General features: G+C 31.9%; 4 protein-coding genes across 8 annotated transcripts; 3 read left to right on the top strand and 1 right to left on the bottom strand.

Annotated features, from left to right (window-relative positions):
* The first annotated feature begins 12736 nt into the window (after positions 1–12736).
* Positions 12737–15211, top strand: LOC143070506 (T-cell leukemia homeobox protein 3-like). The gene is made up of 3 exons (XM_076244768.1): positions 12737–13278; positions 14196–14412; positions 14882–15211. Exons 1-3 carry the CDS (start codon positions 12858–12860, stop codon positions 15060–15062), a joined length of 819 nt encoding a protein of 272 aa, XP_076100883.1. The 5' UTR covers positions 12737–12857; the 3' UTR covers positions 15063–15211.
* Positions 15212–26469: 11258 nt separating this feature from the next.
* LOC143071500 (regulator of G-protein signaling 12-like) lies at positions 26470–86934 on the bottom strand. Of its 5 annotated transcripts, none has more exons than XM_076245838.1 (15): positions 86832–86934; positions 81763–81839; positions 66053–68400; positions 45183–45290; positions 36533–36547; positions 34403–34579; positions 33930–34016; positions 33242–33388; positions 32636–32840; positions 31898–32289; positions 31491–31688; positions 31117–31207; positions 29198–29409; positions 28289–28451; positions 26470–27696 (listed from the first exon to the last, which is right to left on the bottom strand). In XM_076245838.1, the coding sequence occupies exons 3-15, from the start codon at positions 68390–68392 to the stop codon at positions 26858–26860; spliced, it is 4974 nt and encodes a 1657-aa protein (XP_076101953.1). In that variant the 5' UTR covers positions 68393–68400; positions 81763–81839; positions 86832–86934; the 3' UTR covers positions 26470–26857. The 5 variants fall into 5 exon arrangements, with proteins under 5 accessions (XP_076101953.1, XP_076101956.1, XP_076101955.1 ...); XM_076245841.1 differs by having other exon boundaries at positions 29198–29217; XM_076245840.1 differs by lacking the exon at positions 36533–36547.
* Positions 86935–98651: 11717 nt separating this feature from the next.
* On the top strand, positions 98652–124107 carry LOC143071497 (uncharacterized). Its single transcript, XM_076245835.1, has 8 exons — positions 98652–98737; positions 104751–104803; positions 108888–108907; positions 112929–113832; positions 114301–115122; positions 116854–117497; positions 117695–117912; positions 121998–124107. The coding sequence occupies exons 2-8, from the start codon at positions 104752–104754 to the stop codon at positions 122074–122076; spliced, it is 2739 nt and encodes a 912-aa protein (XP_076101950.1). The 5' UTR covers positions 98652–98737; position 104751; the 3' UTR covers positions 122077–124107.
* A 7618-nt stretch (positions 124108–131725) lies between these two features.
* LOC143071496 (uncharacterized) lies at positions 131726–143586 on the top strand. The gene is made up of 9 exons (XM_076245834.1): positions 131726–131972; positions 133131–133394; positions 133991–134094; positions 135063–135159; positions 136322–136429; positions 136831–136971; positions 137890–138346; positions 140860–141501; positions 141852–143586. Exons 1-9 carry the CDS (start codon positions 131865–131867, stop codon positions 142028–142030), a joined length of 2100 nt encoding a protein of 699 aa, XP_076101949.1. The 5' UTR covers positions 131726–131864; the 3' UTR covers positions 142031–143586.
* The last annotated feature ends 593 nt before the right edge of the window (positions 143587–144179 follow it).

The raw sequence follows: 144179 nt of genomic DNA, 5'->3' as shown, positions 1-144179 counted from the left end.
GCTGCAAGCTGTAGGAATAACGCCTCTATGCTAATTATTTGTATATGATAACCATTGTTACCTAATGCTGTTACACTGACTGTTAAAATTGCAAGGAGGATATGTTTGAATGTTTTAGTCTATTGACATAATAGTTCAGCAGTATTCTAAACATCTTCTCAAACTACTTGTACGAATCGTCCAATTTATTTTGTCGATCTTTTAAGTAGAAATTGTCGAAATCACTATTCGTTTAACTTTGTGTAAGCTGAAATGTGTCAAATATTTTAGACCAGTAGTTGATGTTTTGTTTTGCAAAGAAAAGCATTGTTTCCTTCAATTTAAAGTTGAAAAATAAATGTTACCTTTGACTTTAAACACACTCAGTAATGTAATTAGTTCAAAAGTGTTTCAAGTCATGATTAACATTTATTTTTCAACTTTGAATTGAAGGGAACAATTCTGCACTTCTATATAAAAACCATCAACTACTGTTCTGAATTATATGACACTTTTTTCCATATAACAAATAGCCATTTCGTTCATTGCCACTTTAACGATTGGCAAAATTGGACGATTCGTAGTTTTACTTTAAGAAGATGTTTGGAATGCTGCTGAACTATTATGTCATTTTACAAAATTCTCTTATGTTAAAGTATTCATTACAAATCAATAAGTCCATTTACAATAGTCATTAAGCTTTATTAAAGCTTGTTGTTATATTAAGGAATAAGAAAGCAGGTGCTATCATGCAAGATAATTTACCATAAATGACAATAAAGCCGACCGATTATGTATTTGTTTTCTCCATCATTATTTGATAGTGCTTGGTTTTCCTATGGTAAATGGGAATGATACTAGTCGAATCCACCATGGGATTAAAGACAATTCATTTAAGTTAAAAGGTTTGTTCATTTTGTAGTCCCTAGGTGAGAAAGTTTTCAGTTTATTTGATTTAGAAGCCAGAGTTACAGTGATAGTTCTATAGAGATAAACCTCCTTCAATTAAACCCCATTTTCTCATACTACATGAATAGTCCTTAAACTTGATTAAATGATTCAACCCTCTTAATTCTATACAGCAAATTAAATAAGCATGGATTCAATGGCGAATTATCTAGGAATGTAATAAGGGTAATCAGTAGAAACGATCCCCGGGGACCAGTCCATCGTGTATCTATTGCAACTAATACTACTTAATTTCCAAGATAGTTCTTCAGATGGACAATTTTTTGCCACAAAGGCGCAATCCTGACAGTTCTTATAAATCAAATTCTACTCCCTCTAGCATATTAGTAAAGTAAAGCATTATCACTTCCCATCTTTTATTTGTAATTAAAAATTAAAACATTGAACATTATACAAATTATAAACGTTCAAGTACCAGGAGAGTACATATAACAAAAAGGAATTGTTTTGTAGGTTAACGGGTAACATATGAATTGTTGGTTTGCTACTTTCAACCAGTCGATCTAGCAGTTTTCTTAATTATTTGTTTAACATTCTTTTAACTGGAATTGCTTCTTATGTTGTTGTTTTTTTATGTAAATAATACAGTGTTTACATCATTTATAATAAAAAAAATTCTGTTGATAACGTGGAAGGAAGTCGGTACGTTAAAGCGTGTCATGCGTACTGGAATCGGTATTACACGTGAACATTGATGTCACATGGTTAGTATCGCTGCTGGAATGCTGTCATTCGGACTGCTGTTACTGTATACATCTCATTCGGTATCTAGTGAGTCAGTATCGGGTTGATGTAAATGATATATTTTGACGATATATTTTACTTTTAAATTATAATAATTTATTTACTAATGAAGGTAAATCCAGAAAAGCGTTTAGGACGTATGACATTTGTGAAGCTAGTGTTGTTTTCATTATTCAGTTTGTAAAAATTATATTTCTACGACTGTGTCAGACACAGTTATCCATATCAGTTTTTGGTTCTTCCGTTTTGTGTCTCTTTGCCTTGATGCTCCAATGTTTTTATTTGGCTTCCCAAACTGTATGTGTCAATATGTGTACCTCATAGTACTTTGATCACTTGGTAGTCAGATTATATAATTGATACCATGTCTGCTATTCAGTCCTCTCTTTATTATATAATCAAACAGTTGCCCGGATATATATTTTTTTAAATGTTCATGTAGATAGTAATCTGCAAATAAACTCATCACATATACCAGGAATGAAATTTTGTAAATGCGTCTCAGAGGACTTATCAGGGACGCTCGAATCAATAGAGTTAAGAGCATTGAGGACCAAAATTTTCTAAAAGTTGTGCGAGATACAGCTCAGGTAATCTATTTCTGAGATAGAAAAGCCTTAGTATATAAAAAATTCAATGTTTGGTAAACAGTTCATTTATAATTATGACCATAGAAATGACAATTCATGTTGACTACTTGTGATACCATCGGGGAATACAAACTAGCAGTTGCATTGACCCAGTGGTTATTAATAAACTCATCATAGATGCCAGTATTGGGGACCAAAAATTTCTAAAAGCTATTCCAAATACAGGTAAGGTAATCTATTCCTGAGATAGAAAAGCCTTTGTATTTCAAATATTCAAAGTTTTGTAAACAGTTAATTTATAATTGATTATAACAATTTAGCACATCAGGACATTATAATCTGCATTTCATATCGAGGTTTGGATTCTTTCTGATTGACCTATGTTTGGCGGAATTTCAGCCGTTGGATTAAGAAATTTCATTAAAACTGTACTTGTCTGGAATTTTTTAATAATACATGCAGACCTTGTGCTGCTTAATGGTGTATTAGAACATTATGATGACTTAACATATCGAGTTTGTGATTCGTTCATCTGATCGTCTGGTGGAATTACGACCCTTATACCTTGGAAAAGACCATGGACACTGTTGTATCCGTCTTGACTTCAATAGTGTATACTAGGTCAGCGAAAATGGACTTCATACTAAACAGTGTTCTTAGCGATCATCTGAAGTGAAAACAAGGATATAAATATATCTTTGAGGTTGCAATTATAGTATAAAGTAATTGCAGTCAGACAAAAATACACTTTACTATCGTATTCTGTTGATTTAATGTACAAAGTGTATAATACTTATATACCTCTAAAAACTGGAAAAGATTCCTAAGAACAGAAAATCTGAACTTCAATGTGAAACTTTGATTTTATTCTAATACCATTCTGTATTTTATTTATCTTAATATGTTTTTCTATATATATTAAAACTTTGGGTAATACATGTAATACATTTTTAAAATCAAATTATAAAATATGCTTGCTAAAATAGTGAAAAGCTGTAAAAAAAAATCAAAATCTTTTAGATTGTTGTAAATAACATTATTTCCTCATTTCAATATAATCAATTTAGTAGAATATTGTAAAATATTGATGTTTATACGGTACGCAATTTATTTCCTTGTAGAATGTGTCAATTATTTAAAGACGGTCTTAAAGTCAGTTCAATAGCAGTTTACATATTGTAGATGTTGTAAGTTGGTCTATTTTAAGCAGTCTCGAGGAAGCAGTACGATAGAAATGATATGATTTATATTGTGGGCGGAGCAAACAATGATATTGGTTCCTTATTGATATAGAAATTAACTAGTAGTATGACTGTCAAAGCATATGATCAATTACACTACAGTCCTCATCAGTGATACCGATACAATGACAAACACAATGAAAGCTATTTATATTGGAAAAATTGAAGAAATTATCAATATGCATTTAAGTTGATGAGATAATTTTTGAAAGTATAACAATATTTTTTGTGTAATTGATACTTGTGGTTGAACAAATGAAGTACATGCTCATACTATTTACAATGGAATCCGGAATACACTATAGATAAAAATCACCATTGCAATATAATTATTATCTGATCCCTTATGATTTATTTATCATTTATAAACTAAGCAGATAATCTGCAAAATGAATTTTACATTTAACTTTTAATACATTTACTTCAAAGTGACCATACAAGAAATTGACTCCAGTTACCAGGAACTTACGAGGACAATGATTAAATAATATCTTAATTAAAAATTCATTCTTTACAAAACTTTGAATTTTCTGATTACTAAGGATTTTCTATCCCAGGAGTAGATAAAATTACCGGTTACTGTATTTGACAAAATATTTCGGAAATTTTTGTTCGCAATGCTCTTCAACTTTATTTTGTCATTTTAACTTTTTTGATTCAATCGTCACTGATGAGTTTTATGTTTTTCGTATTTTTGCAATGGCATGGTCAATTTTTTTGTCATATGAGTTTAAATGTCCCTTTGGTATCTTTCGGCTTCCTTTGTCATCATACGTTGCTTGACTGATAAGATATGTTGGTGTCTAAAAGGCTAATCTTTGTACCGATTGTGACATTTTGATTGTGTGTGAATTTGCAAGCAGGGTGTTTAATGCAGAACAAGCAAAACTATCGACGCACTCGGGCCTGCTCCTTTTTGAGTTCATGCTATAACCTCAGTTTTCTTGTTAATATATGGTTTGGCACTTTCTAAGCGATTAAGGAGGTTCAAACATTTGTAAAATAATGTCACTTTAATTAATATATAAGTTGATTATTTGTTTGCAAATAACCCATCTTCCTCAATCCAATTGATGAAAGGTCAAATGAAACCATGCATAGAAGAAGAAGAAGAAGAAAAAATTAAAAATAAAAATAAACATGAATTATGTTTCAAAAATATAATAAAAGTATGAAAGGCAGTGCAAAGTAAAAAATCTACCATCATATAATGGTTGACTGTTTTCTGCTCTTTGCTCAGGTTGATGTCTCTTTGGCGCATTCTCCGTTTTGAACCATTCTCAAATAAATTGCCGTAAAAGAAAGCACGTCATTGTCTTTAACATTTTTTTTTAAATCGGCAATTGATCTTATAAACATAGTAACTAACTCCCAAAGCAATTTGAGAAAATACACTAGTAATGTAACTTTGATCTGAAATGGTCATTTTGATCTAAATAGCTCTAAAAAAGCCTAAACAATATTTTAAATTGTAAAGTATATTTTAGGCTTTCAATCAATTTCAGACTTAAACACAGCTGTAAATTCAGTACTGTTTAAACAGTTTGCTTGCAGTAAATTAAGATATGTTAAGTCTATATTCAGAATTATCAGTAGTAGTTTTTACTTGTACACATAAGAATTATACTGAATTGACTGCAAGCGTATAGTCTGAACAGTACTATTTTTTACTGCAGTAGATAAGTCTCAATATTGATTGAAAGACTGAACATGACTGACTAATTTATTGCAGACGCTATTCAGATAATGATAAGATGAAAATGACCGTTTAAGACTGAAAGTCAGTTACTATCCAAATATAGTTTACAAAATACGATATAACAATTATCCTTTTACTTTTTAAATAGAAAATTAGTATTTATCTTAAAATTACAGGATCTAGAAAAGAATACGAAAACTAAAGTGCATATAACATATGTTTGTCTTTGAATGTCATAATAATTGTCTAAAAAGACTGAGAGATATGTCTCTGGTAAAGATGATAAAGATTTTTGTAAATATTAAAAATCCATGGTGTTTTTGTATTGCTAATAATTGATATAAAAATGATTAATAAATGCTTCAAAACCACCTTGTTTAACCAATACAGTTGAGCAAATTGTTTTTTTTTTTTGTTTTACTAAGTTAATTTAAGTTAGAATTACATTCGTACTGTTATTAGATAGTTTCCACTTTATTACACTGACCATAAAATGTCCAGACGTGACCATTTGTTATAACTGACCTAATTGTGTCCGATGATATTTTACAATTCGCACATCTCGCTGTCAAACACCAGTTATTTCTGAACGCCTGTAACATTTGTTTTAATTTCCGTAAGTCTAATGTACCGTTCTATTTTCTATTATTTCAAGACATTATTTGTCAGGAACTTTCTTATTTTGCTTTGAATAGACAATTGTTTTAAAATTCCCAGAGGGACCTGTAAAACCCTTTTTGCGTGTAAATGAAATAAGTGTATAATAGATAGTCTGATAGTTGGGCCGTAGCCTGTGAACTAATTTAGCTTTTTATTGAATCTAGACTGCAACCTTTTGCCATCGAGAACAGAAGCAATTGTAAAAGGTGTAAAATGCTTTCTGATAGCGCTAATGAAACCTTCTAAAACGTGTTAACGTCCCTCGACAAGTTCACTGCAGTGAAGATTTCCATAATACAATGCGAGAATTTTTAAAAGAAACAACAAATTTGGTGATATCGATATACTTATGGATGACAGTATCTAGGGACAATCGTCAGAATTGTTTTCCGTGTGGAATTTGTCGGTTTTTCGTGACACTGGAATGGTTTAAATAATGAAATGAGGGATAAGAATTGACAGATACGCGGCTTTCAACGGCAAAAGATCATTTACGTGTTTATTGGCCATTTGTAAAATAAATGATTGTCTGAGATGAAGTCATTCTTAAAACTAATTAAGAATAACATCAAAACAATGGTTTATTGCGCAGGTAAAGGAGTTTTATTTAGCAAAAATAAGTTTTTGTTTTCAACACTTTAACATGAACTTAACTAAAACGAAACTCTTTTACGTTCGCTATGATTCAACATATTTATTTTGAATTGCTAATTATTTAAAGTTAAGTGGATTTTCCTATGTATGTGACTTCGAAAACGGTAATGTGGAGCTATATAATCAAACAGTACATAAAAAGTATTCACATTAATCTTAGGTCAAAGCTAAGGATAACTGTATGCTCTTCATCAATGAGCAAAACCGATAACGTAGTAAAGTTAGCGATTAAAGACCCAGACCATACAAATTGTGTTTACAGAAAACCAACATATGACATATCGATAAACGAACCAGAAATATGACAGACAAAATTCTAAACGGAAAGTTCCTTTTCTACCTCAGGAATAGATTACCTAAGCTGTATTTGGCAAAACTTTTAGGAATTTTTGGTCCCTAATGCTCTTCAAATTTGTACTCTATTTGGCCTTTTAAACATTTTATTATTTGAGCGTCACTGATGAGTCTTTTTTAGACGAAACGCGCGTCTGGCGTTAACATAACATTTTGATCCTGGCATCTATGATGTGTTTTATTTTCTTAGTAAATGTCAAAACCATAATCTCAAACTCAACAAACGAATGGATAACATCTTAATATCACAGCCTTGCTACAGGCAGTTCTTATGGAGAAAATGGTGGATTAAACCAGGTTTTATAGCTTACTAAACCTCTCACTAGTATGACAGTTGCATAATAGATCAAGCCGTAGCAATCGGTTTGGAATGGATCGACGGGACGGGATTAGAACAATTGGAACACATTCATTGTCATTTGTGAAATAGATATTCATAGCATTCCCTTTCAAGTGGTGGCGTCTCGATACTTTCGAAGAAATCACTTCTACTTGTCCATTTTGGAACCCTTCTTTTAATAGCTTACTTATTAACAGCAACACTCAAAATGTATTCATTGTTTTTATTGTTTATTTGTGTTTGTCTCTGTCCTGAATGTTCTTGCACTTTTGTACCGGATTCCTGTTGTGTGATGGTGTCATTTTAGTGTTATATTTAACATTGCCATGAAAGTGCGAGGTGTCAATTGGCTAGCCACAAAACCAGGTTTAACACCAAAACAATTCTTAAAATGTCCTGTACCAAGTCAGAAAAATGGCAGTTGTTATCTTATAGTTCGTGTCTGTGTGTGTTGCATTTTCGTTATTTTGTTCGCTTCAGTGCACGTGTTTCTGTTGTTTTGTTGTTTCCCTCTCATAGTTGATGTGTTTCCCTCGGTTTTAGTTTGTAACCCGTATTTGTTTTCTTTCAATTGATTTATTACTTTCAAACAGCAGTATAGTACTGTCGCCTTGATTTTACATTGTTTAAGGGAAGCAATGAAGTCATGTTAGAAAACGTTAGCTTGATAATATTGTTACAAAAAAAGCAAAATCACAAAAATATTCAAAAAGGAAAGTCCCTAATCAAATGGCAAAATCAAAAGCTGAAACACATCAAACGAATGAATAACAACTTTCATTATATCCCTGACTTGGTACAATTGGACGTGTAAACTCCATATGTTAAATACATTAAATGGAAAGTTCACAACTGGAAAGCTGGAAAACAAATTTCACAAATTTGATCAACAGAATTTACAAATAGTTTTAAAAAAACAGCTTGTGTTTATCTTTTAAAATAAAAAAGTTATGGGTTTCTGTTGAAAGGAAAAATACGTCCACAAATCCGAATTTTAAGCAAATATATAAAATTTCGATCTCATTTTACTTAAAAAGTTCCACGAGAAGGTATATTTTTTATTTCATATTTGATTTATTCAGGCAAAAAATATCCTATATGCAAATTGTCAGCAAAATTTCAATATGGGATCAATAAAATTGAGAATGGAAATGGGGAATGTGCCAAAGAGACAACAACCCGACCATAGAAAAAAACAACAGCAGAAGGTCACCAACAGGTCTTCAATGTAGCGAGAAATTCCCGCACCCGGAGGTGTCCTTCAACTGGCCCCTAAACAAATATATACTAGTTCAGTGATAATGAACGCCATACTAATTTCCAAATTGTACACAAGAAACTAAAATTAAAATAATACAAGACTAACAAAGGCCAGAGGCTCCTGACTTGGGACAGGCGCAAAAATGCGGCGGGGTTAAACATGTTTGTGAGATCTCAACCCTCCCCCTATACCTCTAGCCATTGTAGAAAAGTAAACGCATAACAATACGCACATTAAAATTCAGTTCAAGAGAAGTCCGAGTCTGATGTCAGAAGATGTAACCAAAGTAAATAAACAAAATGACAATAATACATAAATAACAACTGCAGACTACTAGCAGTTAACTGACATGCCAGCTCCAGACTTCAAGTATCGTATGGCGTTATAGGGAAACCATGTCATATATATAGAGTTATGTCCGTTCACAAATGGAAAAATTGCTGAATTTTTTGGTTCCGTTCTCTAACTTTAGTTTACCTCAACCAAATGCTGTAAAACTTATACAGAAATGCTTATTACCACAAAATACAGATAAAGTTTGAATTTGGGGGGGGGGGTCACTCTAATCATTCTAGAGTTATGCTCCTTCACAATTGGTATGAATTTTTCGTTTCCGTTCTCTAACTTTAATTTGCCTCGACGAAACGCTATGAATCTTGTACACAACGGTTTTCACCACAAAATCAGATCAAGTTCCAATTTTGGGGGCGTCACTAAATTTTGTGGATTAATGCCACTTTGCAAATAGAAAAACATGCTAACTTTTTCGTTTTCGTTCTTTAACTTAAGTTTGTATCAACCAAATTTTATGAAACTTATACACAATACAACAAAACTCAGATCAAGTACAAATTTGGGTAAGGTCACTTGTACTGTTCTTCAGATATTGCCCTTTATATAAAACTTTACATGATATATGCAAGCAGGGGCTTCATCTGTTTCCCATGGACACATTCCTCATTTATTTTAATGAACGTGGAGTTTGGTATATTTGTTGTAACCTGCCATTTTACCTAAATAGTATTTAATTTTCGTCTTAAATATATGTTCCATGTAATTGATAGAAGGAATGATTTATGTCTTGAATTTTATAGTTAGTTAGAAATCGAACTTTGATGAGTAAGAGAATGTCAGATGAGGGGTGAAATTGTCTTCAGGTTTTATTTTGGTCAAATTAAAGTATTTATATCTTAACTTATTGAAAAAAGATATACCGGTTCTATAATCGATCTCCAAGCGTTATGTCATAAATAATGATTAAACGCATTACTTATCAATTATTGCTTTTTTTTATGAATAATTCAACTTTCTTTGAAAAGACAATTTACAACTTTTTAAACTTAGAAGTAGAATCGATGAAGAACGGATTTTCGCCAGGCATGTTTGCTAATATTCGGTGGCCAGTAAATTGAAATTTAATAGACAAACACTTTTCTTATTGTAACAACAATATGGTTTGATCTGGTTTATGTTCAACATTAGTTCTCAACTTTCTATTATCATCATTTTAAGGGGTTCCCGTGATGACTGAAAGATTGCTCAAACCAGCCGAAACATTAAACAAGACTTAATTAAAATGAATGACCCAATTTCATTTTTACCACCTTTGCGTGTTTAGTAAACAGTTGTATGCCAAGTGTATGATTAACAATCAACAATTAGTTATTTGTCATTCTTGTCAAATTGTTAATGTTAAATTTTACACGTGTTTAGATATCCAAGATCATGTGACCTATCTTGACTTTAATGCTTGCAGCTAACCTTTTAACGCCTTAGTGATAGATAGAGTCAGATTCTCGCCTTCAAGCTCTCATTAGTATCAGTTTGACAAGAACCAATGCCATGTCATTGCTGAATTTCGACACGATGTGCTTTAAAATATTTAACGGGGTCTGTCATCGACATATCAACAACCTCACATCAAGAACATGACCCGTTTTACATAAAATACATTAGCTTATCAAACTCGTGTTTAGATAAATATTGTTTATATACAATTAAAACGTACAACTTAAAAACTAATTTGTCAAAAGGGTTGTTTTCCTTGTTAAAAAATAAAACCCATTCAATTTGTGAATATATCACGAATAGATAAAAAGAATAGATATCAGCAGGGATCTGTTTGGAAAAGTCCTTTCTACACAGATGTTGATATTATTCTAAAGAAATGTAAATAATTTTAACTGCCATTTCGCAAATACATAAAGTTTATAATAAAACAAAATAATCATGTGTGTATGTCATATTCTATACCATAGCTATCTATGGCTATACTTACAACTTTAGTACAAACACCGAAAGTTTTATGTTTATATGTTATTCTGGGACTTATAATCCGATACACGAATGATATATTTCGTTTTGTTTAAGTTTTTATTCATATGCATATTTAACAAACAAAACTCATCAAAGATACCAAGGCTTTAATTTTGTACGCCGACACCGGCGTGTTTAGTCTACAAAAGACTCATCAGTGAAGCTCGAATAAAAAAATTTTAAAGACCAAATAAAGTACGAAGTATGGGAGCATTTATAACCAAAAGTTCCAAAAGGTTTTTGCAAATTACAGCTAAGGTAATCATACTGGGGTAGAAAATCCTCAGAGAAAATCATTGGTATTTCGAATAACTAAAAAGTAGATACATGACAAGATGTTATTTTGAATTAAATGGGCTCACAAGGAGCATTGTACAATATATCTGTACAAATAATATAAATGACTTCAAAGAACCATAAATAAATATACGCTAGAAAAAGGATAATAAATTTCTCTACAATTACAATGATTTACACTCATACAAGTACATTAACAATAACCAAAAACGACTAATTTCAAACAAGAAAGTAAAATGACTATCGAAAATTCAAATAAGCAAGTAAATTATTAAGCAAAAAATTGAACAAGCAAGTGAAATGACAAGCGAAAAATTCAAAGAAGCCAGTAAAATGACAGGCGAAAAATTCAAACAAACAAGTAAAAGGAAAGTGTATGTTTAAGAATTAAAAGTTATTAAAAAAAAAATGGAAAGCGCCAGTGAGAATGATAAAGGAAACAGAACTATTTCATCCAAATGACTCTTCTCGGTTGAGAATGTAATTTTATAAGCTCTTTTCGTAACATGTTGTCAAACGTTTAATATTTTTATGTCCCACACAGTCATTTTGTTCGTTCCTGCAGAAGAGCACTCTTGTTGCTGTTTATATGTCCTCTTCAAAGGTATTTAGCGTTAAGTATAAGGATAAGACGTTGTGGTATGTTTGCCAATGTGACAATTTCAACCATTGACCAAATGACAAGGAATGTATCGTATGGCGTTTAACAATGAACAAACAAATATGCAACCAGTTTATTATATAGGAAAAGTTATCAATTTTATAAACATGTGTATGTCCGTTGCTGACTGTAGTTTAAGTTTTTCCTTAATTATTTAAGAAAAAATCGGTCAAATGGTTTTCTCGAATGATTTTTTTTCACAATTGGCACGACGGAATTTTTTAAATACATATTAGCTTAATACATATGATGGATGATTGTTTCACTTGCAATGATACAACATCTTTTCATGATTTTTATAGTAATTTCACTCTTTACAAAAGTAAATTTAACAACAAGATGATATTTAAAATCTGACGTCGATTTATAACTGTACTGAATGTACTATTTTAGCCACTTCGTAGAAGTTAATTCATCTACTTCGATCGTTGTGCAATACCATAGTATTGCAGCTATGATATATAGTGACCATACATAATTTAGAAACATAATGTTATAGTCAGTCATGAATGAATAAATGTAAAAATGGTTATTTAAGTTTGCTACTTTTTTCCCTATGTTTTTTGGTTTTTGAAACGAAATTTAAGCACAGTGAGTGTTATTAATTAAATTGTGTGGTTTTTTTTATAAATGTATGTACCCAGTGCCACTCAGCTGTTACAGTTTTAAATCTTCTAATTAACTTTAAACCTGTTTAAATGTAGACATTCATGCTTATTTCTAAAACATTTAAACATAACATAAAGTTTCATTAAGATAGTTCCCTGACAAATCCGTAATTACCCGTGTTGACAAGAAATTTATTTGAAATATCTCACCAAACGCAATATATCTATTAGCACGCCATTTCCCTTATGTCTTAATAGAAAATAGTTCTTTAACGACTGAAAGGCGTGGCTTAGCTGATAAAGATATCCAATATATTTTCTTAGAAGAGATGCCTGTTTCTTGTGTTGACCATTAAATTGGTGAATTTTTTTATTAATGAGGTTGTAATAGGATGTTATCTTATCTTAACATGAGTGTATGTTAACTTTAAAATAAACCAGAAAAAGTTTGGACAAAAATTAAAAACAGGTGTTAAAATAAAAGATGGAACCATTAAAATTAAATAAAGAAAGTGTTTCAAAACATTCTAAAGACATGGAAAGGTCAAATAAAGATGACAATCCCGAGGAAAACCGAACTAAAGCTAAACTTTCATTTGGAATGAGTAGAATTCTAGACAATAGTGAAAAATCTACAGAGGAACAAACTGTGCAAGAAATAAATTCGGACGATGAGGACGAATCTCGCCACGCAGACTCCCCAGAGTTTACAAAGAAACGAGTAAGTGAACTGAGTGGATATAACAGTTTTGCACATTGTTTACAACCAATGCCATATGTACCGTTCGGACTGTGTGGTATCCCGTCATTAACACTTCCCATTCCCAGACCTAATCCTGTTGTTCCTGTGTTATCGTCATACTCGTTCCCAGGATGGATGGATCTTAGGAGGGACAGATATAGCAGTAAGTACATAGTGGTCACAACTGCACCAGAATAAGGAAACTACGTTATATGACAAATCTTTAAAAAAAAATCATAAAAAACGAAACTTTCCACAAAGAAGGTACATCATATTGAAATTCATAATATTTGTATTTGTTCTAATATATATAGCATGTTTATATATTAAATAATTATTCTTAGAAACGAGAATATACCAAACTTAGCAATATATCATGTATTAAAAAATATCTATTTTAAGAAAACTGTTCTCCCTGGAAAAAGTAAAACATGCTACATAACATTTGATTTAATATTGAATAATTGAAATTAAAATAAATTGAATCATTTTACAAAAAAGACTAGAAATATATAATATTCATTTTGCGTATTCATTTGATTCTACTTATCTTGTAGTATGATCAAAGAATTCGATATGTTAAAGAAATTAAAATAGCATACATTATCATAAATATTTATGAATTCTTGTATTTACTGATTTCATCTGTATATGTGAAAACACTTCAAATAAACATGAAGGTGACTTATTCAGAAACAAATCTACAGAAAATCTAGTATTTAGGACAAACTATACTATCTCAATGTTAATAGTGTTGAAGAAAAAAATATGTCAGTACATGTGTACTTTTATTCATATTAAAGGGTGATTAAATATCTTGACAAAATATAATTTGTTAAAAAATAAATGAATGAATTTACGAAAACAAAATATTTAAAAACTAAAGTATATTTGCATATTTATACCGACAGCAAATATTCATGCAATGCAAATAAATTATTTATAATTTTCTACAATCTCTCTATTGATTTATAAAAAAAATCTTTAATTTTTATAGCTAAATTAATTTTTAATCTGTGAATACTCTAATAGCATGCATATTTTTTTTCGATTTTCTAAATTGTCCTGTTTTATTTTCAGTAACGAGAAGAATTGGTCATCCATACCAGAACAGAACCCCACCCAAAAGGAAGAAACCCCGAACATCATTCTCAAGGTTACAGATCATGGAACTAGAGAAACGGTTCCATCGGCAGAAATATCTGGCCTCAGCAGAAAGATCAGCACTTGCTAAAGGTTTAAAGATGACAGACGCTCAAGTTAAAACATGGTTTCAAAACAGACGGACGAAATGGAGGTAAATTTGTTTTCACTTTTATATTTCTGTTACAATCCCGATGGAGTATGGCAATTTGTTTTATTGTTCAAAATTACGACAATACTTGACATCCTTTTATGTATAACTATGTATTTGCGTTATTCAAATTGCACACAATTTGTTAAAATTAAAATTCCAAAAATAGTATGTCTAACCTTGATTTTAAAGGCTATTTTTGATAAATAAAAAAAAAGATTTCCTGGGTGCTGCTGTTATAAGATAAATGTATGTATATATATATAAAGAAACTTCATCTCTTGGAAAGGGTATTTTGCAAATTTGAAATTGAAGGGTGTTTCGGGGTTAAACCATGATGTCGCCAATTTACTTCTTATATTTACTGATGCCTTTTGAGTCCTTTAAGTAATTAAACTTGATACTTGAACTAACAAATTTAAATGAAATATATATATATATATGTGCATCAGGTTTATAAATTATTTTTCAGACGTCAAACGGCAGAAGAACGAGAAGCGGAGCGCCAAGCAGCAAATCGTCTGATGATGAGTCTGCAGTCCGAGGCTAACAAAACAGTTTACGATATCAGAGACCCTCTGTGTATGAGCAATTCTTCACTTCATGCTCTTCAGAATTTGCAACCTTGGGTGGATGAAAGTTCTATGAGTTAGCATAGGGTCAGCTATTGCTTTATTTGGTTATGGTCAGTGAGTTCAAGAAAGGTGTATTAAGTTGGAACTATTTGATTTTAAATCAAACTGGCTACTTTATTGTTATTTTATGTTCAACTAAATTTATTAAAATTTTATTATCTATTGAATCATTATCTTCAATATTTCTAGGAATAGGGATAGCACCAATATCGCAAAAAAATACCCAAAGCTAGAAAACAATAGATTACAACTGCTTAACATTATAAACGATTTGACTACTCTGTTATGAGGCTTTTCAGTGATTGATTGTCTTGTTGCTGTATACCGCATTGCTTTACGCAGCATAAGCGATAAAGGCAAAATCGCGACGATGATGTTTTTAAATGTTTATTCAAGATCATTCAAGTTTATTTAACTCTTGGTCACGAATGTAAAGAATGATTGTTACTCAGAAAAACGTGATGTGTACATTTGAAACTGGTACCACATGATTATGAGTTTATTGAGGTTTGATAATAATTTAACGTGATTTAATTTCATATCCTTTAAATCGTCGGAATTCTTACTGGATATAAGGTGCGCAGATTTTAAAAGACATTTTCTTTACTTTTACGAGTCTGGAAAAAAACTAAACTTTATCATAAATAAAAAGAGTTATGAAAAATAAATATAAAAAAACTTATAACACAAATAGGATATTTCTTTTTTTGCTATTGATTGTTCCAAGTTTATGTAACATGTTGAATTTATGCCGCATATCTTCTAGTTAATTCGTATTTGTCTTTATCGGCTCTTTTAATGACTTGTTTATTCTTTTATCATTTTTGTCTCTTGTGGAAAGTTGTCTCATTGGCAATTATACCTCATCTTCTTTTTTATTTTTTACTTTACAGTATGGCTAATTTGAAAGTACACCACATCCTTGTCATTTGGTCTAGGGTGAAAAGCGTCTCCTTGCATAGCTGTTAAGGTATCAAATGACAATATGGTGACTAAAATATATCACTTAAGAGACGATTCTACTTTTTAGATTGACATTTTCCTCTAGTTGCATCCTCCGGCATGTACATTTAACAAAGACGGTTTGCCAATATGTTCTAATGTGACAAACTTAAAACAGCCATGGTTTCGTTCCCTATCTTCTATTATTAGGCTATGAATAGAACATACACATTAAAAAAAGTATACTTAAACTCAGGAAAATTCTTATATCGTTCCACAGCAAAGGGCTACAAATGAGTATATTAACTATTATTCTTTCTTCCGATTGTCTGACCATTCCGAGTACCAACTTGTCTCTCACAAATAATTTCGAATATGTTTATAAAAGGTACGAGGCTTATACTTTTATACGCCAGACACGCGTTTTGTCTACATAAGACTCATCAGTGACGCAAAATAGTTAAAACGCAAAAGAAGTAGAAAGTTGAAGAGCATTAAGGACTCAAGACCCCAAAATGTTGTGTCAAATACGACTAAGGTAAACTATGTATGGGATAAGAAAATCCTTAGTATTTTGAATAATTCATACATTTGTGATTACCATATTATTGATATTCATATCAACACTGAATTGAATTTCCTTTTATATGAAGACTTTGTAAAACCATGTAGAAGGTTTCATTGTAACTGGGTATCCCCCTTGTCCCCTTTATTCCTCTGTGCCTTCTCAGGTTACCCTTGCCATGTGCGGTTTGTCCCCCTTGTCCCCTTTATTCCTCTGTGCCTTCCCGGGTTACCCTTGCCATGTGCGGTTTGTCCTCCTTGTCCCCTTTATTCCTCTGTGCCTTTTCAGGTTACCCTTGCCATGTGCGGTTTGTCCCCCTTGTCCCCTTTATTCCTCTGTGCATTCTCAGGTTACCCTTGCCATGTGCGGTTTGTCCCCCTTGTCCACTTTATTCCTCTGTGCCTTCTCAGGTTACCCTTGCCATGTGCGGTTTGTATTCTTCAAATGTGATGGTACGTATTCTTTCTCTGAAATGTTGGTTTTTGGTGCGATCTGTTGTATTGTCTAATGTTTCCTTCAGTAGATTTGTATTCCAATGGGAACGAAAAGTGCCCCTCTTATTGCAGATATGTTTCTGATTCGATGTCGAATAACAATACTTGGATAAACAGCATCAAGACTAAACGAAACATCCATCACTTGGTAACAATTTGCAGATATCAATAAACGATATATATGTGTTTTCTGCGAGCTATATTCAGTCTTAATGAACAAATTATCAACCTCAATCTACTATCATTATAACAATTAGTGACCGAAGTCTTTTCATTAGACCTAGATTTCAGAGTTACTTATGGTAATCTTTATTTCGAATAAAAAAAGGTTGACTTTTTTTTCGTTTACGGTGATGTTATTTCTATATACTCCCTCTTCTGAAGTTCACATTTTTCACATGGCTCGATATGCAAAACGTAATTTGCATGTGTCAGACCCAAGTCAAGAGTCTGAAATTGAGTGGTTGTCTTTTTTGTTTGTGTATTATTTTGCCGTTCTTGACAGTTGTTTTTCGTCTATTGATTTCCAGCTAGTTTAAAATTGAGAATGGGCATTGGGAATGTGTCAAAGAAACAACAACCCGACCAAAGAGCAAAAAAACACCCGAATGCTACCAATGGGTCTTAAAAAAAGCGAGAAAATCCCGCCCTAAAAGCCAGAGGCTCCTGACCTGGGACAGGCGCAAAAATGCGACGGGATTAAACATGTTTTATGAGATCTCAACCCTCGCCATAAACATCTAGCCAATGTAGATTAAACAAACACACAGCGATAGGCACAGTAAAACTCAGTTTAAAAGAAGTCCGAGTCCGATGTCAGAATAGGAAGCAATAGATAGCCAGGATCGTGTTATTCAGTGGTTATCTGTCATATATATCTCTTCTTCGTAAATTGTTTTGTTATAAATTAGGCCGTTAGTTTTTCTCAATTGAGGTGTTTCACATTTTGTTCATTTCTGGGCCTTTTATAGCGAACTATACGATACGGATAGTACTCATTGTTGAAGGCCGTAATGTTGCCTATAATTGCTCACATCCACTTAATTTTAAATTCGGTGGATATTTACCTCATTGGCAAGCATACCACAATTTATTTTGGCTAAATAGACGCCATATTGAAGTTATAAACTATACTATTGGTGTAAAATCATCAATTTTTGTTCTGTTTTTTTTTCTTTCTTCTTGTTATGAACATCGATTCGCTAATTTATTGTTTGAAACAGGGGTTTATTTTTATACGACCGCAAAAATTAAAATTTTTTTGGTCGTATATTGGTATGATGTTGGCGTCGTCGTCGTCTGAATACTTTTAGTTTTCGCACTCTAACTTTAGTAAAAGTGAATAGAAATCTATGAAATTTTAACACAAGGTTTATTACCACAAAAGGAAGGTTGGGATTGATTTTGGGAGTTTTGGTCCCAACATTTTAGGAATTAGGGGCCAAAATAAGCATGTTCTTGGTTTTCGCACTATAACTTTAGTTTAAGTAAATAAAATAAAAATCTATGAAATTTTGACACAAGGTATATGACCACAAAAGGAAGGTTGGGATTGATTTTGGGAGTTTTGGTTCCAACAGTTTAGGAATTAGGGGCCAAAAAAAGGGCCCAAATAAGCATTATTCTTGGTTTTCGCACAATAACTTTAGTATAAGTAAATAGAAATCAATGAAACTTAAACACAAGGTTTATGACCACAAAAGGAAGGTTGGGATTGATTTTGGGAGTTGAGGTCTGAACAGTTTAGGAATTAGGGGCCAAAAGGGGGCCCAAGTAAGCATTATTCTTGGTTTTCGCACCATTACTTTAGTATAAGTAAATAGAAATCTATGAAATTTAAACACAAGGTTTATGACCACTTAAGGAAGGTTGGGTTTGATTTTGGGAGTTTTTCTCCCAACAGTTTAGGAAAAAGGGGCCCAAAGGGTCCAAAATTGAACTTTGTTTGATTTCATCAAAAATTGAACAATTGGGGTTCTTTGATATGCCGAATCTAACTTCGAAGTAGATTCTTAATTTTTGGTCCCGTTTTCAAATTGGTCTACATTAAGGTCCAAAGGGTCCAAAATTAAACTTAGTTTGATTTTAACAAAAATTGAATCATTGGGGTTCTTTGATATCCTGAATCTAAAAATGTACTTAGATTTTTGATTATTGGCCCAGTTTTCAAGTTGGTCCAAATCGGGGTCCAAAATTAAACTTTGTTTGATTTCATCAAAAATTGAATAATTGGGGTTCTTTGATATGCCAAATCTAACTGTGTATGTACATTCTTAATGTTTAGTCCCGTTTTCAAATTGGTCTATATTAAAGTCCAAAGGTTCCAAAATTAAACTAAGTTTGATTTTAACAAAAATTGAATTCTTGGGCTTTTTTGATATGCTGAATCTAAACATGTACTTAGATTTTTGATTATGGGCCCAGTTTTCAAGTTGGTTCAAATCAGGATCCAAAATTATTACATTAACTATTGTGCAATAGCAAGAAATTTTCAATTGGACAGTATTCAGCAATAGCAAGAAATCTTTAATTGCACAGTATTGTGCAATAGCAAGAAATTTTCAATTGCACAGTATTGCGCAATAGCAAGAAATCTTCAATTGCACAGTATTGCGCAATAGCAAGAAATCTTCAATTGCACAGTATTGTGCAATAGCAAATATTTTCAATTGCACAGTATTGCGCAATAGCAAGAAATCTTCAATTGCACAGTATTGTGCAATAGCAAATATTTTCAATTGCACAGTATTGCGCAATAGCAAGAAATATAGAAATTTTCAATTGATTGGAGTTATCTTTCTTTGTCCAGAATAGTAGTTGAATCAACTTCTTAAATCATTGTTTTATACAATATACAATGTATATTCACTTTTACTACCAACTGTTAAATTAAAACAATCTTTACCATTCAGTGATAACAAGCACCTTTTGTTACATTTTAATATTTTATGATGTATTTAAATGAGTAGTTATTGTTGCAAACTCCATTAGAAATTTGAATTGAGATCAGTTTTGGAAAAAGGGAAAGGGGGATGTGGAAAAAAGGGGGGGGGTTAAATTTATCTCATTTCAGATTTCATAAATAAAAAGAAAATTTCTTCAAACATTTTTTTGAGAAGATTAATATTTAATAGCATAGTGAATTGCTCAAAGGCAAAACAAATATTTTAAGTTCATTAGACCACATTCATTCTGTGTCTGAAACCTATGCTGTGTCAACTATTTAATCACAATCCAAATTTAGAGCTGAATCCAGCTTGAATATTGTGTCCATACTTGCCCCAACCGTTCAGGGTTCAACCTCTGCGGTCGTATAAAGCTGCGCCCTGCGGAGCATCTGGTTCATGTATTGAAATAGTGTACGGCTTTTGTCGAGACATCTCACAAGATCATGTCTTTCCTGTATACTGATTGTGCATGTCGTTGTTGTATAACATTTACTCCGAAGTCCAGTCACTGATATTAGGGTGTATGGTGCTATCAAGTCCAGTCACCGATATTAGGGTGTATGGTGTTATCAGTAGTCTAATTACTTAAATCTCTCTCAGTAACTGTGAGCTTTATTCTACAGCTATATCTCATTCTGGTTTTCTTTGATTTTGTTTTTTCTGCTCAGCCGTTAAAGAATTTATAAGGGGTGGTCGGAATAAAGAAAGTATAGAAAAAGCTAGCTAGCCTCGCCTACATATTGCTTTGTCTCAAAGAACGTTGTTAGTAGTTGGCTTTTGTCATACATTTAGTTTTTAATTTGTATTATGACAATTTTATTCTCGACTTGATTGAATTTCTTTATCTAATTGTTTTGTGGTTACATGTTTGAGATGTTAAGTCTCGTTGACTTATTCCCCACGCTTCTTTTTTTTCTCATTAGTTTTCATACTAAGAAACATATTTTTCTATCAGCGCATGATCTATATTCTAAATTTTTCAAGGAATTGCAAATTTTGCACTTTATTTAAAATGCGAAAGAACAGGAATACCAACAGTAAATTATATATAATATCTCAATAGTTGCTGCGTATTTCATAATTATCCTTTATCAGGAATACTTGAATTGGCCAAAACTGACATTATATATAGCGGTTCTATTTTTATTTGTGGGATAACATTTCTTTTTCGTATGTTGAACTGTAGATAAAGTTCGTGCTAATAATATAATTATGCAATTAAATTGAATGCAATATTATCAATTGCGAATCTAGAGCTTCGACTGTCATTGAAGATAATGAAATGGTTATTTAACTCACTGGTTATACAGCTTTAATATTTAAAGAACTGCTGGGCCCGTATGCATAAAGCTACTTAAGTTAAGATTTTCCTTAATATTACTTACCTAAGGGAATTCTTAGTCCAATCTAAGTTTAAGGAACACTTAAGTTAAGATGTTTTATGCATACGGACCCTGTACTTTTTGTCGCAACAAAAGTTAAAATAACTAACAATGGATACGCGTTTAATCAGTATAAAAGATGCAATTCGCCCACGGGTTCGTGATATCTTTTTAACGAACCAACGTGTATCTATTGTATCTCCTTTATATAATTTGTCTTTAATTTGAATAAATGAGAAGCAAAACTTGTCTCTGACTGTCATGTGTCTTACCATTTAATTTTGTCATTTTATCCGGTAAACTTAAATTTACCATAAAGCGCGGAGGTTTGACTAGCCACAAACCCAGGTTCAACCCACCATTTGTTCTTAAAATGTCCTGTACAAAGTCAGGAATATGGCAGTTGTATAGTTCGATTCTATGTATGTTGCATTGTCGATTGTTTTATTGTTTTTGTTGCATTTCAGTCTTCTGCTGTCTTTTTCCCCTCTTATAGTTGAGGTGTTTCCCTCGGTTTTAGTTTGTAACCCGGATTTGTATTCTCTCAATCGATTTATGACTTTTGAACAGGTCAGCGATATACTACTGTGGGTTTATTTGACCGCAAGCTCGGACGCTGAAAGTAATATTGCAGCCATGTCTGGTTACAATTCGTCATGCAGTTTCGGAGGTGATCGAGAATAGGAACAAAAATATAAAGTAACGAGAAACTCGGAGACATACGACAGACGATAACAAAAAAGATAGCTCCCATGGTACAGCTTCGGTAAGATCAGACACAAGCACATGTGTACGACTTGACACTGTTTCAGAAATGTTTTGAAATTAAAAGACATAAATAACATTTTTTTAAAAAGTTAAAACACTTGAGGAAAACGATGTTATTATTTAATTTTTGTTCGTTAAATGACATCGTTGTCGTCATTACATTATTTAAAGATAAATATAATACAATGATGTAATTGCTATTGCTTCAGTTGGTCTCCTGTTTTCTGATTGAGATTAACTTTCTAAGAATATTTCATTGCCGTTAGATGCTGCTTTAATTTATTAACTTTGAATCCATTGTCTTTATTGAAAATGAAAAAATAGTACAAAAACAATATATCTTTAAAACTCACAATCCATCATATGAGATAATTGATTTTTCAAATATAGTATTGCCTAAGTACGTCATATTGTTTCAATATTGTAACGTTAATTTGACGTAGGATGAGGTACGAGTCGGGCCTCCCGCATCTCTAGCTAATATTTCAAAACCAACTTCATCTATTATTTAAACACTATTATCTTAATCGGAAGATCGTTGTCTAAATGGGCGCTCACAACAAATTAGTTTCTAATTACTTGTCAACCCTATTGGCCATTTAAAGTGACTTATTCACCAATCCATTCTCTTTATGGCCAAGTTAACAATAGCCTCATTATTTATCGCAGATGCTTTGAAGTCTAACCGAAGTCAGATGTACTAGCCTAAAACAAGCGACTTTTTTCAATTAAATTTCAAACAAGTAAAGATTGTTGCCATCAATTACATTGCAGATGTTCTGGCTGACGATAAGTAATTGTCTGAATGTTAAAATTTGTTACGTACGCTTATTAAATTTTAAACCAGACAATTTAAAATGGTTGTGTTTCGCCTTAAGTAGTATAAGTGTCTTGATTGCTGAGCTTGGTTGAAGTTCTAAAAATGCTTGTTACCGGCGTCAACGGCAAACGCTGACGCTTAACAGGCTTCTTGTTTTATGCTTGCTATGCTCTTTGAAACTGTTATCAGTTGATTATTAAAAGAAAGACTGCAATATTTTTTCTGTCTTTGAATAAATAACATTAAAAAATGCGATGCACACTAAAAAAAAACAGCGTCACATTTTTGAGGTTATATCGTATAGACAGAAACAATATTAGTCATTCCTTATAATTTCTGTCTACATTATATTTTTACGGATTTAAAATCATGAAAAAAACGTTGGTGATGTCACGCTCACAAAATAAAAGTTTGTCTATGAGCTGATAGACAATAGCAATTCAGCCAATCAGAAGACTTGTTACATTAAAAATTAAATTATCAGCTATCATACATAAAAATTATTATGATTAGTTGCAGGAAATATGTATTAAATAGTGTTGGGTTGTTTGTTTTATTATAAACAATACCTCTTTAGAGAAAACTCACGATAAAACAAAAGTGGACGTAAAACTGTAGTCTTTACAAACTACATGGAGGAAATGGTTTTGGGGTTTAATAATTTTGATCTCAGCAGATTTCTGTTTTGTGTTTGATCAGGTCATTGTATTCTTTAAATACATTTCAATGTGTATTGTTTTGTCTTATTTCTGTAAAACTACAACATTGCCCCCATATGATCTCATATCGGTTACCAAGTGGTTTAAGTAGTCCAAATATTGTACCTCTTGCCTGTCCACACGGTTCTATCCACACTAAGTTATGAGTTAGAATCCCATAACAGGTAGGTGTGCTCGACTCCTATCTGAATTGACCAGGATTGTCAGTTTTCATACTGAAGTTAAGTGGTTACAGGTTGGTAGAACTTTATTTGCCACAGCGGCTTAACCAGGGTTAGCTCGGTTGGTGCTTCAGGTATATGTGCAGTCGCTCCATTTGCTTTAAAATCAGCTACCGGCGCAAATAGGTAAACGACGCCCTCGCCGGTCTTTATACACCAGCTAGTCATCACGGCCGATCAAAAAAAGTATGGCGGAAAGCGCAATTTAAGATTGGAACATTTTTCAATCAGACTATATTATAATGTGATACTGCAATGGTCTACTATGAAGACAATAAATTGGTTCATTTCTTTCATATTACCAAGTTAAGAAAGCAAAACGATCTTGTTTCATGTATGGATATCTAATATCCTTGGATTTTTGTGTGTTTTGTTCTGATTTTGTGTCATGGATGGATACTCATATCCTTTGTCTATTGTGTGTATTGTTATGATTTTGTAACATGGGTGGAAACCTCATATCCTTTGCCTTTTGTGTGTATTGTTTCAGGTTTTTTGTCATGGATTAAATACCTCATATACTTTGCTTTTTTGTGTCAAGTTCTGATTATGAATCAAGGATGGATACCTCATATCCTATGCTTATTATGTGTATAGTTCTGATTTTATATCATGGGTGGATACCTCATGTCCTTTTCTCTTTTTTTTGTGTATTGTATTGTTTTTGTGTTTTGGATGAAAACCCCATATTCTTTGCTTATTGAATGTATAGTTATGATTTTGTATCAAGGGTCTCATATTCTTTGCTTTTTGTGCGATTTCATTGCCTTTGTGTCACTAATGGAAACCCCATATCCTTTGTTTATTGTGTTATGGTTTTGATTTTGAATCATGGGTGGATATTAAACTCATATCCTTTGCTCACTGTATGTATTGTATTGCTATTGTGTCATGCAGGGCCGTAACTAGCCTCTTTTAATAGTGAGGCAAAACATCACAAAAAAATTATGCAAATTTGGTCTACCTTTGTGAAACATTTTATAATTATAGTCGTTTTTGTGTTGACAGTTCTGATTTTGAAGCATGGATTGATACCTCATATCCTTTACTTTTTATGTGTGTTTTTCTGATTTTGAATCAAGGATGGATACCTTATATCCTTTGCTTATTGTGTGTATAGTTCTGATTTTAAATCAAGGGTGGATACCTTATATCCTTTTCTTTTTGTGTGGTTTGTATTGTTTTTGTGTCGTGGATAGAAATCTAATATCCTTTGCTTATTGTGTGTATTGTTCTTATTTTGAATGAAGGCTGGATATCCCATATTCTTTGCTTATTGTGTGTAGGATGGATACCTCATATCCTTTGCTTATTGTGTGTATAGTTCTGATTTTAAATCAAGGGTGGATACCTTATATCCTTTTCTTTTTGTGTGGTTTGTATTGTTTTTGTGTGGTGGATAGAAATCTAATATCCTTTGCTTATTGTGTGTATTGTTCTTATTTTGAATGAAGGCTGGATATCCCATATCCTTTGCTTATTGTGTGTATAGATCTGGTTTTGTATCATAGGTTTCATATGCTTTATTTTTTGTGTGATTGTATTGATTTTGTCTCACTGATGGAAATCCCATATCCTTTTCTTAATGTGTGTTTTGTTTTGATTTTGAATCATTGATGGATACCTCATATCATTTGTTTATTGTATGTATTGTTTTGCTATTGTGTTTCTGATTACGTGTAATGAATGGAAACCCCATATCCTTTGCTTTTTGTGTGTATAGTTCTAATTTTGAATCATACATGGAAACCTCAGATCCTTTGCTAATTGTGTGTATAGCTCTGATTATGTATCATGGATGGATACCTCATATCCTTTGCTTCTTGTGTGTATAGTTCTAATTTTGTATCATGAGTAGATACCTCATATTGTGTGTAATGTTCTGGTTTTGTTTCATAGATGGATACCCTATATCCTTTGTTTTTTTCTATTTTAGTATTAATGACATCTTGGTAGTTTTTATATCCTTTTTATATTCTTTTGTGGGTAGTTTGTGATTGTACTATGTAATGTATCCTTAGCGGAATTAAAAGTATTTGTGAAATTGTGAGTGATGACTTTTTAGACTTGAGGATAATAAACATGATCAAAGTAAGAAAGTGTGATACTTGATCATGGACATATAAACTGCCATACATATTTTTTCAGCATTTAATTGACATCAAGTACAATAATATCTCCTAAGAGGTTTAAAAACAAAGGACCTTGTTTTAAGCAAGAAGATCTGATGAGCTGAAGTTTTTGTGATTCTAACAAAAGAGGTCGATTCCAATGCATTTTTTTATGTAAGCCTTAGGTTGTATAAAAAAACCATTAACAGCTTACTAAAGGATATGGGTTTTACTCATTGTTAAAGGTTATATGGTAGGTCTGTGTCATTTGTTCTCTGATGGATAGTTATCTCTTTGGCAATCACACCAAATTTTCTTGTTTTTATAAAGTTTCATTTACATTTGGCTAAAGTGTTCTTGAAGACAATCTAAAATGAATAATGGCAGGATCAAATAGATGGTCAAGCTAATTGGTAGTCGGGTAGCAGGGCTAAATGAAATATACAGACAAAAAGTACTTTAGAGAGATATTTTAATTGACTTTGTATAAAATATAAAACATCTCAAATCTCTTCATTCATTAACAAATAAAATCTATACAAATATATGTATGTACAAAATCATATAGCACCATTGAAAATATTGCTGTACATGCAATAATCAACAAACAAAAACAAAATTAACGATTATGGCTCATTATTGCTGGCTTTCATCACTGGTGATCACATCTCTACTCTTTCAGTGGTTGTTTCTAGGTTTGAAATAAAGCACTTTTCTTAAAAGAACAGATTGCTTTTTTTGGTTTAAACTAATTAGTTTTTAAGAAAGAATAAACAAATATAATTCAGTAATATAAATAATACACTGTTGTTAATGGCAGTGAACAAAATGTCATTTTTTTTGCTATACAAAAGTAACATCTTCTTCTGTGTTTGCTAAATCTAAAATAACTGGTTTATTGTCAGGTTTAGGTGTTGATGTAAATGTTGAAAATGTTGATGGTTTCTGATTAGAAGTTCGGTGAAATGCTGAAGTATTAGTTGGGGTATTATTACTATATGGTAGGGGAGATAACTGCTTTAAAACCCCATTTCTATTAGATACCAGCACTGGAGGAACAGATTGCGGTCTCCAGCGTTGATCTGCTGGAGAACTTGTCAATGTATCATCAAAGTCATCATTTGTAGCAGTTCTGTCTAGCAGATCCGGGGATGCTAATGGAGCGGAATTTCTTTCTATTGATTGTCTATTTGGAGATAAAGGTCTGTACCGTGAGTATCCCCATGCTTTAGCTTGATACATATTGTAACTATAGTCAAAACCTAAATCACGTAAATTTTTCTCAGCTAAGCATGGATCATCAAAGTCTGCATTGATAGAATCAGATGACTGAAAGTATTCCTGAGCCTCAGATGTTGATGGAATTATGCCATCTTGACTAAAACTTTGGTCTGTTGACATTAAATAATCATTATCATCGGCAGAAATATCCACAACCTCAACGGACATTGAAGAGATGCGCCCGGATGAACTGACACGATTATGGGATGAATATTTGTCATTGTTTTGTACATATTCAGTACGATCACGAGACAAAATTGGAGGAGCACTCTCTCGTCCAGACAAATGATGACTTTTATTGCGTAGGAATTCTGGAATTTCTGAATTATTCATATCTAATCCTCTTTGGTCGTCCAGCCTTTGTCTTTGAGCTTTTGATAAAAGTTCCAAAAACTTGTCATCTAAATAAAAGAAGAAAAAAAGAATTTTAATTCTGGTAACTTCATGAAAATAAGATAACCGACATATATAAGTAATCATTTTATCTCCTACTAATTGAGCTAAAATTCCCCTGGAGAATCTAATTATAAACATCACAGCATTGTAATAGTTGTCAAATGATTCGTATAGCAATATACATTATCTAATCAAGAAACAATTTAATATGATTTAATGTAATATTTCAATCTTATGCAATCATATTCTAACAACTAAGTTATATTTAGCACCTTTAACAAGACATGCATCTTCATTACTTCTAAATATACTAATTATGAAGCTAAAAGTGTGTTATGATGACAAATGTGTGGTAAATAGAATGCATATCAATTGCATTTGCTGTTGTTTTATTTGATTAGCCTCATTCTGATCAACTCATTTCCCATCCTACTCTTTTTTCCAATAAAAATTCTACATTATTGAAAATTAATACAATTAAATTTCCAAAACTATAGGCAACATGAAAAGCTTTTTAGTTTGCTACATTAAAACATTCAAAGATGACTTTAAGACTAAAATATATTAATTTGAATATCTATAAATAAAAAAGCTTACCGTCACCCTGTGAAGTACGAGTCTGATTTTTCTGAAGATTAAACGTCACTTTGTGTTTTGACTTCATCTTGCTGGGAGGTGGATCCTTTACGGATGCTGACTCTTTTCTCCGTAGGCCGAATAAACCCAAAGAGGGACGATCTTCGTTGCTTTTCAGCAGACCCTAAAAGACAAAATTAAAATATTAAGTAATGCAAAGAACTTTTAATATTTCATTCTAATTGTAGGTTGTCTTTCAAATTTGAGTTATATTCCAATATATATTTTCATTGTTTTTTAATAAGTGTTCAGACTACCTGCACACAACACATCAGAAATCAATGTTCCCATCTGTCAATATTGTAAAACTATAAACTATCATCTGTCCAAGTGTCTTTTATGATATCTTATTAATCAAATTTACATAGCTATATATCAGCTGTAATATTTTTCCCCAAACTTGATTATGTTGAGGCATCATGCTATACTGCACAATTTTTTTTTTTTTTTTCATTTTCATTCTCTTTCTCTATTTGTTTTGTACCTTTTTAAACATGTGCAAACTATTCTACAAGGTTTTTTTTTGTGAGCTAGAAGCAAGCTTTTGAAACTATCTTTTAATATAAGCTACCAACAATGCTGCATTTTTTGTCCATGTTATTTTAATTGTAATTTTGTGAGTGTTATTTATTTTCATCTTTTTTAATGTGTCTAAATTATTTTCAAATGTGTTTTTTTCTTTTTTTAAAAAATATCTTTAAAAAGCAAAAGAAAGCTAGGAAAGAAAGAAAGAGTTGTGGGGATGGAAGAGATTAATCTATAAACCACTCTGTAAAATTAGTTTCCAACTACAATAAGAAAGATGCACACTACAAACAAGCAAGAGGTCAAAGTTCACCACAATCTACCATAGCTACTGCATTCTCTTACCTTGACCTTGCTATCAGGATCTAAAATTCCAAGTTCATCAAAATTATGAGCCAACTGATGAGATTTTCCCTTCATGAGATCATCAAAGATACTATTTGTGATTAAGTTTAAGGAAACATATTCCTTCTGACTGTTATGGTAATCTGGGGGATATTTTAACGCCATAGTTGGAGACCAGGATGTCGAGCGTATACTTCCTGTTTTACCCGAAACTGTTAAATATATCATGCAAGTAAATACATTGTTAGATAAACTAGGGATTGTCAGTGAATATTCATAAACCTTTTTCAGAGCCCTCCCTTGGTCAGGTAATAGTTTAAATAGAGCAGATCTAAACAAAACTTTAGAATACATTCAAAATAAACTTTTTTTTAAAATTATGACTATTCACTGATTACAACTGATTCTGATTAATAACCAAGGGTAAATGTTAACTAGCATATAACTGATTAAATATTTAAAACACCATTCTGAGTAAATAAATCTAATTGTTCTGCTTATACAATTAAATGTTATGAATTCTATATAAATCATGAAAGGTATATTAACTTTCCAAGGTATCAAATATATTTTTTATTGGATTTTATTCTCTAATTATATAATGACTTTTCCAGATAAAGAGACAGTGTGAAAATTTTATTATAAATGATATCTTAAATCTTATTTTCTGTCAGGAACATAGCCTGATAATTTTAACTGTAAAAGTCATTACCGGTAACTAGCAACTAATTCTGAACTGTTGATTTTGGTTATTCATTTATTATTCATTCACCATAAGTGTTGGTTCATTATTTTTTAACAAATTTTTATTTAATTTGAATCAATAAACAAAATCAATAGTTCAGAATATATTATTATGTAACAAAACCAACACCATTAGTGCATTAACAAACAAATACTGTAAATTCAGAAATAATTGCAAAAAATGAGACAGGACAATTAGATTTTTTTTATATGAATCAAACAGGATTTTTCTCAATATCGCAAAATTCAAAATCACATTTTAGTCCAAAATCGCAATAATTTCTGAATTTACAATATGACAAATCAGGTTGTATTTTCAAACATATTTTTTTCAAAATGCTGCACGTGCATTTTCAAGCAAATTTCCATCTTGACTCTTTATCAAAATAATATTTTTTATACAACCTAATTTGTTTGATATTATTACAAATACTCTCGACATCATCAGGTCATTTTCTGGCACAAAAATTCAAATCTGATGATAAGTAGCTTTTCATTCACAAGTAAACAACACACCCATAATGCAAGGGAATACAAGGATTACTTCCCTTTACTACACACACAATATGGCAATGAAGACATGAAGAGATAATGAGAGAAGAGAAGAATGAATAAAAGTTGGTGTACGATTGTAAAGATGATATGGTGGTTATAAATGAATGTATGGATATTTTATGAATGTTTTATTGTTTTATGATCACAATAAAACATATCAAACAATGATTTTTTTTGTTTGTAAGATTGATGATAATGACTTATCTGAATGAATGAATATATATGAATGTTTCATTGTTTTATGATTAACAAAAAAACAAAATATGCTATTACTAAGTACAATAACACTTATGTTGAATAAGAAATCAAAAGTACTGATACTTGAAGATTAAAATAGACCAACTAGCTCATCAGTACTGTGTGAACTTTGGCTTATAATTATGTTAAGTACAAATGAACTTCAAAACAATCAATGCTTAAAAATTTCCTGATATTGAATTATTAAGGAAGTAATTCGATCTAAATATAATTATATGGAACCAACTTTTACCAAAAGTGTTAATAAAACAGTATTTGGAAAGCAAAATACCAACACAAATATACATATATATGCATTTCACCAAAGTCTACAAGATACCAAACAACAAAAGCTTAACATGGAATGTTTGTGGATGACTTACCAACTATATCATCTTGTTGTAAAATCACAACTCTTTGATTGTCTATTGTAGATACTTGTTCATCAATATCCAATACTTCTGGTTTCCCTGACTGAAAAAATAAATTAACAAATAAATTAATTTGATGATCTCTGATTAATAAGAGTTGTCTCCCCTCATACAATTCTGACATTTTTTCCCTTACAATTCGATTTGAACGCAAAGATATATTCAAAACTTAAGAGTGTATAGAATGTTAACAAAGAGATGAAATAAGATAGCTTTTATTATTTTCTTAAAAAAAAGTTTGAATGACATTTCTAAAAAAATTAAAAAGTATTTATTTTTTATTCAAACAACACACTCTTTCTAGAATGATAAAAGTTATAACATACCAATTGTACAAAAATATTATCCAACTTAAATCCATATTTATTAAGAATAGGTTTGAACACATCACGAATTGTTCGGTTTGGTTTAGCTTTGACACCAATAGATTTACGATTAGGTAAGTCCATTCTAAATAACACCCGTCTTTCTATCATCACTTCTTTAGATCCTAACGTTGATATATCCTCTGACAGGTCTAATGGCTGAAAATAAAATTACAAATCATTTGAATATTCTGGTATATTTGAATTTGAAGTTTGGTCTGAAAATACAAATTACAGAGCTAACAAAAATATCCTCTTTTCAAACAACTATTTCATTGACTTTTTTCAAGAGCACAAGAAAGTTCTATAAATTTTTATATTTATTCTTTTAAAAATAAGGCAACTTTTGACAAATGCAAGATATTTACCTTATCAGATCCCAGTAAGAAGACATCAACACCAGCAATAGATAGACTTCTCTTATCACACAACTTTCCTAACACAGTTCTGATTGTCTGACCCGGTCTAGCACACACGACTGTTGTTGAACCATCAGGCATGATAACACGACAGAATTTAAAGTTTTGTTCATCATTTTCATTGGTAACTTTTGTTGCCTCCTTTCTCATTGTACTGAGATCAATACCAGGACCAGCTGGTATGGAAGGTTTACGTTGTTGTGTATTGTTATTTACTTCCTTATCTTTAGTTATCTTTTCTTTCTCCTTTTCTTTCTCTTTTTCCTTTTCTTTTTCTTTTTTCTCGTTCATTTTTTTCAAGTCTGAATCTGAAGCTGCTTTAATACTTTGTTTGCTGCTCCCTAAAAAAATAAAATAAAATTACATATTCATTACTTATATATTTACAATTTTAGTTAGAAATTTCCATAGATATTAAAAGATGTGGTATGAATGAGACAACTCTCCATCCAAGTCATCAAGACTAATTAAACTTAAAGTGTCTATTCTCATGATGACCCGAAGTGTTGATCCAACAGACCCAATGGCACTGAAAATAACATTAACAGAAAAATTTGATTCCAAATTTTATAAATGTGTGCCAGTTTATCCCTTTGAACTTGTTTATATTGTATAACCATGGATATATATCTTATCAACTATTATATTTATTTTCAAAGAAATGTACACATTTTTCTCTCAACTTACTTCCTCTCCATGGCAACAAAGATCTCCTTCGTTTTTCTTTACTTTCAATTTTAGACTTATTTTTCTCATCCTTTTTATCTTTCTGTGTAAATTCGTCTGCTGGTAGATTCAGTGGTTTTCCCTCCATTTCTCTCATCAGATATGTTTTGTATAGTTCTGATTTGATAAATCTAGGATAGCTGTCCTGTTTCATAAGCTTGAAAATCTAGAAAGAACAAACAAATTCCATTACATTTACACTATATTTGAATATAAACAGTGGTTTTTTTCAAATGTTTTCTTGAATTAAGCAGATAAATCTAGGTTGAATTTGTTAAATGAAGATATATACCTTTGGACATTTATCAACCATCTATTCTTTAATGTAGTTATCACATCTCCTTACTTTCAATTCATTTTTTAAGTGTAATTATGGTAAACACTGGAATTTTTGTGTATGATGAACAGTTCTTGTTTATTTTGTGTATACTTTATCTGTATTTGATGTATTTTAACATTTTGTATATCTGTTTTTTTTAAACTATCAAGCAGTTCATGTAGGACGTAACAGTTTAAAATTAATACTATTTATATCAATATATTTGTATAACTTTCTTAATATTTTACCTCCTGCTGTGACTTCTCAAACGTATTAGTTCCTGGATTGTCTATCTGTTTCTCAACTTGTTTGACCGTCACATGTTCTACATTAACAGGATCGGTGGCTTTCTGAGACATATACTTCATAAAGATCTCTTTAGCCTCACCCTTTCTCTAAAAATGTAAAAAAGTTATATTGTAAATATATTTTTTAATATCTATTTTTAAGCATATTATTAACAAATCATTAAATGATTGTTATAAAATCGAAACCAAACTCTGCTTTAAATGTTTATTTTTCTATTGAATAAAGGGGAATAACTGGAATTTGTTTTATTGTCAGAATAAATAGTGACAGTTATGTGAAAGTAATTTTTTGCCAAACTTTCATCATATGTTTTGTCATTTAAGTTGAAATTGTACTATGTAAGATAACTTGAAAATGTCTAACACTTGACTGATTTGTTTTTGATTTGGCATTTGTAAAACCACTGATATATTTATGTATATACAAACTTATCAACAGAATTGGCAAAATCCATAATTCAAAAATTTAGCACTTGGAACACGAGATATTTTATTTATTAAACAAAACTGAATATTTATTTAAAGATTAACTTTCTTATCTGATTGATTTTTACATATAAAATTTCATGTCAAAATAAAATATCTGGGTAATGAAATGCTGAAACGTATTATAAAACATTTAAAGTACCTTATCAGAGTCTTCAATATGTTTAAATTGTTCACATGTTCTCCAGAATAAAATATTTTCTTGACTGAATTCCTTCTTCAAAAATTCCTGAAATGATAAATAAAAATATATAGAACATCAAGTTAGGAATGACTTTTACCAAACATTATATAAAACATCAAGTTAGGAATGACCTTTACCAAACATTATATAAAACATTAAGCTACAATTGACCTTTATAAAAAAAAATTTTAGTTTGATTCTGTGGGATGACATTTTAAATTTTTAAATTGCTTTGTATATGTATACTAATGTTCAAACATAGCTATATATATATGTGTTTATTTTGACTATGATATCAATATCGGTGAATGTCACAAAACTCTTTGCTGTAACTGTTTGGTTTTTTTACTACATTTTTCTCACTATATAATGAACTACAATGTGAAATCTTCATTCAAATCCAAAATTTCATTCTGAATGACAAAACTTACGGTAAAGACAGCAAGTCCTCCATGATCATTGAGGAGCTTATTAAAGTTGACGGCCCAACCTGCAATTCTGCCAATATCATCTTCTTGTTCATCATCATCGCCATTGTTGGTGATATTGTTTACACTGTTAGCGGTAGACAGTCGGTGATTGGTTTCTGTATCTAAGGCAACCAAACTCTGCAAATATAAAAATAATTGTCATTTATAACAGGAAAGATGGATCTGTAATACCATATTAATTATTTCTGTAAAAAAAAAGAATCTGAATACCATTGTTATCAGTGCAAGGATACTAGTCATTATAAGTGTTTGTGAAGACAACAAGGACATGCATACGTCAACATAACATATTTGAGAGAAAGATTTTGTAACTAAGTTTAAAAAGTTTATAAATATGCCAGTGTCAATACCAATACTTATTTTCTTTTCTTTATTCTGTGCATATGAAATCTTCAAACCAATTTATCATATCAAGCCTACATTTGACCTTAATAACCCCATTAAGTTTTAGTATTACACATACATCATACTTCTGTACCTCTTTCTATCACTTATAAAGTACATTTTATAAGACGTTAAAATTGATCTATAGGAAATTAAAGAATTTAAATGTATTTTGATCAACAATTTTACTCTTACAAATCTATCTTAAAATCAGAAGGTGTAAAACTAGTTATAACGTCATTAAATTAAATCACAAGGCTTAGAAAAATTTAAAAGTCAATTTCATAACAGATTCTTTGAAACTGTAGAAGAAAAATGGGATTTCTTTGGAAATTCAGAAGTGCTTCTCAAATTACTCAATTGCACTCTTTTATCATTCTGACAATTGACCTACCATAAGATCTATAACTTTTAAAAGCAGTTAATTTTCCTGACGTATAATTATAGTGAATACTATTACTAAAAGATTGGATTAGTTTCCAACATTAAATTTTTGATCAAATAGAAATAATCTCCAACATTAAATCAATTACATGGAAAGATTTCTGGTAAATTTTACAAGCCTTTTTTTTTTTTATCAAAGACTTCTTAATTTTTTTTATTGAAACATTCAGATGTAGCCTAGATGCAAGTTTTTCACATAACTTTTTCATTACTTAGGTACTTACTAAAGTTGATAAGCTTAACATCCACTTTAATTTGGACAACACCAAATTGTCAAAGTTATCATAAAAACTGTGAATCCTAGCTCTACCCCTCATCATAAATTATGTGTTTCTTTCCCAAGTTCCAATAAAGATATGTAACAAGTTTTACAAGTTTTAGAATTATATCTAGATGATAGTTTAATTTGTTTATTCTTCAATTTCCTCTGGTATCTCAGATTGATCAATAGATAACTCATAACAAAGTGATCAAAGATATTAAAAAATATATCAAAATACATGTTCACACCTCCAACACTGGAATTGAACAAATGAGAATTTATGGAACAAAGGAAAGGAAATCAAATGAATACACTTTAACCCTGGGATATACAAGTACTGAATACATATATATTTACATATCTGATTTTTATCCTGAATACCTGGAGGGTAAATATAGTACATGTTCCCACAAAACTCGATAAACTTGCTTTAAAAAAAAAACTAGAAAATTTGCATTTAAAAACTTAATTAATTTAAAAAGGTTATGCATATCTGTTACATGTCATAGATTAAACATAATAAATAACATTTATAATTATACTGTAATTTTCATTCCAATATTTACATACCCAAACACTACTAAAAGCATCCTTCAGTTTAGGATACATTGCCACAAATATTATTTTAAAAACATTTATTAAAATTACAATTTCATATTTCCTTCCTTCAAAGCAATTCTTCTCGTTTCCTAAATAGGTACTTTATAAAATATAACTTTAAATGGTTTGATATTGTATCATCCAATCAGAAGAATTTAAACGAATACGTTTTATGTGAATTTATTATCATGATTATTCCACAAGACTTTTCATCCAGTCTATATTAAGTTCCTAAGTTCCAATTCCCAAGTAATATTTTTAACTAACTAAATATCTTATTAAACATTTAATAAGCTACTACTGACTACAGTTTCCACCTATACCCCTGCAATACATTACACCTCTACAAAACTATAGCAGATTTATAAATGAACTCTTACCAATCGACTACGTGGCTGAAAAATATTAATAAATTTCACCAATTCCTTATCATCAGAAAGTGAATGTCTATGATCAATCACACTATACGATCGCTGATACATTTCTCCATTTTTATCGGCAACAATATAGTAAAACATTTTCCATGTCAGTACGGAGGAAAGTCAATCTTGAAGGATAATCCCTCTTATATTCATATGATAAGTGATTCATGATTTTCCATTTTATATCATTATCAAATAAATGTTTTTAATAAGTCCAATTAAAATGTTTATCCTGTTAGAATCGTGTGAGCGTGACTGAGTAACTATACTGATGTTCACGTTACAAGTATTACAGTAAAGATATTCCTCAATGACGGATTACACGACAGATCCGTTCAACCTTAAATTCATAAATGTTATGCCATTCAAACATTTTCCTGTAACGGATGTACATAATTGTACTGCAGTTACTTCTCAAATTACGTCCTCTTTTTAAAAATCATTGTATGACCTAGACTTAATGATTCTTATATAGTATGTATCTATATAAGTTCAAATTTGGTCATCGGTCTAAATCAATCATTTGATATATTTAGCCTTTAGTCACAAATATTCTGTGTCAAACTTGTCCTAAAGTTATCCAAGGTTTACATTTGATCAAATGACACTCTATTTAATAAGCTAAATAATTAATTCATAACCTTAGCAAATTCCTATGCACTAATACATGATCGAAGTCCATACTTTTCAAGGTTTAAGACTAATTGAATCCTTTTTCTTTTACAATGCTTTACATTATATCTATATATTACCAATGACATTCATATTTCTTAAATATTTATCTATGAGATTCATTGTATATAAGTTTGATTTGGCAAAAAGTGATCGATTAAGAGTTTTATTCTATTTAGTTTTAACTATTTAAGTACTTATTATAAGGACCTGAAGTAGATTTGACCTCATTATTTCCAAGTGCATATGAGACTCAAATTGCATCGTTTTTTCACATACTATTGAAGATCAAAAGAACTTTAACATGTTGAGTTGTATGATGTACAAACATTGACTAAGGTTTAGAGGAGAGACATTGAAATATCTTCCTCTGTAGTTAAGATTAAATATTTTATAAGGAAATTTTAGAAAATTAATTTTTATCGATAGCAGTTAAAGAAATAAACTTCTCATTTATGAATTTCAAAATAAAAAGTACCCCAAAAATTTTATAATTAGATAAAAAAAAAAAACTTACATAATTCAGCAATGACATATTAACTTGCATGCTCCTTTTCATCTTTTTAATTGGAACATGATCAGTACTTTTTCTTCGCTGACGACTTTTTTTATAATATAATCTTTCAAACTGTTCTTGTCTTTCAAAAGAAGCTCCATTTAATGTTATATCCAAATACATTTTGGAAGTTCCTCCTATTTTGTCAATTATCATTGTAGAATGTTTGCAAGGACTCACAATAAGACAATTTCTGTATGGGCTAACAGGTAATCTTAATTTGTGACCAAGTTTGTTATGGTCAAAATTAAGATGTGATTTCTGAGATGTGAATTCTATCAAGTCAGGGTGTGTAATGACACTTTGAGAGTTTGACAGAACATTTTTATTCCAACCATAAGGGGAGGAAGCTGTCATTTTAATTAATTCTGAGATTAATTCATCTGATAACTTTGTTTTCCATGTGTCCAGACATACCTGGAAAACTTATTTTGAAACTAACCAATCAGAGCATACTTTTACCTGTAATTAACCAATCAGATTGAAGAATTACACTAAAGGTAAGTGTCAGCTTGAATAGTTAATCCAATTAAGAAATGTTCAAATCTGTCTAACAGTTTTCCTGAACTCTGACCCAAAGGGCAAAATTGACACTTTTACATGTAAAACATGTAAATAATTATGAAAATAACAGTAAACAAATTAAATAATCCCCCTTAATCCTAAAAGACAACTCTTCTTTACAAATCTGACACCCAGAAGTGAAATTAATTGATTTTTAATCATTCTGTACAAATCTCTGATTTTAAGGATTGTTATCAGATAAGTTTTTACATGTTTCCAACAAAGGTGAAAAAAGGAATAAAATTATTTTTTATAAAGATTATTATTATGTAATTTCTATTCATTCTGGGATAATTCATATAACCAAAGAAAAATAAACAAAGTTAATCTCTACAAAGATCAATGTGTAGATAAAATTACATCAACCCTGTAAAACAGATTAAACCTCCAAAAAGTTTGTCTTGACAAAACAAATAATTTAACTTAACTCTTAAATATATTTTCAAATTTTAAATAACTTCCCATCATGGAGTTCTTATATAAATTTTCTGCTAACTTACAACATCACAATTGAGGTTATAAATAAGAATGCAAATTATAAAATTTTACAATTCATTTCCTATCCATTTTAACATGCGCTGCACCCAGGGAAGATACTTTTAACATCTTATCTGTAAGTACATAAGGTTGTTTTCCAGAACAAAAATACATCTAGAATGTAAAACCTACTTCAAAAAGTGCACACATGTATCAGGGCCTAGTGCTGACATGCTCACCAAGAGAGCGGGAGGTTGTAGGTTCAAACCTAGCTGGGTCAAACCAAACATTTGTTGCTATCTGCTAAGCATGCAACATTTAAAAGTATAAGAGGAAAGACCAGTCTGTAGTCAGAATAATGTGTCCAGGTAGGGTTGCATGTCTACCTGTGGGATGTTTGTTACCTTGTAAACTAGAATACATATTCAAAATAAACCTTGAGTATGTCAAAGCAGGGTATTCAACATCTCTATATTGCATGAACACGTTTTTTGGGTCTTAAAAACAATTATTTTATATTTCTGAAATATATTTTCGGTACGAGTCCAAGTAGTCCACCTTAAATTCTCATTGAAAACATATATTTTTTTTTAATTTTAGAAATATAGCCAAATTTGGTTTAAGGACTGACTGTATAAAAACATTGTCGCTTCATACATAGCCATACCACAAAGTCTATAGTCCTTATTTTTGTACTAGGATATCTAACTTGACCTATAAGATTTTTTCACAATTTTTCAGCATGAAAGCTTTGTTCGTCAGAGAAGTATAGGGTTTGTACTTGACTTTTCTTATTTTTGCACTTAAATTCACAACTTGAACTCTGATAAGAAACTTCTCAAAGTACTTAAGGTTTTAGTTTTTTGACATATAGCTAAACATATGAAAAGTAAGACCCCAGTCAATCACTGGTGCCAATTTTAATGATTCAAGTCTCATTCTCAAGATATTCAAATGATAAAATTTTATACAGGTTTTTTTATTGTTTAATCTAAATTAATAAAACCAGGTACTGAAATAATGATTTCATGTCAGATAATCCTTTTTGTTGTCATTTTCTTTAAATTAAGTTTCTAAAAGCTACAAAATATACTACTTTTACTATGAACATTAGGCCATTTAGCCCAACTATAATTGTCAATGAGTTGCCTGACTATTTATTTTGTAACCTGGGCTCCTTTTAACAGGAAGTCAAGAATTTCTTATTAAATACTTCAAACTAATATTGACAGAGAGATAAAACTGTTATAATCTAAAGCCTATCATTTCACAAAAACATTCCATGTCAGATTATAACAGTGCTTCCGTTTCAATCTTTTTTTATCAATACTTTCAAATTTGAAATCCCTTTTCCTACCATTTTACACAATTTTGCAAGAAACTTTAAAATTTCTACATTAAATTACAGTTACCAAACAGATTTACTAAGACACAAACAACTTGTAATAATTGTGAACTATGAAAGTGGACCTAAGCATGACACTTCTTAAGATTTTGAACTTATATGTAAATAAATGCTCTTAAGTAGTCAAATACTCTGTATAATTTAATCACATGCATAGTATCATGAAGTCAGAAATTTGCAACATATTTCTAATATCAGTTTACATGGATTATTTTTCCTGTGTAGATATATGGCCTTGTGATAATTTCATTCTATTTAAAAAAGAAATTTTGTTACCCAATTCAAAAGGGTTTTACCATTAGAATGAAATAAGATAGTGTCCAGCAGAGACCATATATGGTTCACCTAGGGATTATAATCAAAGGGTTAAAGTAGATTTACTAACCACTTGTAGACTAAGAATCCCTCTTTTTGGCAGGTTATATTTGAAAAATGATTTGACATAAATGAAAATACTTATAATCATATTTAATATTGTCTGAAGTTAAATTGTGAAGGATTATGAAACTTGATGTAATGTCAAACAACTTTGGAATTATTATATTTATAATGATCATATTCTGTTTTAGTTAAAAGACACTACTACAAAACAATACTTGAAGTTTATAATTGACATACATGTATTTTAGTCCAAATTTTCAAAATATATATAAGACACAGTCACAAATTTCTATCATGTAAAACTTAGAATACAACTTATAAAATAGCAATGCAATTGTCATAATACGAACATGTAAGCAATCAAACTTATTCATCATTTTCGGGCAACACTTTATCTTTAATATAAATTTTGACAAATTACAATTTCTTTAACTGATAGCAGATAATGATTGAAATGCATGGAACAACCCCTGCGAGATGAAATTCATGAACTGATGAACCACCATGAACTGTTCATGAATGTTCATGAACAATGCATGACTGTTCATAATGAGTTCATTAAGTTTCGTTCATGAATTTAGTTCATGAATAGTTCATAAAATGCAGTTCATGAATATTTTCTGAACTTTAATGAACTGTAAGTCAGTTCATAATGTTCATAAATTGTTCATAACACATGTTCATGAACATTTTATGAACTTTAATGAATAAATGAATACATAAAGTTTATAAAAAAATTCATAAATTTGACTGTCATACAAGTTCTCATAAAATTTGACATCCATTACATTGTATCATGACATCACAATTAAAGTGCTTTTAGCATGACCTCTAGTTTATTCATTTACAGATCTTGAGATCATTTTGAGACAAAATTCAGTTGAATAGCAAAAGTGTAAATACATGTATGAGGGGGAGGACAGGGGTAAGGGAGACAGGGAGGAAGGGTGTAGGAGAAAGGAGAAAGGGTGTAGGAGAAAGGAGAAAGGGGGTAGGAGAAAGGAGAGGAAGGCTGGGAGAAAGAGAAAAAGTTGGAGAAAAAAAATAAAATATGAAAAAATAAAATATCTCTCTTTTTTGTGGTAAATTAAAGAAAATAAAATAATCATTAAAAAAAAATCATTTAACAACAGATATTAGCTCAGCACCTTTTTCTTTTTTTCATACTATGCCAGAAGAGTGTTACATTTTTAGAGTCATACAAAATTTGGGACTCACTTTGAAGTTTTGTAACTTACTTTGAGCTGGAGAGGGATGTTTCTCATGTTTCGTTTTTACAATCATGACAAATTTGGTAAACTTAATTTCTTTCTTCTAAAGATGTAATTTCTGATTGTCTCTCAAAGTTCAAACATGTGCCTTTCTTAACCATCATACGGCACATAGAGGAACTTGGAAAATAAGGACAGATTAATGACAATTCATTCTTTCCCAAACATTGCAGACTGGTGTCAATAATTATCATTATTAATGAATTACGTTTACCTATTGTAAAACGCTTCAATGACTTTGACAAAAGATTACAATGTAGACAAATGATTACAAGTGACTGGGAATAGAAAAACGTCATAATGACGTCAGCAAAATGATGTTTTTGACGCTTACAATACAAATGAAGATGTTTGATGAGGAGTGAAGTAATATAGCTGTCAAAACAAAGCAGATTTGTTATCAGATAAGTAAATTATATATATTTTGATTATATTTTTTTGCTGAATAACTATTTGTTGAAGCATTTTATAATAATTATTGATTAATTAAAATAAATATAAAACACCAGAAAGTAGCCTTTACATTTTACAGTGTTAGTTTAATGATTTCCATTCAGGAATAACTGATAGATTTGTACAATATATTGTATTTCAAGGTAAAAATAATTCATGCTTCAGCCACTCTTATGATTGTGTGTGGGTAAATTAAAAGGGGAAAAAGGGGGGTAGGTACATTATTTGAAATGTCATGAAAAGGCTGAAGTGATATTCATGTTATTAATCTTACTCTATTGATATTTTAATAAAAACAACATTTATTAAATTAAATTATTACATTGTATTATACCTGTTAGAAACTGTTTAATCTTGAGTGCTTATTTATAAAAACAAATATCAAGGACTTTTGATTCTTTGTGGAGTGATTTTTGATTTTGCAGGGGGAAACTCAGATGCATTTATTGATTAAAAGATCTGTTCAACTGTGAAGAATTTCAAGCAGAACAACTGCACCAAGATGTTATTTAGTATTTCTAGTTGGAAGTCCTGATACAGCAATTTTAATTACAGACAGGAAGAGAAGTTTACTTATGATAATAACACAAAAAATGAAAATTCAAAAAAATCCTTTTAAATTATTTCATGAACTTTAGATGAACAGTTCATGAACTACAAGTGGACAGACAATGTTCATGAATTAAATTACTAATGAACAGTTCATAAACACAGTAGTTCATGTGTTCATGAATGATTCATGGACTGGTATGGTTCATGAACAAATTCATGAACAAATTCATGAATCATTCATAAAAAAATTCATGAACTATACATGAACAGGACATGAACTACAAATGGACAAGCGTGTTCATGAACTATAAAATCATGAACAATTCATGAATAATAAAAGTTCAAGAACTATTTTTGTTCATGAACTTTAATGAACCAAAGAGTTCATGAACACTTTCTGTTCATGAATAGTTCATTATTCACTGGTTCATGAACGTGCTTGTCCATTTGTAGTTCATGTCTAGTTCATTAACTGTTCATGAATCTTTTATGAACAATTCATGAATTATGTTCATGAATCATTCATGAATCATCCATGAACATTCATGAACTATTCATAATCATTTCGCATAAAATGTTTTAAACCATTGGAACATTTGATCTATAACCCTTCATTTGTAACCATAAATTTCTTTTGTAACATCTTAAAATGTATCAGTTATCATGTAAAGAAACATCAGTCTGTTACATTAAATATGTTCAAAGAAAATTGATAAAGTCATTCATGTACATTTCACAGATAATTGTGTATATTAGAGAATAAATAATATATAAATCTTTAATAATATGTAATACATGTAATTTAGACTTTTGAAACTGATTTTTTTTACCATTTAAGTTATGAATATTTGCTGTAGTGTCAAAGATAAAATGTTGTGTGCATTAGAAGAGCTAATGCATTCAAGTTAATAGCCATCAAAGCAAATATTATCAAATACGACAGTACCCCCTATTATGCCTCAATATATCTGTATATCAAATTTTGACTTCATTATTATTCTTTACAGACAAATTTGATAATGTAGCTTTATGAAGCATTTTATTTAAAAGCAAGGACAAAAGTTTTTAATATTTTCTTTTATAAAGGTTTGTTAAAATATTTTATTGGGCACATCATATTCTGTTATATAAAACATCTTCTGAAGAGAAAATTCATAAATAGAGAAATATGATTTTCATGTAGGAAAAATTTCACATGCAATAACAATATACTAGGTATCAGGACTATACAACTTGAACTTGTCCTGGCTTTAGGAAGCACATAAAATAGCCTACATGTTTTAAATATAGAAAGAATATAAGTGTTAGAAAGTAGGTAGATATCCGTTTTTTCCCTATGAAGCCTTTCTTTTTCCCTCTTCACTAAACATTTTTTTAAGTATGGGAACCAAGCCCACTTAAAGATCAATACTGCATTTAGTTTAATAAAAAAAAAACCTTATTAAAACAATCAAATTTGGCTACACATGTAAAACCCGTTTTTGTCTACTTGATTTCATTCTGATTTCAATCCTCTGCAATGAATTTCTTGTAAAGCTAAAATTGAATAAGGAAAAATAAAAAAAAGTTTCACAAACATATAAAAAGAGTAAACACTTCACTAGCATTCATTGAATAATCACAAAAAAATAACATTATTCAATGAATCCTTAAAGTCAACCTCCTTTCTTCATCAGGCAAATAATTAAAATCAATTAGTATCATGCAAACCAAGTTGTGGAAATTCTGCAGAAGTGCCTTTTTTCAATAAAAAAGGGTCTGCCTATTTTACTTACAAAACAATACTGATAGTCAAATAAAATATATATGAGATTGGATGACATGATGAAGTTCTGTCTGTGCTAGAAGTCCAATGATAATAATTTAATGAATAGTAGGTTCTTAGAAACTATAGGTATAACAAAATGCAAACTGTTGGATTATGCTCATGCCACAGAGAAAGAGAAGCTGGATAAAACAAAATTTGTTTGCAGTTGTAACCTTTTATTTTTCAAGCTTACACCCACTATTTATAGATTATTGTTGGTCATCTCAACAAGATTGATTTTCTCGCTTGAGCCAGGTACAGGATGACCAATGATAAATTGTTTATCGCTATTTTGCTATGACTAGGTTGTTTTTTTACATTGACAACGGCACAAGCGTCCTTAGTTTCTAGTTATAATTTCTCATCTCTCTCTACCTTGCTGAAAAGGAAATTATCAGGCAGTAAGATCAAAGGAAAATTTCGTAAAATAGCAATAAGCTTTGTTATTTATGTTTTTTCCCATGAATTACCTCATGTGAGTGACTAAAGGGATGCTGTAGACGGGATAACTTTCTGGTTCGGGTCTGTGGCTTGGCCCAATTCTCTTGTAAATCATCTGACGTTCGATTCTTTTCCCTCTGAAAAAAATATAGATTTTCCACTTTATTTCTAAATAATCATAAGTTGTAAAGAAATGATGAGATGATCCATTTTGGGAAAAGGTTCCCACACTTAAGTTTATATTCTTAGTAATGTACTACAACCATCCACATATTTCTGAAGGTATCTATTACCACATAAATTGTAAAGATTAAACAGGAAACAAATATAAAGTAGGTAATATTAGGAAATCCTTCAATTTGCAAGTCAAAACACAAAAAAAAAATATCAATAGACATTTTTAGCTTAAATTGCACCAAATAAATATGAGAATGACATAGATATCCCATTTCTTTACTTTTTATACAGCTGTGTCAATTTCAATACATTAGGTTTTATATCTTTAATTTAAATTTTCCGACAACCTTTCATTTAACTTTAAACCTGTTTTTGCTTGTTAAATCTTTTGAGTTACTTTTCGTCAAATTAAAAAAATTGATGTCAAGTTGTAGTGGATGAACAAATCAGTTACACTGCACATACTTATTCTTCACTCACAAGTTAGTAATGCTTAGTCACAGTATTTCTGACACATGAATTGACAAAAATATTATTTGCCTCTTCTAAAAATGTGCCAATCTTGTCCTGTAAGGCCTGTTGTCAATAACAAAGTTTTTGGTGGATTTATTTGTATAGTGAGAAGCTTCACAGAAAACTTCCATCATGATACTATTTTACTTGAAACTTGGATGGATTTAGAACTGGAATTATTCAATCACAGTGCTTCTTAATTGATAATGTTTTCAATGAAAAACTTTGACAGTGACAACAGATGATTAACTGGACCAAATTTACCTTGTCAAAGATTTCTTTAACCAAGTTAACTTTGATAGTTACAAGGCTTTAGCAATTGAGGAGACTCTGAACAATGAGTATTTCATCAAAACCAAAAGTTTAAAACCTCAACAGTTTGTGGTCATGATATGTTGTTCATGGTTTCAAAACACTCATTGGAAGACCAATTTGCCAATGAATTCTCATATTTGACAGCTACATTAGATACATGTATGCTATATTTTACCTTCCTATAAAAGTTTCTAAACTGAATTATGTCAAGTTGTAATTTAGTACATGTATTAATTCATTACCATCTGGTGCGCATTTACTGATTTTTTTTCCGAAATTGTCTGAGCGTAAATTTCATTATCCAGGAGTTGTAAAACTTAAGTTTTCAACTGGAAAATAACACTGTTTGTGAAAATATACCTTTGAGAATATCTGATACTTTAAAAACAAGAATGTGTACATAGAACACGGATGCCCCATCTGCACTATCACTTCCTATGTTCAGTGGACTGTGAAAATGGGGTAAAATCTCTAATTTGGCATTAAAATAAGAAAGATCATATCATAGGGAACATGTGTACTAAGTTTCAAGTTGAACAGACTTCAACTTCAACAAAAACTACCTTGACCAAAAACTTTAACCTGGAGCGGGACTGACAGACGGACGAATAGACGCACAGACCAGAAAACATAATGCCCATAATTGGGGCATTAAAACAAATGACCATAATATATTTGATTTCAGAAAAAATGATTAAACCATAAAAATATTATATCCAGCATCTTTTTAAAACAATACCTTCCAAAATTAAGATATCACTATAAATTCTTTGAAAATTCAAGTTATAAATCTGCAACTCCCCACTACAAAATGCTACACATATAAAATTAGGTTTATGCAATTATACCCACTTAAAATGCTGAAAATTAGTATTAAGTTTGTTTATACCCCAATCCTATGGTAGCAACACTCAAGTAGCACTTACAGTGGAGTTTATATCTGCCAGTAAATACAATATTCCAATGTTATGTAATTTTGTATTCAAATATGATGTATGTTGCTATTTACAAATTTACAGAAGCTATAAACAAAGGCTATGAATAGTTATGTTAAAGTCATGTCATTGACGCTATCATGATATTGCTAATAGATAAGGATTTCACAGAAATTCACAAATATGTCCTACTTGTACTTTAAACCACCATACCATCCTTTTTTCATTGATTATGACATCACCTAACTGGACTTGCCAGAAGATTTCTAGTTGTAATGAATAACAAGCAGGTACCATTATTTGAGCAGGAACTGCTTACCTTTCAGCAGGAACTGCTTACCTTTCAGGAGCACATGATTTCAACTTAAACACAAGTTATTGTCTGGAAACTACACATATATGGGCTCCTAATTCTTAATTTATTGGGACCATAACCCCCAAAATCAATCCCAACCTTCTTTTTGTGATTATAAACCTTGTGTATAAATATCATGGATTTCTATTAACCTATACTTATTGTCAGGAAACCAACTGTTTTTGGACGACAACAATGTGATACCAATATACGAACTTGACAACAATCCTCTGTTAGATTCTACTTGGTATGTTCTCACATAAAACCAACACTAACCTTTTTTTGCTTACACAGAAAGGGTGATAGCCATTTGTGTAACTCAAAAGACGTTTTGTAAACAAAAAGTGGGATAACAAATAAAGAAACCCTTAACCTAATCTTACCTTCATATACTCATTAAAATCTTTGTAAGAGAATGTCAAGGTCAGTTTTCTCGAGTCTTGTTTCTTCCTCGGCCTCCAACTAGAGGCACCACTAACGTCAGGGGTTAAAGGACGAAAATATAAATTTTTCAAACTAAAACTCATAGGATTGGATTTTTTCCTGTCTTTCAATGAGAAATTCATACTTTCTTTATATGAGATCTATTCCACTAGCACTATAATAATTCCATCATAAAAACAATGACGTCACGAAAAAATATAACTAATGTACAAGAGTTTCTCAATCAGTATACACAATAGTTGCATGCAATTCTTTCTCAGTTAGCTGTCCATTATAAATGTTTACAACTACAAAATACTTCCCTAGAAGAATATGTAGTGAATAATATGTCAATGTCTAATGAGATGTTTATGTTTACAATATTTTCTTCATTAATTACATTAGTCCCACACATTGTACACTGGACATTTTTGTGTGTAGTTCAATACTTCCCATTTGTAACTGTATAATAAAACTAAATGTTAGCTCCAAGCAAAATATTAACATGTCCAGCGACACCGCCAATATCCTTATGGACATTAAAAAGTGACAACTTTTTATACTATAACTGTTTCACATCAATGAAAAATGTATCAGTTGTACAACCACAGATAACACCAACTCAATGTATTGTCCCAAGTCATAGATACAGCATATTATTCCAAAACATAGTCACACATACTCAACAATGTTCAAATGATATTCCTTAAATAAACATTAGGCCCATCATATCTCACAAAATTAGCCTGTCAAATGTGTGACTGTATTTAAAGTTATATCTCTGAAAGGTGTAACTCAAATAAGAGACAGTATACAGGTATTTAAAAGTTGGCTTTTAACGATTTTGGAGATATAATTCTGTGTCCAAATTATTCTAAGGATCCATAGTCAGACATTACACCATTTGTCATATAACGATTATGGCAAAAACCTGTCCCAAGGCTAGGGAACAATATACTAGATCAATTACTATAAAACACCATAGTTCTTAATATCTAAGAGAGAATTTAAATGTTTTAGTAAATGCTTTCCAAACAGGTATTTTTAAATAAATGTTTTTAAGTATTTAAAGTTTTGAATATAAAGACCACATGTGATAGATTTGGCGATTTATTCTTGTGTATAATTATGTTGGTTTATGAAATGTAAAACATCCTAACGACTAAGTAGATGTTATGACATTGCAGATTTATGTGATCTTGAAACAATTGTACAGGTTCTAAAAATAACTCAACATACATTTTTTTTAGAATAAGTTAATTAATCATTTAAAAGTTAGATGGCTTTTGCTATCTAAAATAAAATAAGTCCCAGACCATTGAAAACAACTGCAACTCAATCCTGAACCAGATGCTCCGCAAGGCGCAGCTTTATACGACCACAGAGGTCAAACCCTGAACAGTTGGGGTAAATATGGACACAACATTTAAGCTTGATACAGCTCTTGAATTTGGATTGTGATTAAATAGTTGACACAACATAGGTTTCTGACACAGAATGAATGTGGTCTAAGAACTAAAACTTTAAAACTTTAAAATTTTTAATTGGACATTTACCTATTATAGTCCAATATCCATAATCTAAATACATGGTTTAAGATTCAGCATATCATAGAACCCCAAGAATTCAATTTTTGATGAAATCAAATAATGTTCAATTTTAGACCCCTTAGACCTCATTGTGGACCAATTTGATAACCAGGCCCAAATATTAAAAATTTAAATACATGGTTAGATTCAGCATATTGAAAAACCCCATATATTCAATTTTTGTTGAAATCAAACAAAGTTTAATTTTGGACACTGATTTAGATCAACTTGAAAACTGGGCCCATAATAAAAAAAATCTAAGTACATGTTTAGATTCAGCAATCAAAGAACCCACAGAATTCAATTTTTGTTAAAATCAAACTAAGTTTAATTTTGGACCCTTTCCACCTTAATATGTAGACCAATTTGAAAACAGGACCAAAAATTAAGAATCTAAATACACGGTTAGATTTGGCATATCAAAGAAACCCAATAATTCATTTTTTTCCCCCTAAACTGTTGGGACCAAAACTCCCCAAATCAATCCCAACCTTCCTTTTGTGGTCATAAACCTTATGTTTAAATTTCATAAATTTTTGATTACTTATACTTAAGTTATTGTGCGAAAACCAAGAAAAATGCTTATTTGGGCCCTTTTTGGCCCCTAATTCCTTAACTGTTGTTACCAAAACTCCCAAAATCAATCCCAACCTTCCTTTTATGGTCATAAACCGTATGTTTAAATTTCATAGATTTCTATTTACTTATACTAAAGTTGTAGTGTGAAAAACAAATGTCTTTGGACGAGGACGACGATGACGCCAATGTCATACCAATATAAACCAAAAACTTTTCAATTTTTGCGGGGTGAAAAAAACTAAGAATGAAGCAAGATCCAAAGCCAACTTATACTTCTTAGCCTGAAGGTTAATTGATTGATTGATTGGTGTCAAACTCCACATTCAGTACTCAGCACACAAATGAAACTCGCAGGATTCAAAGTCAACCTCAGTGTTGGCACACTAGTGTTGCAGTAGTTGAACTACTTAAACATATTACCACCGAGAAATGTTATCATAATTAATTCTGTGAATTTAACCTCATTTATTCTAGGAAACTTTTTTTTTAATAAATATGTAAAAATAAAGGTGAATGTGTCCAAGGGAGACAGTCTTAATTAGGCCCCCTCTTGCATATACATTATAAAGGGATATAACTGAAGAATGGTCAAAAGAGACACTACCCAAATCTGTACTTGATCTGAGCTTTGTGGTAATAAGCATTGCATTAGTTTCAAAATGTTTGTTTGAAGTAAAACTAAGTTAGAGAAAGGGAATAAAAAATTTATTAATAGTTCCATTTGCAAGGGGGCTAAGTCACTGTAGAACGGCAAATTAGACTTCACCATTATTCCAACTTGATCTGTGTTTTGTGGTAAAGCATTGTGTATGAGTTTCAAAATACTTGGTTGAGACAAACTTAAGTTAGAGAACGGAAACAAATTTTGGGACAGAAGTGTTTACAGACAAGGGTAAAACTTTATGCCTCTACCCTACGACTTGGGCATAAATATCTAACAAATACAAAATCAACAAGCTTTGACGAATCTGAACATTAATGATGTTGTTCTGATGTCATAATTGTGAACATTTAGGAAGTAAAACCTTATTAGAGCAACCTAAAATTTGGCTAAAATGATTTTGTTAGGATGTGTATCTGATCCATATTAATCTTTCTATGTAAAATGAATTGAGTCAAAGATTATAGACAATGTCTTATAGAAGGAAATAGATTTCACAAATGCAAATTGAAAACAAGTGAAACTGCCAGCTACTGCTCACTGATGATACCCCCGCCGCAAGTGGATAATATTAATAGTGTAAAAATATGCAAGTGTTCGGTAAACAGGAAGTTGTCGAGTGATGAATCTGAAAACGCATCACACGGTATAGCTGACTTATAAAAATCCTGAAACCAAATTTCAGAAATCCTTGTATTGTAGTTCCTGAGAAAAATGTGACGAAAATTTTCAACTTGGCTATCATGTGTAAAATCATACAAGTGTTTGGTAAACAGGAATTTGTCGAGTGATGAATCTGAAAACGCATCACACGGTATAGCTGACTTATATAAATCCTGAAACCAAATTTCAGAAATCCTTGTATTGTAGTTCCTGAGAAAAATGTGACGAAAATTTTCAACTTGGCTATCATGTGTAAAATCATACAAGTGTTTGGTAAACAGGAATTTGTCGAGTGATGAATCTGAAAACGCATCACACGGTATAGCTGACTTATATAAATCCTGAAACCAAATTTCAGAAATCCTTGTATTGTAGTTCCTGAGAAAAATGTGACGAAAATTTTCAACTTGGCTATCATGTGTAAAATCAGACAAGTGTTCGGTAAACAGGAAGTTGTCAAGTGATGAATCTTAAAACGCATCACACGGTACCAAATTACAGAAAGGATGGATGTGTAGTTCCTGAGAAAAATGTGACGAAAGTTTCATGGGACGGACTGACTGACGGATTGATGGACGGACAGACAGAGGTAAAACAGTATACCCCCCCTTTTTTAAAGCGGGGGTATAATAAAAATAGGCAACCTGGCTAAAAACCTGTAAAATTTTATATATTTGAAGCTGTCAAAATGATTAAAATTAACAACAGACAGAAAATTGGTTTTGTTAATCTAAATTTGTATATTTGAAAATCCTACATATAGGTTTTTACATACCAAATACAAATCATCCATTTTGAGACCAAATTAAGGCCTTCGTGGGTTTATCCCTTTGTCAAATGCACCTCCATTTTAAACATAACAATGATTGTAATCGTAAACTGACAAAATTTCTTGAACAGAAATAACTATTTTGAGTCTATAACTAAGATCTTTATCATGAATTCCATACAAAACACAGGAAAATCTCTTATGACAAACAATATTCATGATATATATCTTAGTCAAAAGCTTCCTTCTACAAAAAATGTATTAATCATCCAAAACAGGAAAGTAAATAAAGTGTAGAGGTATAATACTTCTGTTAAAACCTCTGTTGTAAAGACTTTTTACAGGTATTGATAAAACTTAAATTTTATTTAGTTTTAATATAATAACTAGTATTTTTCTACAAGAATGCCATCTAGTAGCCAACATCCCAAGCTATATACTGGAGAAATGTGTGATGTAATTTGTTATTTCTTTAAATTTAAGAAACATTTAAAGGATGGGCAAACAGATGCAGGAAGTATGAGCCTGACTTTATAAACTCCATTTAGGACCTAGTATAGCAAAAGGTGCAAATATGGTTGAAACTTGATTTTCTAGACAGTTAAGCAGAAGAGATGTCTCTTTAAACCCAAACAACACTATAAGCATACAGAAAACTGTTGTATAACAAATACCAAATATCAGTCTAAAATTGATTGCATCATTTACATTTGCAAAGACAAATGTACATCTTATATTTATAAACTAGACCAATTGTTTACCATTATGTAATATATGTTATACTGTATATGTTTTTTTTTTGCAATAGCTTGTACATATGCCTTTTTACAAATAAACTCATTCTTTAATTCATCTCCCTTAGACAAAGCACTGGTTGATAGAAGTAAGAAATCAAGGTTGACAAACAGTGTTAAACTTTTGTATCCCAGCTACCCTACATATATGTAGATGTCTAAAATGATGTATATGATTCCACAAATGACCGTTAAGAATGAAATTTAGAAACATTCAACTTTCCCTAACAATCAAAGAGGGATAACCCTTCCTTATTTTCCTGACATGCCTACCTACACAAATACTGTCAATTACTTATTCAATAGAAATTAAATAATACTATGAAAAATGAATTACAGATTAGTTAAAGGAGATGAAGGTTTAAGTAAACGAGACAGCAACCCAGTAGATTAAATAACAAGAAGACTTCATACTTACCATTATGCTAACTAATTCAAAACTTTTCAAATTCAAGAAGAACTATCACAATGTATCAGTTAAGCATCAAAAAGGTAATTCAAGGTTTATACATGTTTATTCTAAAACACCATGTTTCTGTTTGTAAAAGCTAATTTAAAACCAACTTTACTGATAATGCAATAACAATGGTGACTTTTAAGTATTGTAGTAACAATTTTGTACTTGAATCAGTGATTAACATTGCAGGGTGAAAAAGTTATCAAAGATATATAATTTATCATTGCACAGACAAGTCAAGCTTACCAAGCATTTATGGAATTAAACAGAAAACAAATGACATGAAGATATACCAAGCTGTTAAAAAGTGAAGATAAAACTTATAGACATCATTAAATCAATATATTCAATACACAGATCATGATAAATGGTAAATACAATAGGTTGTATCCCAAATATCAGATCAGTTTTCTATAGCTTATTTTGAAGTGTGACTTTTAAAGGTTTTAATTTATATTATGTGTATACATGCTGTGTATGGGCCTGTCCTAAGTCAAGAACAGCGTCTAGTTGTCTTTAGTTGTATCTGATTTTTTGCTGTCATGTAGGGACTTGGTATAATACATGGAGGATCCACGATGGTCATTATTATTTTTTCAATTTTTGGGGAGTATAGAAAATTTTGAGCCTTATCTATTAAAAGTTGCATGTGGTTGAAGTCACCAAACATTAGTTGACTTTTTGATTATTTTTTTTTTTAGAGCTCTCAAATTTTTTTTTAAGTCTGGTGAAAAATTAGACCACAAAAAACATAAATCTGGGGGTCCTAGTACAATTTAGGCTATCAATTATTACTATGAGGGTTCCGTAAGTGGCCTGTTGGATTAATTTCTGTCCCTATGCAACAACCCCAAATTTTCAAGAGGCATTCAAATTTTCAGCCATGCAGCAAACAATTTACACTCTTACTTCAAGTATTTATGTGCAAAGTTAATATCTTTTATGCTGAAGGTAACCAAAATTTTGGACAAATATAAACAAACATGACACAAGATGTGGTATTGAAGGACAAAGTACGATAAGGCCAATTTTTAACCCCCCTATTTTTACATTTTCTAAATTTTGCTTTGGAAAGCTACTTATCACGTTAAAATATTCCCTTAGGTTTGAAGTTTGTTTGGATGAAATTCAAAACCATTAATTTCAGAAAATGGGTGAGGTTAGGGGGTAAAAGGGCATCACAAATGCAAAAAGAAGGAAAAATAGCGATTTTTTAACAGTTGTTTCTTAAAATGTAATAGTGTGCACCTACATGACCCAGAAAAAATTATGGCAATTTAGACAGCAAAAACAGTTCTCATGACATTGGAATAAAAAAATTCCTGGATCATGTTGGCGCAAGCACTAAAAAAACAACAATTTGTTTAAAAAAATCACCTGCAAAATCAATAATAATTACAATTTTTGAATAATAACAGAAAGTTACTCTCCTCACCTCACCCAGGTGCAAAAAATAGTGGTTTTGAAGTTATCATAACATACTTCAAACATCAGGGAATGTTTTAACATAATAAGTAGCTTTCCAAAACAGAATTTGGAAAATTAGAAAATAGGGGGCCAAAAACCTTATCGTACCTTGTCCTTTTCCAATGAGACAACACTCTACATCTACTAACACCAAAGAACATTAGATGTTAACACATACAGGTCATTGTATGGTTATACATTTTTACCTTTTAAACTCTTATCTGGTCAATAAATTAGGGTTCATTGCTGTTTATTTTTCTATAGTTTATTATAGGATTAACCTAATCTGACTAACATCTAAAACAGAAGATATTTTCAAATAAAGATTGAAGGACAAAATTCAAACCATCTCAATCACCCAATTCAGTCAAATTATCTTCAGTTTTCACACATCTCTTGAAAAGGTATTTTTCCAGATTAATCTAAATTAAATATAGCCAAAATGCCATTAAAAAATATGTTCATTACATTCCATTTGTTTGAAAGAACTATATATATACCTTCAAAAGAGATATGTATTGTTTTTTACCCCCACCCCACCACCAAGAGGAAAAGAAGCAAAAACCTCTACTTGAGTATTTTCATCCAACTATTATGTCTGATCCATTGACATCTTTAACCTGACTGTGGATACAATATTTAAAACATATACTTACTCAAACACTTTCTAAATTTTGTTTTTAAAATTTAAAATTTTTGTACAATATTTAAAACATATACTTACTCAAACACTTTCTAAATTTTGTTTTTAAAATTTAAAATTTTTGTCTTAGTGTTGATCAGGGTTGTTAGTGATTTTAAAGTATTTTTGTCCCTCATTTGAGACGTACATTTACACCATTGAAAAATATACTTCTTTGAAAGATCCAATTCTTATCATGTCAATATTTTTTATTTCCTTGTATCTTTACTTTTATGAATCGTTCTCCAGTCAACTACTTGAACTAACCAAATATAAGCTTTTCACAAAACATATTATTAAAATAAATCTAATAACCAACTCAAATGATGCATCTTCTCTTTCAAAAACAAAATGTTTACCTGTTTACGGAATCTGGCAATAAAAGCCTTTGTAACAGTTTCCACTGGCCCTGGTGTACTTGGCCGAAATATAGAATCCATGGGTACCCTAGCACGTCTACCCGTACCTATTGTATGGTAGGGTCTTAAAGTTGACTTCCAGCTCAACAAATCAGCCATTTCTAATCCCTGCGATCACATTATTTTATAAACAGCTTATCCTTGTGAGAGGTTTTCATTAGATTGATTAGTAAGGTACTAAGCAGTAACAACTTTAACACCATCATTTTCTGTCACAGAATTCATGCAGTAAACATTAAAATGTTGTCCACTATTTAAAAGTTCAATGAAGTTATACAGCATATGACACTATCAATGTCACTATAAATCAACACATTCAATAGATGCTGACTCCACCTTTCTGCATAGACCACAAAACAAAAGTTACTGATCAACGATAACCTCCAAAATACGCCACCTAAGACTTCTTTCCAAAGTCAGAACCCTTATTACATTACTGATGCCTATCAAAGATACCCATGTTTACAAATCCAATATTGATTAAAATCATAAGAGATTATACAATTATAAAGTTTTTAAACTATTATAGATTGCTTGGTTATTTGCCAACACTGTACAGAACTGTAGTTGTAGTACTACTGAATGTATATATACTAACATAGAACGGATTATTAATGTTTACTGTACCAACAAAACTTACCAATATTTAATTGAATTTGTTCAAACAACAAATTGACACAAGACTTAACACTTTCGTTGATAAACAGTGCAATGAATACAAGATTGGGCAATAATTTAAACATTCACAGGGGAGCGCAGACGTGTTATAAAAACTTCAATGAAATGCTAGGTACTTGATACCCATATCTATACATAACATGTACATAAAGTAGTTAGAGATAGAACAAATACCTTTGTAAGATTTGAGTAGGGGGAATTCTGTCAGACAATATTTTGATTAAAGACTTGGAATCATCCTTCTTTATGTCATAAATCATATGTCAGGTATATTTAGACATGTCTTGGCACCAGTTTTATAATAATTGGCTAATGTTATTGCAAGGCATATCTCTTGTTATTATATTTACACAAACGTAATTCAAAAGTTTATTGCAGAAAGTCAACAGATTTCAGAATATTATTATAAAAGTTCCTTTTTAAAATAAAAATTAGATTATACTTTTTCTATTTTCTCATTATAAATCTTGGTAGTTTTAATTTGATTCTTACATGGTGATACATTTATAATATTCTGAAGTACCAATATCATATTATTCAAATACCAAATATCTATTTAACAAACGTGTAGGGATAATTTACAGATTGTGGTTTTTAACTTAATATCCAATAGTCCCAAGTACTTGCTACTTTCTTTAATGTTATATCACACAGATTGGTGGTAGTTTCTTATCATAAGTAAATTTTCATTCAACAAATCACAACCCTCAGAATAATCAAGGTTATATATATCTATTGTCATCTGAATGAGGATGTCAGAATTATTTTTGGATCTATTCATTGACTTTTTATTTCATTGGCCCTTAAAAGTCAGAAAACAGAAACTTCATGTATGTATTGTACGAAAATTGTCAACTTTTAAAACTAGAGGCTCTCAAGAGCCTGTATCGCTCACCTGATTCTACTTGGGTTTTTGAAATCATATAAAAAAATATAAAATTTGGCTAAAAGTGACAACACAACCTCATTTATAAGGAAAGGAACATGTTTAATTTCATTCAAAAGTCCCCCACTGGCGGCCATCTTGGATGACAGATCGGCTACAAAGTAACAACACTTGGTCAGCACCTCATAAGGAACATTCATGCCATGTTTGGTTTTATTCCATTCAGTGGTTCTCTAAAAGAAGTCATTTGTATGCATTTCCCATAGGGTCCTATGTTAAACTAAGTCCCCTGCTGGCGGCCATCTTGGATGATGGATCGGCTACAAAGTAACAACACTTGGTCAGCACCTCATAAGGAACATTCATGCAATGTTTGGTTTTATTCCATTCAGTGGTTCTCTAAAAGAAGTCATTTGTATGCATTTCCCATAGCGTCCTATGTTAAACTAAGTCCCCCGCTGGCGGCAATCTTGGATAATGGATCGGCTACAAAGTAACAACACTTGGTCAGCACCACATTAGGAACATTCATGCCATGTTTGATTTCATTCAATTCAGTGGTTCTCTAAAAGAAGTCATTTGTATGCATTTCCCATAGGGTCCTATGTTCAACTAAGTCCCACGCTGGCGGCCATCTTGGATGATGGATCGGCTACAAAGTAACAACACTTGGTCAGCACTACATAAGGAACATTCATGCCATGTTTGGTTTCATTCCATTCAGTGGTTCACTAGAAGAAGTGATTTGTATGCATTTCCAATAGGGTCCTATGTTAAACTAAGTCCCCCGCTGGCAGCCATCTTGGATAATGGATCAGCTACAAAGTAACAACACTTGGTCAGCACTCCATAAGGAACATTCATGCTATGTTTGGTTTAATTCCATTTAGTGGTTCTCTAGAAGAAGTCATTTGTATGCATTTCCCATAGGGTCCTATGTTAAACTAAGTCCCCCGCTGGCGGCCATCTTGGATGATGGATCGGCTACAAAGTAACAACACTTGGTCAGCACCCCATAAGGAACATTCATGCTATGTTTGGTTTTATTCCATTCAGTGGTTCTATTAAAGAAGTCATTTGTATGCATTTCCCATAGCGTCCTATGTTAAACTAAGTCCCCAGCTGGTGGCCATCTTGGATGATGGATCAGCAACAAAGTAACAACACTTGGTCAGCACCTCATAAAGAACATTCATGCCATGTTTGGTTTCATTCCATTCAGTGGTTCTCTTAAAGAAGTCATTTGTATGCATTTCCCATAGGGTCCTATGTTAAACTAAGTCCCCCGCTGACGGCCATCTTGGATGATGGATCGGCTACAAAGTAACAACACTTGGTCAGCACCCCATAAGGAACATTCATGCTATGTTTGGTTTTATTCCATTCAGTGGTTCTCTAAAAGAAGTCATTTGTATGCATTTCCCATAGGGTCCTATGTTAAACTAAGTCCCCTGCTGGGGGCCATCTTTGATGATGGATCGGCTACAAAGTAACAACACTTGGTAAGCACCACATAAGGAACATTTATGCCATGTTTGGTTTCATTCCATTCAGTGGTTCACTAGAAGAAGTCATTTGTATGCATTTCCAATAGGGTCCTATGTTAAACTAAGTCCCCGCTGGCGGCCATCTTGGATAATGGATCGGCTACAAAGTAACAACAATTGGTCAGCACTCCATAAGGAACATTCATGCAATGTTTGGTTTCATTCCATTTAGTGGTTCTCTAGAAGAAGTCATTTGTATGCATTTCCCATAGGGTCCTATGTTAAACTAAGTCCCCCGCTGGCGGCCATCTTGGATGATGGATCGGCTACAAAGTAACAACACTTGGTCAGCACCCCATAAGGATAATTCATGCTATGTTTGGTTTTATTCCATTCAGTGGTTCTCTAAAAGAAGTCATTTGTATGCATTTCCCATAGGGTCCTATGTTAAACTAAGTCCCCTGCTGGCGGCCATCTTGGATGATGGATCGGCAACAAAGTAACAACACTTGGTCAGCACCTCATAAGGAACATTCATGCCATGTTTGGTTTCATTCCATTTAGTGGTTCTCTAAAAGAAGTCATTTGTATGCATTTCCCATAGCGTCCTATGTTAAACTAAGTCCCCCGCTGGCGGCCATCTTGGATGATGGATCGGCTACAAAGTAACAACACTTGGTCAGCACCTCATAAGGAACATTCATGCCATGTTTGGTTTCATTCCATTCAGTGGTTCTCTAAAAGAAGTCATTTGTATGCATTTCCCATAGGGTCCTATGTTAAACTAAGTCCCCCGCTGGCGGCCATCTTGGATGATGGATCGGCTACAAAGTAACAACACTTGGTCAGCACCTCATAAGGAACATTCATGCCATGTTTGGTTCCATTCCATTCAGTGGTTCTCTAGAAGAAGTTCAAAATGTAAATTGTTAACGACGACGACGACGGACGACGACGACGGACGACGACGACGACGACGGACGACGGACGCCAAGTGGTGAGAAAAGCTCACTTGGCCCTTCGGGCCAGGTGAGCTAAAAATAACTTTTTAAACAAATACAATTGTTTGAAGAGAAAATCTTATGCAAATTAATTACGGTACACATATATGCATGTACAATGTATCATGAGGATGGTTTTTTTTATATGTTACGAAGCTAAACCATTGTTGAAGACTGTAAGGTCACATGATATCTCACAAAACTTATTCATTGTTAACAACTGTGATGTGATCACATTTAGATGTTTATTTTTCTGTTGGTTGCAGTATCATTGATAAATATATTATATCAATTATATACCAGTACATGATTTATAAATACATGTATAAAATGTAAATCAAAGCACCAAAGGCGCTGTAGGCAGTTAAATAAAAATGGCAGAGGCAAACTTGGCAGAAGTTAAGACGAATATTGTTGAAAAATTGGTGAAAATATTATCTCGGCTATTTCTCAAGTATTGAATAATGTTTGTACCCTAAAATTTTCACTATCCAATCCCGCCACTTTCAAAAGTTATGTCCAATTATTTATTTTAACATTTTTATTAGTTTTTATTGTTTTACATTTGTAATTCCTGGTCTTTTAAAGCTTACTATGCAGTATACATGTAGGTTTTGCTTATAGTTACAAGCTGCATGGAGGAATATACAACTGCTTACCAAATACCATTGACTTTTCATAAGTTGTCCTTTTTGAACAAACCTTTCGTTTTCTAGTTTGAATGGTTTTACACTAGTAATTTCTGGGCCCTTTATAGCTTGTTGTTCGGTGTGAGCCAAGAAATTAAAAGTGACAAAGTTTATCCAACTGCACACCAAATTAACATAAATAACTGACCTAATCAAAAACTAATACATATTAGTCAATAGACCATGACAAAGGGGTGGGCTAAATATTCTGGTAATGAGATATACCTACATAATTTTTGTATGTTCCTGTCCCAAGTCAGGAGCCTGTAATTCAGTAGCTGTCGTTTGTTTATGTGTTACATACCGTAGAAAGGGGTGTATAGTCCGCGGTTTTTTACCCTGGAAATGAAATTGATGGATGGGGTGCGGACTATGCAGTACTATAGGATTTCATGACATTTTTTTTCTGAGGTTAAGTAAACAGAAACATCATGTGTTGTCAATGTTATAATGTATTCTTGACAACTCTTTGTATTTTTTAGAAATAAAAGTATTCTTGACTACTCTTTGTTATTATTTTTAAATAAAATAAACAATCTAACAGTGTTGACTTAGTAATTTGCATAAAAATCAGCCTTTGATCGAATGTCCGCTTCGTTTCGGATTTTGTAAAATTGGTGTCATTGCATTTTAACACTTGTACCTGAATCCTGAATATCAATAAAAGATGAACCCTTCAATGGTGAAACCATTATAGTCAAGATAAAACCTACTGAAATCTTCCAAAGATCGATTTCGTTTAATGTTATTCACGTGTGTACAAGAAAACCACGATGCGCCATTTTGAATATTTGTGATTAAATTATCAAAAATTTTCGTATCCGACTTTTTGTGTTTATCTCTTAACTTGTCGACTTAAATAAATCAAGACCTAACATTTTTAAATTTTAAATTGTAACCATTAATACTGAAAGTGTAAACCTGAAAGAAGTGGAATTTTGTATACGAAACTATATTTCCAGGTGAAAGGTCACATTGTAAAGGTGTATCGTCTTACATGAATGAGTTTACAGGTTTGTGTGTAAAGCAATTAATTAACCATGTCAACTTTAGATTTTCCTCTAAGTTCAGTATTTTTGCGATTTTACTTTAAACTAAAACACGATGAAGGAAACCATCTTGAAATGACCTTAATTGACATCGACAAAATCTATAAATACGTATTCAAATGAGGTCCCGATTGAAATTCCAACGGCCCTGATCGAGTATAATGTTTGGGGGTTTACACGATACATAGCAAGTACGGAGAGACACGATGACAAATAATAACATCAGCTTGCATTAAATAATTAAATAAAATACATATAGAAATAAAATAATCAAGTATTCTTACAAATCCAAGACTTATACAGAGAGGAAGTTAGACAATGCTTTTAAATATTTACCTTTAGTAGGATGGAATCCACCAAATTCAACGGCGTAATAGCCGCAAAATAATATCCATGCGCCATTCATGCCATTTAGCAAATTTTAATGCCTTCATTACAAACATTTTCGGCGATGGAATTATTCTTACAATAGTTCACTTACATCTTCCTCAAAAGCACAGACGATTAAAAGCTATGCTTAACTTTTTAATTAGCACTTTTTTCAAATGGGGAACATCAATTGTTTTGGGAAAATCGACGATCATTTAAGGTAATCTTACTTATATTTATTGTTTTTTATAACAAAAAGTGTGAAAAAAATGTCTGATTAGTTATAAAGAAACTACCAGACCTGCCAGATCAGAGCACTGGCACTTTTTCAAAAAATCCCAGGGGGAAACCCAAACCCAGGGTGCTCGCATAAGGCAGCTTAACTGCCTAAAAACAAAAAAACAAACCTTTTTGTATCTTGCCATTAGTAATTCTATGATAAACTAAATGCATATCCCTTTTTCCAACATAAATTTTCTAGATCAAATAAGAACCACTTGATCAATATGCAATGTAAAAATGGTGACAAAAGGATAAGGTTTGATCAATTCCTTATTAAAATATCTTAATTGAGCAGAGATTATGGAAATTTCTATTTACATGTTAATTCTATTATAAAGAGCTAATTTGAGAATCACCAATCTACAATAATCCCTTTATCAGGTACTATAAAATGAAGATAATTAATGATAATATCCAACCATTTTAAACTTCATTGTAAACCCACTGAAAATAAATTAAAAAGATTACTATATATTGTATATATTGTGACACTAATTTTCATTATTTTTTTAAGGTGAATTTGGAGATTAATCATTTGAACCAAGAAAGATGTCTGGGTATAATAGTTTTTACAATTCTATTCATAGATTGAAATATGTAATAAATTTCCTGACAAAACTAAACCTTGTGTTAAAAACTTTCATATTATCAGACAGAAAGTAAGAAAGCCTTAAGCTTGCAACAAACTATAAGCAAATAAACAAATATGCCTATAATTCTGATTATATTGACACCAAATTATTAAATCCAAATAGAAATGACACAATCATTTTTTGAAGGAAAACACTAATATTAAAGCAAAAAAATGTGAGTGATGATCAATACTTGTACATCACATATATCAATTTCAGTGTTTGAAAATGTTAACACAGTCTACAAAACAATGTTTTATAATCAGAATACCATGATTTTATGATCTTACAAAGAAAGATAACTCTATTCAATATTCATGTCTCTGGAAAGAATATGTATTTACTTCCCCTAGATTAAAAAATTCTAACTCAAGTTCATGGAACCAAATGTAACTTACAAATTTCCTTTCTTAAATATGCTTTAAAAATTAAATAGAATGAAGTATTTTCAATAACCTATCAAACCCCAACAAGGGAAACCAATGCATGTTAACAATGATAATAAGAATGCATGCATGTCCAAAACTAAGTGGAAAACATATAAATTCTTGATGCACAATATGTGTATAAACTTAACATATTTTTGTAGCCCAGCTGTCCTGTCTGGTATACTGTATAATAGTGACTACAAAGCCTCAGTAATTGGCTAACGTGCATGTTTTTGAAAACCTACCTTAAAAGACTGAATCAATTTGGTTGTACGTCTCTGACTATAGAACCTACGTAACTGAGCAGGAGATATTTGTCTTTTACGTGGTATAGGAGTAACAAGGTTCATAGCCTCAAATAATGCTGTGCGTAACTCCACAGGCCTTTCTTCAAGCTTATCTTCTGGTTCATCAAGACTCGCCTTTCTCCTTAATACAACTTTATCATTTGACCCTGACCCCCCATTTTCCTCATCATCACTGTCCACATAAAACATTTTAAAAATTTACACTCATAAGTAGTTTGAATTAAAATATTCCTTCACAATGAAAACAATGAAACCGTTGTGAACATGTAAAATAAACAGTCTTAACAGTTTTTATCCATGTATGGTATTTTAGAGTACAGTTATATCCTGTATTGTTCAGGAAATCGTCGTTGTAAGAAAAAGGAAATTTGTAAATTAATAAGTAGCTACTACTTATAAACACCAACTCTTTACTAGAAAATCAAAACAAACGATTTATTTATATATCAAACTTGTACAGAAGACTGTACTTACATCAACAAGTACGTGGGAATTTTTTTTTTCTTGCTTGAAATTATTTATGGATTTTCTCACAAAAAAACCTCAATATAAGTTTAAGACGTAAGATATAAATTTCTGAGCACTTGTTGGTTGATTATATATACATTGTACTTGGTCATTTGTACTTATCATTGTACTTGGTCATCTGTACTTATCATTGTACTTGGTCATTTGTACTTATCATCATACTTGGTCATTTGTACTTATCATTGTACTTGGTCATTTGTACTTATCATTGTACTTGGTCATTTGTACTTGGTCATTTGTACTTATCATTGTACTTGGTCATTTAAACTTGGTCATTGTACTTGGTCATTTGTACATATCATTGTACTTGGTCATTTGTACTGATCCTCGTACTTGGTCATTTGTACTTATCATTGTACTTATCATTGTACATGGTCATTTGTACTTGGTCATTTGTACTTGGTCATTTGTACTTGGTCATTGTACTTGGTCATTTGTACTTATCATTGTACTTGGTCATTTGTACTGATCATCGTACTTGGTCATTTGTACTGATCATCGTACTTGGTCATTTGTACTTATAATTGTACTTGGTCATTTGTACTTATCATTGTACTTGGTCATTTGTACTGATCCTCGTACTTGGTCATTTGTACTTGGTCATTTGTACTGATCCTCGTACTTGGTCATTTGTACTTGGTCATTGTACTTGGTCATTTGTACTTATCATCATACTTGGTCATTTGTACTTATCATTGTACTTGGTCATTTGTACTTATCATTGTACTTGGTCATTTGTACTTATCATTGTACTTGGTCATTTGTACTTGGTCATTTGTACTTATCATTGTACTTGGTCATTCTTGGTCATTTGTACTTATCATTGTACTTGGTCATTTGTACTTATCCAATTACTACAATTGTAGTTCTCATATAGAAATTTTATACTAAATTATGGAGTAAATAGTCAATATTCCATGAAAGAGTATTCAATATGTCCAAACTTTTTGAAATTATTTAGAGATTTGACTGACATACACCATAATCATAAATAGACATGTATGGCTGTTATACATGTAACAAAGTGGATTTGATAGAAATTAATGCATCATAATAGCCTGAATCACTCTCTTGTATAAAAATAGAAATACATCATTGTACATATAAAAAGCAAAAAATATAAATTTAGTCAAATTTAATCATGCAATTATTATACATGAACATAATGTCATGGTAAACTACATGTAGTTTCTAACGTCTACGTCATTTAATCTATGGTTAAAAATTGTCTACTTGTAACTTAATTGATCATATGTGCCTAATATTGCCAGCCTAAGTCAAAGAATAAATAAGTAATCAATCAATATTGTAAGTTCTCCCTTTAATATTAAAAAAAAGAAAGAAAGTAACTCTTTATAAATTTACCTTCATCAGGAACACACAAACCAAAACATTTGTAAGCTAAGGATGTGTAACTTCTTGAATAGAGATACTGTACAATGTACATGATCGAGTCTCTAAATAAATAAAATAGCCAAATCCAAGTCAATTTTGCCTGATGGGATTTGAAACCTTGATATAAAATTTTATCAACAGAGTATTAAGAAAGCGATGCTAATAATCATGTTAGTTTATGGAAGCACTGACTACTGAAGGTGAGACATAACAAGTTGCACATGTTCTTAAGATGTATACCTCTACATGCTTTTGCTGTTTTGGTGCTACTTGAGCCTACTTCAGAGTATCTACGTGACACATCTACATACCTGCTTTTGTTGTTCCTTCGGAGTATCTACATGATACATCTACATTTTTTGTACATACCTGCTTTTGCTGTTTAGGTGTTCCTTCTGAGTATCTCCGTGACACATCTACAGGTGATGATATTCTAAAGGCCTGGTCCTGTTCAAATCTCTCTATCAGACTACACATCCCACTTGTCTCTGCTGCAGGAATATCATCAAAACTATCATCACGATGAAAGGTTGGAGGAGCTGAAGGAGATCGTAACTGTGAAAATGGCGGGGGTAAGAAAGCTCTTGGACTTAATCTGTCATCATCAACATCTCCATTGTCAATTTTGCTGTTGTTTGGACAGGAGCCATAACTCTGGTCAGGCAGGTGTTTACTGAACGCAGAGGTTGATGATTTTTGAAGATCAGGTTGTGAAAACGACCTTTGAAAGTCACTAACATTTGAACTGTTTGACTCCTGATCACTGCTGATGGTTGAACCACTTCGTTGTCTTTGTTGTATCAGTCTTCTCATACTAGCTCTCAGATTTTCTGCACTATTTTGTCTTTCTAATCCATCAGTAGAATTATACTTTGGTCCATGATCAGGCAATGCTCTGGGATTTATTTTTCGCTTGTTCCTACCCCAGTCTTCACTTAGAGTTGACTGGTTCAATCTATTGCTTGCTTCCCCATGCATAGAGACAGATTTCTGAACGTTACGACAGGGAGTTGGTATAGTATGATTATCAGGTGAACAATGGTGAACAGAATTGTTAATTGTAGCGTGCCATCCATTCTGACTCGGTGGGTCAGGTGGTGGTGGCATATTCACAACCAATACACGTTCAGAACCAGGTTCTTCCTTACCAAAACCTAGTCCACTATCACTATTGCTGCTATTACTAGCGGTACGCTGTGGGGCTCTTGAAGGGTCAGTAAAAGCCTGAGACAGAGCTAATTCATTGTCATTAGACACTCCTGGTCTATCTTTATACAAATTACTGATGCATAGAATAACAGGCGTAGCAGATTTAGGAAATTCTGCACAATGATGTCTATCTGGTGTGGGTGTACATGTTATACCAAACGACTTTGCTTTTTGTGCATGAATGTTATGTGATTTGATTTCAGGATCAACCATGAATACATGACAGGATCCACTAGAAACAGATTCATCCTGACTTCCAGCTTCACTTCCAGTTTCGTCACTGTTAGAACAATGTAATGTGACAATCCCAAAGAATCGTTTGTCATCAGGAGTAACACCACTGAATGCTATCCTATCAACTGGATAATGGGCTACAGTTGTTCCCATACAGTTTGTTAACTTGACACCATCTGCTGAAACTTCCATTAATACTAAAGTATGAATCTTTTGTTCAACTCTCAATCTACGTACTGCATTTCGTATTGACTGAATGCGAATATGTGGCTTGTCAGCATCACTTGGCATTTCTAATGACCCAATGTAACCAACTACAACCCGTGTTTCATGAAAACTCTGATTCAATAAACTCTCTTCATCATCACCGTCATCATCGTCCATAACAATGAAGGCATTATTAGCTGAAGTATTTGCAACTGATGTTTTTAATAAAGACGATATACTGTTATTTGCATATGATTTTTTGGCATTTGCCATACCATTCAAATTTTGATCAACACTACCATAATGGTTTTTAGATCCCATGAAAGCCATTTGTCTTGATGAGTGAGCACTCTGGGTTGTACTCTTCACGATAGCTTGTTTAGCCTGAGGTCTCTGCATGACTGGAGTGACATGTAATGATCGAGACTGAGATGCTGAACGTCTCTCTACAGGCAAAGGGCCTGCAAACTGATGAAGATCTTTGGAAGAATGAGTCACAGTATTTTCAGCACCTACAGGCGTATGAAGACGTGCTCTTGACCTAGATATGGCACCTTTGGTATCAGCTGGTTTGGCAAAGTGTGTTTCTTTGTGTCTATGTTCCTGAGAATTATGTTTCTCTCTTTGGTTGCATTCCCCTAAAACTCTTTCACCATGTTTTGATCCATGTCTTTGACGGATTCTGTTTGGATATCTAGCTTTTGTCCTATGATGATATTCTTCATCAGATGAATCTGAACTATTGTAACTTTCAGCCACCTGTAAGAGCAGAGTACCTGTACTGGTTCCTACCATGCGTACAACATCATCATGGGGAGCTTTGGCTATGTTTAAATTATTAACAGCTACCAGATAATTGCCAGCTTTTAACCCAGCGTATTCAGCAGGACTGTCTTTAACAATGTTGCTTAAAACACACGGATGCTGACCAGAAATTGTAAATCCGTATCCACTTTTACTCCTTGTAACTTCTACTACTCTAAGGCCATGTATTGGTCGTTTTTTACGACGTTTAGGATGTCCTCCACTTGACCCTTGCTGACTTTGTTGAGGATACATAATGATCTCTAAAAAGATAAAAGTAATGAGTAAGATCTTGTAAACATGTACATTGATGTTAATATTAATCTTTACTTTAACGCTTGTAAACTTTTTCTCTTCATTCAAAAAATAATTATGTGTCAATGATCAAATAGTTACCTCCAACATTTGACAGCATAGATGAAGGTACCCTGACAAGAGAGGTATCTCCGACTTTTATGGATTTTCTTTATTAAAGTCACACAAATATGCCTTCTAAAATCCTAGAAACCACAAAGTTATAAATTATATCTAGTTGTAGAAACCATTAATATAATGTATAAATCCATGATGGCTTGAGATATATAGCATTACCAGCATGAACAGCCCAACATCCCTGTATATTGGTATGAAAGTTACATGACTGTATGGTATATATGTATACTGATTTTAACAAATAGATTTGCTATAGCTAGTATTCATGAAAAATTTCAGAAGGGATCATTATATTATGATTACAAGAATTAGTTTATTGCATGAAAAACAAGAGTGCACACGCTGAAATGTCTCGCCTTCTATACTAATCATTGATATTATGTTGATAGTCCTAAGTATAAAGCTAAGCTTTAATACAACTGTCACATAAACTTAACATTAACCAAGATAACTAAACAAAGACCAATGATCCTTGAAAATGAAGTCAAGGTCAGATGAACCATGCCAGGCAGACATGTACAGCTAACAATGCTTCTATACAACATATATAGTTGACCTATTACTTATAGTTTAAGAAAAATAGACCAAAACACAGAAACTTAACACTGTGCAATGAACCGTGAAAATGAGGTCACAGTCAAATAAAACCTGCGCGACTGACATAAAGATCATAAAATATTTCCATACACCAAATATAGATGACCTATGGCATATAGTATTAGATAAAAAGACCAAAACTCAAAAACTTAACTTTGACCACTGAACCATGAAAATGAGGTCAAGGTCACATGACATCTGCCCGCTAGATAGGTACACCTTACAATCATTCCATACAACAAATATAGTAGACCTATTGCATATAGTATGAGAAAAACAGACCAAAACACAAAAATTTAACTATAACCACTGAACCATGAAAATGAGGTCAAGGTCAGATGACACCTGCCAGTTGGACATGTACACCTTACAGTCCTTCCATACACCGAATATACTAGCCCTATTGTTTGTAGTATCTGAGATATGGACTTGACCACCAAAACTTAACCTTGTTCACTGATCCATGAAATGAGGTCGAGGTCAAGTGAAAACTGTCTGACAGACATGAGGACCTTTCAAGGTACGCACATATCAAATATAGTTATCCTATTACTTATAATAAGAGAGAATTCAACATTACAAAAAATCTGAACTTTTTTTTCAAGTGGTCACTGAACCATGAAAATGAGGTCAAGGACATTGGACATGTGACTGACGGAAACTTTGTAACATGAGGTATCTATATACAAAGTATGAAGCATCCAGGTCTTCCACCTTCTAAAATATAAAGCTTTTAAGAAGTTAGCTAACACCGCCGCCGTAGCCGCCGCCGGATCACTATCCCTATGTCGAGCTTTCTGCAACAAAAGTTGCAGGCTCGACAAAAAATCAAGGTTGCAAGCTTTGGTATAAATTAGTTGACTGATAGAACTTCTTCCAATCTCCATTAGTTTCTTTTAAAATACAGACTGAGCAGGTATTTTAAAATAATAATTGTATTTTTATCATACTAATATAAGGGAGATAACCATAACAAACCACTTAAGAGATTTGACAAATATCATTGTCAACTGACATATTTTTTACACTAACTACAAATCATGTACAAAAATCATGTACAAAATAAATGTACATATACATGTAAATGTATGTATAAATAATATATATGATGTGTAATGCAATACAAATAATTACTTATAATGTATATTTATATCACACTAGTCTATAATTCTTTTGAGTACAAGCAATTATGTTCTCAGATAAAATTGACAATTTGACACAAAAGTGCTTTTCAAATAAATTCCCCAATAATGCACTCTACATGTAACAACATAATGAATGGATACATGTACAAATATATCATCTTATTTATAGTGTCTATCACAGGTATTTATACATCACAAAGAAACATGTTCATGTTCAAAGCTGGTTTAATAAAAAAAAAACTGTTACATTATACATGTACATTGATTACATGCATCCCCATTTGTTTTTATCTTATTAAAATATTACTATTGTCGCTATCTACAGATCTTTAATCAAAAGGCACACTGGAGTGGGCAAATTCATATATTTGGGTTATGGAAACCTGTGAGCATGATGAGGTAAAGGAAGAAAGTTTGAATGCCCCTTGTTGCCCATACTTTTATCTGTCAGTAGGCATATTTTTTATAAATACATGTATCTTGGCCCGACTATGTGGTATGGGCTTTGCTCATCGTTGAAGGCCATATAGTTGTTAATTTTTGTGTCATTTGGTGTCTTGTGAAGATTTGTCTCACTGGTAATCACACCACATCTTCTTTTCTTTTTCAAGTGACTTGTAGATTTTGTTTTTAAAAAGTACACTTAGTGTGAGCATTGAAGTATTTCATAACATTAGCATAACAAAATGTTTCTTCAAGAAGAGTAATACATGTACATGTATGTCTGCATCGTATATATTACAACAAACTTTAAGTTCCTTGATAACAATTAATATGCAATCAGTAACATGCATCTTTGAATTTTAGATTTATATTTGGTTGATTTGCACATGATGTAGCTGCATGTCTTGCACCTTAATTATTGAAGTAAAATGTCAGTTTAATATATACTTTCATGATAATACCAACTTTCACATAAATTATTGATATAACTATACCTTGGCAATAAAAACATATGTATCCTTACTAGAAAACTAGTCATACATGTAAGCATCGGGTAAATTGTACCTAGATATATACTGGAATTCTAATCAACATTATTAACATTACCATAAACAAATTTCTCTTACAAATTTATTCAAAAATAAACCCTTCTTTCAATTTGTCTACATACATGTACCTGGACTGAATATTGACTTCCATGGATCGAGAAATATTCATATTGATTGATTATAATGACCAGCTTTGTATACAAAATCAGAGACCCACTATTCCTTTACTTAGATTCAATACATGTATTCAACATTTTTCTACACTTCCTTTTAAAGATGCCCTTATATAATACAAACTGAACATTTAAACTTGGCCCAAGCAAATATAATTGTACAAGCTACCATCATGACCATGAACTCAAATTTATCATCATTAGACATAATAACTGCACATTCAATTTAACATGCAAAAGTACAAAGGAACATTTTTAACTTACATGTACATGAATCCCTTTAACCGTTTCCTGTCCAGTTAAACTTTTGTTTTTATAGATTTCAATGAAATGCATGTACATGTACTTAACACTTACATTTTGAGCTTATTCAAATCAATTAGTACAACATATGTTTAATATTAAATTCTTCAAAATTATTTTTTTATTATTTGATAAAACGTAAACAACAAACCTGCCAAAATTTAAATCAGACAGAATGAGGGAGCGCTACCTACACTGACCTAACAGTAGATTCAAAGTAATCCCTATTACTCAATACTTAAATCTAAAATATGAAATTCAATACAAAATTTATTACATCATAGATAATCAATGGCATGTTAACAATCTTGAATTGAACAACTATTTCACAAGATATATATTCTCTGTAAAAAAGAACCCTTACCTGACTTCCAGATCCTGAATCATGTTTATTCCTTGATACCAATGTACTCAAGATGGAATATCACAAACAGTCTTTAAGATGCAAGGTTGAAACAAGGTGTCAATTAAATCTTTTGTTTGTATAAATCTTGAATACTACTTGTTATATTGATAGTATATATCAACTGTTTATATGAGAGTCCCCAGTATTTTTCAAATGTAAACAAACAAACAAATAAGGTATACTATTGTCTCCTGTCTTCAGCAATAAACCATCTATACAAACAAATAAATAAGTACATGTACTAATGTCCCAAGGTTTTATGATCCAACACTAAACATCCTCACCAGGGGGAGAAAAACAAGATCAATGACAAAGAGAACTGACCATTCATAAAATATGTCCACTCATGCGTGTAATAACAATGCATAGACATCTGATTAAATATTGATATGTTTGTTAATTTGATATGTAATGTGACATTTAATCTCAGGTACTTTCCTTTAAAAACTCATGATAAAATCTTTTCTGTTTTTATTTTGTTACTTTTTAAAATCCATTGATTAAACATCACAAATTTTATTTTTCTTCATTATTACATGGAAATATCATTGTAATAATATACCTATGAAATTATCATATATATATATATAAACTAGTCTAAATTGAAAACTACATTCAAACCTATGATTGAGTTGGATAAAAACAGCAATTTTTATATGTGTGCATGTAAAACAAATTTCTTCGTTGTAGAAGGGTCTAAATACAGCACAAACAACATTTTCCAAAAGACCAAAAAAATGAAAAAGCATATTTAAACAAAACGCATTTGACTAACAGGTCGAACAACTGATGTTCTTTAACCCTGCTGACTGCCATTGGCGATTGCCAAATAAAATTGATCACAAAATGTAACAAAATGGATCTTAATACAAATTTAAAACTAAACAGAAAACAATAAACTTGTGGCCAAGATGTTATGCCACAAACATAAGGTGTCAATATTTTTTTTGTGTACACCAGATCCGGATTTCGACAATAAATGTCTCTTAGTGATGTTAGGGATCGAACAGTATTTGGAAGGCAATATAATTTACCCTCAATTTAAGAAAGACTCTTGAATTTTAAGAGTCAATATAGGATGAACGGATCATATAAACCGGAGGGAAAATATGATACAAGCCCAAACGAAAATATAAACTAGTCTAAATTGAAAACTACGTTCAAACCTATGATTGCATTGGATAAAAACCGCAATTTTTATACGTGTGCATGTAAAACAAATTTCATTGTAGAATGGTCTAAATACAGCACAAACAACATTTTCCAAAAGACCAAAAAAGTGAAAAAGCATATTTAAACAAAACGCATTTGACTAACAGGTCAAACAACTGATGTTCTTTAACCCTGCTGACTGCCATTGGCCATTGCCAAATAAAATTGATCACAAGATGTAACAAAATGGATCTTAATACAAATTTAATACTAAACAGAAAACAATAAACTTGTGGCCAAGATGTTATGCCCCAAACATAAGCTGTCAATATTTTTTTTGTGTACACCAGATCCGGATTTCGACAATAAATGTCTCTTCAGTGATGTTAGGGATCGAAACGGTATATATATATATATGTGCCAGACACAATAATTGGATAATAAATGGATTGTCAACCAGTTCCATATATTTAATAACACCATTTAAACCTTATAAAGTCTAAAAGGACTCACCAAAACTTAATTCACAAAAGGAAATCTTTGTTTTTATGTAAGGGTGGAATGGGTGTTACCTTTATAATTACTTTACATTTGTTTGAAAAATTTATACTATATTAATTCATTTGTATATGGCTCTGTACCATTGTACTTTGGTTTACGAGAATAAATATATATATATATATCTTTGTTCTATGTATCAACTGCTTAATGATTGGTTGTTAAGATGTAACAATGCAATGTAAATGAGATATACAATTTTAATTCTGAAAATTATTTTTAAAATCCAAGAATTTAATTTTTAAGGGGACGTTTGAACTGTCAGAAGTCATATGCATTCCCTGATATTAATAAAAATAGATCAGGAATCAGTGATTCCATGGGACACAGATGATTCCCCTGCTTGCATCTCGTACAAAGTCATAAAGGAACATAACTCAAGAACCGGAAAGTGTCACTACCATTTTAGTCATGTTGGCTTATTTGTAGATCTTACTTTGCTGAACATTATTGCTCTTTACAGTTTATCTCTTTCTATAATAATATTCAAGATAATATCCAAAAACGGCAAAATTTCCTTAAAATTACCAATTCAGGGGCAGCAACCTAACAACAGGTTGTCAGATTCATCTAAAAATTTCAGGACAGATAGATCTTGACCAGATCAACAATTTTACTCTGTCAGATTTGCTCTAAATGCTTTGGTTTCAGAGATATAAGCCAAAATCTACATTTTACCCCTATGTTCTATTTTTAGCCATGGTGGCCATCTTGGTTGGATGGCCGGGTCACTGGACACATTTTTTAAACTAGATACCTTAATGATTGTGGCCATGTTTGGTTAAATTTGGCCTAGTAGTTTCAGAGAGGAAAATTTTTGTAAAAGTTAACTACGAAGGACGCAAAGTGATGAGAAAAGCCCTTTGGGCCAGGTGAGCTAAAAAGTGTTTCGAAAGAAGCGAGTTAATCTTATAAAAATTTCATAAGGGTTCCGCGGAACTCAGTGTCCCGCCTTCTTTTGCTGTTAATCGCAGGCTCAACAAAAATGAGGAAAAAAATAATAAAATATTCCTCTCTATTTTATCTTTTGATTGTAAGAAACTTCTGTCCAAGTTTGGTAAAAATCCAGGATGGTTTATGAATACAAATGTTTTAAAAACTTAAACTGCAAACTGTATGTAATATTAACATTAACTGGAAAAAAACTAAGTCCATTTATTAGTAAAATACGGATAAACAGGTACAAAATTTTAACAAAATTTCCTTCTAGATACTAGCTTTAGATCATAAACAAGCTTCAGTCCTAGTTTGGTACAAATCCAGGATAGTATAAAAAAGTTATTAAAAATTCTAACAAGAGTGCACACGCTGAAATGTCTCGCCTTCTTTACTAATCATTGATATTATGTTGATAGCCCTAAGTACATGAAGTATAAAGCTTTATTACAACTGTCTCATAAACTTAACATTAACCAAGATAACTAAACAAAGACCAATGAACCATGAAAATGAGGTCAAGGTCAGATGAACCATGCCAGGCAGACATGTACAGCTAACAATGCTTCTATACAATATATATAGTTGACCTATTACTTATAGTTTAAGAAAAATAGACCAAAACACAAAAAATTAACACTGTGCAATGAACCGTGAAAATGACGTCATGGTCAAAAGAAACCTGCGCTACTGACATAAAGATCATAAAATATTTCCATACACCAAATATAGTTGACCTATGGCATATAGTATTAGATAAATAGACCAAAACTCAAAAACTTAACTTTGACCACTGAACCATGAAAATGAGGTCAAGGTCACATGACATCTGCCCGCTAGACATGTACACCTTACAATCATTCCATACAACAAATATAGTAGACCTATTGCATATAGTATGAAAAAAACAGACCAAAACACAAAAATTTAACTATAACCACTGAACCATGAAAATGAGGTCAAGGTCACACGACATCTGCCCGCTAGACATGTACACCTTACAATCATTCCATACAACAAATACAGTAGACCTATTGCATATAGTATGAAAAAAACAGACCAAAACACAAAAATTTAACTATAACCACTGAACCATGAAAATGAGGTCAAGGTCAGATGACACCTGCCAGTTGGACATGTACACCTTACCGTCCTTCCATACACCGAATATACAAGCCCTATTGCTTATAGTATCTGCGAAACGGACTTGACCACCAAAACTTAACCTTGTTCACTGATCCATGAAATGAGGTCGAGGTCAAGTGAAAACTGTCTGACAGACATGAGGACCTTGCAAGGTACGCACATATCAAATATAGTTATCCTATTACTTATAATAAGAGAGAATTCAACATTACAAACAATCTGAACTTTTTTTTCAAGTGGTCACTGAACCATGAAAATGAGGTCAAGGACATTGGACATGTGACTGACGGAAACTTCGTAACATGAGGCATCTATATACAAAGTATGAAGCATCCAGGTCTTCCACCTTCTAAAATATAAAGCTTTTAAGAAGTTAGCTAACACCGCCGCCGCCGCCGGATCACTATCCCTACATGTATGTCGAGCTTTCTGCAACAAAAGTTGCAGGTTCGACAAAAACTTTAACCACACAGTGAATGACTAACTGTACGTATGTGCACCACTTATTGCGGACCTGTTTTTGTATTGCTATGAGTTACAATTTATGACAAAAATCAGCAAAGACCAATCGAAACAACATCTAATAGACAAATTTAATAATACTTTTAGATATTCGGATGATATTTTTGCTCTCAATAATGACGACTTCAGTATGTATACTAAAGAAATTTATCCTGTTGAACTTACTTCAAATAAAGCTAATACTAACAATGACCACTGCCCTTTCCTTGATCTTGATATCTATATCATTAACGGAAAGCTTAATACTAAAATTTATGATAAAAGAGATGATTTTTCATTTCCTATCGTTAATTATCCATTCTTAGATGGTGACGTTCCCTTGCCACCTTTTTACGGTGTTTATATATCTCAACTTGTACAATTCGCTCGTGTATGTGACAATGTTTTAGATTTTAACAAGAGAAATTTATGTATTACTGAAAAATTATTACACCAGGGTTTTCGATATCACAAACTAGTCAAAACATTTACTAAATTTTATCATCGGTTTAAGACCATCATTCGTAAATATAGCTCAACATGCAGACTTCTTATACGTTCAGGTATTTTTTATGGAAATATTCTTTATAAAGCACAAAAATGTCAGTATTCACCTCAGAAGCTAACAAAATCTTTAAATAGACTTATTAAGAAGGGATATAGTTACGATACTGTTGTCCGGTCATTAAAGATTGCATATTTTGGCGTTAATATTGATTCACTTATAGGGTCTTTGAATCGGAACTAAACACATTCATTTAACCAGATGCTCCACAGGGAGCAGCTTTATACGACCGCAGAGGTTGAACCCTGAACGGTTGGGGCAAGTATGGACACAACATTCAAGCTGGATTCAGCTCTAAATTTGGATTGTGATTAAGGCCTAAAAAAAAAAGATATGTGTTTCCGGTAACATCATTTTGAAAAATAGGGTCGGTGGGTCGGAATTCTTTTTTTTTTTTTTTTTTTTTTTTTTTTGACATTGTAAATGAAATCCGGAAAATTATCATGGTTTTTCCAAGTCTGGATCCGTAATTAGTCAAAAACCGGAAGTGTGCCACCTGCTGTGCAAATTTCTTGGATTTTAACCTATTTGGAATACCTTTTGACATTAATAAAATGTTTTACTGGCTTTCTATGCAAGTAAAAGCAAGAGAGAAAAAATATTATGTCATCTATCAGAAGCCTGTGTCAAAAACGGGGTCGGTTGATACAATTTTTTTATTTTTTTTTTGAAGATCCAATAAAAAAGTTAGGGTCGGGGCTAAAAAACAGGGTCGGTTGGGTTACCGGAAACATCGATCTTTTTTTTCTCGGCCTAAGGGAGCTACCATTTGATTTTTATGGGGGGACTTGGATGAAATTTGAAAAAAAAAGGCAGGACAGGATTTTGAGTTAAAAAAAAAGGCAGGATGAGTAACTTGGCAAAAAAAGTAGGCAGGATGACAATTGTTGTAAAAAAGTCAGGATAAGCTAAGAAAAAAAAGGCAGGACCGAATAGCCTGAAAAATAAAAAAGCAGGACAGAGATTACAACTATGAGAACATCATTACAAGAGAAAACATCAATAGCATAATAAAAAAAACCCACAACATATCAATTACAAACAAATCGCGCGCCGTGACAAACTTTACTGAGAATTGTCGAAAATTACGCGCTTACCACAGCGCTATCCAAAAATCCTGGGGAGAACACTGTCTAAAAAAAAAGGCAGGACACAATTTTTCAGCCTAGCCCCCCCATAAAAATCAAATGGTAGCTCCCTAAATAGTTGACACAGCATAGGTTTCTGACACAGAATGAATATATACATTGTATATTGTATAAAACAATGATTTAAGTTGATTCAACTACTATTCTGGACAAAGAAAGATAACTCCAATTTTCAAAGAATATTTCATAAAAACTGTAATTGAAAATTTCTTGCTATTGCGCAATATTGTGCAATTAGATATTTCTTGCTATTGCGCAATACTGTACAATTGAAAATTTCTTGCTATTGCACAATACTGTGCAATTGAAGATTTCTTGCTATTGCGCAATACTGTGCAATTGAAGATTTCTTGCTATTGCTGAATACTGTGCAATTGAAAATTTCTTGCTATTGCACAATACTTAATATAATAATTTTGGACCCTGATTTGGACCAACTTGAAAACTGGGCGGGCCCATAATAAACCAGATGCTCCGCAGGGTGTAGCTTTATACGACCGCAGAGGTTGAACCCTGAACGGTTGGGGCAAGTATGGACACAACATTCAAGCTGGATTCAGCTCTAAATTTGGATTGTGATTAAATAGTTGACACAGCTTAGGTTTCTGACACAGAATGAATGTGTTCTAATGAACTTAAAATTTTTGTTTTCTCTTAGAGCAATTCACTATGCTGTTGATTATTAATCCTCTCAAAAAAATGTTTGAAGAAATTTTCTTTTTTATTGATGAAATTTCAAATGAGAAAAATTGAACCCAATTTTTTTAATCACATCCCCCTTTCCCTTATTCCAAAACTAATCTCAATTAAAATTTCTAATGGAGTTTGCAACAATAACTACTCATTTAAATACATCATAAAATATTAAGATGTAAAAAAACTGCTTGTTATCACTGAATGGTAAAGATTATTTTAATTTATCAGTTGGTAGTAAAAAGTGAATATACATTGTATATTGTATATAACAAAGATTTAAGTTGATTCTGGACAAAGAAAGATAACTCCAATTAAAAAAAAATCTTGCTATTGCACAATATTGTGCAATTAGATATTTCTTGCTTACTATTCTGGACAAAGAAAGATAACTCTAATTATAAAAAATTTGCTATTTCACAATATTGTGCAATTAGATATTTCTTGCCATTGCGCAATACTGTGCAATTGAAAAGACTTGCTATTGCACAATACTTAATATAATAATTTTAGATCCTGATTTGGATCAACTTGAAAACTGGGCCCATAATAAAAAATCTAAGTACATTTTTGGATTCAGCATATCAAAGAACCCAAAGATTTCAATTTTTGTTAAAATCAGACTAAGTTTAATTTTGGACCCTTTGGACTTTAGTGTAGACCAATTTGAAAACAGGACCAAAAATGAAGAATCTACATACACAGTTATATTTGGTATATCAAAGAACCCCATTTATTCAATTTTTGATGAAATCAAACAAAGTTTAATTTTGGACCCCGATTTGGACCAACTTGAAAACTGGGCCAATAATCAAGAATCTAAGTACATTTTTAGATTCAGCATATCAAAGAACCTAACTGATTCATTTTTTGTCAAAATCAAACTAAGTTTAATTTTGGACCCTTTGGACCTTAATGTAGACCAATTTGAAAACGGGACCAAAAGTTAAGAATCTACATACACAGTCATGACAGTTAGATTCGGCATATCAAAGAACCCCAATTATTCAATTTTGATGAAATCAAACAAAGTTTAATTTTGGACCCTTTGGGCCCTTTATTCTGTTGGGACCAAAACTCCCAAAATCAATACCAACCTTCCTTTTATGGTCATAAACCTTGTGTTTAAATTTCATAGATTTCTATTTACTTATACTAACGTTATGGTGTGAAAACCAAGAAAAATGCTTATTTGGGTCCCTTTTTGGCCCCTAATTCCTAAACTGTTGGGACCTAAACTCCCAAAATCAATACCAACCTTCCTTTTGTAGTCATTAACATTGTGTTTAAATTTCATTGATTTCTATTTACCTAAACTAAAGTTATTGTGCAAAAACCAAGAATAATGCTTATTTGGGCCCTTTTTTGGCCCCTAATTCCTAACCTGTTGGGACCAAAACTCCCAAAATCAATCCCAACCTTTTTATGGTCATAAACCTTGTGTTTAACTTTCATAGATTTCTATTTACTTAAACTAAAGTTATAGTGCGAAAACCAAGAAAATGCTTATTTGGGCCCTTTTTGGCCCCTAATTCCTTAACTGTTGGGACCAAAACTCCCAAAATCAATCACAACCTTCCTTTTGTGGTCATAAACATTGTGTTTAAATTTCATAGATTTCTAATCACTAATACTAAAATTATAGTGCGAAAACCAAATGTCTTCGGACGACGACGACGCCAATATGATACCAATATACGACCAAAATATTTTCAATTTTTGCAGTCGTATAAAAACCAGTTGTTGGCATGACACGGGTTATGTTCTTCTCATATATGTTATGATGGTATGATACTAAACCCTAACGGGAAGGATTGTACCTGATATTCATATGATGAAGACATAATCTTTCAATCAGTTTAATTGAAGTCTGGAGCTGGCATGTCAGTTAACTGCTAGTAGTCTGTTGTTATTTATGTATTATTGTCATTTTGTTTATTTTCTTTGGTTACACCTTCTGACATCAGACTCGGACTTCTCTTGAACTGAATTTTAATGTGCGTATTGTTATGCGTTTACTTTTCTACATTGGCTAGAGGTATAGGGGGAGGGTTGAGATCTCACAAACCCCGCCACATTTTTGCTCCTGTTCCAAGTCAGGAGCCTCTGGCTTTTATTAGTCTTGTATTATTTTAATTTTAGTTTCTTGTGTTCAATTTGGAAATTAGTATGGCGTTCATTATCACTGAACTAGTTTATATTTGTTTAGGGGCCAGTTGAAGGACGCCTCCGGGTGCGGGAATTTCTCGCTACATTGAAGACCTGTTGGTGACCTTCTGCTGTTGTTTTTTTCTATGGTCGGGTTGTTGTCTCTTTGGCACATTCCCCATTTCCATTCTCAATTTTACATATAAATGTTTTGTGATACACTATATAGAGTTTACAGTATGAAATGTTATAAAAACATCCTAATGTTTTCTGAAACCCTTGGATATAGCCAGAATTAACTGTAACTTTTTCTATAATCCCTTTCAGACCTGAAAAAGGACTATTGTTCATATCATTTGTTATTAGGATTAGCATTTTGATACATACGTACACTTTTTAATGATTTTGGTGATTAGGTGTATGTTGGTTTTATAATAAAAAATGTCCACAAAATAAGAGTCTCATTTTTTTAAGCCACAGGTGTAACCAAAAGGCAAATTGGTTGAGTAAGAGTAATCTTTCTCAAGATTTCAGCATTTACAATAGTTTCTCCCCTAGCCATGTTTTGCAAAGGAAAACAATCTGTGTTGAAAATTAGGGAAAAAATCTTTAGAGTAGGTAAAAGCTATATATATATCATAAATGAAAATAGTATGTGTCAATGGTGTAACGGTATACGTATACATGTATATAATTAATTAATACTGAATAATTTTTATAAATTACTTACAAGTTAAATAACACAATTTTAATTAATCCAGAATAAATCTCTTCTGTACCATCTTTTGACCTCTACTCAGCTAAAACCTGAAATTTTATTATTATAAACGTTTCACTAATAATCATTGTATAATCAGTGAGTCAAAATAAATTCCAAAGGATCATGTAAATCAAGATTGCGTCCATACATTATGTACATTGTTATGTGACCCACTATGGAAGGCAGAGCAAAATAGAGAAGCAACATATACATACATGTATATATATATATTGTTCCATAAAATACAAAACTGAAATAACATTGTTGGAAAATAAAATAGATATTTTTGATAAATAAAATTGAGAATGGAAATGGGGAATGTGTCAAAGAGACAACAACCCGCCCAAATAAAAAACAACAGCAGAGGGTCACCAACAGGTCTTCAATGTAGCGAGAAATTCCCGCACCCGGAGGCGTCCTTCAGCTGGTCCCTAAACAAATATATACTAGTCCAGTGATAATGAACGCCATACTAATTTCCAAATTGTACACAAGAAACTAAAATTAAAATAATACAAGACTAACAAAGGCCAGAGGCTCCTGACTTGGGACAGGCGCAAAAATGCGGCGGGGTTAAACATGTTTGTGAGATCTCAACCCTCCCCCTATACCTCTAACCAATGTAGTAAAGTAAACGCATAACAATACGCACATTAAAATTCAGTTCAAGAGAAATCTGAGTCTGATGTCAGAAGATGTAACCAAAGAAAATAAACAAAATGACTGACATGCCAGCTCCAGACTTCAACTAAACTGACTGAAAGATTATGATTTCATCATATGAACATCAGGCACAATCCTTCCCGTTAGGGGTTTAGTATCATACCATCATAACATATATGAGAAGAACATAACCCGTGTCATGCCAACAACTGTTTTTAGAATAAATGTGTTTAGTTCCAATGCAAAGACTTTATCAGTGACCCAATATTAACGCCAAAATATGCAATCTTTAATGACTTGACAACAGTATCGTAATTATATCCCTTCTTAATAAGTCTATTCAAAGGTTTTGAAAGTTTCTGAGGTGAATACTGACACCTTTGTGCTTTCTAAAGAATATTACCATAAAAAATTGGATGTGAAATACCTGAACGTATTAAAAGTCTGCATGTTGAGCTATATTTACGAATAATGTCTTTATACCGATGATAAAATTTAGTAAATGTCAGGGCTCACACTACTTCAGAATTATAGGGAGAAGTGACTTCTCTTTTTGAAACTGATAGGGAGAAGTGGTGAGATTTGAAAGAGAAGTGCTCATTCGTGCGGTGCGCTACAATGATTGGATTTTACTATAGTATAAAGGGTCATATGTAAATAATGTTCTTTTTATATTGTTCAATTCATATCTGAGTATACAATTAAAGTAACATTTCAAATTAAAAGTTGTTTAAGTTTTACTAAGGTTCTTGTGAGAAACTACCAACTAAATATTTAATATCTAGCACTAAAAAGAAAAACAAAATATTTTAAAGAATTAAAGAAATTATAATATATCAATTACAATTTAATTCGAAACTATCTTGTGTATGAAATTCAGTGTTTCTCATCAAAAAATATAAAAGTTATTAAGCTGGGCCATAATATATTGATATTAGTATAATAGTCTCAGAGTTAAGCAACTTTAATCAATAGTTTGAAACAATCCATAAAAAATATAGGGAATTATATACACCAATCAATTAGATGTAACCAAAAGTCTCTTAATGGGTGTGGAATACGTAATTTTTCCCTTCGGTTCAATATTCCTCTGTCAGCTGTTCAATCTGTGCGTCCGTAGTAATTATTGTAAAAGTACGGATTTCGGTCATAGCTGGTCCGGTTCAGATCCGTAGTTTAGAAATCGGTCAATGGCGGACGAATGCAAGAAAATTTACAAAAATAAACGATGTTTGACAAGTTATTTGGAAAGGAAAATGACGTTTTTAATGCAATAAATGGATTAAAAATTTACTGGAGGAAACTTTTATCAGGTTTTAATGAAGTAACAAACTTATTTTGCCACCGAAATTTAGGTTGATGTACGTTTTCGAGTAACAACCACCGGAACTTCTGGAAAATGCACGAAGTGATAAAAAGTTGTATTTTTATCAAATAACCTGCTACACACTGCAAAGACAATGCTTCAACCTCTTTTCTTAAGATAATGAATCGTTTGTGTCTAAATTTGTTTAATTATCAATAAAAAATTGATGTTTCATCAACTTGATAAAAATTGAAAATGTCCGATGACGGATTCGGGAAGCGACTGAAAGCGAGTATCGTCAAGAACAGGGCGACTTGTTTTCGCTTTTGGGGGTCGGGGAAAGCGAAGTGACGGTCGGGAAAGCGACTTCTTCGCCCAAGTCGCCTGGTAGCGTGAGCCCTGAATGTTTTGACTAGTTTGTGATATCGAAAACCCTGGTGTAATAATTTTTCAGTAATACATAAATTTCTCTCGTTAAAATCTAAAACATTGTTACATACACGAGCGAATCGTACAAGTTGAGATATATAAACACCGTAAGATGGTGACAAGGGAACGTCACCATCTAAAAACGGATAATTAAAGATAGGAAATGAAAAATCATCCCTTTTATCATAAATTTTAGTATTCAGCTTTCCATTAGTGATATAGATATCAAGATCGAGAAAAGGGCAGTGGTCATTGTTAGTATTAGCTTTATTTAAAGTAAGTTCAACAGGATAAATTTCATTAATATACATACCCTGCTTTCATGATATTCATGTATTCATGAATAAAGTAGAATATTCATGAATATTCATGAATATTCCACTTCCATTCATGGTTACTATTCCAGTGTCAAAATTATTCATGAATATGAAACATGAATTAAGTGGAATATACATGAATTCTTAATAACTGTTTGGAGACAACAAATAAATGTTCTTAAAATGCTAGTCACTTACTATATCATAGTATAATCAAGTTTCCTTCATTCAAAATTGTTTTTTTGTGGTAATAAAACCCTTTTTGTCAATATGAATAAACATGAATAAGAATGAATGTTTGGACTTAGAATTTTTTTGCATACATTTCATGAATAAGAATGAATAATGAGGAATAAATTTTGGACTTAGAATATTTTTTCCATTGTGTGACAAACATGAATAAGCATGAATAAAGCTGCATGATAATGACTCAGAACTATTTGTGGTAAACGGCATAAAAATTGATAATGAAATTTGTTCTAGGACTTTTGTATACGTATATTTTTACTTGATTGTTGATGCGGAATAACATACATGTACATGTATGTATTCCACAGTTAAATGAAAAAAATATATGATAATTTTAATAGATAGCTCATGTAGGTGATATTCATAACATCTTCATACAAAACACTGAGATGTCAAGAAAATAATAAGCAACAAAAGTGACTTTCAGTCATGTGTCATAGATGTTTTCCTGTTCATTTTTGGAGAAAACTAGCGGGTTGGGTAAAGTTAATGAAAGGAAGAAAAGCCAATGCAAAGGACGACGTCAAGCCAGCATTAGATAGGCCTACATAAGAATTATTGACAATAACAATTTTTGAACAATTCCCAGATAAATGAGAAAAAATATCATTGCATAATTACAAAATGTTCAAAAAGCTATCCGACTAAACAGGTTTGGATTAAATTCTAGATTAAATAGTGGACAATTTTGCTAGCTTTTAATGAAAGTGATTGTAAAATTCATATTTCACAGCTATCATGATTAAAAAATATTTTAAACTTAAATGTCTGTATTTGCTTTTGGTTTTCAAAAAACCTCTCAAGGACACTTATTTCAATATTCATGGTTAATCTAGAATATTCAACCATTCAATATTCATAGTTATTCTAGAATATTCAACCTTTCAATATTCATGGTTATTCTAGAATATTCAACCTTTCAATATTCATTAAATATTCAAGGTTATTCTAGAGTATGTATTTAGCATTCAAAATTGGGATAGATATATATTTTTCATTCATGGTGATTCTAATCATGCATTATTCATAGACATCCTATTTCATGTTCATGAATATTCTACAGATAATTATTCATGTTTAATCGTGGTTATTCAGTTCATACAATATTCATGTATATTCAAGCTTATTCAGCTCATACAATATTCATGTATATTCAAGCTTATTCAGTTCAAACAATATTCATGTATATTCAAGGTGCCATTTAACATTCATGAATATTCATGAATATTCATGAACTGTTACCTTGAATATTCATGAATATTCATGAATATTATTCATGAATATTCATGAATTGTTCATGAATATTCATGAATAATTCAAGGTCAGGAAAGCAGGGTACTGAAGTCGTCATTATTGAGAGCCAAAATATCATCCAAATATCTAAAAGTATTATTAAATTTGTTTATCAGATGTTGTTTCGATGGGTCTTTGCTTATTTTTGTCATAAATTGTAACTCATAACAATACAAAACAGGTCCGCAATAAGTGGTGCACAGTTAGTCCCCATTGGAATTCCGATAATCTGACGATATACGGAATCCCCAAAGCGAACAAAAATGTTATCTAGTAAAAATTCAAGGGCATATATAGTATCAAAGCATGTCCAATTAACATAGTTTTTTTGTTTATTGCTACTGGGTATCGTTTCTTTTTGTGGCTAGGATATATGTTACAGATAGTTGTCTCATTGCTATTGGCAATCATACCACCTCTCCTAATTCTTGTACTTTTTTTGCAAATTTAACCGTTTGATAATTTGTACAAGTCTGTGCGACACGACTCACTTTTCGGGACGAAACAACCCGTCACAATAAACAGCAACTTGATAGTTTGTCGATGAACAAAATTTTATAATATTATTTTTTGCAACTGTGTAGGCCTATACGAAATTAGAAGAAAATAACTGGATATGGAAAAAAGTTCAATAAAATTTGGCCAATGCTGGCAAATAATTTATAGCCCATGCCAATCATTGGCAATTCGGGCACCTGCTAGGTACTATTTTCACATTACTAGCTATGTATGGTTTTCATACTACAACAAAATGAAGAGAAAATAAACGTTGCAACTGATACCTTCTTCAATTAAACCATTTCGTTATCATGTTCATATAATGACAACTTTTCATTATTCAACCGATGTTTGTTGTTGTTCTTCCAAAATGGTTGACATACCGTCACATGAACTGTAGATGCAATCCCATTGGTTGATTTTTAAATACCGCAAATATTTAAATTTTCAAATTATCTGACATTTTTTTTAACTGCCTGGTTACACACAGATGATCACAGATAAACTAAAACAGTAACATGAAGCAACAAGCTATTTTAGTTTTACGTGTCCCGTTAAGCAGGAAAACGATTAAACTTCTGATTAAAAAGTTAGGCCTAATCAGAGACATATATAAATTGTATTATGTCTCTGGCCTAATCTGAGACTACTATAAGTTAACACTGTGTTATAGTAGTCTCAGGCCTAATGTACTATTGTAACGGTTTATTTCTTCCTCCGTGATATTTTATCCTGAGGATAATCTGTCCCGGTAATGTTTTTCCAAGGATTTCCAGGCATGGCATTTCACAGGTTGATTTTTTCCAGAGGAGTGAAAATCTATCTGTGTTATGCGGATAGTATGTACCGGTATATATTTGCCGAACTATATTTCACAGAACCGTGTGAAATGGGGTTCCATTAACTTCTATGTGAGTTACTCACAATCAATATATGCCTATAATCATAAAATGTTTCACAAAGGTAGACCAAATTTGCATAATTTATCAAAGGGAGGTAATTATGAGCAATATTTTAAAGATATTAATATAATATATTTCTGAATCGATTTTATAGTGAAATTTTTCCTTGAATCTCATTTTTTATATATTCATTTATATAAAAAGATGACTTACAACTTGATTTAATAAGACAGATAACATTTCACAGGTAAAAACTATCCAGCTGTTAAACATGGTTTTGTTCCAATATATTGTTATGCTATGATTTATCTGATTTCAATATAATCAACAGCTACATCTCTGTCCCCAGACAAAACTATTTATATAGTTAAAAATATCATCATAATCAAATTCTTCTATTACTGTTAACAGTAGTAATGCATAAAATTGAGAAAGGAAATGGTGAATATGTCAAAGCGACAACCACCCGACCATAGAGCAAACAACAGCCGAAGGCAACCAATGGGTCTTCAATGTAGCGAGAATTCCCGCACCCGTAGGTGTCCTTCAGCTGGCCCCTAAAATATGCATAATAGTACAGTGATAATGGACGTCATACTAAACTCCGAATTATACACAAGAAACTAAAATTTAAAATCATACAAGACTAACAAAGGCCAGAGGCTCCTGACTTGGGACAGGCGCAAAATTGCGGCGGGGTTAAACATGTTTATGAGATCTCAACCCTCCCCCTATACCTCTAGCCAATGTAGAAAAGTAAAAGAATAACAATACGCACATTAAAATTCAGTTCAAGAGAAGTCCGAGTCTGATGTCAAAAGATGTAACAAAAGAAAATAAATAAAATGACAATAATACATAAATAACAACAGACTACTAGCAGTTAACTGGACATGCCAGCTCCAGACCTCAATTAAACTGATTGAAAGATTATGTCTTCATCATATGAATATCAGGTACAATCCCTCCCGTTAGGGGTTTAGTATCATACTATCATAAAATATATGAGAAGAACATAACCCGTGTCATGCCAACAACTGTTTTTTTAGAAATAAATGTGTTTAGTTCCGATGCAAAGACCCTATCAGTGAATCAATGTTAAAGCCAAAATATGCAATCTTTAATGACCTGACAACAGTATCGTAACTATATCCCCTTTTAATAAGTCTATTTAAAGGTTTTGTTAGTTTCTGAGGAGAATACTGACATTTTTGTGCTTTATAAAGAATATTTCCATAAAATTTTGGATGTGAAATACCTGAACGTATAAGATGTCTGCATGTTGAGTTATATTTACGAATTATTTCCTTATACCGGTGATAAAATTTAGTAAATGTTTTGACCAGTTTGTGATATCGAAAACCCTGGTGTAATAATTTTTCAGTAATACATAAATTTCTCTCGCTAAAATCTAATACATTGTTACATACACGAGCGAATCGTACAAGTTGAGATATATAAACACCATAAGATGGTGACAAGGGAACGTCACCATCTAAAAATGGATAATTAACAATAGGAAATGAAAAATCATCTCTTTTATCATAAATTTTTGTATTAAGCTTCCCGTTTAGGATATAGATATCAAGATCGAGGAAAGGGCAGTGGTCATTGTTATCATTAGCTTTATTTAAAGTAAGTTCTACAGGATAAATTTCTTTAGTATACATACTGAAGTCATCATTATTTAGAGCCAATATATCATCCAAATATCTAAAAGTATTGTTAAATTTTTGTATCAAATGTTGTTTTGATGGGTCTTTGCTAATTTTAGTCATAAATTGTAACTCATAACAATACAAAAACAGGTCCGCAATAAGTGGTGCACAGTTAGTCCCCATTGGAATTCCAATAACTTGACGATATACGGAATCTCCAAAGCAAACAAAAATGTTATCAAGTAAAAATTCAAGTGCATAAATAGTATCAAAGCATGTCCAATTGACATAGTTCTTTTGTTTATTGCTACTAAAAAATGATCTAAAAGAGTTTGAACATATGTACTCGCATTCCGACTTTTTAAATGCCCAGTTAATTAGGGATGTGAATTTTTTCTTAATAAGAATATGAGGCAAAGTGGTATATAGGGTAGAAAAATCAAAACTTTGAACAGATTCAAAATCACCAATATATGCATGCAATTTATCAAGTACTTCCAACGAGTTTTTGACACTCCAAAAGTAATTAATTCCACTATTTTCAAAGGCCTTATTTGAACAATTTATTATCAGGTTTTTTATTGTACCAAGTGTACTAGTAAGTAAAACAGACAATTAAGTAGTTGAACAATGGCTGGAAGATGAAATAAATCTATATTTGTAAGGTTTTTTGTGCAGCTTCGGAAGCCAGTACATAGTTGGGACTTTCATTGTGTTTGGTTCTGCTTGTAAAGAAGTAGCTAAAAGTTTATGTTTGTTACAGATGTCGTTTTCTGAAAATGAAGTCAGTTGGAATGTTGGTGAATTCGTGATTTCCTTTTGCAGAACCTCTATATAAAATTTACGTCAAGCAATAATGATATTATTCGCAGCTTTATCAGCCGGGACAAAAACAAATTCCTTGGCTAGTTCTGTTAGTTTATTTTTGATACGCGAAATAGGGTTTTTATAGTTTTTGTTGATGGTAAAATGTACTTTAAAATGTTGTATTCGAATATCAACTATCTTCATTACTGAATTAAAAAAAGAGTCCAAAGATTTTTTGTCAGCTTTTTCCCGTTTTACCCATTTCAAACAGTAGGCGCGGAGTGAGTCGTTAATGATATTACGACACTCATTCCAGTTAATAGTTGACGGGGGACGATATTTAGGTCCTTTACTGAGGAATGATTTTAACTCTCGGTCGCGAACGATGTTAAGGTCTCCTGTTAACAATGGGAAATTGGTCCATAGGTGTATTCTGAATTACTGCAATTACACGACATAGGTGTATTTTCAGTGATATTTACATCTTTACACAATTGGCTATAATTAAACACATATTTTCGGGTAGATTTCTTGTAAATATAACAAATGAGAGGGAGTTCAGTATTATCAAAATATCCAGGAATTTGGTCTTTAACAGAATGGTCGTTAAAAATACCGGCAATATTTACAAAATCAAAACCTTTATTGACATACTTTATTTTAATAAAATGTTTTATATGATCTTCAGGGCGATCAATTTTTGGAAACAGTTTAGAATAACAATATGCCATTATAATTTGGACAATTTCATTCTTAGGACTGTAATATGAAATTGTGTTGCAATCCTCTAAAATTTTATTTAATTTATTTATAGGTAAAGAACAAAGCTTGGTTAACAGATAATGTCTGCCGTTGTTTTTTGAAATGGAAATTAGGTCCGAAATATTTGTATGGTTGGTCCTAATGCGACTATATTTCTACCTTACTTTTAAATTCATATGTGTACTGAGATCAGACTAGCATAGATGTAATCATCATGGACATGGGTATTATATATCTATGGTACTAACTAATTACTGAGTAATTTATGGATTGGAGTGGAGTGTTCGAGTGCAACAAATGGAAGTTTTTAACGACCTTGACTGGCTATACAGCCCTTGCACGGTCGGTCCTGGCTTGTGCCGCTTTTTGGGCATGTAATAATGAATTTTTAGCGTTAGATTTTGTAGTGAAATTCGAGCATGTGGCGACTTGGTAGAACCCCTATTAAGATTGGCGTTTTGAAAAATATGCTGAGGGCATATCCGCATGCAGGTGTAGCAAAAGAATTATATGAAGGATTTTTATGTGGTTCAAGTTTCGTTTGAAATATTCAGCGGGTCCGAGAATTTCTTTTATTTCCAAAAATTTACAGTCGGCAAATTGTCATAAAGTTGAAACATTCAGTGGGGTAGCTAGGTCATTTGTACGTGTACGCCCGAACCTTGGCGAAGGGTCTGAGGACCCAAACTGATCCATGTCAAACAATTTCTGGTAATGGATAAGATCTAGGGAGCGAGGACCCCGGAAGCTAATGAGTTATCGAGAATGAATACCATTCCTGTCATTAAAAACTCATCAGTAGCAACATACTTTACAATCTAAATGCTTTATTTGTTATGTTAAATTATTCATTTTGTTAATTTGAAATATAATAGTCATAGGATTCAGAGATAATGTCAAAACCAGTAGCTTTTAAATATGTTTTTAAAAGAGCTGTGAGGGTAAAGCAATTAACCAACAAAATCAACTTTCTATTTCTAAATTTCGTAAATGAACATTAATCTTCTGAGATGTTCAGGTGCAATATTAGATATCGTAAAGGGTTCTGTGGAACGCTGTTTTTTTTTTTGTCAAGGATTCCCCTGCAAAAAGTGAATCCATTTATCAGTTCATTGCAGGATTTTAAAAAAATCCAACATTTTCTTTAGATATTTTTTCTTGATCTGTACTACTAGTTTTGGCCCAAGTTTCATGACAATTTATGAAGATTGATGCATTGATAATTTATAAAAAGCTATATAATAGGATCGCTATAACGTTGTGCACGATGTTCCTAGTTACACGGCGTTACACTAAAAATGCGGCGTCAAAGAGGGTTTTTGACTTAGATTACTTTTTGCAAGTTTCATTCGTTTTTTTTTATATGTTGTTGGTTGATTCTGGTTCTGTTCTTTTTGTGATGTCATTTTATCATAAATTACCTCAAGTTGTGAAAATCGATTTAATAATGTTTACCCTTTAATTTATTTCACCTAAATATGCAGTACTGTCGCAGGTAATGTAGGAAGGAAAAATGGGACAGAAGTACATGTATTGAGTTTTCCATAAATAATTATTTTTTTAGATGCACAAAACTTTTATCATAGAATGTTTAACTTTCATGGTGCATATCATCTGTCATTGTAAAATTTCTACATCTTATAATTCAACCTCAATACAAATATATCCGACACTCTGCAAGTAAATCGAAACATTTTTACCCTTGGTTAATTTGAATAGAATTGTATTTTCCCTGGCACATAATTTGTCGAAATACATCCCTTCTATTACTGGAACCTTGGCTTGAGAATTATTTCCCAAGTCATCCGCTAAAGTTGCTTGCTTAAATTGTTTAACTTCTGATATGCATTTTTTTAAATATAGTAATCTACTCATGGATCGTCATGGGATTAGTCTCGGGATTAGTCTTTCAATTACCTCCATGGATGCCATGCACAAGTTTATATCGACGAAAAGTTCCTGAAGTGACGACTTTTAATGATCTATTTCGGAGTACTAAGTCTTCCGCAACATAAATTAAAATTCGCATTTTATATTTAGAGGATTGTCTTGGTGTCTCTAATTTTCTTTCAAAAGTTGATCGAAGTTCATGTAATGAGATTTCACCATTGTTTTAAATAAATTGTTAAAAGCTATAAACGATTAATACAAATTGCAAAATTTAACCTGTGTCGAATCTATGTCCCAGGCCGGAGTCTATAGCAACATGCACTATTCTTTTTGTTTTCGACAGCCATCAACATCTTTTTCCAAATTTCACCTCACGAAATGTCTTAATTGTCAAGAACATTGTAAAATTAAACTTTAGCACATGAAACGTTGGAAATTAGCGTTTTTTGTATTTTCGACGTTTTCAGACGTTTGGACAAATTGGCTACCGTTTTGTAATGTTTGGACGTATTTTATTCCTTTAAGACCCAAATATGTAGTTAATAAGAAAAGAATTTTGGCATTTTGTACTCTTCATGTATCTAAATTTTGTTTTGGTCAATTATAAATAACTAATTGAAATATCAGTTAAACAATACGCGTTAACTGCTTTGAAAATGAAATATCAACTTGGACTAAATGGCTACCGCTTGAAAAACGACTGTGTAGAGAAGACTTTATAAAATCTGCACTATTTGAACTCACGAATAATGAGGCAAATATTTGTACTTTTGGAAGATGTTATTATTGTCTTACTCTTTTTATTCATTTTCTGCTATATATACTTATAAAATTCACATTAAGTCGTTGAGTTAACGAAAAACGTTGTTGGACATTTTTCTTATTCCAGCTTTTATATGCAGCCACCGTCCGAGTCAAATGAAATTTGGAAAAATAACGGCTTTAACGTAACAAAGAACCGACACATGTCGTTGTTCCTGCCAAGTTTCAGGAAGATCAGAGAATAAGAAATAGGAAGACTATACATAAGAGTTAAAATAGTTGTTCATAAATGTAACGTTGGGCATCCGTTTTTTTCACATAGCTTTGTTATTTTACTCCTCAAATATATACTAGATATTACTAGGTATATGATCAAGAGCTATAAAAGCATAATTAAAAACATATGTTATATTTCCTATTTTGCGAATTCGGAATTTCAAAATATATCTATAACATCAAATCTAAAGATCACACAAGATCTTGCCACTAAAAATATGTTAGAAAAACAGTTAAAATCTAAAGAGCGATACGACCGAAATTCAAAAATTCCACAATTTAAAGTAAGGGATTTAGTTTTACTTCGGCAACATGTGGTTCCCGTCGGTCGCTCACCGAAATTGGTAGATAAGTACAAAGGGCCTTATTACATAACTGAGTTGGGACCAAATTACACATACAAATTGAGAATGTGCAGCACTAATAAAGAGGTAAAATCGATGATCAATGCAAAAGAAATATTCCTTTACAAGGATCCAAGAGATCATCAGCTGCAACCCAATGAGGTGGTACAAAATGTAGCTTATGATACTGATAGGGTAGATCAGCATGATCAAGGTGATGAGAATGTGCCTCAAGCACAAAATAGGGAGAATGAAACCACTGATGGTAATGATGATCAGGTAGAAGATCATCAGTTTTATAAAGCGGAAAAACTTTTGAAGTTAAAGCGCTTACAAGGTAAACGACATTTCCTTGTAAAATGGGCGGACGGCTCAAAACCAACATGGGAACCAGAGGAATATGTTTCAGAACATTTAATCAGACTATATTTCAGCACACATACAAATACAGGAGCTAAACGAAAGAGAAAAACATGCATACGGCAAAACTAGTCACACAAAACTTTTAAAGTATTTTTCATTCCTTGAAATAAAAGAAAAAATATATAATAAAGCACATTAGCATATACACAATTTTTTCTTTTGCACCAGTGCTGAAGTCTTTGAATTGTTTTTATAGTGTTATTCTCGAGATTATATCTTTTAGGAGCTTTATATTGTTTTCAAAAACCATAAATTATTTATTCAAAATTGTGGTGTTTTGTTACCCTTGACAGATTTATATCTGTTGTCTAATAGTGCTAAGAGTATGCGCATGCTCATCTAACAACTCATCACACATTTTTTTTTTCATTTTTACAAGTTAAGGTTAAATCACACTTAGAAACTTTTCACTGATGACAGTTTTTTTTTATGGTGTTAATATTTTCTTGAATGATACAGACTGAAAGCCAAAGCATAAAGAGAAAGTACACACACATTGTGGACAGTTTTTTACGAAGAGTTACATAGAGTCATGACTAATGTTGAAGTACGTTTTTTTTGTTTAATTTATTTGTATATAATATGATGATTTTCTTATATTTTTGTGGTCCAAAGCTAGAACATTTACTTCAACACTTGTTATTTTACAGTACAAAAGAAAGCAACATGTGCGTTTGTACCTTCTTTTATTTTTGCAAGCCGCGACGGCTTTTCCTTCCGAGCCATTGGTTCTATAATTTTGAGCAACAATGCTAATATTCAACTGACTATTTTATTTTGGTTAAGTTTGGTTGAAAAAAAAATCCGTGGATAGTACATGTGTTACAGTACTAGTCCTTATGCTGCCTCTGTGTCCATCCTATTTTACTATAAAACCTCAATGTATTTATAACATTGTATTGACAAAAGTGAGTAAACTGTCAAATGTCAGATTTCACGATACCCATGTCCAGCAATGCAGAGTATGAGTTTTTAAAGTATCTTATATATTGGCTTAAATTCAGCAAACTCACGATATTTTTTTCAAAGATAAATGGCATTTATTCAGCACCTATTAATGTGGCTCAATGAGCATACTACCTTACACAACAATAGCAGAACACAATAGAACATTATATTTGTGACAATGTATATATATTTTATGAGTGTATATAAAATTCATTAACTTGATTTTCTAATCTTATATGTCTTATATTTGTAGTTGATGTTATGTGGCTTTGGGGTCAAAGCCAATTAAGGCAGAGGGGAGATGTTATAGATATATTTTGAAATTCCGAATTCGCAAAATAGGAAATATAACAGCTTTGCAAACTTTCTTTTATTAATTATTTTATTTTTAGAAGAAAATATATTTTACAGATGTTTGACAAATATTGATAATTATTCATTCATAAATTATACATGCTATATTTTGAATAAAAGAAAGAGTATTGGCAATTAGACCTATTGTCAAAATTACATAGATTATCGCAACATAGGTATACGAAAATCAATAATTTAGATTAAAGTGTCAGCTTGGTTGACAAGACAAAATTATGAGTGACCAATTAAAATGTTGTGGTCAGCTACGAAATTATGTAACGATAATTTTCATTGGTAAAACGAAGAAAACCTGGGATCTCTAAGCACGTGAGCAACGACCTTTTTAAGCTAGTGTTTTGGGCTATTCGTCAGTTGCCATGAGATCTCAGTTGTAATAAAATATAGTTATTTTGGAATTCTTCGTTTTTACCAGGTAATTCATTATTAATATTTTAAAGCATTCTTTTTATGAAAATTACATTTCACATTTACTTTTAATTAAGTTTTATTTATTTAGTTCTATTTATTTAAAATGAGCGTTTTTAGTTTATTACATTACGATTAAATAGATGATTTTTTAAGTGAAAAATACAGTAAACATAAATTCCGTAAATGTTATTTATTTCATTAATTTTCATTATTACATGCAAATTTGTTTACAGGAGATTTGTGAATTTGACGCATAATTTATTCGTAGTAAAGTTAAATTCTGTTATTTGGTTATATTTAATATTCAACGAAGTTTAAAGAAATCTTTGTTTGTCACTTTGGTTTACCTTGACAACGCAACAGAACACAAAGAAAATATTTGTTGTTTTATGTATATTGAAATCGTACCGATGCAGGATTGATCTCCAGAACAGAAATATTTGCGTATTACGTAATAGCAAGAAACATTTAATATATTACAGCTGGACATTATCTACGTATGATGAACTATAAATATTGTGAAATATATTGTATGCATTTATTTGAAATTGTATTATAGAGTTGCCATGAGATCTCAGTTGTAATAAAATATAGTTATTTTGGAATTCTTCGTTTTTACCAGGCCAGCTAAAGTCCAGATGACATAGGCTGAAAGTCAAGTACGACACATATATTGAATTTGTTTTAATAGTGGTTCGTGTTTGCTAACATTTTTATTTTGTTTTGCGGAGGAAATTTCGAAGATTTTGTTTTAAATCCTAAGGGTTGCACGGTAGACGTCATAAATACAAATGTATCACAGGTTCGACAAAACTGTAAACCACAAAACGAATCTAAGGAGATAAAGGATTGCTTAAAGCAAAAGGGAAGGGAGTATGAAACTCACAGTAGCTTCAGACGTGACAGAAAATGAACAAATAAATGTTATGATTCCATTTGACTGAAAGTAAATTTCGTCAATTTTATCCACAATTACAAGCCAACGAAGAAAGAATTATAAAGCTGATGTGCTTCTAACAAGTTTTTATTTTCTTTAGATTAAAATATTTTTTTTGAACAAAATTCAAGTGTACGCCCGGGCGTTTTGACGTAAACGTAGCTACGCGCCTGACTTATAACAAGCAAGAGACAAAACTCACACTTCAATATTATGCAATTATTCCCACTCGGATGAATGTCTAATCAAAATACATTTGTCTATATATATAAGAAATCTGGTGAGAACATCAGTCTCCGAACAGTTCATTAAATATTTAAATTTATCAAAATTATCTAAATTACAAAAACATGGTATAATATTAACAATGTCATCATAAAACGTTTCCCTCTCGTCTTGATAGAGGTTGCATTCACATATAAAATGAAACTCATCTTCAATTTTGTTATCAATACAATGTTTACATATTCTTTGATCCAAAGGCGTATTATCATATCTGCATTTTTCAATGTGTAAATTGTGGTTAGAAATTCTTAATTTACATAATTGTCTAATATATTGTTTTGGGATATTTAACTTTGTATAAGTCTCAGGTTTATATTCCTTTTTTAACTTGTAATATGTGCGTAGTTTGTTTTGCTTTTCACCTAACAAACATGACTCGAAAAAATAATTTCCATAGGCTTTCTTGTAATATCTTTTTCACGGCAGATATGAGTTTTCCTTCTGACATAGTTCCTTTATTATTCCAAACATGGTCAAAACGAATAAATTTTTGAAACTGAAAAATGTGTTTATTAAAGGTACATGGAAAGGTACAATCAACATCTTCGATTGACTTATATGCTTATTTTGAAAAATTCAAAAGAGGGTCTTTATACAAATATAGCCAGAATTTAAGAGACTGCAAAATAACAAATATAGAGATTGGATAACGACCAAGTTCTGCCATACTGGCAATATATATATTATTAGAAGCATATTTCGTGGCACCAAGTACATTTACAATATCGAATGTGAACCTTTTCAGGTGCAAAATTATTTTTTTTTCTTTCTAAATCATCATTTGAACCTTGTGTTAATCTTTTGTCCAGGTTAAGATTGTACGAACCCCACAATTCACTTCCATAAAGAAGGACTGGTTTAACACAGGAGTCAAAAAGTTTTAAAAGCAAAGGTGTATTATTATGTGTACACTGATGAAATTTACGTTTAATCATGAAAATTACTTTAAGTGCTTTCTTACTAAGATCTTCAACTGCAGTACTGAAAGAACCAGATGCTCTCATTACAATACCTAGGTATTTATACTCTTGAACACTTTTGATCAGATTTTGCTCAAAATAAAAATTACAGTCTTTCAATAATTTACCTGATTTGTTAAATACTATTATTTGAGTTTTTTCTATATTCAATGATAATTGCCATTTTTGACAATAAAGTTCCAATGAGGATAACCAATTTTGTAGCCCTTCTTTGGTTTGAGACATTAAAATTATGTCATCTGCATACATTAAACAATATATTATATACCCTGACGTCAGTGAGATGATTCCGAAAATTTGAACACGTCTGTACCGGTATTGACCTGCATTTTATTTTTTTATGAAGTCTACTTTCGCTTTCGTTTGGTTGACAACTTTTAAAGGAACAAACTATACACGTATTCGGGAAATTTGAGAATCTTTTCTAAAGAAGGTATGTTCTAGTTTGTGTATCTATCAATTGCAAAAAGCTTAATTTGTTTAAATTGTGCAACTCAAGTGGTATCAGGAATCACTTTACCTTTAGTCTTTACTGACAGGATAACTGATACCAACATTTCCCTGTTTACCTGTTTACCTGTTTATGATTTAGATGAAAACGTTAATGATGAATATTCCCACAGTGGATTTTCCAAAAATTACGGAATTTCGGAAATTTATTCTAGTTATATTATCTATTTATAAATTTGTTTATTAAAGTGTCACATATTGATAAAATATATACAACAATTATAATATTTACACACAAAACAATCAATATCCAGCCATAAATACTGACTTATGACACTAATTTTAATAAATTAATTAGATTGATGATATAACCAACAACAAAAAAGAGGCTCTCAAGAGCATGCATGAATTGCTCACCTGTTATTTTTTGCTTCAATCTTTCATATATACACCTTATCCCTAATCCTGGCTGACCCCAGAATCTGTCCCGCTCAAACTATTGATGTCAAATAACAATCACTTTTCCATTGTGATGTCATATATTTTGTATTATGACGTCAAACTTTTACGGGAATCTGTGTGATGTCCAGTAATGGCGGACAAATAGCAATAAGGTGTATTTTTAATCACCTAGTTAATTGCGATGAGAACATGTTAAGAAACATTGATAATGAATTATTCACTTGCAAGTGAATAATTCGACCTCATTAAATCCGTATTCATGTGAACTTCAATTTAACCCCTAAGCTAGAGATAGGATAACGCATGCATTGTCAGTGTACAGTTATTAAAAGGCAAAGAATGTCAACATTGAAAGTGAAACAAAGGTTAATCATTTGATTGACTGCTTCTATCCACAAAAAACATTCTTAAGTTATAAGGTAAAAACAATGATAAACATTTTTAATCTGATAATATAAATCAGACCTATAAAAATCTAATTGCACCAGTTGCACCATCTATTTATATATTTATTTATGTTTACATCACTTATATGGTCATCATAGGTCGACTCGATAATTAGATGGCGTCTATACTAAATTACACATGAAACGAAGCTACATATCATCGAGACTATGCCCTGTAAATTATGTATTTTAGACTTTTCATGGTTTGGATAAATGGGAGGGAGGGGGGGTGCTCATATTTTTTTCCATTAGATTGGTTTCTATGCCCCTGCCGTAGCTGAGGGGGCATTAAGTTTTACCCTTGTCCGTCTGTACGTACGTATGTCAGTATGTCCAAAGTTGGTTTCTGTTTAGTTTGCCTCAACCCAATGTTATGAAACTTATACACAATGCTTATTACCACTAAAAACAGATCCATTTTGAATTTTGGTGGCATCACTTTTAAAGTTCTAGAGTTATGCCCCTTTATAAATGGAAAAATTGCTAAATTTTTCGTTTCCATTCTCAACTTAAGTTTGCCTCAACCAAATGTTATGAAACTTGTACACAATGCTTATTACTACAATATACAGATCAAATTTGAATTTTGGTGCCGTCACATTTAATGTTCTAGAGTTATGCCCTTTACAAAAATAAAAATCAAAAATATCAATCAAGTAAATTTTTTTTAAATTGGAGTTATCTTCCTTTGTCCATGATTGTAGCTGAATCAAGTACAGTCAATGCTTTTTACATCTTCGCTAGCCAAGGGTTATGATCCACTCCCGCTCTCTTTTTAATTATTTTCTGTGACTGTATCTTACATTAATTTGTAGGATCCTTTACTATAGATAATTTAGCCGATCTGTAACAATAACATCTCCATGCCTTATTCCATCATAACAAATAGTTTAAGAAAAGGGAAACGTTTGTATTGTTGTTTTATAGATTATAGTCGAGCTTTCGACAGTGTAACACATTTTAAATTGTGGCTAAAATTGATAAGATACGGTATTACAGGGAAGTTATTTAATGTAATTAAATCAATGTATATGAATTTGAAATCATGTGTTAAGATGAATGGTAAATTATCTGAATTTTTTGAATGCACTGTTGGCCTTATGCAAGGGAAATCTTTATCTCCTCTTTTGTATTCTTTATATGTAAATGACATGGAAATGGAGTTAATAAATCAAAATTGTAAACCTTATGAGCTTAAAATGTTAAATTTATATCTTCTGATGTATGCAGATGATATGGTTTTATTTAGTGAAAATATACAAGATTTACAGCATATGATTGATAGTGTCAACACTTACTCGAATGAAAACAATTTATATATTAACTTTACAAAAACAAAGATTGTAATTTTCAGAAATAGGGGTAAGCCTAAACAGGAAGAAAAGTGGTTTTTAAATGGTGATACCATTGATATTTGTAATGAGTTTATATATTTAGGCTTACTTTTTTATTACACTGGTAATTTTGTTAATACACAAAAGAGATTGTCAGAACAAGGAAAAAAAGCAGTATATAGTATGTTTAATAAAATACAGGATGACTATTATAACCATGAAACATTATTGACTTTATTTGAAACTTATGTTGCAAGTATTTTGAACTATGGCTGTGAAATTTGGGGGTTTCATAAGGCACCAGATATTGAAAGGGTTCATCTGTATTTTTTGAAACGTATACTGAAAGTAAAAAAGAGTACTGTTAATAACATGGTTTATTGTGAACTGGGTAGAATACCTATGTGTATAGAGAGAGAATACAGAATGGTAAAATATTGGATAAAATTATTATGTACTGATAATTGCATATTGGAAAACTGTTATGCTGAAATGTTTAGTAGCTGTAATACAAAACCAAATGATAAACAGAACTGGTGCTGTAGAATGAAAGATATTTTAGGTAAATATGGCTTTAACTTTATTTGGTTGAGTCAAAAGGTAGATAATGTAGATTTTTTTCTGAGACAATTAAAGAGAGAATGGTTGATACATTTATATGCGAAGCAAATGCTTTCTTTGAAGTCTCAAACAAATGTCAATTATATAAATATATTTTTTGTACACATAATTTACAATTTTACTTAGACAAACAAGTGAATTACATATATAAACCTTATATTTGTAAGTACCGTATTTGTGCACATAATTTGAATATAGAGACAGGAAGATATTATAATATTGATCATGTTGATAGGAAAGATAGATTATGTATTTATTGTAATACAAGTTCCATTGAAGACGAATTTCATTTTTTATTGGAATGTAATAAATATGCTGACATTAGAGAAAAATATATCAAACAATATTATTGGAGACACCCCTCTACTTATAAATTGATACAATTGTTATCTGTACAGAATATTAAAGAACTGAACAATCTTGGTAAATACATAAAATTAGCGGAGAAACTACGCTGCTAACTTTTGATTAATTTTATGAATTTCATACTCTGTGTTATACTTGAAATTGTATTGTATACAAGTAATTTAATGTATCTCAATGTAGTTAACATTTTATTATTATATGTCTGTTTATTTAATATGGTGCATGTATAATTAATTTGTCAAAAAATGAATGTATATCCTATAAGCTGTACTTGCTTTTGGAATAAAGTATTATTATTATTATTATATATCATGTACTGTAGTACTCCGCTAGATTAAAACTGACGGGGAAAGGTAACACACGGCCACTGAAAGCTTTATTTTTGTAGAGCCCAGGTGGTCGTGTGGTCTAGCGGGACGGCTGCAGTGCAGGCGATTTGGTGTCACGATATCACAGTAGCATGGGTTCGAATCCCGGCGAGGGAAGAACAAAAAATTGCGAAAGCAAATTTACAAATCTAACATTGTTAGGTTGATGTTTAGACGAGTTGTATATACATAATGTACACAGCCATGTATCACCATCATTGATGGCGATCCGATGGATACATCTGTTGTAGAGTTGTCACTGACTCAGACGTACTTATATATATAACAAGTCAAAAAGGGTACAACATCACCATTAAATAACTATAAAATGAACAAATATTAGATATTTCGGATAACAGATATCCTTCTTCAGTAATAGCACAATGTAAAATGAATCATGTCAATATATTCAAATTGAGACACTTTCAAAATCTTGAACGTTTATACAATTGAAGCGGACACCACAGACGCTGGTACAATTTTAAAATTTCCAAACACGGCGCAAAGATTACAAAGATATACCAAATAAAAATAGTTATTTGCGATGTGAACTGGCACAACTCTAAATTTCCAAAGGTTGTGACAGTTTAGATGTGATAACTGCATGGAGGGCAGTCCTCAAACAAAAAAAATCAAAAATGACCTAACCGATCCAAGTTGGTATAATATTTCAAATTTGACAACGGTAGGGCAATTCAACAGAAACTACATATTTAAGCCTCCCAAACGAATAGCAGTTTAACAATGATTAGAAAAATAAGTTTTATCTAATAAGGTAAAATAATTGAACGTGGCTACGTACTTATAAATCCATCCCAAATGAATGGAGCCCTGTAATTTAAACTGGTAATTTTAAAAAATCTTCAAACTGTTAAGCCAGCACGGAAGCCGGAGTTACTGGAAACAAGTGATGATAGGAAAATGAGTGACTCATTCTATGTTTTTCATTTATGCCCTCTGGGGAAACTGTCCTTAACTTTCTTATCCAACATTTTTTCCGAGCGACTCTGTAGACCTTCGACCAACCCTATATATTATATTTTAACTACAGAACATTTTCATATTATTAATTTATGTTGTAAACAAACATATTTTTATCATATTATGAACAGATATATCATGTTATGGAGGGGTATTTGCGAAAAATACCAGTCAAGGGACTGTGAAATTTCCCGAGCCGCCAGGCGAGGGAAATTCTGTCCCAAGACTGGTATTTTTCGCAAATACCCCTCCATAACATGATATATCTGTTTAATTACACCGAATAGATTTGGATTGAAACTCTCTGTACATGTGCAGATAAATACTATCAAGCTGCAATTCATAAACATGTTTATGCATAATTTAGGGTATAAGTGGATATTATCATAGAACCACGGGAATTATACATGTTCTAATACGCGTTAGCTCGCTTTCATTATGTAACGTCAAATCCGAAATCTTTTGGCGGGAAGCTGCTCGCGAGGGTAAAAAAGGAATATCCAAAATGGCAAATACCATGGTATTTGAGGCAAATTCACCGGCAGTGGTGAAAAACAGGCAAATTCGTTTGAAATGAGGAAAACATATTAGAATATGCGAAAAATACACTGGCTATCAACCAATCAAAATCTTGCTTTCTTATATAAGGTGTATTCATTGAAAAGATGTATTTATATCAAACGATAAGGAATGTTATTTTGCACTCTTTTATGTGCGCGTATTTATCATGTTTATAGATCGGTTACAAACCCAAAACTAATATACATAATGGAAATCTAGGCGATGGCAACACATCGGAATGACCTCAAGGTCATCGCGAATGAATTATGAAATCTAGGTTGTATCTTGATAAAAGATATGAAAACACCTTTAGAGTTGTTTTTTTTATACTAGAAAGACGGCTTAAATATCAAGAATCAATACTTTCGGATGAATAGAAGCCGTAAAGTTATAATTTTGTATCAATTTTTTTTGATATTTCTTCTTTTTATTATCTCCCATTTCAATGCACATCTCCATAGATCTCCATAGGAATTTTAAAATCGATTTTTTTAGTTTTCCTCAAGTTAGATTTTGTTGGACTTTTTTCTGTGAGTATTTGGGGTATAATGCTAAAGATTAAAACTTAAAAATCTTCTGTTGCAATTACTTCAAGGTTACGGTCAAATTTATGTTAGATTAACTGGACTATATATGTTTTAAGAAAATAAAAAGAAAAAAGGATGTCACCGAACTTGTTTTCTTGCTACAAGTAAAAATAAAAAAAATCCCTATTAGTCCAGTATAAATTTTTAATCTATTTTGCTGTTGTAAAGCATGAATTCAGATCCATCTAAGGGAGGAACATTTTGCAGTTTAACATATCTGTCACATTATTAGAAAAACCTATATGATTTTTCGGTTTATATGCATTTTAGAATGGCTGCACCAAGCAAAGCTGGTAACCTTCGTTTCATTGATCAGGAGGAAGGTAAGATTTCGTAAATTCTGTTATTTTGATACCATTGTAAATGAAATTTAAAAGAAAAATATTCTGTTATTTAGCTTTTCATCTAAATGTCCATTATGCATGCTTTTTTAATAGATTTACCTCTTCAACAACTTATACATGTATGCACATGTTTTGTATTTTAATACTGAGGGCGAAGAATTTCTTATGATATAAGATATAGTCTATTGCTAACAATGAGTTATTCCGCTATACTTATAGATTATCGTTGATCATCTCAACGAGATTGATTTTCCTGCTTGAGCCGGTATGGCGAAAGAGAGAAATGCAATCGAGTTGAGATGACAAATGATAATCTGTTTATCGCTATTTTACCTATGATGCATTGTCAATTTCATTAGCAACGCCACGTGCCTCCTTAGTTTCTAGCGATAATTTTCCATCTCAAGCGAGTAGCATGATATGAAAAATTATCAAAAAAAAGATCAAAGGAAAAATGCACAAAATAGCGATAAAGTAGAATATCACAATTTTTAGCTCACCTGGCCCAAAGGGCCAAGTGAGCTTTTCTCATCCATTGGCATCCGTTGTTCCGTTGTCGTCCGTCTTCGTAAACTTTTACAAAAATCTTCTCCTCTGAAACTACTGGGCCAAATTTAACCAAACTTGGCCACAATCATCTTTGGGGTATCTAGTTTAAAAATTGTGTCTGGTGACCTGACCAACCAACCAAGATGGCCACTATGGCTAAAAATAGAACATAGGGATAAAATGTAGATTTTTAACTTATAACTGTGAAACCAAAGCATTTAGAGCAAATCTGACAGGTGGTAAAGTTGTTTGTCAGGTCAAGATTTATCTGCCCTGAAATTTTCAGATGAATTGGACATCCTGTTGTTGGGTTGCTGCCCCTGAATTGGTAATTTTATGGAAATTTTGACCTTTTTGGTTATTATCTTGAATATTATTAATAATATTAGCAGACCTGCGGCAAACATTTCTATTCAAATTAATATTTCTCCTGCGTGTTTGCTGCAGAGTTGCAGGAACTACATGTCATGTTGTGTACACATCACAATATCTATATTACACAGTAAATTCTGAAAAAATTGGGTAACATACAAACATACAATAATTCAAATACTTTATCATTTTCAAAATTATCATAGCAAAATTTATATCTTTTAAAAATTAATTTAAAGTTTTGTTGTTGTTCAAGTATGACTATCTATTTAAAAAAATACAATTATTTTGTACAGCTATTTTATTTGAAGTTGTCACATAATTTAACTTGAACTATAACAACATAATATTTTTAATACGTTATAATCTCTAAACATACTTGAGAGTACTAAAATTGAGAATGGACACGGGGAATGTGTCAAAGAGACAACAACCCGACCATAAAGCAGAAAACAGCCGAAGCCCACCAACGGGTCTTCAATGAAGCGAGAAACTCCCGCACCCGGAGGCTGTATATTTATTACCTCAATAGTTTGAAAATGTTCTTCAAACCTTGATGTTCGCGATCGTGCATGTATTTGTGGAGGGGACGAATTCCATATGTTTACACTTCTACGAACAATTTGTACTTACAAATTATGTCTTTGAAAACTAAACTTTTAATTTAGAGCTTTAAATGCTCCCTGAATACTCAATTATATTTTTCTTCCAGGAAGTTACCAATAGGCATGCTCAGTCATTTTATGCAATTCTTGCAATGCTCTTTTAATATATAGAATTGTCAAAGATTTCTGCGTTCTAGCTTTGAACATCCCTTATATTCTTGTTTTTCCTGCGATCTTACTGCAAACATAATTGTTTCTGCAAACCTGCTACAAGCTTGCAGCAAAAATGTTTGCAGGAGGTTGGCAGCTAGCTTGTTTGACCCTTTACAAATGGGAAAATTGCTGAATTTTTTGTTTACGTTCTTTAACTTATTTAAAGTTTAAATTTCCACAACTTAGTGTTATGAAACGTATACAGAATGCTTATTACCACAAAATTCAGTTCAAGTAAAAATTTTAGTAGCGTCACTTTTACAGTTCTTGAGTTATTAGATATAAGAAAATGTGGAATGAGTGCCAATGAGACAATTCAAGTCACAATTTATAAAAGTATAAAAGTACCATTATATGTCAAAGTTCGGTCTTCAACACGTAGCCTTTATATGTCCCTTTAAAACGGTTATATGCTAACAGGGGCATCATCTGTGTCCCATGGACACATTCCGCATTGACCACAGGAAATATTAAATATATGGCCGCTTTAGCTTTCTCACGGTTTTATAAAACTTATAGTATTATATACTAGTATTATATACCTATAGTATTATAGTATTATATACTATAAGTATAGTATTATATACTATAAATATAGTATTATATACTATAAGTATAGTATTATATACTATAAGTAATGCCATTAAAGCTTTTAAATATTTAGTATACGATTAAAAAAAAAAATGCTCCTTAAAAAACATATAAGATATATATTAAAGTTTCAATGATAAGATATTTTGAGTTTAAAATAAATAGTAAAACGGGTTTACATATTTCTGTGACTCTTTTTAATTGATCAAGTTAGTTAGAATCTACAAAAAAATAATATATTTACCTAAGTGGTCCATGTCGTGGAAGAAATGTATCAGACAGTATCAATCCTATACGAACTTAATCTTGTAAAATATCGTCATCCTTTTTTTAGCTCACCTGGCCCAAAGGGCCAAGTGAGCTTTTCCCATCACTTTGTGTCCGTCGTCCGTCGTCGTTAACTTTTACAAAAATCTTCTCCTCTGAAACTACTGGGTCAAATTAAACCAAACTTGGCCACAATCATCATTGGGGTATCTAGTTTAAAAAATGTGTCCGGTGACCCGGCCAACCAACCAAGATGGCCGCCATGGCTAAAAATAGAACATAGGGGTAAAATGCAGTTTTTGGCTTATAACTCAAAAAACAAAGCATTTAGAGCAAATCTGACATGGCGTTAAATTGTTAATCAGGTCAAGATCTATCTGCCCTGAAATTTTCAGATGAATCAGACAACCCGTTGTTGGGTTGCTACCCCTGAATTGGTAATTTTAAGGAAATTTTGCTGTTTTTGGTTATTATCTTGAATATGATTATAGATAGAGATAAACTGTAAACATCAATAATGTTCAGACAAGTAAGATTTACAAATAAGTCAACGTGACTGAAATGGTCAGTTGACCCCTTTAGGAGTTTTGGCCTTTATAGTCAATTTTGAACCATTTTTCATAAATCTTAGTTATCTTTTACAAAAATCTTCTCCTCTGAAACTACTTGGCCAAATTAATCCAAACTTAGCCACAATCATCTTTAGGGTATCTAGTTTAAAAAATGTGTCCGGTGACCCGGCCATCAAATCAAGATTGCCACCACGGCTAAAAATAGAACATAGGGGTAAAATGCAGTTTTTGGCTTATAACTCAAAAACCAAAGCATTTAGAGCAAATCTGATAGCGGTAAAATTGTTTATCAGGTCAAGATCTATCTGCCCTGAAATTTTCAGATGAATCAGACAACCCGTTGTTGGGTTGCTGCCCCTGAATTGGTAATTTTAAGGAAATTTTGCTGTTTTTGGTTATTATCTTGAATATTGTTATAGATAGAGATAAACTGTAAACAGCAATAATGATCAGAAAAGTAAGATTTACAAATAAGTCAACGTGACCGAAATGGTCAATTGACCTCCTAAGGAGTTATTGCCCTTTATAGTCAATTTTTAACAATTTTCATAAAATTTGTAAATTTTTATTAACATTTTCCACTGAAACTACTGTGCCAAGTTCATTATATAGATAGAGATAATTGTAAGCAGCAAGACTGTTTAGTAAAGTAAGATGTACAAACATATTACCATCACCAAAACACAATTTTGTCATGAATCCATCTGCTTCCTTTGTTTAATATTCACATAGACCAAGGTGAGCGACACAGGCTCCTTTAGAGCCTCTAGTTTGAAAATACTGTTTATTTGGGATACTCAAGTAATGAGAATCTAATGACCAAACATTGGTTGCTGGAAAAGACGTATATTTCAATATTTTTTTAACTTTTGATTAAGATTTGTTTTTTTCCAGATAAACCAAAGACAAAGACAGTAAGTAATTTAATAACACTTAGTCTATCATTTGACTGTTCATTCAAAAGATAAGTATACTTTTCTGCTTTTCTTCAAATAGGAGAAACAAGAATGTGTCCATAGTACACGGATGCCCCACTCACATTATCATTTTCTATGTTCAGTGGACCATGAAATTGGGGTCAAAACTTTAATTTGGAATTAAAAGTAGAAAGATCATATCATAGGGAACATGTGTACTAAGTTTCAAGTTGATGTGAGATCATGTGACTTTAACTTCATCAAAAACTACCTTGACCAAAAACTTTAACCTGAACTTTGCACTATCATTTTCTATGTTCAGTGGACCATGAAATTTGGGTCAAAACTATAGGGACGAACGAACGAACGGAGGCACAGACCAGAAAACATAATGCCCCTCTACTATCGTAGGTGGGGCATAAAAAGTGTATTGTACTAAAGAATAAGTGAACATTTGTAATGTCGTATGGGACCGTATTTTTATAAAACGAAAAATGATGATGATAATCTATTGGTTTAGTATTAAACCAATCGTGTAGGAATAGATTGTCAAATGGGATGGGGAAATTTAATATGTAGTCTAGACGTAAACTACTTTCAATATTTATTTTTTGCAAATAGAGGAGGGCAAATTCCAATGCCTATTGGCGCAGCTCCTTCGCAAACCTTAAAGTCTATACACAACTATTAAATGCATCATAGAACGAGCACATGTTATTATTACAAGATTTATGAGCCCTGATCTGTACTAGACAGACACAATGATCTGAATTTTTAGCTCACATGGCCTGAAGGGCCAAGTTAGCTTATGCCATCACTTGGCGTCCGTCGTCGTCTGTCGTCGTAAACTATTTCAAGAATCTTCTCCTCTGAAACTACCAGGCCAAATACTTCCAAACTTTAACTGAATGTTCCTTAGGGAATCTAGTTTATAAATTGTATCCGAAGTTTTGATCTATCAACAAACATGGTCGCCATTGCTAAAAATAGAACATAGGGGTCAAATGCAGTTTTTGGCTTATAACTCAAAAACCGAAGCATTTAGAGCAAATCTGACATGGGTAAAATTAAATATCAGGTCAAGATCTATCTGCCCTGAAATTTTCAGATGAATCGGACAATCCGTTGTTGGGTTGCTGCCCCTGAATTGGAAATTTTAAGGAAATTTTGCTGTTTTTGGTTATTATCTTGAATATTATTATAGGTAGAGATAAACTGTAAACAGCAAAAATGTTCAGCAAAGTAAGACCTACAAATAAGTCAACATGACTGAAATGGTCAGTTGACCCTTTTAGGAGTTATTGCCCTTTATAGTCAATTTTTAACCATTTTTCATAAATCTTAGTTATCTTTTACAAAAATCTTCCCCTCTGAAACTACTGGGCCAAATTGAACTAAACTTGGCCACAACCATCATTGGGGTATCTAGTTTGAAAATTGTGTCCGGTGACCTGGCCAACCAACCAAAATGGCCACCATGGCTAAAAATAGAACATAGGGGTAAAATGCAGTTTTTGGCTTATAACTCAAAAACCAAAGCATTTAGAGCAAATCTGACATGGGATTAAATTTTTTATCAGGTCAAGATCTATCTGCCCTGAAATTTTCAGATGAATTGGACATCCCATTGTTAGGTTGCTGCCCCTGAATTGGTAATTTTAAGTAAATTTTGCTGTTTTTGGTTATTATCTTGAATATGATTATAGATAAAGATAAACTGTAAACAGCAATAATGTTCAAAAAAGAAAGATTTACAAATAAGTCAACGTGACCGAAATGGTCAGTTGACCCCTTTAGGAGTTTTGGCCTTTATAGTCAATTTTTAACCATTTTTCGTAAATTTTAGTTATCTTTTACAAAAATCTTCTCCTCTGAAACTACTGGGCCAAATTAATCCAAACTTGGCCACAATGATCTATTGGGTATTTAGTTTAAAAAATGTGTCCGGTGACCCGGCCATCCAAACAAGATGGCTGCCACGGCTAAAAGCAGAACATAGGGGTAAAATGTCAAAACCCAAAGCATTAAGATCAAATCTGACTGTGGTTGAATTGTTTATCAGGTCAAAATCTATCTGCCCTGAAATATTCAGATGGATCGGACGACACGTTGCTAGGTTGCTGCCCTTGAATTGGTTATTTTAAGGAAATTTTGCAGTTTTTAGCTCACCTTTCCTAAAAGGAAATGTGAGCTTTTCTCATCACTTGGCGTCCGTCGTCGTCGTCTGTCGTCGTTAACAATTTTTCAAACATCTTCTCCTCTGAAAATACTGAATGGATTTGAATGAAACTTAGCATGATTGTTCCTTAGATTATCCTGCACAAAGTTTGTGCTTTGATTTTTGATCCGTCAAAAAACATGGCCGCCGTTACTTAAAATAGAACATAGGGGTCAAATGCAGTTTTTGGCTTATATCTCAAAAACTAAAGCATTTAAAGCAAATCTGACATGGGGGTAAAAATGTTCATACGGTCAAGATATATCAGCCCTGAAATTTTCAGATGAATCAAATAACCCATTGTTGGGTTGCTGCCACTTAATTGGTAATTTTAAGGAAATTTTGCAGATTTTGGTCATTATCTTGAATATTATTATAGATAAAGATAAACTGTAAAGAGCAAAAATGATCAGCAAAGTAAGATCTACAAATAAGTTAATATGACCAAAATTGTCAATTGACCCCTGAAGGGGTTATTGTCCTTTAATGAAAATTTTTCACAATTTGTTCATCATATTTGCTAACTTTAAAAAATCTTCACCTCTAAAACTACTCAACCAAATTCAACCAAACTTCATTTGAATGATCAGTAGGGTGTATAAAATAAAGTTTGTGTTTTATTTTCTATTTCGTCAAAAAACATGGCCGAAGGCATTGTTTACCAGGTGACTGATTCAGGCTCTTGAGAGCCTCTTGTTTAGAATGCTAGTTCTGGAGTGGAGGTAAAACAACTTTCCTCATTAAACAAAACATAATAGACCTGTAGTACAGAATAGAAACTTGATCAATTTAAAGTGAGATAAAATAACTGGTCTTGTTAACAATATACGAAATATATCATTCCTACCTTTATCCATCCTGTATTTGCCACCAATATCAGATGAACCACTGGCAATCACGGTTGTCGATTGAGTAGATGTCGTACGAATTGTCATAACATGTATACCCAGTTCCTCGATTACATTTCAAAACGGTACCATAAGAAAATCAGTTATATATAAAATAATTTCTCTAATTCTTCGTGAATTTATCCCTTTCCGCACCCATTGTATAAAAAAATTTATTCAACGTGTGGTTCGTTTGATCTCAGTTCATCATTGTTTAAAATCCGATTATGACGTCGAATTTTCTTGCTTTCCTCTGAATTTCCTATTGTGACGGCATGAAAAAAGGCGACCATGCCTGATGACGTCACATATAAAGAACACATGTTTTTTGCAGATCAGTTGCAATAAGGAATAAGTTTGACTGTGTTTTGTTTGAAAATCATTAGAGAAACAGATTCCACCACCAAATCTCGTGTAATACGATATTTATCCACTCTCGACAGTTAAATTTTAAATATTTAAAACGCTCGGCGAGCCTCGCGTTTTAAATTTGAAAATTTAACTGTCTCGAGTGGATAAATATCGTATCACACTCGATGCAGTGGTAGAATCTATATTTATACGCCCGTTTACGGGACGTATTATGGTATATATCGTTGTCCGTCTGCCCGTCCGTCCGTCGTCAACATGTCGGACACGCTTCAACCAATTTGTATAAAACTTTAAAGAATTGTTTATATTTATTGACGTGCGCTCCCTTTCGTTTTTTTAATAATTTTAGATTTTACATAAGCTTCCTTTTGATTTTTATAAATTTTAGATTTTACGTTTCCGAGTTATGGGGTTTTATTCATTAAAAAGGTGTGTCTGAACTTGAAAATAATCTCACTTGACATAAATGTAATCACAATAAATAAGCAAGTTCTGCGGAAGTTTAGCAAGCCTTCATTTACACATTTTTTTCTTCTTGTAGGAAGTCATTGAAGGGGACGAAGCCGAAAAAATTATGTTCTTTTTTACCAAAGAGGTAAACGATGAAGTAGAAAAATACAATTTCGAAATTGAGCGGCTTTCTAAGCCACTAGAAATTAGGATTAGTGGAAAAATGGAGGACAAAAATATTTTAAAATCAGTCTTGGAAAGATGGAAAAATCTTGCATCTGAAAAACTCGTAAACAAAGTGATACTCGGAAATGATGAACAAGCATTCGAAAACGTCAAACACATAATCAAAACATACAAACTCACAGCAAAAGTATTGCCAATTCAGTCCGAATCAAAAAAGGAATTAGTAAGAATATTTAGTCGAAACTTACTGGATTTAAACGATGTTGAGAATGCATATAAAAATCCAAAAAATGCTCTAGCTGAACATCCCTCTTCACAAGCAGTAGCTAGTGTAAAACAGAGAAGTTATAAAGCAAAGCAAGAAGAAGAAAAAATAGGCTCATTTAATCGAATTGAGTCTGACGTCAAGTATCAGTTTCGCACAAAACAAGGCTTGATCATCAAATTATACCAAAAACCCATCACAAGATTGAATGTTGATGCAATTGTTAATGCAGCTAATGATAGGTTAGCTAATATTGGTGGAGTGGCTGAAGTTATAGAAAAAGCTGCTGGTCAAAGAATGAAAAGAGAATGTGAAACTATTATACGGAGGCAACGAAAAATCAGTGATGGCTTAAATGTAGTAACAACAGCTGGAGATCTTCATTACAAGGGTGTTATCCACGCAGTTGGCCCGAGGTGGCATGATAACAATTATACGGAAAAGAGTAGCTGTCTAAAAGTACTTTCTGATACCATTTTCAACATTCTTGAAACTGCGGAAGATAAAGGTTACAGAACGGTTGCAATGCCTCCAATAAGTTCTGGTTTGTAAAATTACACAACAGTGATTTGAAATGGTGCGATGAGGTATACGTCAATGAGATAGCAACACGAGAACCTCGAAAATACAAAATAAAAATTTATCTAGGTTTTTTAATATTCAATAAGGGTCCTAAACAACAGATAAATGATTATACAATTTGAAAAGCTCTGAATCACTCTAATTATAGAAATAAATTGTAATTATTGCGAACCCAATGAACAGAGATCTATTGTTCTCTGTGTAGATTATTCACTGGGACCCAGTGCATATTATATAGTCTTTTTTTAAGACCTTGTTGTCTTAGGGTTTTGATTTATATTTTCTATTGTACCAGACGTATGTATACAAATAAGTGACCATGAACTTCACTGCTTCCAAATATAAGCCGACGAAACAAACATAGTTCTTGTTCTAGATTCGAAACTATTGTTATTGCATGCATGTAGTACTATATTATATTCATTAACAGGAATATTTGGTGTTCCAAAAGAGATGTGTGCTGCCATGTACTTAAAAGGTATTTTTGAGTTCAGCGAGCAAAACAAGTTTGAATCACTACAAGAGTTTCACATAATAGATATCAGTGATGAAGTCTTAGAAATGGTGGAGAATTGGCATAAAAAGTTTCAAGACAACCCAAGATGTCTTGACGTTAATTCAGTTTGTAGGCAGACTGGTCAGGGGGGTAACAGATTTTCTGGGTCATATGGAAAAGGAGACAACAAAGGAAGACAAAGACCAGAAAGTGCACATAGACCAGAAAGTGCATCTAGATTTTCAGACAATAGAAAGGGGCACGATAAAAGGGACGTAAAGTACGATCAAGATGGACATGCAATTATTATCAGTAAAGATAAGGACAAGTTTATTCTAAGGTTTTATAAAACTGATATACTTATTTACAAGGCTGATGTATTAAAGTTACGGAACATTGATGTGATTGCTGTTAGTGAAGATCCAGAAATAAGTGGGAATGGAGCATTATCCAGAGTATTATTAGATGCAGGAGATGAAAAATATAGATCAGTTCACCGAAATCTCCGAAGATACTTTGACCTTAAACATCCAACAGGAAAAGTATTGATGACGACGGCAGGTGAAAACTTCTCGTTTCATCACGTTTTGCATGCTGTTATTCGTAGACAAGGGGAAAATACGGAATACATGTTTCAGAAAAGTTTGCAACAAACATTCAGCAAAATTTTAGATTCGGCAAACCAGTTGGGTTCCCCGAATAACCAAACCAAAAAAAGACATGGCATCACGCTAGCTCTTCCGTTGCTTGGAACAGGTAATTAAAAATAACTCAATTCAGTAATGTCGTTGATGATTGTGTTAATGCATTGTATCTTTAATGCCATCGCCAGTGCGGAGGGGATGGTGCATAAAGTTTTACCCTATAGTCTGTCTGTACGTTCATACGTCTGACCGTCTACCTCAGCGAAATGTAATGAAACTTATACACAATGTTTATTATCACCAAACTCAGATCTTGTGTGTATTTGAGTAGAGTTTCTTTCGCCGTTCTAAAGTTATGTTCCTTTATCAGTGGGAAAAAAATATCTGAATTTGTCGTTACCGCACTCTATAGCTTTAGTTTGCTTCAACCAAATGTTAAAACAATTATATGCGATGCTTATTACAACACAGATCAATGGTCGAATTTTGCGTCAGTTTCAACGTGGAGCAAACTCTAACCTCACTGAAAGAAATCTTTGTAAGATGTCGATATCATCCTTCCTCGATGCATACGATTTTATGTTTTTTTAAGGACTTTATTGTTATTATTACACTCGAGCAATGACCAAGTGTTATAAGTATTCATCTTCCATGTCACAAGCCTGTCATCACGGAGGTTGTGTGTTCGAACCCCGCACGTTGCAGGTGCGTACGATTCCAATCTTAGTTGACTAGGATTGTCAGTTTTTCCTGGCGAAGGTCCATGGTTCTTTTCGGGCAATCAGATTCAAAACGATACAACCAATAGTCCTGAAAGTGTCAACATTTTAACTTTAAAAGTCACAAGCACAAACGTTTGATAGTGTATAAATATTTTTAATGATAATACCGGTATATATTTGAACAATTTCAAGAAAAAGTGGCTTCTTGTTTTACCACGTCTTTAAAAGCGTTTTGCATTTGAATTTAGCATTTGTAAACTGTTTTTTGAACTCGATGAATTGAAAATTAATAAATTTCTGGTAACGTTACGATAGTTCGTTTTAACCCCGTTGCATATTGTCACAAACTAACGATATATTTAAAAGTTTTTTTATGTGGAGCAAAATTTTGGTTGGATTTTTAAAGTAGCTTTTAATGTCATATAAGTAGCAATAGTCCTATGTTGCTTTTATGTGTAGAAAACTTTGAAAAATTACTTTCTGAAGATAGATTTGACGAAAACAATCTAAAATGCAGGAAGAGTCAAACGGTTTTGAATTATTCGATAAGTAATATAAAAAAGAAGATGTGGTATGATTGGCAATGAGACAACTCTCCACAAGAGACCAAAATGACACAGAAATTAACAACTATAGGTCACCGTACGGCCTTCAACAATGAGCAAAGCCCATACCGCATAGTCAGCTATAAAAGGCCACGAAATGACAATGTAAAATAATTCAAACGAGAAAACTAACGGTCTTATTTATGTACAAAAAATGAACGAAAAACACATAAACAAACGACAACCATGGAATTACAGACTCCTGACTTGGGACAGGCACATACATACATAATGTGGTGGGGTTAAACATGTTAGCGGGATCCCAACCCTCCCCTAACCTGGGACAGTGGTATAACAGTACAACATAAGAACGAACTATAAAAATCAGTTGAAAAGGGGTTAACTCATCAGATGGACAAAACTACAAGTGGATGTGTATGTTTGCTTATCATTTTTCGAATACATGCATGATGTTGAAAAAAACGTCGGTGTAATTGTTATATAATAGAATAAGGTTCTAAATATGTTCGAGTTAAGGACGAGTTATAGTAATTATGATGAATTGTATTTTTAAAGGTACACACAAGGACAAGGAAACCATTTTGAAATGCGCCTGGACGGCTTATGAAGCAATATCGAAGTTTCTTCTGGCAACGAAAGAAGTGAATATTACTGAGATTCATATCATTGATAACAATGAATACATTATTAAAAACGTGGAAACTGTATTTGTTCCATCCGGATCCGGACGTCGCCCTCCTCCTACTCCAAAGCCTGATTTAAATAGGAATCCAAAAGAACATTATGATGCACCTAAAGGGAAAAGAATCATTACATGGAAAATGGATACTCAAGCCCAGAAAAAGGCAGATTTCTCAGAATTCATGAAAAGTCGTTCAAAACAGGCAAAAATTGGAAATTTGGTTATACATGGAGACGACGAATTACCTGTAGGAGATGAGAACTGTGTTATATGTTTATGTGAATTCGATGATCCAGTAGAACTAACCAAATGTAACCATGTATTCTGTAAAGAATGTATTACAGAAGTGTTTAGATCAAAACCATCTTGTCCTGTTTGTACAACAGTTTATGGTGTAGTGTTTGGAGATCAGCCAAGAGAGGGTAAAGCAACAGTTTATGAGGAAGAGGATCCATTACCAGGCTATAGAGAGAAGACCTATGCCATTTATTATGAGTTTGAACCTGGAGTACAAAAGGTACTAAAAATTAGTATTTTGGTATTTTTCATATTTATAAAAATCAATTCAATTGTAATCTGTGATCATAAGCATCTGTAATCATCGGCGATTATTTTTTTTTCAGCAGGGTGAATAAAATATCCCCAATCGTATTTGAAATATTATAATACACATATTTCTGTTTTTTATTTGTGATAGTGTAATATATATTTCAGGATTTTCATCCAAAGCCAAAAACCCCATATGAAGGAATGAAAAGACGAGCATTTTTACCCAAAACAAGAGAAGGAACTGAGGTATTGGAGCTTCTAGAAAAGGCGTTTAAACAAGGCTTAACCTTCACTATTGGTACGTCACGTACAACTGGAAAAGAAGGTGTGATCACATGGAATGATATTCATCATAAGACCTCTAGAAAAGGTGGACCAGAAAAGTGAGTATATCAGTATGGACTCATCTGCACATATTCTCAAAGATTCAAAAGTTTTATTATACTTAAAACACCTAGATATTTAGAAAATCAAAACAATCATGACCATTAGACAATCATTAACTTTTCACCTGTAATATTTTATATAAATTACTAGTACAAAATAGGACATGACAGAACCATTGATGATTTTGTTTGTATGTTTCCATATTTTGTTTATAATTTGCCTTTTTGGAATAAACTTTTGAATACAGTCTAGGTTTAACATTTTAGATACATCAACAGCCGTTTCAACCATCAAAGTACTTGAGAAAACTATTTATAGTAGGAAATGCCATGTAAACTAAATGATTATAAAAAGTCATATATTTCGTATACATAGGCATTTCAATCACCAGTTAGGCTCTCTATGTGGATAATTAATATGTTTAGTTTGAATAATTTTTCAAACCTATGAATTGAATTTTACAAAACTTGATCCAGCTTCTGCATGATGAGCAAAACTGCAATTTATGGTCAGTTTGAGTAAATCCGAAAGATTTATAAAGCATAAATTCTAAGAGGGATAGCTAAGTGTAAATGCTAAAATTTTACTGAATATATGTAAAATTTGTGAAATGTATATGAAATGTCTCAAATAATTTAATTCTATAGATATCTATAAAAAGACATTAAAGATTCCGGGCTTATGATTTAGTACGTCTGATGCTCTTCGACTTTACCAGATTCAACCAGTCACAATCAAATCGAAATTAAAGAAAACGTGTTATAAGTATGGCATAGGGATTCTTTGATACTCAAATTCCATAAGGTTGTTACAACATTGGAAATGTGGGTCTATGGGCTAAAAAAATTCCTGGAAACTGGTCCTGCTTCTTATATAAACATTTTTGGAAGAACTTCTCGTTCATTGTTTATCCTAAACATTTGACAAAATGAATATTTTAACACCACGAAATTTACTCCGACCATCATTTGCGACTAGAAAAGTTTTGTTAAACTTGCAGGTAAAAATTATCATTTATTCAAGGCGGTGTTTGTAACGTTATTTAACAAACTTTTATTGACAAAACGTTGATTCGAAAGGCGGATAATACAAACATAGAAGAATATGCTTACCGTGTCGACACAACCAATCTCTGTTTTTCTGGAGTTTCTGTGGTTTTCTCAGTTTGCGTTTGTTGCCTTAATCAGTAACCTCCTAAATAATTTAATTGAACATCGGTTGCCCAATTTTATTCACTCAGTCTTGTTATTAAGTCTCCCAAACAAAGTTTGGAGACTTATTGTTTTTGCTCAGTTCTTATTATGGCACCCTCAACGGAGTTGGGGTGACATATTGTTATTGTTCGTTTCTTTTTTTTCTTATTATTTTTTTTATTATTTTTATTCTTCCACACTTTTTGTCCATGGCAGTTCTCGGAATTGGATGGACCAATCTTGATGGAGCTATGCTATAATGTTGTCCACCATGTGAAGTTGTGCACCTGACTTTGGAATGTGCAAGATGGCCGCGGTTACCATGGAAATTAAAAAAATGTAAAAGAAAATCAAAATTCTAACTCTTTCGTTATAAGAGCCAACCTAATGAAACTTTGTGTAAATGTTGGTGGTGGGGCCCCGAGGTACCAACAATACTTAGAAATTCCAAAATGGCTGCCATTGCCATGGAAACAGGAGAAATGTTTAACATTGACCCTATGGCAAAACACATAAAAGCTGTATTTTCTTTTAGAATTTTCAATCAAACCTACTGAAACTTTATGGATATGTACCATAGCATATGTCAATTCCTCATCTGTCATAGGAATTTAGGTAATGCTTCTCGTTACCATGGAAATAGCAAAAATTTCAAAAATTTCAAAATGCTCCAAAATTGATGAAACTTTACGACAATGTGAATAGACATCTGTAGATGCTGTCTTTTGACTTTGGAATTTTCAAAATGGCTGCCGCTCACCTGGCAATGGGGGAAGGGTGCCATCCGCTATTGCTTGCAATCGCAAATCTAGTTATTTTTATTATTCTTCCGCTTCTTCCTTCTTCTTCTTCTTCTTCCGCCACTTTAAAAAATGAACTTGTCCGCAGCGTTTCTCCAAAACCGCTTGTCAGAATGACTTAGGATTTCATAAAATGGTAGACTAATACGTCTAGGTGAGCCATCAATCTTTCGTTTGTGCGTTGGGGTCTCTTAAGGGGTATTTTGGGGGGTAGAAAGGAGGGAGGGGTTTAGTATAGAACCCTATGGGATTTTATTTTCAAAAATTTTCAAATGAATATAACTTTAAAACTGTAAGTGATGGATACACGCAGTCTTCAGAAATGATTATAGGACATTAAAACAAATCACATGAAATTTAGGGGGAGTCCCTGGGGGTCATCACCACCCCCTTCAATTTGAGAATATGCTTTTATCTTGTAAACAGTCCAGATCCCGACCCCAAAACCATATATATTCTTGAATGGGACCATAAAACAAATCAAATGAAATTAAAAGGAGGCCCGGGGGTCATCCCCACCCCGTTCAATTTGAAAATGTGCTATTATCTTGTAAACGGTCCAGATCCCCACCCCTAAACCATATATATTCTTGTAGGGGACAACCAAAACAAATGAAATAAAATAAAAGGGAAGTCCCTAGGGGGTCACCCCACCCCCTCTTGTTTAAAACTTGTAAACGATCAACATCCCCACCCCTAAACCATTCATATTCTTGTATGGGACCATAAAACAAATCACATGAAATTAAATGGAAGTTCCTGGGGGTCACCCCCACCCCGTTCAATTTGAGAATGTACTATTATCTTGTAAACAGTCCAGATCCCCACCCCTAAACCATATATATTCTTGTAGGGGACAATAAAACAAATGACATGAAATAAAAGGGAAGTCCAGAGGGGGTCACCCCACCCCCTCTTGTTTGAAAACTTGTAAACAGTCAACATCCCCACCCCTAAACCATATATATTCTTGTAGGGGACAATAAAACAAATGAAATGAAATAAAAGGGAAGTCCCTAGGGGTTCACCCCACCCCCTCTTGTTTGAAAACTTATAAACGATCAACATCCCCACCCCTAAACCATATATATTCTTGTATGGGACAATAAAGCTAATCAAATGAAATTAAAGGGAAGTGCCTGGGGTCGTCCCCACCCCGTTCAATTTGAGAATGTGCTATAATCTTGTAAAGCCATATATATTCTTGTATGGGACAAAAAATCAAATCAAATGAACATGGGACCATATGAATGGGGAGTTATTGGAGCTTTGTTTGGGAGACTTCGTAACAGCATCCTGTTACAATTACTTCTTGTTTAATCTTGATTTGTGTCCTTTAACTATTGCTGCCTTTAATAGTATATCAAAACGTTAGCCGATTCCCATGGTTACGGTCATCTCGTTTTTTATGTATAATGTTCCAAAAGGTACAAACACCGTAAATACATTTTTTTTCCAGTTGTAAACCACTTTGAGTCAAGTTTGTATAATCAAATATGAATAAAGAGGACAATAAAAAAACATTTTATTGTATGACATCGAAATTCTATTTAATTCAGTATTTTATTTAAGTCTCGTCCTTCAAAAAAATGACATTAACATCCAATATTTTTTTACAATTATCACAGACCCTGTTTCTTTTCCAAAACTTTATTTAAATAATTTGTATTTTCGAAACTAATTACCACCTGATATAGCTCTCCCTGACTTTGAATCGCATTGCCACTCATCAACATATTTACTAATAATTCTAGACAGAAGACAAATAAATAACTATCAATATATTCCCAAATGTTGCACAAATAACCTACATTGTACTCAGAAAAAAAATCAATTTTTAACACTTGTGGTTTCTATTTATAATACCTGCATAAATGTAGACCTTTCTGTGGTACCGATTAAAATTTACATTCTTCAAACTATAATTCATTTGAGTAAAAAAATGTCGATGTATCCATGTAAAATATGTATCCACCCCATACCCCCTACAACTGTAACGTTTGCACTGTATTTATTAGATCCAAGAAATATTTTACAGGCTTTTTATGTGCCGCATGTTGGTTATGTTTTATATAATCCTCTTTTCAGGTTTGGTTATCCCGATCCAGGTTATCTATCCCGCGTGAAAGAAGAGCTTGCATGCAAAGGAATAACTTCGGACAAGTAGTTTTGACTAAACTCAAAACATATAATCATCAGCACGAATTAAAAAAATAACTGCACCAAATTTTTTATTTTCAATTTTCATAACAACCTTTTGATATGTAATATTATTTGACATGTTGTATGGGTCACTGCCAATCATTGAGAGATGGTTATAATATCTACTGTGAGAAATCCTCTTCAACTGCAAAAGTTGGGAATGTACATTCTGCTTTGGATCGTTGATATAAATGCAAATCTATCATAAGATTTGTTTCTATACAAGCACTAGTCTTGTCAATATTATTAAGTAAGATAAAAAAAATATTTGAAAAATAGGTTAAAGAAAATGTTCAAAATGTAAACATGTTTTTGAAATGTGCTCATAATTGTCATCACTTTTTATAAACGTTTTACTGAAATATATAATATATATCCAAAATCATTACTTTGTTTTCCAACAGGATGTTAGATGTTTAATTTGTATATAAGCAAAGGTTTAACGTCATTTTATACCAGGTTGTTCTGCCTCATACTATGAATGATATTTGTTATTAGAAATATTTATCGAATTTTTCTTTATACTTTTTAATCTTTTTTTTCTTTTTTTGGTGTATTATTTTTACGACATACATATTTATTCGAAAAACAAAAGTTTTTTGTATATGTAAGAGAATGATTATCACTTTCTTCGTGATGAAAAGTACCGGCGAATTTAAAGCGTTGGTTACTGCTTACCCTTCCGGAGCACCTGAGATCACCCCTAGTTTTTTGGTGGGGTTCGTGTTGTTTATTCTTTAGTTTTCTATGTTGTGTCGTGTGTGCTGTTGTTTGTTTGTCTTTTTCGTTTTTAGCCATGGCGTTGTCAGTTTGTTTTAGATTTATGAGTTTGACTGTCCCTTTGGTATCTTTCGTCCCTCTTTTACAGTAATGTATATTTGAAAATAAATAACGAAAAAACACAATGGCGAAAACTGTTTACGCTTTCATGAACAGTTTATGTTCCTTATTAATAAGAATTTGTTTCTTTTGTAGTAACTTAATGGAATATTTTACTCGGAAATTTATGAGTTTTTAAAAGAAAAATTCACCAAGGAAAACCTATTTGTTGAGCAAGGATATTTGTTTATATGATATATATATATATATCTTAGACTTGGTCGTATATTACTATCTTATATCAGTATCAGTATCGTTGCAAATATCTTAAATGTGTATATTTTATGTGCATTTTAGATTTCTGTGTAGTGATGTAGACTGCCGTTACACTTTTTTAGTTCTCTTAAATAAGACATTTGTATGTATTCCCCATAGGGTCCTATGTTAAACTAAGTCCCCCGCTGACAGCCATCTTGGATGATGGATCTGTTATAAAGTCACAACACTTGGCCAGCACCTAATAGGGAACATTCATGCTACGTTTAGTTTCATTCCGTTGAGTGGTTCTTTAAAAGAAGACATTTGTATGTATTTCCCATAAGGTCCTATGTTAAACTAAGTCCCCCGCTGGTGGCCATCTTGGATGATGGATCGGCTACAAAGTCAAAACACATGGTCAGCACCTCATAAGGAACATGCATGCTATGTTTGGATTTATTCCATTCTGTGGTTCTCTAGAAGACGTTCAAAATGTAAAAAGTTAATGACGAGGACGGACACCTAGTGATGAGAAAAGTTCACTTGACCCTTTGAATCGGATGAGCTGAAACAGCATTCAATTTATACTTACAGATTTTCGAAATATAATATAAATGCAATAATCATTATTTTGAATCAGAAAGGGAACAAAACTTTTGCAGAAATCAGAGAAAGGCCTATAGCTCGTCATATAGGCGAAATTACATAGTGTTATTGTTGATTTAAAAGTAGAGGGTTTGTATAAAATGTGTAAAATTTTGATAATGGTATTTCAATAAGAAAAGCTGGTTGTAAAATATATTTTATTTATTGTTCATATTTATAATTATTAAATATTATACTTTTGCCAGAAGTACACGAAAGATATGTGAAAATGTTGATTAATTAGTTGTATTGGGGTAATAAATATATTTTTAGATTTCTGTGGTATAAATTGGAAACAAATGAAGGAAAGAGGTGATTGTCTTGCGACCAATAAAAATACCAGTACCTTAAATACAGCTTGGAAATGGGAAATGTGTCAAAGAGACATTAACCCAACCACAGAACAGAAAACAGCACAAGGCAACCAATGTGTCTTCAACACAGCGAGAAAATCCAGCAAATGTGATGGACTTTAGCTGGTCCCTATACAACAATGAATACTAGTTCAAGGGCGTGTCTCGCTACACAAAACCGATGCAAATTAACCAATTAAAACACACACACAAGACTAATCAATACTATATATTACTGAATTGGGATAGTATCAAAAAATACGGCGCGGTTAAACATGTTTGTGAGATCTCAACCCTCACTTATATCTCTAACCTATGTGGAATAAACAAACACAGCAATACGCACAGAAAAGCTCAGTTAAATAGAACTCTGCGACAGATGTTACCGTGAGCGGAGACGTTTAATAATATATGTTTTTGTCGTTAGTAACAGACTAATAATGATGAATTAACCAGGACTACTAGCAGTTGTTGACACCCCAGTCAATTAAACTGATCAAAATTTTAAGATCATGTCTTCATCAAAATTACAAAGTCAACACAATCTCTTTCGTTTAGGTTTAGTATTTTGCCATCATAAATCATACGAGAAGAACATAACCTATATAATGCCATGTTGACAACAACTGGTTTTTGCATCAATGTGTTTATTTCCAATGCAAAAACCATGAGCGAATCAACATTAATTTAAAAATATACTAAATTTAATAACTTTTTCTATTCCTATGCAACACGCATTCATTTGCCTGTAGCGGACAAAATTCCCGCCCTGAACTGCATTTCTTAAAAAAAATCATCGTCTTAAATATTCATGAAACATTTGCCACATGCCGCAAAATAAAACAAAAAAGCAAGCATTCACTATTAGTTCAGCTGTTTGTTTCGCATCACGGTCTGGAGCTTTTAGTTTCAGTATATTCACGCCATCTTGAAATAATTACTTATCGCATATAGATTCTGGTTGGTTGCTTTATGATGCGGCTGAGATGCAGCAACAGCTATTGGCTAAATGCGATAAAGAATAACAGACTTTTCTTGTCTCAGGATAAGACATTAAATGCCGGAAAATAAACGATGGGTATTTCAGTTTCGATGAACTGTCAATAATTCATGTTCTTTTTATAATGCATATATCGGACAATAAAATTCAATATTGAAATACAAATAAATTGTATCAATTATTAATATCTGTGTATCTGTTTTTTAATCTACAATATTCACAATTTGTATTGCTAAACAATGTTCCTATACAATGTTCCTATACAATGTTCCTATACAATATTTTTTTTTAAATGTATTATATATATATAGATCATATGGGTTAAATTAAAAAAAAATAACATAAATCACTATCTTTATTTTCAGATTTACTAATTTAATATTATTACAATTACACGGATAAAATGAACAAATGAACAATTGAAATTAAATATTTGTTTAATTGTATATCTTGATCCTAATTTTGGTATCAACCAATGTTACACTTGCTACCACAAGTAACGTACTAGTGTTTTTTACATTTACATTTTTGCAGTTCGTGTATGTTCCTTAGCAAAAATATTTTTTGGTAAAGTTGCTAAATATTCTAAAACAATTGTCCTCCCACATTATATTTACTTCCGATATTTTCAATTTTAGTGATAATAATACAATTATTTTACTGAGTGATCGACATGTTAAATACAAGAGATTAACAGATTCAATTAGCGTGAATTTTTTAAATCATTAAAATAACTAGTTGGTTTTTTTCAATTACAATTAAACTTTTTTATATCTATTTGAGAGTTAAGTTATATTGATTTCTTATATGGATCTAATTAACTTTGACAACTTCTTAATATTAGTCAGACCGTACGCGTACGGTCGGACCGTATGAGTATTTTGAAAAAGTACGCATACGGTCCAGACCGTACGCGTACAGTCCAAATACTCATACGGTCTGGAACATTTATTTACAACCACTAAGTCGATGCCTTTACTGGTTGAGTTTTAATTCCCCAATGGTATCACTAGCCCGATATGAATTTTATTGACCCGATAAATTCCGTATTAGGACAATTGAACACTGTGTAACGAATTTATCCTGATTTTGTTATTTTACATATTATTATATTCAAATTTAATTTGAGGACAATATCAATCAAATATATTACAGATATTAAATTTGAAACTGTGAAAGATTAAAAAAAATAGCACTATAAAGCAACTCATTTTTTTTTATTAGGTCAATTGTATAAGGGAGTAATTCCAATTGACGTAATAAATAAGGGAGATAATTCCAATTGACGTGATAAAAAAATTGTACTGAAATTTATTAGAACAATATCAGCTAATCAAATTGCGAGAAATTACTCTGAATCAGGATAATGGCATGCCACAAAACCAGGTTCAACCCACCATTTTTATCTTTATAAATGTCCTGTACCAAGTCAGGAAAATGGCCATTGTTATATTATAGTTCGTTTCTGTGCGTGTAACATTTTAACATTGTGTCGTTTGTTTTCTCTTATATTTGGGTGTGAATTCACATTACTATAAGACGTGTCACTGTACTTTTCTATCCCAAAGTCATGTATTTGGTTTTGATGTTATATTTGTTATTCTCATCGGATTTTGTCTAATGCTTAGTCCGTTTCTGTGTATGTTACATTTTAATGTTGTGTCGTTGTTCTCCTCTTATATTTAATGCGTTTCCCTCAGTTTTAGTTTGTTACCACAATTTTATTTTAATCTGCAACGACTTTTATGACTGTTGTGACCATAATTTAGTGTTATGATTCAGCTACGATGTCTCACAAATTCCTTGCAGCTTGTCCATAGATTTACGAGTTTTGAACATCGGTATACTACTGTTGCCTTTAATATCATTTTTATATATGGTCATATTTATGAATTACCGTTTTACAAAACGTTTGATTTTTTGAATTACTAAGGCTTTTCTACCTCAGGAATAGATTACCTTAGCTGTATTTGGCAAAACGTTTAGGAGTTTTGGGCCTCAATGCTCTTTAACTTCGTACTTTATTTGGCCTTTTTAACTTTTTTGATTCGGGCGTCACTGATGAGTGTTATACATGTAGACGAAACGCGCGTCTGGCGTAAATACAAAATTTAATCTTGGTATCTATGATGAGTTTATTTTCATGAATGTTCAAAATTATTCAAGATTTTTACAGCCTTGATAAAGATAATAATTGTTTTGAAATTATGAACTGTTATGATATACAATATTTCCTATGCAATTATTTTGTAACTTTTATCTGGCGTAGAAAATTGTTTTAAAGCTCTTAGTGAAATTTTATTAGCCTCCGAGTTTTATTATTTCAATTTTATCAGAAAAAAATCAGAATTAGACAATATATATATATGTTACAGGCATTTTCTAAATTTAGACATTTTGTAAAATGACTGAATTTTCAGGCAATTTAGAAAATGCCTAACCTTGACAGGCATTTTACAAAATGACTAAAAATACCTAGTCATTTTGTAAAATGACTGAAATTTTGATGCAAAATTCCACAAATTGTCTGTTGAGTTTCAGGCAATTTGTAAAAGGAGGATATCATTGAAAAGCATATGACAAAAATTGACAAAAACACAATATCTTACAAAGAAAATAACTAATGGTTTGGTAGAACTAATTTATGCTCCAAAAACCAGATCGGAAGTTGTTTTTAGTGAAACTACGTTAAGTACGTACTTGCTCTTGCCAAGTTTGGTTAAATTTGACTGAGTAGTTCCATAGGAGAACATGTTTGTAAAAGTTAACAGACGAAGAAGACAGAAGACAGCCACCGAGATGAGAAAAGCTCACTTGACTCCCTTGGCTAGAACCAGCTTTTACGCCAAACGATATATTTGCAAAAAAATCAGGACAAATATTGTGTGATCCTGTCGTGCAAACATTTTGAGAAATAAAAAAAAAGTTAAGTTCTGTGCTTCTGTGAATTGTAATGTATTCTTGATTATTAAAGCTCTACTTTTTTAAATCAGTAATTATCACAAATGAAACAGCGCTGCATGGTGTTCAAAGCTTTCAATTGTTTTTCTTAAGATTTTATTCTATAAAATAATTTCAGGCATTTTGTAAAATGCCTAGAAAATTTAGTTATTATGTATAATGACTGAATCTTGCAGGCGTTTTAGAAAATGCCTAAAGTTTTCAGGCATTTTACAAAATGCCTAAATTTAGAAAATGCCTTTAACATATATATATGATTTGAATGTGTAACAGGCATTTTCTAAAGTGAGCCATTTTGTAAATTGCCTGAAAACTTTAGGCATTTTCTAAAATGCCTGCAAGATTCAGTCATACATAATGACTAATTTTTCTAGGCATTTTACAAAATTTTGATTAATTCATAGAATGAAATGTAAAAAAAAAATGAAAGTGTTAAACACAGCAGCAGTTTTATTTATGATATAAAAAGAAAAATTTAGATAATCAAGAATATTTTTTTTTAATTATTCCAAATCAACACAAGCACAGAACTCGACAATTATTTATAATTCCCCAACAGAACTGATAACACTATTTATTCTGATTTTTGTCGAGCCTTCGACTTATGTCGAAAAAGATAAAAAAAAAAAAATCACTCTTCAATGATATTATTTTTCTACAAATTGCCTGAAACTGAACAGGCAATTAGTGGAATTTTGTTTCAAAGTTTCAGTCATTTTACAGGTATTTTTAGTCATTTTGTATGATGCCTGTCAAGGTTAGGCATTTTATAAATTGCCTGAAAAATTAGTCATTTTAGAAAGTGCATGTGACAAATATATTGATTAGTAATTCTAATGGTCAAATTTTGTGACTTGCATGTTTTTACGGGATATATTTGAAATTTATATAGATTTTTAAGTTTTATAGTGTCTCTTAAGTCGTTTTTGGAAAGATTAGAACTTGTTCTAAATCTTTACTTAGGCACCAGCCTCCCTAACAACAGGACAGGTTAGCTACTGTTACTAAATGTATTCACACTGAAATATAGTTCCCTATGGTTCTGATGTATGTGCACAAAATACACATATAAACTGAAAAAAACTGGGTATATTATTGGAGCAGTTCATTCAAGAATGTGTGTCATTAAGGTGTGTTGATGTGCAGGCTTTTTAAAAACATTTTGATTAGGTAACTGGGTATTGATTCAACTAGTATGATTGACAACTGTCATTATCACTAAACAAATCAGAGACAAGGTGGACCTTTAATTACAATGCCCCACCTCCTAAACTGCCAATCAAATTGACCACATTACCTATCAACCTCAGTCTTACATAATTATACAGACCACTCAATATAATTCTTAATACACAAGTATTTGACCTCATAATTGAATACACAAATGTGTATATTAGATGTTTGATATTTATAAGGATGATAGATTATTTATTGCCAATTACTTTTGATCTACATTACATAAAGTGATTCTGTAAATTATATCTGAAAGATAAATGATTAATGGATTAACAAGATCTTAAAAAAATTAAGTATGAATATAAATATGAATAAATAAAAGGTATTCAAGTAAGGCCTATAATTTACTTGATAAATTTCCAATAATCATCTGTAATTAATCAACAATTAAATTAGTACACTTTTTTTTTTATCAGGAATTGGCTTGAAACAGTTTAAAAATTTTAAAACTTTTAATTACAACAAACCATTGTTTATTAGTTTATTTCCCATCAATCATTATGTCTATTTTAGTCATTTGAGTTTTTATTAGAAGTGAATATATATTTTTGCAATCAAGAAAGAATCACACATTTCAATAAGATAAGTTTTTTAATTGGTTTACGTTGAAAAATGCCCTGTGTTGAAAAATACTTTAAAAATTGATCAAAAGGCACTTTAAAACTTTTAATCTTCAATGCCATATAACCTCTGTTTCAACTTACAAAATGCCCCAAAACAACATTTTTCAATTTTTTTGTTGACACTTTAAAGTTTTAAGCTGTTGGTCGAGATTTATGTCTTACAAGGATAGTTGGTAACATTTACTAGAAGAATTTTTGCATTTTTTTGTTTTTTTGAAACATGTTCAGAACCGGCAACATACATGACATAATTTCGATAAGATATAAACTGCAGTTTAAATAAAATTGTGCAAATTAAGAGACCCATATTATTTTTAATTTGACTGCTCATTTTATCCTCATACTGGAAAAGCAAGTTTCCTTCTAAAGACCTGCTGTAAATTCAATTTTCAGCAATAGTGCTTTATAAATGTTCATTTTTCCCCACCAAACCTTAATATGAAATAATTCAAACTACTCTTCTAATCTTTCCATGAGTGATTTCCATCACTTTGATTATTGCTGGATATTGATTTTTTTATGTGTATATATTTATATAATGTTGCTTATATTTATGTCAATCAATATGTGAACTATTTACTTTCTTACTACTTACCTATTATGTCTGTTTGTTTTGTTCACGCATCGTTGTCAATATCATGGAATTTGATGCGACTGTCATACAAGTGAGAGGTTAAGCTAGCTATAAACCAGGTTCAATCCCTTATGTTCTATAAGAAAATGCCTGTACCAAGTCAGGAAGATGATAGTTGTAATCCATTCGTTTGATGTGTTTGAGCTTTTGATTTTGCCATCTGATTAGGGACTTTCCGTTTTGCATTATCCTTGGAGTTCAGTATTTTTGTGATTTTACTAAGAATGTGTTAAAAAGTATAACGAATGTTACCTCAAAGAATTTAAGTAAACAAGCACATTGGAAACATGTTAATGAAATGCAGGTATTTTTAATTTTGCTGATAAATAACATCACCAGTTAACTTAATGAGCAATGAGAAGAGACTGATTGTGTATCTCTTTAATGATTACTGTAAATAATCTTAAACATTCTGGCCACATTATCAGTGATAAAAAGATAAGATAAATTTATTTTATTATAAATTCTCTGTCGGGGTTACTGGGTTCATCATACCTGTAGTGAGGCCCCTCATGGGGGGGTCCTAGTAATCACATAATCACCATTTTTTTGCCAATATAATCACATAATCATTAAATATTTGCTTATCTTTAGTAATCAAATAATCATAAACTAAAAATACAGTCCTAGGTAATCAAATAATCATGAAATATTTGGCTTAATAATCAAATAATCATTAAAAAAACAGCCAAGTAATCACATAATCAAAAACCCCATGAGGGCCCTCTGTAGTAACTAATTAAGACCTTCACCTTGGTAGAGCTCAGCCCTTCTATTGACTTTATTGCTACTAGCATTGTGTTCTCTTTTGAAAAAATATACGTACGATATTTGCCACTGGTAGTTTAAGAAACATGTACTAAACAAGCATACATTCAATCATAGTTCCACAATCTATCTTTTATGAACATGATGAATTTTCACTTCAATACAAATTATATGGTTTATCACAATAAATAAATGTTCGTGTGAGTTATAAATATATTTAAACCTGCCAACTACAAAACATATAAATAAACAGGGAACTTTAAATAAGAAACAACTGGGTTATAATTTGAAGAATTTCCTGAAAATCTCCGAAAAGAAAGCCACACATCATATATATATATATATTACACTGCATGTAATATTTCTTTGCATATACAAACAAAGGAATTTATAATACCCTAAGGAAAATGTGTACATAACAGCCATTAGTCACAAGAGGATTGTACATATATTATAATGGCCTCCGCGACAAGTCCAAGTGATTTTGTGATTGGAAAGCTCCTAGGAGAAGGTGCTTTTGGGAAAGTATTTTTATGTCACGAAAAAACGGACAAATCACGAAAGGTATTTATAGTAATTTTAATCATTAATGCTACACCATGATAAATGGATTTCTTACGTTTAATTTTGAAATATTGAATTCTACTTTCGTTTTCGCGAAAGACGGTATTTGTGAAGATCACAATTGCCATACGAATTTCACTCATGGCAACATACAATATGTATCATAGCTATGTCAAATATGTGACCCATTGTTGCTAACATGTACGTTATATTTTTTTTAATAACTTTATTGTTATAAATGTTCAATTGATCTATTTATTTCTATATAATTTATATGAGGTAAATTTGTAAAGGTATGAGATAATTTTTGTGCTGTACTTCATGAATATTGTAGTATATATAAATCTAATTTGAGACACAGTTTTGAAGGTCAAACTGTGTTGTGCAAGAATCTATAAAAAAATTTAGGATGCTATGAAGAACAAAGAAGCTAAATTCATTTAAGTGTGAACATCACAATATAGCGACTTATTACATAATAATTAATTATGTAATAATTATGTCATAATGAAATTATCACAATTTGAAAGATTAATCTTTCTTCTTTCTTTTGGTACCTCATTTATAAAATTTAAAGAAAGATGAGTGGAATTACATCAATTTAAAGATGTCTGATTGGGGATGAAAAATCTTTGTATTGTGCTACCTTAAATGGAAGAATTGGCTTGGATATGGATTTATAATTTGATCCAGCAATTTTCAAAGCAATTAATTGCTTTGAAAATTGCTGGATCAAATAGCTTAAGACATCTGACTGGATTTTAAAATAGAGTTTAACTTATTTTAATGTTATTCTTTTTATAATATTTGAGAAAATTGTAAGTGTTCCCCTTACTGCAACCTTTCATACGGGAAGCATACGGTAATGAACAGGAACCACCATTACACGTTATGAATTTTTTATTACGTTGTTCCGGTTCTAGTTTTGATTGTTGTTGATTTTGCCTGTTACAAATACTCAGTCATAGATAAGTATATACCTACGTGTGTGTTTTTTTTTTAATTTATTATCTAAAAAACATACATGTATAAGTTTAATATCAAACTTAAAAATAAATGTATTAAACATGATAAATGATTGTGTCTCTATCTTTTCTCCTAAATTACAACTTATATCCCTGAGTATGTTTCTTCATGCAAACCGCTATTTGTTCACAGTATGCCATGAAAGTGATTGATTTAAGTAAGTCACCTCCGGAAGAACGAGACGCAGCAGTCCGGGAAGCTAAGTTATTACAGCAACTAAAACATGAACATATTGTGGCTTATGTTAGCTCGTTCAAAGACAGAGCATCGTTGTGTATAGTGACTGAATATTGTGATAGCGGAGATTTGTCTGATGTACTGGAAAAGCAACGAGGAAGAGCTCTTGCCGAAGACCAGATAGTTAATTGGTTTGGTCAGATATGTAGAGCTTTAAAGGTACAGCAATTATCAATCCGATAAGGAATCACCATATACTTTGCCTTATACATTTATATTTATTAGATATTTTTAAACTGTTATTTTATCAACAGCCAAAAGGAGGAATTCGTAAAACAATCTTTGTACGAGGGAGTGGGGTAAATCCATTAATTCATTTTAATGTGTAAATTATAATTAAAAAAAAAACCAACTTTCATTCTAATACTAGCTACGTTTTTATTATAAAGACTAGTTCTGCATATTAATGATAAAATGTGCATTCGTTATTTTACAGGACACAGAAAAACTTCAGCAGTATAATGTTAAGCAACATGCATGAAACCAACAAAGGAACATGCTATTGAAAATTGTGGAATATTTCGAGATAGATATTTTTAGATTATTTTTGTTTCATACGGCAGTTTTTAAGGATTTTACACACACAAAAAAAACCACTTGAAATAATTTTTAAAATCTTCCAAGATTAAAAAAAAATGCAGATTGCTTTTATCCAACGTGGTATGCAAATATTATGAGAGATAAGGGTGTATAGATACATCGAAAATACAAAATAAACACGATATATCTACTAATACCGTATATATTTTTTTCAGTATCTTCATATTAGAAATATATTGCATAGAGATATAAAGACACAGAATGTTTTCCTGACTGGACCCAAGAAAGATGCGAAATTGGGAGATTTGGGAATAGCTAAGTTAGTTATCTCTAATTTTTTTAATGAATTGAATAAGATATAATTTAAATTTGTCAAAAGGTATGAATATGCTCGACATCATTTTCATGATACTATAATGTGCTTAGTAAAATCTTAACAAAATCACTACTCACAGATGAAAACTAAAAGCAAAGGAACAAGGCTCGTATTACTGTTCTTCATCTCAAAGTTAAAATGAGGCCTTTAAAACATTGAACAACAAACCCGAACTTTTTTGCATGTTCAAGACAACCCCTAACACCAGTCTGAGCGAACTTATTTCCTAGACGTCGATCAAGCAACATCTGTGAATTGAACAAAAAATCAGCTTTGGTGTAATGTCAACAAGTTATTATTTAAATTAGGCAAATAAATCTAACAGTTACTGGTATAGAATGACTGACAATATTATTGTACACCAATGCAGAAACAAGAAGAAAACTAACTTAGGGACAAAATGGTATTTGTCTTGCTGTGCAGACAACTCTGTTATTATTCAGACCAATAATTTAAATAATTCAGTTAAATTTTGAATATCTTTAATATTTATCTTTTCATTTGTTTCTACAGTATTAGACAGACGACAGTCCAAAGCTGTTACTATGTGTGGAACTCCCAGTTACATGTCTTTTGAATATAGCTTTAATGTTTACCTTTTCATTTGTTTCTAGAGTATTAGACAGACGACAGTCCAAAACTGTTACAATGTGTGGATCTCCCAGTTACAAGTCTTTTGAATACTTTAATGTTTAGATTTTCATTTGTTTCTAGAGTATTAAGACATCAGTCCTAAACTGTTACTATGTGTGGAACTCCCAGTTACATGTCTTTTGAATACTTTAATGTTTACCTTTTCATTTGTTTCTAGAGTATTAGACAGAAGACAGTCCAAAGTTATTACTATGTGTGGAACTCCCAGTTACATGTCTTTTGAATACTTTAATGTTTACCTTTTCATTTGTTTCTAGAGTATTAGACAGACGACAGTCCAAAGCTGTTACAATGTGTGGAACTCCCAGTTATATGTCTCCAGAGATATTTCAATGCAAACCTTATGATACAAAGGTATCTATCATCAGTTATGTCCAATTATGGCTGTTAAACTGTGTGTGTGTTTGTGCTGTATTTCTTTAACGTAGTGTTGTCATTTTAGCGATATTGTTTAACATAGTCGTAAAAGCGAGAGGTTTTGCTAGCCATAAAATCCGGTTCAACCCAACATTTTTTTTTATCTTAAAATGTCAGGAATATGGCAGTTGATATCAAATAGTTCGTTTCTTTGTATGCTGGGGTTTGTTTTGTTGCCCTTCAGTGTTCCTGTTGTTCCTTTGTTTTCCTCTTATAGTTAATGTGTTTCCTTCGGTTTTAGTCTGTTTCCCGGGTTTGTTTTCTTTCAATTGATTTATGACGTCTTTTGAACACCGGTATACTACTGTTGGCTTTGTCTAAAGGCACCCCCAATTTTGCGCCTGTCCCAAATCAGGAGCCTCTGTCCTATGTTAGTCTGGTATGATTTTTAATTTTAGTTTCTTGTGTATAATTCGGAGTTTAGTATGACGTCCATTATCACTGAACTAGTATGCATATTTGTTTAGGGACCAGCTGAAGGACGCCTCCGGGTGCGGAAGTTTCTCGCTACATTGAATACCCATTGGTAGCCTTCGGCTGTTGTCTGCTCTATGGTCGGGTTGTTGTCGCTTTAACACATTCCCCATTTCCATTCTCAATTTTATTCTAATAATTATAATACTAGTAATTTTTCATTACACAAGAAAAAAAAAACAGATAATACTGAACAACTGATGAGGTTTGAAAGAAAAGGTATCCCTGTTTACGTAGACCTTACGTTTAACTTATTATGCTTCTTGTTACCCTTATATTTCATTTTGGTTATCATATACAGTTTTCCTATCATCCTCTATTGATATAATTTTTTTTTATTACTAAACATATGTCCACACGTGAAAGTTAAAAATTTTACTATAATAATGAACCGTCTGCATTGAGGAATGAGATATATGCTACTGGATACAGTGTCAACTTAAACTATTTATTTATTATGGTGTGATATTGACAAGTTTTTGATCATAACATTTTTCTCTATAATGATTTTTTTCGCACACTTTATAAGTAGTACACATTTTGAAGTAAATGTATTCTATGTTCTATATAGCTTGACGTAGTTCAAAATTATTATTCACACAGTAATGTACTCATTTTTATTAAGAGTGACATTTGGTCCATGGGAGTCGTTGTATATGAAATGACAACATTAGAAAAACCCTTTGATGCTATGTTCATGCAGCAGTTGATTGTTCAAATCGTCCATGGACAGGTACTTTTTTATAATAAGTAATCCATTAGATTTATTTGTGGAATTTCTCTGCGAAAGGAAATTTCTCTTATTTTGATAATAATATCAACATTAATTGTGACTTGTATTTGCATTTCATTTTAGAACATATTTAACATTAACGGTATATTCACATGTACTGGTTAACAAAATAACACATTTTCAAGAATTAACTTTAATCTCTTGAGCTCCGTCTATAAATATAGCAATAAATTCTGACCAGATATAAATCAAACAAACTCATTCACAGAAAATAAAAATGTCATACAACATACCGTTTCTATCTTTAAAAAGCAACAAAAAAAAAAGAAAACAAGTGATTATGTTTATATCGGTTGTGTACATTTATACTATCATCATTCTTACATTATTTTAAACACCAGCTCCCTCCAATGCCTAAAGATAAATACAGTAAACAGTTATGTAGTCTGTTAGAAAAGATGTTGTGTAAAGATCCAAGTACAAGACCTTCTGCTGACGACATTTTGAAAAATCCTTTGTTTATAACATTCAAACAGAATAAGGTTAGTACATCTCAAAAAACAAATGACGACTTTTAAAAAACTGTTATGATATCAATACATTTTATAAAATGTCTAGCATTAAAAGCTAGACCCAGTGAAAAACTCGTTTATTAAACTCTTTGCTTTCGTAAAATAAACCCAATGTCCTCGTATAACATGTATACTGGCTAATGTCTGGAAATATCGCTATTCTCTTGCAAATCAGTATGCAAATTGTAAAAGTCATATGATCTAATGAGCAATGTTTGATTTTTTTTTAATTGTCTTAGTGGATTCCAAAATTTTTACGAACAAAGAAAACTCACAAAAATACTGAACTCCGAAGAAAATTCAAAACGCAAAGTCCATAATTAAATGGCAAAATCAAAAGATAAAACACATTAAACGAATGGACAACAACTATCATATTACTGACTTGGTACGGGCCTTTTCTTATGTAGAAAATGGTGAATAGAACCTGGTTTTATAGACTTGTATAACAGTCGCATCAAATATGTTAGCTTAACATTATTTAGCCAATTATTAATAGAAAGACCATTTTAAATGTCTTTGTACTGGCTGAAACTTTTAAACGACAGAAATGGGGAATTATGATATACTGAAAATCATAACTGCTTCAGAAGGTCAAAGAGCACAACTATGATAGTCTACATAGGAAGCCTTTCCACATATTAACTCTAGACAGAAATTATAACTTATTCATATTATTTTTTTTTATTATACACAGTTTTAACTATCATTTATTTTTATTTAGCTGTACTTATAAAGTCATGATAAATGTGCAATAACAAGCAATAAGTTTAACTTGCATTATCCAGTATATTTCTTCTTATCAAATCAGTTGTTGGTGAATTTTTATAACATTTGTTAAATGATAATCTTATCGGATTCATTATCTTATCTGTTTCATATTTACAGACTCGAAAACATAAAACAAAATATTATGAAACCCAGACTGGTAACACGGATGCTAAAATTAAATATCAATTCAGCACTGACGAGGGACTAGTTATTAAGTTATACAAGAAACATATTGCTAGACTCAATGTAGATGCCATTGTTAATGCTGCTAACCATCGCTTGGCTAACGTTGGGGGTGTGGCTGATGTTATAGCGAAAGCTGCAGGTCATAAAATGGCACAAGAATGCAATCATATTATAACACAGCAAGGTCAAATACTTGATGGATATAACGTAGTGACTTCAGCTGGTAACCTTCCATACCAAGCTGTTATACATGCAGTTGGTCCAAGATGGCACGAATATAAAAATAAAGCAGATTGTCTGAAGATACTGAAGATTACTATCAGCAATATCCTAGATACAGCACGTTCCAAGCATTTCAAGTGTGTAGCAATGCCACCAGTAAGTTCAGGTAAGTCAGAAAAGATCATTTTATTTTTATTTAATATTTCTTCAACATTGTTTTTAGCTCACCTGTCCCGAAGGGACAAGTGAGCTTATGCCATCACTTGGCGTCCGTCGTCGTCCGTCGTCTGTCGTCCGTCGTCTGTCGTCGTCTGTCGTCGTAAACTATTTCAAGAATCTTCTCCTCTGAAACTACTGGGCCAAATACTTTCAAACTTTAACTGAATGTTCCTTAGGGTATCTAATTTATAAATTGTATCCGAAGTTTTGATCTATCAACAAACATGGTCGCCATTGCTAAAAATAGAACATAGGGGTCAAATGCAGTTTTTGGCTTATAACTCAAAAACCAAAGCATTTAGAGCAAATCTGACATGGGGTAATATTGTTTATCAGGTCAAGATCTATCTGCCCTGAAATTTTCAGATGAATCAGACAATCTGTTGTTGGGTTGCTGCCCCTGAATTGGTAATTTTAAGGAAATTTTGCTGTTTTTGGTTATTATCTTGAATATTATTATAGATAGAGATAAACTGTAAACAGGAATAATGTTCAGCAAAGTAAGATTTACAAATAAGTCAAACATGACGGAAATGGTCAGTTGACCCCCTTTAGGAGTTATTGCCCTTTATAGTCAATTTTTAACCATTTTTCGTAAATCTTAGTAATCTTTTACAAAAATCTTCTCCTCTGAAACTACTCGGCCAAATACTTCCAAACTTTAATTGAATGTTCCTTAGGGTATCTAGTTTGTAAATTGTATCCGAAATTATGATCTATCAACAAACATGGTCGCCATTGCTAAAAATAGAACATAGGGGTCAAATGCAGTTTTTGGCTTATAACTCAAAAACCAAAGCATTTAGAGCAAATCTGACATGGGGTAATATTGTTTATCAGGTCAAGATCTATCTGCCCTGAAATTTTCAGATGAATCAGACAACCTGTTGTTGGGTTGCTGCCCCTGAATTGGTAATTTTAAGGAAATTTTGCTGTTTTTGGTTATTATCTTGAATATTATTATAGATAGAGATAAACTGTAAACAGGAATAATGTTCAGCAAAGTAAGATTTACAAATAAGTCAACATGACGGAAATGGTCAGTTGACCCCTTTAGGAGTTATTGCCCTTTATAGTCAATTTTTAACCATTTTTCGTAAATCTTAGTAATCTTTTACAAAAATCTTCTCCTCTGAAACTACTAGGCCAAATACTTCCAAACTTTAACTGAATGTTCCTTAGGGTATCTAGTTTGTAAATTGTATCCGAAGTTATGATCTATCAACAAACATGGTCGCCATTGCTAAAAATAGAACATAGGGGTCAAATGCAGTTTTTGGCTTATAACTCAAAAACCAAAGCATTTAGAGCAAATCTGACGTGGGTAATATTGTTTATCAGGTCAAGATCTATCTGCCCTGAAATTTTCAGATGAATCAGACAACCTGTTGTTGGGTTGCTGCCCCTGAATTGATAATTTTAAGGAAATTTTGCTGTTTTTGTTTATTATCTTGAATATAATTATAGATAGAAATAAACTGTAAACAGCAATAATGTTCAGCAAAGTAAGATCTTCAATTAAGTCAAATTGACCAAAATTGTCAATTGACCACTTAAGGAGTTATTGCCCTTTAAAGACTTTTTTCACAATTTGTTCATCATGTTGACTTACTTTAAAAAATCTTCTCCTTTGAAACTGCTGTATCAATTTCAGCCAAACTTAGGCTAAATGAGTTTCAGAGTATCTAGTATAAATTTTATATTTTATTTCCTTGTATGTCAAGAAACATAGCTCCTATGGCTAAAATAGAACATAGGAGAAAATGATCATTTTTTTTGGCTTTTGAAGAAAATAGGACGATCCAAAAAACATTTAAATAAATTGAAAAGCCAAAATAATCATTGATGAGAGATTTAACCAAAAGAATTAAGGTGAGCGATTCAGGCTCTTGAGAGCCTCTTGTTTTATTAAGGATTTTACATCCTTTGCACAGTCAACAATCGCACCATTTCATATAGGTTAACTAGTATTGTAATTACAAGGTATGTTGTCAGATTGTCGAAACATGTTGGTTGATAGCCAAAATACTGCTAAAGATTATTATCTCTGGTGCTCAAGTAGGTTAGATGCTTAATTTTTATTAGTTTCACTCCTTGTGACATGTAAAAATCTGGTGATATGTCGAATTCAGTGATATCGTGGTCGAGAAAAGTTGAAAGGGTTATGACAACGACAAATCGGATGTATACATTATTTGTGAGACAGATATTATTCAACATGTAATGAGTGAGTGTTATAAAAAGGCACTTGTTTCTATCCATGGGAAGATCCATTATCAACGTATATTACTCCTAAATATATGTTGAAAGTCGATCTTCCCATGGATAGAAACAAGTGCCTGTGAGGTAACATCATTTACCCCATCAAAGATGCATTAATGATCATTTTCATAACTTTTCTACACTATACAGCTAAATCATGATTTCAATGACTAAATCCGATATCAATTGTCTTTCTAGGGGTATGTGGTGTTCCTAAGTCGATGTGTGCTGCTATGTACTTGAGAGGTATTTGTGAATTCAGTAAACAAGGACAATTGGGGTCGATGAAAGAATTCCACATTATAGATATACACGACGATATTCTGGACATGATAAACGATTGGCATTCTAAATTGAAGAAGAATCCACGATGTCTTGATGTTGACGCGGTGCTTTCAGGGTCTGACGGTGTTAACATTTTACGGAATTACCGCGGTAAAACTGATATACATATTTATACAAAAGATATTCTGAAAATAAGAGGCATTGATGTTATTGTTGTGAGTGAGGACAGCTGGGTCAAAGGAGAGGGGGGTTTATCTAGAGCATTGCTTTCTGCTGGCTGTGATAAATACAGACAAGAACATCGACAACTACAACCGCAGTCAAATAACTCAACTACTGGTTTATCTCGAACAGTGGTTTTAATGACAACTGGTGGTCATAAGCTGCCTTTCAAACATGTCGTGCATGCAATTCTGAGGAGAGAAAAGGGCGATACTGAGGACCAGTATCAAACCGTCTTATGGTCAACCATTGACAATGTTCTGTCGACAGTAAATAATATAGACATGAAGACTAAGAAAGACGTTACCCTAGCCATACCAATGATAGGTCTAGGTATGTATATGAGGATGTTGCAATTGCTTTTCGCTTAAAAAGATTGAAAGATTTCAAAAAGCATAATTTGGACATACATTGTAGTATAATATCTCAATTTGTATATTTAAATGACACCAGTTACATGTCGGAAATTTCAGTTTGGTAAATATACAAATATTTCAAATTTTAAGTTTTAAAAACAAAATAGAATAATTGCAAGAAAATATAATCAACTTAAAATGAATATCTAGGACTCAGAAACAAGCAATGTTTCTTTTACAAATCAGTCTACTACACTTATAAAATAGTAAAAGTTAAAATTACTTCAACAAAAAAGAAATTGAAACTATTTTTCTGTTATTTCTTAGGTGCAAAACCAAGCGATGAAATAATGAAAAAGTGTTGCTGGACTTTGAAGGAATCAATAACTAAGTTTCTTGAAATGTGGCCATCAATACATATTAGTGAAATACATCTAGTAAATAACTTTGATACAACCACGAGAGTACTCCAACAGATGTTTCATAATACCAAATCATCTCGATGAACCACAGCTATATATGCTGACTTACCCTGGGTCAACACAGCGGCCAAAGATTTAAATTTCTGTGATAACATTTTTCCTCATTGATGCATTAGTTACATCCTCTTTATATATTTAATCACAAGGAACCATGCATTATCTCTTAAGCCAGCATGGTAGTTATATACTTTTCTTTTGAAATAAGAATTCCCCTGCGTCAAGTATATTAAAGAATTGGGTTTCATTTAGAAACTCCAAGTAAAGCCGAAAACGTCGAGCGTGTAACTTCGTAGTCCTATAATATAAGACTTCGTAGGTTCATCTTGTTTGAACGTTTTTTTTATCGGATATTATTTAACTATCAAAGGTGAGCCGGACTAGTAACTTCATTGATGGTATAAGAATATTTGTTGAACAGAACAATTGCCATTATAACGCTTCTTTTTCTTTATGAGGGCATGATAGATACAGATTTTTAATATTTTAATTTTATTTTTTCCTAAATATAATTGATGTATGAATTCAAATCGTTTGAGAAGCCGATGTGCAGTCGCTCGCTGTAAACCTGGAAATCATTACTAACTGAAATTTTTAATTATTGTAGCATGCATTTCTATATTTTCGTTTCAATGTTATTTATAAGGAAATAGGAAATATTTAAGATATACACATTTTATATTTCCGTGTAGCAATTTCGTTAGAGAAAAAACACCACGCTGGCACTAGCTAACTATACAAGGGAAGACTGGGTCATCATGAAGCAAAACCATGAGGTTTCTCAAGCTTTTCTTGGATAAATTTGTAATCTATACCTAAGTCCTTTTGTTATTTACTTGTTGTAAATCATTTTAGTTCAAAGCATGGTAAAATGGTTGATAAATGAGGAAATGTGTTAAGGTTATAAAACAGACAGTCACTAATATACTTTTGCATGATTCTAAATCTTATGTCTCATCACAATATCTAGGTAGTTAAGTGGTTTCACTTTAGCGGGAAAGACACTGCTTATATATCCTTCCGGAACACTTGAGATTACTCTTGAGCTTTGGTAGGGTTCGTGTGGTTCACTTTAGTTCAAAGTATAGTTAAAGAGCGATCCAAATATATTTCGGAATAATTTTGTTAACAATTAATAGAACATATTGAACATTAACAAAATCTTGAAATTTATTCATTTAACTGACATGTCGGCAAAAAGGTCATCAAGCTGGATTCATGACAGTAATGGGAATACATTGGGTCCATGAAACACATGTAATAAAATTTTCTGTTTGTGAACGTTTGAAAAAAACCAACTATTTTTGTGCATTACCCTGGTTTATTTCCCCCAGTCTTACTAATACACGTATGTTTTAGTAATTTGTATCTATCTCGAATACCTCAGACTTTCATAGTCTATTGTATTCTTTTATATTAAGGTTGTTTTTTGTTGTTGATTTTGTTGGGGTTTTTTTTGTTTTTTTTTTTCATCATTTTGTCCGATTACATATGTTATATACATATCTTTATTATTATAGATCTTATCTAATACATTGGAAATTTCTATGTAATTACATTAAAATAAAAGTATGAAATTTGTAGTCATTGAATAGCTTTGGTAAACAAATGGATCTAAAAAGAAGGGACTAATCTTTTATAATTGTCATACAAATTGGAAGCGGCATGTACTATCTTCTGTGTCCAATGTGTTCTCTGACTGTCATATTGTAATTTACAAAGCTTTGTGACTAAACAATATGTTGGGTTAACTTCAAATAAGCAGTTAGTCTTAAAACATTCATCTAGTCGACAACAAACAGTCTTCAAAAATTGACAAATGTCTACACAAATCTCTATTACACATGCCGGCCACTTTGGATTTTGGCGGCAATTATGGATTTTTATTAGATGGCTCCACATCCAAAATTGTTTTTCATCATCATCATAACTCACAATCTGCAAAGTTTCATGCTTTTACCATAAAGTGATCAATTGTGCCAAAATATTGGACTTAGCCGCTCTAGACTATATACATCAAGCTCTAAAGCACTGCCACCTACTTTAGAAACACATCGAGAGAAACATAATTGACAATAACCGACAAAGGAACCGACTTCCAAATAGATGTGTGGCAGCGTTTATACTTTTTTTTGAGATTTCAACACTCGCTCTCTTTTTTATTTCGATCAATGGA

The sequence above is a fragment of the Mytilus galloprovincialis genome, chromosome 4 (genome assembly GCF_965363235.1).
Source record: "Mytilus galloprovincialis chromosome 4, xbMytGall1.hap1.1, whole genome shotgun sequence".
Lineage (NCBI taxonomy): Eukaryota > Metazoa > Mollusca > Bivalvia > Mytilida > Mytilidae > Mytilus > Mytilus galloprovincialis.
Note: the sequence above shows the minus strand (reverse complement) of the source record. Positions and strands in the feature narration are given on the sequence as shown.

Bases quoted from the DNA above. Each gene is read 5' to 3' on its own strand.
- LOC143070506 (XM_076244768.1), top strand. From the start codon at position 12,858: ATGGAACCATTAAAATTAAATAAAGAAAGTGTTTCAAAACATTCTAAA. The intron at 13,279-14,195 runs GTAAGTACATAG...TTTTATTTTCAG, and splicing joins TAGGAGGGACAGATATAGCA to TAACGAGAAGAATTGGTCAT. The intron at 14,413-14,881 runs GTAAATTTGTTT...ATTATTTTTCAG, and splicing joins AACAGACGGACGAAATGGAG to ACGTCAAACGGCAGAAGAAC.
- LOC143071500 (XM_076245838.1), bottom strand. From the start codon at position 68,392: ATGTATCCTCAACAAAGTCAGCAAGGGTCAAGTGGAGGACATCCTAAA. The intron at 45,291-66,052 runs GTATGTACAAAA...TATTTTTTTCAG, and splicing joins CACCTAAACAGCAAAAGCAG to AGGGAAAAGAATCGAACGTC. The intron at 32,290-32,635 runs GTAAGTTGAGAG...TTATTTTTTTAG, and splicing joins TTTGTTGCCATGGAGAGGAA to GGAGCAGCAAACAAAGTATT.
- LOC143071497 (XM_076245835.1), top strand. From the start codon at position 104,752: ATGGCTGCACCAAGCAAAGCTGGTAACCTTCGTTTCATTGATCAGGAG. The intron at 104,804-108,887 runs GTAAGATTTCGT...GTTTTTTTCCAG, and splicing joins TTTCATTGATCAGGAGGAAG to ATAAACCAAAGACAAAGACA. The intron at 117,498-117,694 runs GTACTAAAAATT...TATATATTTCAG, and splicing joins TTGAACCTGGAGTACAAAAG to GATTTTCATCCAAAGCCAAA.
- LOC143071496 (XM_076245834.1), top strand. From the start codon at position 131,865: ATGGCCTCCGCGACAAGTCCAAGTGATTTTGTGATTGGAAAGCTCCTA. The intron at 134,095-135,062 runs GTTAGTTATCTC...ATTTGTTTCTAG, and splicing joins GGAGATTTGGGAATAGCTAA to AGTATTAGACAGACGACAGT. The intron at 136,430-136,830 runs GTACTTTTTTAT...TTTAAACACCAG, and splicing joins TTCAAATCGTCCATGGACAG to CTCCCTCCAATGCCTAAAGA.